This window comes from Polypterus senegalus, chromosome 5, assembly GCF_016835505.1.
Source record: "Polypterus senegalus isolate Bchr_013 chromosome 5, ASM1683550v1, whole genome shotgun sequence".
NCBI lineage: Eukaryota > Metazoa > Chordata > Cladistia > Polypteriformes > Polypteridae > Polypterus > Polypterus senegalus.
Window position 1 is genome coordinate 60,048,488 of NC_053158.1, and position 144,179 is coordinate 60,192,666.

The 144,179-nt window shown below is 38.0% G+C and overlaps 2 long non-coding RNA genes across 3 annotated transcripts; one reads left to right on the forward strand and one right to left on the reverse strand.

Annotated features, from left to right (window-relative positions):
• Positions 1-25,450: 25,450 nt before the first annotated feature.
• LOC120529979 lies at positions 25,451-104,217 on the reverse strand. The gene is made up of 3 exons (XR_005633842.1): positions 104,165-104,217; positions 58,697-58,781; positions 25,451-25,669 (listed from the first exon to the last, which is right to left on the reverse strand). It is a non-coding gene; the product is annotated as an uncharacterized LOC120529979 (long non-coding RNA).
• LOC120529978 lies at positions 101,106-109,719 on the forward strand. Of its 2 annotated transcripts, none has more exons than XR_005633840.1 (4): positions 101,106-101,784; positions 101,974-102,094; positions 102,301-102,549; positions 109,520-109,719. It is a non-coding gene; the product is annotated as an uncharacterized LOC120529978 (long non-coding RNA). The 2 variants fall into 2 exon arrangements; XR_005633841.1 differs by having other exon boundaries at positions 109,523-109,719.
• The last annotated feature ends 34,460 nt before the right edge of the window (positions 109,720-144,179 follow it).

A 144,179-nucleotide genomic window follows, 5' to 3' on the forward strand; every position in this document is an offset into this window, starting at 1 on the left:
GTTTGGTAAATATTTTACAATGTTTGCAGAGTTCAAAGAGATGAGGATGTTTCATTTACAGTTGCCAATCACATTAAATTGGCCTGATTATTGCACTTTATCAACTATTTTGTTATTAAACAGCACAAACATATTTATCAAGTTTAACATAAGAAATAATTCATGGCTTAAATTAATGGTAAAGTTAATTTGATGGCTCTTATTTGCATTTTCTTAAAGACAACCATGTATCATCTACTGTACACTTGCTTATGATTTTACTGCATACAGGATATGAAGGCTTATATATCATCAGACTATCACTTTTAAAATACTAATGTCTATTTCATCAATGTAATTTGGCAGAGGTTTCTTTGATCTTTTACATTTATAGGATGCATCAAAATTGAGTCAGATTTGAAGAATTTATAATCAGTATTGGAATATGTGAGCCTGTCTCTACATATTAAATGACCACAAGTTTTAATGTTTTATGGCCATTTGATTTTCAGCCCTGTTTTGTGGGACATGTATGCCAAACAGAGTTATTTTTTGCTAACGTTTTGGATATTAAACGCGATGGCCTGGTTGTCACCCCAAATTTTCCATTTCGTTGAGCTCTCATTCCTGCATCTGACCACATAATATAGCTACTGTGCTTTATGTTAACCTCAGAAACAACTAGAAAATATACTGGAAATAAGCTGCACACCTCCTGACAACCTGCATACCTTATGACTGTCATATTTCATCATATTCTGACTACTCTGCTGGCTTTTCTCTGACTAAATGGTAAAACAAATAAGTGTGTTGGCCAGAGATATTGCTTGTTCTTGAGCTCTGTTCCCTGAAAACCTCATTTGTGGCAATTAAATCTCGCTTGCTTTCTTGGGGTTCACATGGCAGGTTTGTACTGACATTATGACTGTTGTGTAGACCTTAGTAACCTGAAAAAGTAAGTACCCTCTCATTCCATATTGTGATTTTACACTCTTCCAGATTTGATCAAGTTCTAAAATTAGCTAAATCTTACCTTAAGTAACAATACAACACAACAGATTTTACTAAACCATCATGCAGAAGCCATTTGTGAAAAGTTAGGTACCGTGTATTGAATCCTGCTAATTCCACATTTATATTCTTGCATTTTATAGCAGACTCTAATTCAGTTAAAGATACCACATCGTTTTATAGGTTTGTAGGATTTATAGGGTCATTACTGTCACGTGCAGAACATATAGTTACATTTTTACTGGCATGTGCTAATCATCATGCAACACATTGCCAATAAATTAATCTGAAACTGCTGTGTTCCTTAGTCTGACAAAAATCAAAACTATTTGGAGGTCAGTAATCTGACGATCTGACAACATGTTAGAATAAATCTACAGTTTAAAGGCAGTGCTAATAGCTCAATCAACAGTGTATGTAATTCTTATTAGGAGTCAATGGATAAGTTGAAAAGTACTCAATCATGAACTTCTCGAACAAAAAAGCCTTAGTGCTATTATATTTTGTAACAGTTAATAATAGTATTGTGATGAAACATAAAGCAGTCCTGAAGACCCCACATGGCTGTAGGTTTTCATTCTAATCAACGTCTTGCTAATTAAGCAAGCTGTTATTTCCCAGTTTCTAAGATATTGAGAAAGATGTGCAAATTACAAAAGCAATTTGACAAATTTTTTATTAGAATGTACAAAGTAAGGGAGGCACGGTGGCACAGTGGGTATCACCGCTGCCTCGCAGTTAGGAGAGCTGGGTTCACTTCCTGCGTGGAGTTTGCATGTTCTCCCCGTGTCTGCGTGGGTTTCCTCCGGGTACTCCGGTTTCCTCCCACAGTCCAAAGACATGCAGGTTAGGTGAATTGGCGATTCTAAATTGTCCTTGGTGTGTGTGTGTGCCCTGCAGTGGGCTGGCGCCCTGCCCGGGGTTTGTTTCCAGCCTTGTGCCTTGTGTTGGCTGGGATTGGCTCCAGCAGACCCCTGTGACCCTGTAGTTGGGATGTAGCAGGTTGGATAATGGATGAATGGATGTACAAAGTATGTTTACATATTACACAGAGAATAAACACAGTACTGTATATTTTTTAAAACTTGCTTTTTAAGATTTTCATTATCATGATTTTCATTCTGCATTTCCAAGTGTCCTGGTTATATAGTCCATTATTTACTAATGAACATGTTAGTGGGTCTGACGCTGAAGTAGATGCAGCCTTCCAGCAGTGTCTTTTGTCCTGGTGTCTGCTCTGCTAATCTGTGAATGGAATTAAGGGAGCAAACTATAAAGAAAAATTGTGAGTGGTCTCCCCTAGTCTTTCTCGTATACTCAGACATAGGGATGGATTTTGGAGGAGTGAACCACATGGTAAAGATTATATTTTTATATTATGTACATTAAAGAACCATCAACAACAAATCAAATTAATAATATATTAAACAATTATAAAAGTAAATTTGAATAAAGCTGGCAATTTACTGGAGTAACAACGGAGTAATAATAGCATTATGTGTAACAGTTTTGATATTGAGTGTTTAATAGATATTACCTGATCTCACAGTACTTAGCTGACACATAGCTTATTTATTACTGCCACTTAGACGATTGTAAATTTCACCAACACACCAGCTCTCTTGATTACTAGTTAGTTATCAGCTGACATGTGAAAAAGCATCATGGACCATGGAGGTCTCTTGGAATTTGTGTCACACTGGAAGAAGAAAAGCAGTTAGTACATGCACATTCATATAACCCATTCTTTGTTTCATCTTGCACTTAACAACCAATACACACTCTAATCATGCATGCATGTCACCATTGTGGTCCCCAGGAAGCGCTGCAGCTCCCCAAACTCCTCAAACAGAGGCTCTGACACAAGTTACAATGAAAACAGAAGGTTTTATTGCATGAAACCTGTATACAATGAAGCGTTTCCCACACCACAAATATAAATCTCACTCTCAGCAACACTGTCGTGTCTCATTTGCTCCTCCAGTAAGCTTTAAATTCCTCCTCTCCTTCCTGTGTTGAGGTGGATAGCTCCTGTAATGTAAACCAGTGAGCAGTTCTGATGTCCCAAAACTCTGGTCTGGGAGTAATTCCTGGTGAGGCTAGATCCTGACAAAATAGGGCTCTCTAGTCTATTCAGTAACCCCTGGTAACACCCATGGAACCCAACAGGACTGAGCCAACGAACTACTGTTCCCAATGTGCCCTGTGTGAATCCATAGTGGTGTCATAACCCAGGGAGGCTGGCATCTAGCACCTTAGTGGAGAAAATTCCCTTACCAAACTGTCTTCTCCTGCCCTTCTATGCCATTGGCATCCTAGCCAGGTAGAGATCCCAACACAGGTCTAACCGGGATGTCAGTCCCCTGCGTGGCATCTTTCACACCGTCTACCAAGTGGAATATCTTGCCCATTTTCCTACCTGGAAGTATCACCAAAGCAAATGGTTGACAGTCATATGAAGAAAGGTACACTTACGTAGTACAGAGATGAACAGTCCTGGATGTATCTCTTTAAAACTCCTTGCTAAAAGAGCAATTCATGGCAATATAGATTTTGTTTTTGCCATATATTCCATATTGTTTGTTTTTTTTTTCGGTCTTCACATGTTCCACTAACTAGCTATTGTGCCAAAAATCATATCCTAACAAGAAAAAGGACCTAGAGCCAGCACTGGTTACTGAGTGAGTTAAATGTGAGATTAAACCACTAATTTTGTGTTTTACAGTCTGGTTACATGACATGCAATATAATTAAGCAGGATATTTTCTAATTTGGAATATTGTTTTCTCATAGAGGTTTACATTTTTTTCTAAAAGTCTAGCAGTGTGCAATGTAGGGGACTGCATGGACTGTAATCCTCAAAGATGCCCGTTCAATCTCCAGCTCAGATTCAATAAAAGCAAAACACTCCACTTGTTAAACATACATGTATGAGAGTGTACTAAATGTTTCAGCTTGTAAAAAACCTTAAGATGGTGATGACTATACAAGTGCTCTATATAAAATATACATTTCATTTTGTCCTAGTTTTCATCCAATAGTGTTTTTCTCTTCTTTTACAAGGAAAATGAAAGTCTCACATAGTGAATTTATTTATTTTCTTGGAAAGTTATGTTAAAATGCTCATGGCATGATACCTAGTGTGAATACATTCTTGTGTCATTAATGCTCCGAACCCAACAGTCCTTTTTTATCAAGATACACAAAAGCATTATGTTCTGTAAATATAATCTGGGGGCAATCAGTAACTATTGTGTGAATTGTACTGTAGATTCATTAAAATTCAGTACCTGCAAGGTCACTGTTTTATGAGTAATGGAATGACCCATTTAGGGAAAAAAGGATCTTTTGAAAAGCTCTTGATACCCTTGCTTGCATCATCATAGAAAAATAAAATTCAAAAGAAAAAAAAGAACTGATAAGCCTCAGCTGCTGGTAAATTTGCAATAGCTCCATTTGTGCATAACCCTGCAGGTTTATGCTAATGGTGCTGCTGTTTTCTTAGGAGTCGCACAGCTTTTTTTTTTCTTTCTTTTTTTTTTCAAGACTAAATTATGAAAAGGGGATAGCCAGAAATACAAATGTTTAGACTCCTAATTAGAAAATGCCATGGGATTAAAAACTTGTGGGTATTTTTCCTACCAAGTCCCTTGATACCATGCATGAAATCACATGCTGCATTTAAAAATGCGTTCTATTTTTCATAACATTTTCATCAGTTTCCTGTAGCTATTTATTAAAATTTAAAACTTAATTGCTCCATTTAAATTAATTGGGGGGAAAAAAATACAGTTAGTCTGTTTAAAAATTAATTTTCCACAACGGCATTGAGGAGAATGTGCAACAATGGCTAATGCATCAAATCATGCATTATGAAGGGCTGTATCTTCACATTATCTTTCCTTTTTGTCATCTGTTTCATCTTTTATTTCAAACACAAAATGTCAGAGTTGCCTTCAAATCTTTCATTGAGTGCCCAAAACTAAATTTCATCTCCTGCTGCTATTAGGAGATTATTTGAATAATTTAAATACTAGGTTAGGTTATTTAAATATTTTGTTTTCTGAGCAGGTAATGTGGCAGAGTGGCAAGGACATTCGATTTGAAAACACAAGCTAGAAAGCATTTTGGTGCCCTCTGCTTTGTACAGTACATCCAGGGGTCTTCTCTTTCATTTTGTCTTTTCTGATGTAGTCATGATTCCTATTATCTTCAATTTGTTCATTTTTTATTGTTCTGGAGACATTATTTTGTGCTTGCCGTTGTCATTTTGTGATGTGTTTGCATGGCTGCAGCTATATTGTATGCAGTAACAATTTTAGTTGCTTGTCACGTTAAGCTGATATCACGCATCTTTTTTTTTGTGGAGCACTTGTCAGATTTGCCAATCACAGTTGCTGAACTCGTTGTTGCACCATGTCAAATTACACAACTGACAATCACAGCCCATGTCATATTTACTGACCAAACACCAACCTTCAAGCACAGTCATGCTTGCCTCTTTTTATAAAACCAGTAACTTTTTCCTGATGGAGCAGTGCCTTACGAAAGGTTAACAGCTGCAACAAGTTCAGCAGCAAACTCTGCCCTTTAATTTTTGTTTCCATTCTTTTGTATATAAAATATTAGGCATCAAACAGATGAGTTTCTTTTTTGTTTGTGAGTTTCAAAACACATGCGTTCCTTATTCCTTCTTGCTACATGCTATGCATTGTACTTCTGGATGACCATTCATTATTTCATTTGGTTGTCAGCTCTCCTGCAAACACAGTGTGCCCTCTGACCAACGAGAAAATCAAACCTGTTTGAATTAATCCTAGCCAGTCATAGACAAATTGGTTTCAGTAAATATCAATGTCACATTAGACAATCAGCTTTATGGAAGTGCGCCACTGACTGCCTCTAACAGGCCAAGATTATGTAAACGAAGGCTAAAAATGATTGAAAATTGCCTGAAAAGTCATCAAATGTGACAAAGGCTTTACTCATGAATCACGTGATGAATTACATCATGGTTCCCCATCTGTAATAAGATAGGCAAGCAGAGCTCTGTATCCAATACTTTGGATTTTCGAAGAAAACTCTCTGCAATGTTTAGGAAACATTAGGTTTAGGGATTTTTGTTTTATTAATTTTAGCTTTGCTCCAACTTTTTGAATTAAAATGTTTGCCATTTGGTAGTAGTACAATTCTGGTAGTTAACTTGATTTGTAAATTATGTACCTTGCATGTTTCTAGACAATAATTCAGCTTGCTCCTTTAAATAATTAATTAATCCATCCATCGTCCAATCTTTCCTCACCCTGAAACTGCATATGTTTTAAACATATTCAGGATGTGCATTATAAATATCAGGTATGTTCATTATTTTGGCCCACAGTTAAATCAATAAATTCTCCTTTATTTTATACTCTGGTGCACTATCGAAAAGAAGCTTTAAATACTGCAATGGAACATGAACATTTTTGTAGTATTTTACATTTTATAACGTTCATTACGAACAATTAACTGCTCAAAAATATGGCTTCCTACAAATTCAAATTCAGGGTGTGACTGATGGTATGGTGCTACAGTGAAGCATCAGAAATTGTTAGGGTACCAACCCTTTAGCCCCACTTAATTATAGCAAAAGAAAAAGCAAAAGGGTGTGTAATGGCAAAACAAAAAAAGTCACTGTCCAGAAAATTAGCCCACAGAGTGTCCTCTACCTTTTTCTTTCGATCTCGTACCTCACACAGAAGTTTGTAAGTTATCAAGTCCTCGTCATCATTTTCTGGGGTCATCCCTTTCTATGACCACCCAACAAAAAGGGATGGGGTCTGCTCTGGGTATCACGGTAAGGGTTGGGTGCCCTCACTGGGCATCTGCTCAGAGCTATGGGAGAAAGATAGATACCATTAAGGACAGCTCCTCCTCTTGTTGTGGAGTGGTATAGCTTACCTCAGTCAAGCCCGGGAGACAATCCCCAGTCGCACATGTGTGAAAAGGGTTACCAAAGACTGCTGTTGCATTTTTCATATTTATTTATGGGACACTTTATGCAGTATCTTCTAAGGCCAGTGCCAGATCTGGTTCTTCGACTTTTTAAAAGTGGCAGGCTTCATTGATGTTCAAAACATGTTACATATAGTTTCATGAAAGACCCCTTTAACATGCATTTCACATATAGGTTGTATTCATAGGCAATTTAGCCAGGCTACATTTACACCTGCCACTAAAATGCATCTCAGTGTTCACTCATAGTTTTATTGCACTGCTAACTGCAGCTATTTACCTTTAGCTAAAATGGAAACTGACTGCCCAAGAAGAAAAGTGAAAAAGCAACATTGCCATTAAGAACTTGTGTGTTTTAGCCTGATGGTAAAAGGTAGCTCAATTTCATACAAACAGTTGACTTTTTAAATCCCTTCCAAAGCTTACATGACTGCTTCCACCACCCTACATGAGCGTTTATTGTTTTCTGCTGGTGTGGTTGTTGTATGTGGATATAAAATGAATTTGCAATTTCACTTGTGTTAAGTGTGATCACAGTTCAGAGTGACCAACTCAGAATGCAGTCTGTGTGATCATCACCAGTGTGTTTAAATCTGGTTTTTTTAATGTGGTCAACTTCCATTCGATCATAATGCATGTTAATTCAGGTGTAAATGGAGGTACTTCGCTTGAGCTACATATTTTTGCATGTGTTCTGACTGCCACTCTAACTCGACTTTATGTGGTGATGTAATTTTTTCAGTTAATGCTAATTTTGATCCTTGGCAGCTTCACTAACCCACTGCACTGTTAACAAAAAATACAAAGCTGATAAAGAAGGAAGGCAGGTTGAAAAGAGACACAAGGCAGAATTGTCATGAGCAGAGAGGCATCCTGTGTGTTTTGTCTGTACAGAAAATGTGGCAATAGTTGTTTGTAGATATATTCTGGCATGGTACATAAAGTGTTGTTTTTAGACTTCAATAAAATTTGACATCCCTGCTCTAACAGCAGTACCTGTATGACAATGCAGTGGGTAGAACTGCTTCCTCACAGCCCAAAGAATGCTAGGCTGAAATCCTGATCCAGTCATTTTCTGTGAGGAGTTATCTATAAGTACTTGACTTTTCCTTCACATACCAAAGATGATGTTCATGTTAGATGAACTGACATCTCTAAATTGGCATGGTGTGTGTGATTGTGGGTGTGTAACAATGGCTAGTGTGTTTACCCAGGGCTGGCTACTAACTTTCACCAGCTACTTCCAGGACAGGCCAGCAATCTTGTACTGGATTGAGTGGGTTCCATAATAGATGTCTTGATCAACACCTTAAAGCATGTACTGTTACAAACATCACGAAAAACCGTCTACAAGTCACAAACATCCTATGCATAGTCACATACGTGCGATTAGGAGGCAGTCAACAAGCCTGTAAGTGAGTGAAATATCGTGAGACAGAGGGTTGATCTGCGGTACTAAGGCTTCTCTCTCTCTTTCTTCAGACAAAAAGAAGAAAATTAACACGCCTACCTTACTTCTGGGTTCCAAGATGGCTGCCGAAATATCACCTCCGGCATCATCTGATGATGTCACTTCCGGCTCCAACCTATGATGCCACTTCCAGACTCCAGACGATGATGTTACTTCCACCCATACATCACTTCCGGTCACTTTTGATGACATCGCAACCATCTGCCAGTTTTAACGTCATTTCCTGCCAGCTCATTTCCGACCGCCATCTTTGTTTTGTATAAAAAGTCACCATTTGTAAAAGCTGTTGTCATCTACTGTATTTTGATCATCCTGTTTTGACTATTTGTTTTTTATTTTGTCCTGTGGACATGACATGGGGATGGTCCCCAACTCTTTTTCAGTTGTGGAAATCCTTTTTTCTATTACATCATTCATCCGGCCTTCATATCTTCTTCATCAAATACAAAAAATAACTAGATGCCAAAAGAGTCAGTTCTGTACAAAACAAAAATCTTTCAATAACTCCTGGCCAATTTAAGTCTATGTGGTGTGGAACTAAACCAAAGTTTCTAACACGTTTCTTCAATTTGAGAGCTAGCAGGCTAATAGATTTGGTACACAAGTCAGCAATATATGAGATCTGAATCACTGCCCCTATGCTTTAATGCAAAAGTCTTCCACTAAATTGTGCTTCCTTCCACCACAGGGGACTTGGCACAAGTTAGATCATTGCCTCCACTGATTTTCTGTGTGGGTGGAATCTGTGGAATAATCCTTCAGTACAATATAGCCTTAAGATGAAAAACATGAACATAAACAGGTAGGAAGTGGAAGGGAGCAGAGCTGAAACAAAGCATTACTGTCTTTTTATGATGTTGCTCCTTTAAACACCGCACTTATATTGTAGGTTTTTAGTTTTATCAGGGTCCTTACTTTCACGTGTTCAGAGTACACTGAAATTCTAATCTGCCAATCAACGTGTAACATGTTGCCACTCTCCAGTGCCATGATTACTGAGAATAACAACCTTTCATGGATGCATCTGAAAAATTTTAGAACACACCACTAAATAAATTTTGGAAAACTATTATATAATAACTACTAAAATATGCCAATTACCCATTCAAGCCTAACTAATAGTTAAAGGAGTCATAATAACTATCTGTATTATCATTTTCATTTCGTGTAGTACGGCTGATGTCAAATGCACTTTAAAATAGTTAGCAGTTACATAAAGTATATTGTTTGTGTTTGAGTAACCAGGGGCCTCATGCATAACGCTGTGTGTAGAATTCACACTATAACATTGTGTGCGTACAAAAGCAGAAATGTGCTTACGCACAAAAAAATCCAGATTCATAAATCTGGGTATTCACCCACTTCCACGTTCTTCCTCTACATAAATCCCGGTAAGTGTAAAAAGAAATGCATGTGCAGACGCCTGCTGTCCCGCCCCATCTCTTTCCAGAATTACACCTCTTTGAATATGCAAATCAATATAAATAGCCCTTAATCTCAGTGTTCTGTGAAAAGGCAATGGCAAAAGCATGGGGGGAAATAGAAGAAGTTCAACGAATACCGAGTGGAGGCAAAGAAAAACGTGCTATTTGTTGGTTTAAACACTGGTATAAACAACAAAAGGAAGTTGTTCAAGTGACATAGAGAGAGAAACTCGAAAGCTCAAGTTCACAAAATCTCACAGTGCCCAAAATAAAAAAAAAGTCAGATATCAAAGTCGCCGTAAAAAGGCGAGTCATAGCCTACTGTCTGAGTTTCATATGAAAGCTTCTTAGGGTATAGAGAAAAAAAAAATAGGCACACAGTGGGGAAAAAAGCACGAAATGTCAACTTTAATATCGAAATTTCCACTTTAATCACGTAGTTTATTTTGTCATTAAAATAGAACATCATAAACTTCATCTTAAAATCATTTAATTTACTAGATTCTTAAATCCCATTGTAACTAAAGTAGCACGTTAAATGCTTTGTTTTGTATTTGGTCTTCTATGTGCTCTATGTGTGTGAATTACTACGTGCTTCCGGGCTTTCTCTTCCTCTGACAGGACACAGAATCCATTACATTCGTGATATTACAGCTCTCTGAATAATTAAAATACTGAGATGTATACATGATATAATTTTCATGATGATAGGAGTTAAAGCATGTTATTAAACATGGGAACACGGTGGAGCAGTGATTGTTCATACCTCATGCAAGATGCTTGCTGTGCTGTGTGCTACCTTCGATGAAATAATTTATTGCAGCAGTACTGTCCCTTTCAAATGTACTAACCCCCAATTCCTGTCCTTACTTTTCTTTCTCCAAATACCCAACCGCCACACAATCAGCTCTGTAATAGACATTAAGCCATCTGTAAGCTTAGAACGCCGATTCTTCAGAACTTTTAAGGAAATATCTTTGTAGTACATGTTAAATTATTCTATCCATCAAGTGTCACGCCAGTACCAGCAAGAATACAGTGCAAGGCAGGAACAATCCATGAATGCCAGCTTATTTATTAATGATATAGATTATTTAAATTAAGTTAAAGTTTTATTTTGCTGCATATCATTGTAAAAATGATATTGTCATCATATATAAATACGCGCTTTATAAAGTGGCTCAGGTTGTGCAATACTATAACTGTATCGGAAGTTTACAGTGAGGTAATTGTACTTATAAGTATAAACAGTTCTACAAGGAGCAGTTGATGGACTGATTGAGTGTGTTTATAGATCTTGGGATGAAACTATTTCTGAACTGCGAAGTCTGTACAGGAAAGGCTCTGAAGTGTTTGTCATATGAGAGCAGTTCAATAGACTGCATGGCTGAGGCAGCGTGTGCTTTATGCTCATTCCGATCAGCTGCTGTAGAGCTGTGATTCCCCACTTAGATACAGTGAGATAAATACTCTGAGTGGTGCAATGAGACTAATATGGAAAAAGATGACCTGCTGTGGCAACCCCTAATGGGAGCAGCTGAAAGAAGAAGAAGAAGGTGCAGTAAGAGTAACAACGCTAAAGCAGCTATTGTATTTAGAATAGTTTGACCATTCTGTGGACCATTATATTGTTACAGGTTAATTACAATCAGATGCATTAAACTAATAAACAATATGCCGTTAATTTCAGTGTATTTATAAAGCCATGTCAAGGATGTGGATCTAAAAAAAGAAAGGAAAACCACACTGGAACAGTAGCACTGCTTTGACACTGGGTGCCTCCCAGTCTGCAAAACCAAGCGCAGAACTTGCGTACATCAAGGTGTGAGCTACCGTGAAAATGTGTGTAGCATTATGCCAAGTTTAGGTTTTATACATCGCGATTTGAATGTGGAAATGTTCTACACCCTGTTTTTACATGAGGCCCCAGGACCTGTATCATATTATGCAGATCTAGCAACAAAGAGCAAAGCCAATGGGTCATCCTCCAATGTAAGTCACAAGATTTTGCTTGGATGAATTCAGTGGTGTAGGGATTTACATCAACATCTACAGGCATTTGAATGAAGCACAAAATGTCTATGGTGCAATAATGCAGAAAAAGGAGCCCAATAATTTAGAAATGACGTAACATGCAGGTGCAATCGGGGACTTAGTTAACTGATTTGAAAATTTGAATATTTAAATTTTTTTAGTTACTTCATCAAAGTCAATTACCACATTTTTGTTATTAAAATAATGCTTATTTAATGGTATTAAATAAACGCTTTATTAAATATTTTTGTTAACAGTCAGTCATATTCATAAAGATCAACAAAAATAGAATGCTATTTCAGGCAATAGCAGACTGCATTAAATAAATGTTATTTAATGGCATTTTACAATATTTATTATGTAGGTAAAATGTAGGCAAAATAGGCTTGTGATGGCTCAATAGTGTTCACAGACAAAAGATGTAAAAATGGCATTAATTAGTTTCATGTTCTATGAACCATCTATGATTAGGTGTAGTTCAAACTGATTAAACATAACATTTTTTAAAGAATTGCAAATGGAGTGTTAAAATATGTGTCAAGGTAAAATGTATGGTTGCTTTGGACCACAATAGAGAGCGGATTGGGATCTTTGACAATAATATGGAGTGACAGAGAGATATTAAATCATTGTAATTTAGTGCAGATTATGCAACTGTGAGGTTGTTTTTAGTATACATAATGAGTACATACTGTATATGTTCACTCTATGCTTACATGACTCCTTTCCTCATACATTCATTTCTAGATAAGTCGCTTTTTTCCTTTACAGTTAACATCCCTCGAACAGCAGGAGAAGTGATTGGTTGTAAGAGTGGCTTGCACACATGCATGTCTGCTCCACTGTTTGACTAACTTGAAATGGAGAGTCATACTGCCATCGGGACAGCTGTTCGGTGAGTGAAAGAGGAAAATATATAAATTATAGAAGATGAAGTGACCTCTGTCAAGTTAAATTTTAAAAAGTAAACTAATCTGCAATAGAAGTCACAAAGAGCATTGACCTGTTTTAAGATAAGAGAGTTTGCAAATTAGGCATCTCTTTTCAATGGGAGAATTTGAAATTTCAAAACTTTAAATGGCACACTTTATTGAAGATATCTCAACCCAAATTTCAACATTACTTCACTTACAGTTGAGTTGTTTCATGCAGACAAATAGACAGAAATAGCAACCATAGTAGGTGCTTTTCTCTTTATATACAACCTTTTGGGAACCAGCCACTTAAATTAATTACTAAGTTTGAGATCAGCATTGAGAGTTTCTTAAGGGAGTTATTCTTGATAGCTTCAGGAAGAAAATGAATAAAAAGTACTAAGAAGAAAATTGTGTTGTGATTTGAACTCAGTGCGTAGATCAAGACTGGATGTTCTGTTTTCACTTTTAATGAATTTAAACATAATTATTTAGAAAAAAAACATGTTGCTGTTGATGGGCACTGATTTAGGCTTGCTACACTCTCCAAAATGAAAGTAGGTGGGCTGCCCAGAACTTTGAATGTCCTTTAGCTCCAAGCATCCTCCAATCACTAAGTACCTAATTTATATATTAAGGCTATTGCTGGTGGAATTTTGCCAGTTCTGAAATTCAGCCCACCACCACATAAACCATAGTCAGTAAATCACCCCTAAACAGTGTATAAATTAGTTATGGGATAGTTTATTTATTATTAACAATCTATTGAAGTTGTTATAATAAACTGCTAAGTTGAATGCATGCCGCTGTGATTTATGATGAGTGATTTGGGGGGGGGTCATTTTGATTTAAAATAACAAAGAATAAAGAAATATTTTGCTTTTAGTGAAGCCTTTAGGATTTGGCACAAAACCAACAAGTCAAAAGCATATGAAAATGTGTAGGCTTACCTCTTTATGCATTTTATTATTTTTTGAGACTTCTTTGCCCTCTAGACATGATTTATCAAAAATCATGGAGAGAAAAAAAGAAACACAGAAAACTACTTCTTATTTCATGAATCAAATAAATGTGTCAATAGGAAGTTGCTAAATGTCTGAGTTTTCCAGTTAATTAGAGGATTACTGAAGATGATGAGTCATTGCAATCTATACTGTTCACTGGTTGAGGATATAACAAATCACTAAATATCAGTAGAGGTGAGAGCAAATCACAATGACTGTTTTGGAATTGTGGCCATCAATGGCTCAAGGTGACCAGCCGTCTTCGGCAAATCCTCATTTACCCTGCCAGCCTATGTCTACTCCTTTAGTACTTTCCATTTAATTTAGTTGGTTGAATGGTCTACCGGCTTGTCTTTGTTAAACAAAAAAACTGCATTGTTTCATTTTAAACCTGCTTCCCTTTTCTTCTTACATTTTTTGTAAAACCTAAACTTAATAAACTAAATTATTTGTTTATTTATCTAAGCACAAGATTTAAACTGATAACTAATTTTTATTTAATAAGTGAGTCTAGAAACAAGCCAAAGTGTCCGAACCATGGACGCCCAAGTTCTGTCCGGTCTGCAGATTTTTTTTCCACCCGTTTTGCTTAATTAGAAGCCAACCGTTACTGATAATGGAACTTATTAAATGCTATGTGTGTTCATTTTGTCATACTGGATCATTCTTAAATTGTAGATTTTCAGAAAATTCTTCAAGTGATTTGTGTGGCAATGCAGATTAATTCTCAGTCCTTCACTTTTTTCCTCTTCCATTTTTTTAAAAAATATTTTATTAAAATAGATACTTCATGATGAAAATACACAGGTGTAAATAGAACCACATTAGATGCGGATTTCTTTGTCATTTGTTTTACATTGTTAAGTAGCAGCTGGTTAAGAAAACAAAAACATTTAAAAACAGAGCATGCATCTGTTTAAGACTAAAAGAAGAGAAATAACGAAATTGATGTTGCTTGAGAAATAATCACCTCCACGGCAGTAACTGGCTTCAAAGTAACAAACTAGGTTGGAACAAAAACCTCCATCTACTGCAACCCCTGGAACTGAACCTGAGCACCATGGCCTAAAAAATATCATGCTACACTTCTGTCTAAAGCTGTCTCTGTTCCACCCAGTCCTAATCTTAAATATCAATTATAGTCAGAAATTCTTCTTTTGCTTATTTTTTAGTAGGTTAAGTCTGGAATTGTGAGTGGTTGTTTGTGTATTCCTTTTAAAGTACCTTTCCCAATCCCAACCATCAATATTTTTAAATAGTAAATTTGGAAGTAGTTCTACTGGAAATATACTCTGGGTAATACAAGATTTTATTGTAACTCTATCAGTATCACAAAATAAATGAGATTTCCGCTATGCGAAATATAGCAGGAATTTAATACAGTGCTCCCCAGTAAATCCTTAACTCTCCAGTAAAGTGTAGTGCTTCACTTCCAAGAAGTAGCTACAGAGCCTGGCAGTTTATCGAGCATCTTTGAATTAAAGGACACATTAGGCATCTGTGTATATCATTTTTTTTTGTTTCTGAATGTTATTAATTATTATGTGCTTTGAAATTCTTTATCATGTACCATATTTTAAAATGGGTGCTGGTATTTAGTGGCTGCAGCGGCAGTGTGTGTAACATTGGCATGGTTACACTTTAAAAACAATGCAGTGTTCACAGAGAAGCATCTGAACATTAAGACAAAGTTCTTGTTATGAATTAGAATTAAAAGGAAAAAAGTACTTATGGTTTGGATCTCATTTTTACTTTTTGACTATATTGTCTGTTTTGTGTTTTGATTTTGATGAAATTTCATTTTGACCTCATGAGTAACTGTGGCGTGTTCACTGATCATTCCTTGCTAACTCTGCTTAATAAGGCATCTGCTGCACTATAAAATGTAACAACCCGTAAAATCAGGCACAATGTTTGAACTGTGGAGACTGACAACCTGACACTCTTGCATCCTCCAATAGTTCAAGAAAGTAGTATTTAATTTCCATTTCTGCACCATCAGTAAAGACTGCTATCAGCTTCGATCTCTGGGAAAGTTAAAGGACAGCACCACTAATGGGCAGAAGCTGACCCCAGAGCATTCACCTACATTGTTTCTATCTGTGACTACAAGTATGCCTGTCATGGCTATGTAGCAGTGCAGCATGGTCAGTTTGGAAGAACACCAATGAAAACTCATTCCATACCTACTAGGAGAATATTTAGCCATCTTGGATGCTTGTGATGAGTTCAACAATTAAAATGGATCCAGTTCAGCATCAACATCAACAGTATTGTTCCATTATGTTTGTGCCTATACCACCTGCCACTTGCTAATTGCTAGATGGCAGAAGAAAATATCTAGGAAATGGCAATGGCAGGCATGATTAAACCCCCCTCATGCCTGTAAGCAGCTCCTATTGCCCTTAGTTAAAAAAGGCAGATTCATACTTGCTGTTTTGAATTGATGGACCTCTTGATTGGCTCCACCCGGATCAGACCCTGAACTTGTGCAGTGGCTGCTGGCAAGTCACTTTACCTTCTTGGGCATGTGAGTACATTGCATTTCCTATCAGACTCATATTGTGTCAACCTTTAAATGCCTCATGCAGTGAATGCTGGCCTGAAACCCACCCAGCAACTGTGTGGTCTAAGCTGATGATGTACTAATTCACATTTAAAACTTTGAGATGTCCCTTGGTCACCTGAAGGATTTGCTACCATTCAAACCTCTGGACTAAAGCTGAACCCAGTAAAAGGCGAGTTGTTTCTAGGTCATGTGGTCAGGACATGAGGGGCAGCCACTGACCTTAAAAAGATTGACGCTCTACTAGCCATGACCCTTGCTTGTGAATTTAAGGACATACTGTAGCAGTGCCACTACATTCACTGCTGAACTGAGGCAATGTTTGCAAATTAACAATGGAGTGTGAGATGGCATTCTACTAGTTGAAAGAAACACTTACATTGACTTGTCTTGCTGGTCCCAGACCTTACAAAGTAGTTCATCCTGGAAAGCAATGTCATCAAGTGGAGGGAGAGATGGAAAAGATGATTGCCTACTACAGCCTGCCTGAGCAGACTGGACTGGAATTATTGTGTCCTAGATGTGGTATCTGGTCTGTGGCACTTCTGGCTCTACCTCTACGGTTGCCAGTCCACACTGTGGAGTGACCAGACTTCAACATGCAAAAGCTTGTTGAGCAAACAGCCAGGGGAACAGATGCAAATGTACACTTTCACTAAGGAAGTTGCCTCCAAAATGCCCTCTCCTGGTTGGGCTACAAAACAATGCAGAGCTATAAGTGCTGTGTAGAGCAAAATTAACATAAAGTTCTGACCACACTACACTACATCAGCACTATGGAATTCAAGCAGGTGCAGGAAGAGACCCCAGAACTGTCTACAGTCCAAGGATGGATAGGAGCAGGGCATCACTGCAGGTCTCCATATATTACAAGAGACAGCAGAAATGGCAGCATATAAAATGTGTAATAGATTAATTCAGAGTTGAAGCTGTAATGGCATCAAAGCCTAAAATTATAATTGTTCTATCACAAAATTTGGATAAATGTCTACCATTAGGAAGTAGCAAATGTTAAATGATTCTACCCTTTCTACTATGTTCTGAACCGCGGCTTGGCATATGCTAAAACATTGCATTTCATTCAGTTTAATCATTGCTTATTTCTAACACAGTTAGTAATGATATCCTGGTGTATAATACCATAGATTTTCCCAATAATATAAGGATTTGCATTTATATAAAAAGGGATTAAAATAATTTCCTTCACAAACTCATTTTCCCAACCATCCATATGTTAACTAAAGAAATGTCATTGGGAACAGAAACAGCACTGTTAACTCATACACTAGAGGAACTGAACATAGTTTTCTGAGCTAAAATACTTCAACATCATGCACTTCTTTGATATGCTTTGCAAATAAAAACAAAAATCAAATATTTGGGCATTTTCAAATCCCAGGGAGACTAGTTAAAGATAGGAAATGGCCACACACACACTGATGAAGTAATTGTTTACAAGAAATTTTTCATACCCCTAAATACATTGTAGTCAGATTTAATTTAAAATCCATCTAAAATGATCATTAAGTAAATATACAGACAGAAGATAATCCAAACACAAAGTGTTCCATTTAAAGTTAAAGCATTAAAAATGCATTGTTGTCATCGTTCCTCAGCAAATGCTGTAATGACTGGGAAATATCTTTAATGAAGAAAGAATGCTCCCTGAGGCATATGCGTGTTCTGGCGAAATATCAAGAAGTAACTGGAAAAGGCAATCTTATTAGAAGATTTCTTTCCTCCTGGGTGATTGGCGAATTGCAAAACAGCGTGTGCAATGGCTCTGGAAAGGGGACAACATTTCACTAGTGAGCACTATGATCAGTGGGTGCTATGTAGAGTCTCCTATTTAAATACAACACTTAAAGGTTTTATTTATTTATTTATAATTTCACCACTAATCTTCTCAGATGGATATATTTCACATCCATTTACTTGTCCCATTCAATTCTCCTTCCTGGCTTTTTTATTCTACCTTCCCATCCTTTGCCTACCTCTTTGTCATTCTTAATAGCTCAAGGTAACAGCATGTCAGGTAAAAACTAAATCAACTTTTAACTTTCATCTCATTTTTCAGGAAAAGAATACATTCTTTTCCACACATGCATCATATATCTTTATGTAATCACATGAGTGATCCTTGGATGGGGAAGGACACTAAAGTTTAAAATAAAAGTGTCATGAGTCCTCCAGAATTAAACGGTAAATTTGGCATTTTCAAAGTTATTTCTTAACAAATATTATATATATATATGCATTTGCCACACGCAATTGTATTCCAAAGTTAATCGTTTTCAATAAATTAAAAAAATATATTTTCCCTGCACTGGCACTTTACATTGTTGGCTATTGGGCATGGAGTAAAAAATTTAAAATGTACCAAATAAGTCAATTTCTCAAGCCAAGACAGTTGTTGAGTATTGCTCTGGGTCTTACACATTTTACACATACATTGTAAAACAGTTTATACATGTCATTTTTGAACAAAAAACACCAATACTATGAGATTCAGGCAATTTTAAAGAAGACCAACTTTGAGTAACTGCTCAGCGCTTAGTCTCCTTTCACAGCAACCTTTCACTCTCCCAGCAGTTGGTTTCCTCCCGACAGACCTAATCACAGTAAATTGTTCATGCCGTGTGGTTGGTTTTGTTTTGATTTATTTCCATTTTATGTGAGAACTCACACAACTGAATAGGAAACACATCCTTACCATGAGAAAAATAGTACCAGGAATAGGCAGTAAAATTAGTATTTCCCATCCCTTAGTTGTCACAAACATGTGTTGGAAACACTGAAGGCGTGGATCAATACTTGACCGCTGCCGTGGCTTGAAAAATTGACATAATCAGTATGTTCCATGCCCCATACCCTCCATTATAAAGCACCAATGCAGACAAGATGTTTTTTTTTTTTAATTAATAGAAAGCACTGAACTTCAGTACACAATTTCAAGTGGCAAATGCATATATACCATCTTCAACTTCAACTTGAAAAACACCCAACTTATCCTTTAAAGCAGCAGTTTTAATAAGTCAAACCAAAACCCAGGAAGGGAGGAACTCATCTAGTAACAACTCCTTATATCCCGTCAGCACATGTAATTGTCTCTCCTATAAGATGGAGGAAGTGGGTAGCCTGCTTTTCCTCTTTTAAATAACACTTCAAATGCAAGACTTGTCACCTCACGTTTTCTGTTTACGGGTCTCTAGCTAGTCTTTTTCAAGCTATTCCAGTTAAGGACTGTAAGTGTCACTCATTGGGGAAAGGCCTATAAGCTTTGTCTTGTAGCTTCTCTTCTCTGTTTGACATGAAGGCTCACTTGACACCCCCAATAGCTTGCTGTAGTTCGTCTTCTTATAGTAGTTGGGAAATGCCATACCCTTCCTCACTTGGAATTTCAGAGTATTTCTCTGCCACCTGTATCTTCTACTGTCCAATATGTTTGTTTCTTTAAAACAACTTTTGCTTTGTATGCACTGGTTTACTTTATTTATTCATCTGCTCAAGTAGACTGCATGGCTGCAATACCTCCCACAATATGATATTAACAAGTTTGGTGGAGCAGGTTAGTCCCAGGGGAACAAATGCATTTTATGAACAATCTGAATCAGAAATCAGAGATCTTTTATTAGTAGTTAGCAGGAAAATAGTCAGGGAAGTTAGCTGAGTCTGAATACAGAATTCTTTATACTGTTTATTTTTCTTCATGTTATTAGGACTCAGTCAGTATCAAAGCCTTGGAATGGAACAGAATTCATAACCAGAATTCCTTCCCCTAAATTATTCTTAGAGTGCTAGTCTCTAACAAGGTCTTTCCTTCAGTTAACTAAAATTTAGATGCTCCGCTTTGTGTGCTGCCTTCTTTCACAGTGTGTCAGCAATAGGGATTCAACACGTTGCCTAATAAAGCGTTGTGTCATTGGCAACAAAATGGCAGCACTCAATAAAAAACTTGGAAAAAAATTAAAACAAGAAATAAAAATGAATAAAATAAAAGAACAAAATAAAAATTTAATTAAATACAGTTGGGTCTTAGGTTATATACAGGTTCTATTCCTTTAAACACACATGATACTTGTAAGAGCCAATCTTAGACAGTTAAAGTTTTGAGTTAAACTCATATTAAAGTTTGCTTAATTTGAATAGAATATAAATTTCTTCCATAGTCATAGCTTATGGTATAGTCTTTTCCTCCTATAAGTTAGTAAGATAAGAGATAGAACCTTCTTGCTATAACTGAGAAACAGTGTGATAATAAGCTCAGTTGTGATAAGAACAGGTCCCAGTACAAAAGGACTTAAAACACCCATTTTCTACTCAGAGATGGGACAAGCATACAGTTTTCTGACCGCTTTGAAATGGTTCAGAAATGTTAAGTAAATAGTAATGATTTGAGATGTAACAAGATTTAAGCTTTCAACTGAACTTTTCTTAACATGAATTTTTTCTTTTTTTGTGCCATTTTTATTTTTTTTTTTGTGTTTTGAAATTTAACTAAACTTTTAAAAACGAAGATATTTTGTCTGTGGAATCATTTCTATATGTCAGGCTTTTCTTGAATCCTATTTTTTTGAGTTAGAGCTGCTGAACTTTGGTAACTTTGGAAAAACACAGCTACAATGCTATTTTTGTGCGTAAATAGGAGCTTGTACTGAAAAATGTCCTTTAATGGGAAATGAGCAAAAATGTGCAATGCTTAATTACTTATTTTACAGGGAAATTCCTTAGATTTATTAATGAAAATATGGTTGAGTAATATTGCTGAGATTTAAATAGCAAAGCACACATAATTAAATCAAAGAGTTTGAACCACGAATATGTGCAGTATGTCACCCTTATGCTTAAACATGTTACAGTTTTAGACAAGTACTGTATACCATACATTGCCCAGTTGAAAAAGGCATCCAGGTGCCATGAAAATCCACACTTAACTGACGCTTGAGAGATACGTGTGTTTTCTGCTGAGGAATCACCCCCAGTGCTGCTTTCACCTCCCAGCAGCTATACTCCTTGGTCCACTCCCGATCTCCCTGTTCATCTGTGATGGAGTCATTGTGTGGCTGTACCTGCCACCAGACACATTCAATTACATGTGCAAACATACGCACAAAATGATTGAAAGCCGTGATAAACTCCCTGAGCCTAAGGATCTGCGCTGGTATCCCAAAGGTTGCCGGTTCGAATCCCCGTCACTGCCAAAAGAGATCCTACTCTGCTGGGCCCATGAACAAGGCCCTTAACCTTCAATTGCTCCAGGGGTGCTGTACAATGGCTGACCCTGCGCTTGTGGACGAAATCTCAGACCCGACAGCAGGTGTGCTTATAAAGCAGCTTTATTTTCAGAGTCACGGTGAGAAGAGTTTCAGAAAAGCAGACAATCAAATATACATGACAGCGTCAGGGCTCTTCTGAACCCCGTCTGTTAGGTGGGGTCCAGTTTTATACCCTTAGAATGCGTAATTTAATATCATTATAAAATGTAACAGTCAACACATTTATTATACACAAACCTTTAGCCCCTTCAACGCCCCTTGTGCAACTTGATTTCTTGGCTCCTTTTGTTATGGCGTTCAGATGTAAGCTAAGGGAAAACGTGATAAGGCAGGCTCATGTGTGGAATGCTCAGACCTTGAGTCCTTTGCACAAATATTTTTCTGTTTGCTAAAAAAAGAATGCTTTTACATGGTTTTGTAAAGCTTACTTCTCAGACATGAATTAGTACAAGGGAACGAAGAGAACATTCGTCTTCCACACGCTTTGACCCCAAGTGGTATGTGAAAACCAAGTAATTTCCTTCGGGATTAATTTAGTTAAAAAAAATAATAATAATATGCCTCAGTATTAAGGAAGGCTGTTACAGTACGTATTCATCCATGTCAAAACACGGCAGTTGAAATTTGATGAAATCATTTTAAAAAAAAAAAAAAGTGTGAGTTTTATATACTCAGAGTTATGTGTGGAATGACCATGATGTTACTAAAATGAAAGGCAATAATAAATAGGAATTTAAAAAAATGTACACATTGAGACACAAATAAGCACAAAAAACAGCCATGCAATAACTAAAAGATATAACTCATTCAGCTTCTATGTCTTGCAAAAGTGCCCCATTCCATGTTATTTTTAGGGTCATTCTTTTACTAAGAACAGGGTTTGTTTAAAAGAAGTGTTAATTCTCTTCTGTCCTTCACTCAAGTTAAACAGACCACTTAGGCAGCCATTGGTGCTTCTCACCGTAAGACATCACTAGGCCTTAAATGATTATCCTCCATAAATATTCCATCTTTGTGATTTTCCTAGTTTGCACAAATACACATTCTGTTGAGCACATGTTTGTCCAGTTCCTCGAGACGTAGTGCCACATACAATATAAAGCACCTCAATTCTCCACCAAGTACTATATTATTTAATGAACCAGAGATTTCCTTATACTTGCCATATAGCCAACACCTGTCAAACAAGGAGAAATAAACCAATGTTATATCTGCAGTCAATATCGGGTGTACAACAATGGTACTAATTTCTTTAAAGCTTCAAGGTCAACTTTTGCATTCTCCATGTAGCACACCAATGGCTGGCTTCCTTCTGATATGTGCTTATGATTTTCATTTTCTATTCATTCCATTCTACAAACAGTGGTTGACACAGAGCAAGAAGAATGTTGGAAACAGTCAAAAAGAATGCAAAGCAGATCCTTTATTTCCATCTGTTTCCTCTGAGAGTGATGCCATAGCCTGCTTTCCTCGTACAGACTATTGCTCCCATTGCCTCCATTCGGTTTCCAATTTTTTGTCTGAGTGATTTAATTTTGGTACATTCTCATCTTTTATGCCTGACAGGGTGATCTTTTTCAGCCCAGTAGAGAAGCAGCAAGGAAGCTCAGTATCCAGATATCACCCTGTGATGGCTCCCTGTTGTTTCCCTTTATAGCCGGAGTATATTAGAGGCAACAGCCTGGTCAGTACAGTGAATCTCTGTTACAATGCAAGTATAGAAATGACCAGTTAATGAAGCAAAAAATACACATTATATTTCTGAAAAACTACAGTAGCAAGCCTATCACATAGAGTAGAACTTTCATTTTAAATAACCTGCTTGTGACTGTTTCAATTTACACTGTTTAGAAATACTAAAAAAAATATTAAGCTAAACAATTAATATTTTTGACCACATTTGTAGACAGCTAATTAATTTAATGTCTTCAGCTGAGATTTTTCCTCCTATTAAAAAATTAAAATGTAAGTAACATGATTAGCACTTTAGAAAATGAAGTTAACACCCCAGCAGCTAAAGTAGTCAGCAATCGCCAACACACACCAGTTGTTCAAGAATAGGTAGTAATCTATGGACGGCAATTAAACAATTTATCCATGAGTTTGGCTATATGAAAAGTAAAGTCTGAAAATGGAAAAGTTTTGTGACCCTATAGATCAATATAAGGAACAGCTGGTAGCTATAGAAATTCTGATGTGCGCTGCCAAACAGTGTGGAGTATCAAACCTACTGAAGTATTAACAAGCGTCAGTGGGGGAGCTATTAAAGCTGAAGCCATTAGACAATAAACACTCAGTTCTCAATTGCAGGATATCGTCGGGCAAGAATTGAGAAGAAAAAGAAAAAAAAAATATTACTTTTATTGGACTGTTTTACTTTAGTTTCTTCAGGAGTAATGAGACAAGTCCTTATTTATAGAGCACTTCAAATGAAAACAAACTTTGATAATAAAATCCTAACAGTCACACTGGCAATATACTGTTTAAACTATTTCCAGTAAAACGTATAAAAATTACAGACTTTCTCTGACAGCCCCATCCAAATTTCACTTTAACATAGTGTGTAAAAAGCTGAGAGCCTATCTACTTTAAGGACTTCTCTTGGCCTACTTGACCGTAACACTTTCCGATCTCTCAGTACTTTAACCATTGATGAAAAGAACAATTCATCCATTTTCTGAATTCAATATGGCAGGGCGGAAACCAACCCCACATAGCATGTGAGTTTATCAAAGAACACTGAATCCAGGGCAATTTAGAGTTACTAGCCATACCCAATAGACTCTACCATGCAGGAATCTGAACACAGTGCCTGGAACTGTAAGGCACCACTGCCATGCATCATGCCACTAACCGAATGAATATCAAAAAATACTTAATCCATGGTGTTTCAACAAGCATGTTTTAACACCATTACTTTATATTAAGTTAAGCTATGCCAAAGAGTTAAAGGGAGAAATAGTATTCTTGCATATTTCAGGATAGAAAAACTAAATTCCATGTGCTACATGGAGATACTGAAGAAGGTGCCCACAGGTTATTCTGATGGCTAACATCTAGTGCAAGTCTTCAGGGAACAAACAGCCATGGCAAACCTCAGGGCTCTAATGAATCCCGGACTGTCGGAGGAATGTTGGGGCAATCTATGGTTGACAAAGAAATATAGATGTCATTCTGAGGATAACCCCCAGGATGAGATATAAAGGCTGCCCCTTCTACCTCCATTAAGAGCATATAAGCCTATTGTTGATTCAGTTAACAATACACTAACATGGTGATAGTGTGTCCAGAGTTTGTGTTAATATATGTACAGCGGTACCTTGAGATACGAGTTTAATTCATTCCGTGACCAAACTCATAAGTCAAAATGCTCATATCTCAAATCAGTTTTCCCCATTGAAATTAATTAATTGAAATGAGATTAATTCGTGCCAGCCCCCAAAAAACCACCCCAATTTTTTTTTAAATGTTTTCCACATAAGAAAAATGTATTTATAATGAGCAAATATTGTATACAAACAAAATAAAACCTAATACATAAAAGAGAATCTAAAGAAATAAACAGATGTTGGCGGATGTTGTAATGTTTTTTCTTTCACCTCACTTTTGCTTAACTTAATTTTCTTCACTAGTTTTTTTCTTTTTTGCCACGCTTTCATCACTTTCATTCGCAGGGTGTTTCAATAGAAACCTATCCAAGGAGCTTTGTTTCTTCCTTCCCTTTAGAATGTTTCTGAAATGAGTTAAGCAAGTGTCATTAAATAGCGCCGCTGCACAGCCAGTTGCAACTTCTTCAGGGTGTTTCTTTTCAATAAAGTCTGAAATTCTTTCCCACATTGCCAAAACTTCCTTTATCTCTCTTGAAGAGATAACCTCTTCCGCCTCTGGCTCTTCTGCAATACCAATTTCCTGCAGAACCTCCGTATGTTGCTGAGTCTGTAGTTCCGTTAACTCCTCCATCGTCAGTTCCTCATATTCTGTATGAATATTGAGCGCCTGAAATAAAGGAATTATGTTAAAAAAATGCTTTAGTTGCCTCACATTTTTATGCAATCTTTTTGTTCAACTCACTGAATTAAAGCCAAAAGTCTGCATTTCAACTGCATCTGAGTTGTTTCATTTAAAATTCATTGTGGTAATGTACAGAACTAAAATTAGAAAGACGTTGTCTGTCTAAATATTTATGGACCTAACTGTATATGATGTGTGTTTTTAGATAAAACCCAGGAGAGTGACAAAGAGTTGGGGCACTTTGAAAGCAACCCCCATGTATTTTTGATAGAGCAAAAAAGAGAAGATTACAAATTAAGTACAACATCTTTCCAGACGCAAGTCATCAGTTATACTGTTCAAGATGGAAGTGGAACCCCTTAAAAAGGAAGCCATATCAGAAGGGAAGGGTCCAAGGAACCATGACCCGGAGGTGACATTGTTGTTGCTGACGGTTGTCTGATCTGCAAGGGGGAGAGGAGGAGAAGCATTAGGCAACAGCACCAACCCTCTTCTCAGATGTCTTTAAAGGTAACTCAGATTGCCTCATTAGTATTTACTGACCCAATGTCAGTCTGTATCTTATTTGCTTTGTTGTTGTAAAAATGCTCCACTTTAACTCCTTTTTTGTTGAAATCAGAAACAGTAAAAATAAAAAAAAAAAAGTCAGAGTCAGGAACAAAACTAATGTCTCTTCTACAGATCATCAGATGGGAAACCCAGCTAAATCACAACCAGCTCTTGCACTCCATTTCTGACCATGCCCGCCCTACTGCTGACCTCACTTCCGCCAGCTCCCTCCTGGACCCTCTTCTTCTTTCCCACTGCCTATAAAATCCAACCACCTCACCTTGCTAGACAATCCCATTTTGGACTCTTTACCAAAATTTAGTCAGGCACTATTTGCATTTGAAGCAATTGTAGTTATAATATATGGGTGGATCCCCAAACCTTTTCTCTGTTTGTCTCTCTTTCTTACAATATATATATTTATGTACTATATATTTTATATATATATATATAATGTGGAGTACCTTACCTAGCCGGGACACCTCAATCATCATGATTATTGCCATAAGTTACATCACCAGGAATGAGTCAACTAAGTATGAGCTGGCATTGTATCAGCAGTTGCAGGGGTGCCTATATAAATGGCAAGTCTGAAAAGTTGCATGTTTTTCCATCTAATGCAGCAAAAGGACAGCAATCAACCTCAAAGAGCCATGTAAAGAGCAGAGAATCGATCCATTGCAGCACTTAGTGCCAACATTGCTATGTACACACATATACAGTGGGTACGGAAAGTATTCAGACCCCCTTCAATTTTTCACTCTTTGTTATATTGCAGCCATTTGCTAAAATCATTTAAATTAATTTTTTTCCTCATTAATGTACACACAGCACCCCATATTGTCAGACAAAAAAATAATTCTTGAAATTGTTGCAGCTTTATTAAAAAAGAAAAACTGAAATATCACATGGTCCTAAGTATTCAGACCCTTTGCTCAGTATTTAGTAGAAACACCCTTTTGAGCTAATACAGCCATGAGTCTTCTTGTGAAAGATGCAACAAGTTTTTCACACCTGGATTTGGGGATCATCTGCCATTCCTCCTTGCAGATCCTCTCCAGTTCTGTCAGGTTGGATGGTAAACGTTGGTGGACAGCCATTTTAGGTCTCTCCAGAGATGCTCAATTGGGTTTAAGTCAGGGCTCTGGCTGGGCCATTCAAGAACAGTCACAGAGTTGTTGTGAAGCCACTCCTTCGTTATTTTAGCTGTGTGCTTAGGGTCATTTTCTTGTTGGAAGGTAAACCTTAAGCCCAGTCTGAGGTCCTTAGCACTCTGGAGAAGGTTTTTGTCGAGGATCTCCCTGTACTTGGCCGCATTCATCTTTTCCTCGATTGCAACCAGTCGTCCTGTCCCTGCAGCTGAAAAACACCCCCACAGCATTATGCTGTCACCGCCATGCTTCACTGTGGGGACTGTATTGGACAAGTGATGAGCAATGCCAGGTTGCCTCCACACATACCGCTTAGAATTAAGGCCAAAAAGTTCTATCTTGGTCTCATCAGACCAGAGAATCTTATTTCTCACCATCTCAAAGTCCTTCAGGTGTCTTTTAGCAAACTCCATGCAGGCTGTCATATGTCTTGCACTGAAGAGAGGCTTCCGACAGGCCACTCTGCCATAAAGCCCTGACTGGTGGAGGGCTTCAGTGATGGTTGACTTTCTACAACTTTCTCCCATCTCCTGACTGCATCTCTGGAGCTCAGCCAAAGTGATCTTTGGGTTCTTCTTTACCTCTCTCACCAAGGTTCTTCTCCCCCGGTAGCTCAGCTCGGCCGGACGGCCAGCTCTAGGAAGGGTTCTGGTCATCCCAAACGTCTTCCATTTAAGGATTATGGAGGCCACTGTGCTCTTGGGAACCTTAAGTGCAGCAGAAATTTTTTTGTAACCTTGGCCAGATCTGTGCCTTGCCACAATTCTCTCTGAGCTCTTCAGTCAGTTCCTTTGACCTCATGATTCTCATTTGCTCTGGCATGCATTGTGAGCTGTAAGGTCTTATATAGACAGGTGTGTGGCTTTCCTAATCAAGTCCAATCAGTATAATCAAACACAGCTGGACTCAAATGAAGGTGATCTCAAGGATGATTAGAAAAAATGGAAAGCACCCGAGTTAAATATATGAGTGTCACAGCAAAGGGTCTGAATACTTAGGACCATGTGATATTCAGTTTTTATTTTTTAATAAATCTGCAACAATTTCAAAAATTCTTTTTTTTTTGTCTGTCAATATGGGGTGCTGTGTGTACATTAATGAGAAAAAAAATTAATTTAAATGATTTTAGCAAATGGCTGCAATATAACAAAGAGTGAAAAATTGAAGGCGGTCTGAATACTTTCCGTACCCACTGTATATATATATATATATATATATACAGGTGTGTATATATATATATATATATATATATATAGGGTAGCATATGAAAAAGAAGCCATATGAACTATAAGGAGGTGAAGCTATGGGAGATCTTTTTGCACAACATTTATTTTTTTTAATTTCACAACTGTTAGAATGTTGGAGAAGTAATGCCATATTCATTGGAATGCTTTATTTCATTTATGGAGTCATTTGTTCATACAGGCTTCTTCAGGTTGACACGTTGAGGGGATTTCATATCAACATGCTACTGTGAGTGCTGCTATGAGATTCGCAATTCAGCAGTTAATTGAAAAGAGCAGTCACTACTGGTTCTGTGAGAAGACTGATGTATTGTGAGGGTGAACATGTTATGGCAGGTGGAACTTTGCACCCATGCTGATGGAAATAATTTTCAGCATAGCCTTTAAAAGTGGTCTGTAACATTTTTCAGTAGCATTACTTTGAGCTACTGTTTGTATGAAAATGTGCTATATAAATAAATGTTGTTGTTGTTGTAGAATACAATACCAAAAAATAACTTCAAGTGCATAGCAATTGTTAGCATTTGTTATCTCTAATTGGCAGTAAGACTGGACAATGAGCTAATCAACCCCATTTGTAAACTGCTATTTATATCATAGTACTTATCCATTTGTTGATTTGTCTAACTTGGTCATTTTGACTGAAAAATAAAATTATTTAGAACCTAGGGTATAATATATGGGAATCCACTATTGAAATAACTATCCATCCATTTTCTGAACCATCTTCTAAATTGGACCTTAAAGGTTTAAATTAGTAGTTACTCTTGGAGACCACTAGAGAGCAGCATAACAGTGCAGCTCAAGGATTTACAGTGACCATTGTGTCTGAAAGTTCTTTGCAAGAAACAACAGCGGTGAAGCCAAAAATCAGAAGAGGTATCAGTGCAGCCATTTTGAAAGTGTGATTGGTAGAAGAAATATGTAGATGAGGTTGTTAAAGACAACAAAGAATGAAAAAGACTGATTCTCTTTTACTTGTATTCTGTAATCTTTCAAGATTATCCCGGTAATGTGGTGTGTATTTGCAGCAAACAAGACTTTTATTTGAGTTAAAAGCATTGTATCACTTTGTAAGCTCTCCAATTGTCATATACAATCACTGAGAAAATTATTAGTAATGCCTGTACACCTGCTTATCCATGCAGTTATCTAATCAGCCAAAGATTTGGCATCAGTGCAGTACACAAAATCACATAGATGCAGGCTAGTAGCTTCAGTTAATATTTACATTAAACACCTTAACTTGGGGGTGGGGGACATGCTCTGAGTGATTTCAACAGTGGCATGACTGTTGGTGCCAGACAGGCAGGTTTGAGTGTTTCTGTAAGCACTCATCTCCTGGGATTTTCACACGCAACAGTTTCTTCAGAATTGTACAAAAAAACAAAAAGCATCCACTGAGCAGCAGTTCAGTGGACCTTGTTCATGAGAAATGTCAGAGGAGAATGGATAGACTGATTGGAGCTCACAGAAAGTCTACATTAACTCAGATAACCACTCTCTTATAACTGTGGTGAGCAGAAAAGCATCTCAGAATGCATAACATGTTGAACCTTGAGATGGATATGCTAAGACAACCGAGAACCACATCAGGTTGCACTGCTGTCAGCCAAGAACAGCAGTTCATTCTGGTGGTGGTGGTGTGAATAATGTTTTCTTAACATACTTTGAACCTGATAATACTAATCAATTATCATTTAAATGAAAAAGACATCTTGAGCTAGTTTTATGAAGATAACAATGGGTTCAGCATTCTTTAGTGGCCTTCCCAGTCAATATATCTCAATCCAATAAGAACATGAAATTCACAGCAGAATGGGCAGCTGACAAATCGGCAGGAATTGTGAGGTACAATTACGTCATCATAGACCAGAATCTCAAAGGAATGTTTCCAACTTCTTGTGGAATCCATGCCATAAAGATTTGAGGCGGTTTGGATAGTTTACTTAGTGACTGTACATTATGGTGTATGAGTGCTTCTATACAAACAGCCTGAGGATTTCACATGTGACCCTTACAAAAATGCCATTGGACCTTCCTGTTTGTGTCCTTTAAAAGAAAGACTTGTATCTTATTTTCTTGTAGTAGAACATTATAGTGAAATAAGCTGAATGAGTAGAGGGAAGTTCTGTATGTAATACATACTCTCTTCTAATGCCATTATTTCAGCAATTTTGAACCCACTTAATGTAGTTCAGAGTAGTAGGATGCCTGACTTTACCCCAGGAGCATTAAGCATAAGACATGAAACAGTCCAAGACGGGACATCAATCCATCATAGAACAAGCACACAATGTCAATGTCAATTTATTTATATAGCACATTTAAAACAACATAGGAATGCTGTGGCCAAAGTGCTTTACAATAACAGAATAAAAGAAAACAAACAAATAACATAAATAGAAATAAAATATATGAACATAAATAAAATAATAAATAGAAGTAATGTTACATAATCACAATGAGGAAACCATCAGTATTACTAAAGGTCACGGAATGCAAGTGAATAGAAATGAGTCTTTAATCTTGTTTTGAACAGTTCAATTGTAGACTTCTTTATGTGAGGAGGTAAAGAGTTCCACAGGCGAGGAGCAGCAGCTGTAAAAGCTCTGTCCCAATTAGTTTTACATTTGGTATGAGGGACAACACACAAACTGACCAGAAGATCTAAGCACTCTGGATGGCTGGTGTAAAACACACAATTCGGATAAATAAGGAGAAAGCTCATGTAAAGATTTAAAAACCAACAGCAAGATTTTAAAATTAATTCTAAAACTGAAAGGCAGCCAGTGCAAAGAAGCTAAAATTGGAGAAACAGAGTCATACTTTCTTGTCCCAACCAGAAAGAGAGCAGCAGCATTTTGGACCAACTGTAACCTGCGTATCAGGGATTTTCTAATCCCAGAATACAGTGAGTTGCAGTAATCAAGGCGAGAAAAAATAAAAGCATGAGTAGCTTTCTCAAGATCCCTAGAAGATAAAAAAGGCTTGATCTTACCTAATAGACGAAGCTGGAAAAAGCAACTCTTGACTACAGAATTTACTTGTTTCTCAAATGAGAGGTTACTTTCAAAGATAACACCTAGATTGTGGACCAGGTTTGCAAAAGACAGAGAAAGAGCCAAGAAGTCCAAGAACAATTTGGGCTTTAGCTGATGGACCCACTATAAACACCTCCATTTTATTTTGATTTAGATCAAGAAAATTATTAGCCGTCCAGGATCTTAGTTCAGAAAGACAGTTGTGCAGTTGATGTATTGCAGCATTGCAGACAAGAATATAAACCTGAGTATCATCAGCATAGCAGTGAAAAGAAATGTTAAATTTCCTAAAAATAGCTCCAATAGGATGAAGGTATATAGAGAACAAAATAGGACCCAAAATGGATCCCTGAGGAACACCATATTTAAGAGGAGCCGTAGAAAGAGGAATTTAAAGTCACTGAAAAGTGTCTACCAGTTAAATATGTTCTGAACCAGTTAAGAGCAGCCTCTTTAAGCTCAACAAGGTGTTCAAGCTGCAACAGCAATATCTCATGGTCAATAGTGTCAAAGGCAGCGGTCAGGTCCAGGAGGACAAGGACTGCAGCGCCACCTGAGTCAGTAATAATAGAGATGTCATTGAATACTTTAAGGAGGGCCGTATCAACACCATGATAACACCTAAAGCCAGATTGGTAGATCACAAATAAATTATTGGAGTTAAGGTGATTGATCAATTTATCATAAATAATTCTTTCTAGAATTTTAGCTAGAAATGGCAGTTGGGAAATTGGGCGAAAATTGGCTAAAAGTCCAGGATCTAATTCTGCCTTTTTTAGACAGGGACGTACCGTAGCAGGTTTAAAAAATGAGGGTACAACCCCTGCACTTATAGAATCATTGATAATGGCTAGTAAAAATGGGCCCAACACATCAAAGGCTTCCACAAAGAGGTGTGGTGGTACTATATCCAGAGGACTGGGAGCTGGTTTAAGGGTGTCAATGGTTCTTTTTAACTGTGAAAGTGAGACTAGATCATAGGATTCTAAGACAATGCCCTCTTTAACAGTAAGACGTTCATAGCGAGTTTGAACAATGCCACAGCAGATAGTATTAGTTTTACTGACAAAGAATGATAGAAACTGCTCACATGAATGAACAGTGCTATTTAATCCCATCACAGAATGAGGGTGAATGGCCGCATTAATTGAATTAAATATAACCCTAGGATTCTTAGAATGACAGGATACTAAATCAGCAAAAAAATCTTGTTTAGTTTTCTCAACTTCAGCCTGGAAGTTGAATAGAGAAGTCCTAAAAATCTGTTTAGAAACAATCAGTCCATCTTTTTTCCAACGCCATTCAGCAGCTCAACAGGTGCAGAACAGCGATCGCGTAGTTTCATTTAGCCAGGGAGCAGGTCTTCCCTTATTACTGCGTATCTTGAGCGGAGCAATTGAGTCACACCTACACTCACCAATATTTGGCCAAATTAAATGGACCAATTAATGTAACCTACCCTGCCATGTGATATAAACACTATTTGCAATACAAATGCAATATGAACAACAAAATGCAAACGGTAGTGGTTGTGAAAATCCTGTTAAAAATTGTAGAAATTATAACAGGCTGGCTCAGTGGTAAGTGCTACTGCCACACTGTCCAGGAGGCCGAGTTTAAATCCAGGCAACTTGAAAGTCTGTTTGACATTTGAAACTTCCTTCAATGATGTGTGGGGCATTTTAAGGTAGTCTGGTTTTCTTCAGTATCCCAAGGACAAAAGAGGTGGGTTTATTGTTCTCTGAGGTTTACGGTGTGTGTTGTCCTTCTTTGAGAGACTTCAAGTATAACGAGGGCAGAATGGTAGTAAGGAAAGTAATTGCGCTGCCTCCCAGCTAAGATCATCAGAAGAGAATGATTAGAGCCTACTGTGCCATGTTTGTGAGTTGGCCCAGTTTCTCTACGTTGGTGGGACTCCCTACAGGGATCGCTGGCTCTCTCTCTTAGTTTGCAGACATGGCAGAGATGTTCAGAATCCCTGGTATGTATATCTGAGTCCTCTGTATGTGTGTGTCCTGTGCTGTGGCACCCAGTGGCGAGACCGGATAGAGTTCAATCTTGTCCTTGTTGCTGTTAGCATTGACTTAGGTGGTCTGTGTTCCCAAAGAAGATGAGACAATTGTTTAAAAAGGAGGTCAATAAGTAAAAGAGCTTTGGTTTAGTATCAAGGGAAAGATAAGCACTCCTTACATCAGCATCCGCACATGTGATGTATCCTAAATACAGTAGGTATTGTGAATGAATGTCTGAGATAACAAATCTTTAAATTCATACCATTAAAAGTGTCAGGAAGTGCAGAAAGAGCAGGGATATTTGGGATGTTGGCTACAAGTTTCATAAGCACTGCTTTTTTGTTGGTCTTTTTTACACCATTTCAAAAGAGTGGTGCTACCTGTTTGTTTTATTTGGAATATTTATTTATTATCTGAAAAGTAAAGGCATTAACGTACATGCCAAAAACAAAAGGGCTATTAACAAAAAAGTGAACATCTGTGAAGTTTTATTTCTTTTCTTTTTTTTTTACGTTTTTAAATAAAAACAGCTGTTTTACATTGCTATTTATTTGAACAAATTAAAAAAAAAATCAAACAGAATTAAAAATAGCCCCAGAATAACTAAGGAAAAATGGACTTGGCAGAGAGATCTAGGAGTCCTTTTGCAAGCAATTAAATTCAACATCCAGTAGATTGTCTGTGAAAACAGGCGACTATGAGTAATTATGGTTTCCACTGGGGGTTGGTTAATGTAAGATGTAATTAAGTGTTCTGTTTCTTTTATTTGTTTGTTTGTTTTTCATGTAAAATCATTGCATGGTAAACTTAAAAAGTATCTTTGATTTACTTTGAAAGAATAACTTTATACCTATTCACCTATAAGATCCATCAAGGTTTTCACCGTTGAGTCAATTCGATTAATTTGTTTTTTGCATTGTACATTGTATCACAATATTTAATAAGTATAACCACTTTAAGTTTAATGTCAGTGATAGAAAATATTTTTGAGGACGAGTGCTCTTTACGCACCATGTCTGCTGGTGTTAGTGTCAATTTGCCTTAATGCAGGTGTATCTTGAGACTAAAGGCTATGTCCTGCTCTGACAGGATATGAAAACTAAAAATCACCAATTTTAATCATAGAAAGCAGTGTGGAGACTTACTATAACTATGTACTGTACTTAAAAAATTTCAAAAGTCACAGAGAAAGTGATTCCTTTAGCATTATGAAAAATATTTGAGGGATTACAGCACAAAATAAGAGGAGGTGCCTTCATATTAGAAATCCAGGAAAGATGTCTTCTACGCACAATGGATCTTGTAAGTTGTGCAGCAAACGAGCAACTGAGATGAAGACCATAACCCCATTTAAATATCAGCTAGATGAGATATTGGACAGCTTAGCTTAGATCCACCATAATGAGACTGAAGGCTTAGTTTGTCAAATGGCATTACATCTGCAAGAAATACATCAGCTTAAAGGGCTCACTGGTTTAATCTGTATAGGTGCCAATGTTTGTGACGTTAGTGCTAGGAAGTGTCAGGATTGCAGAAGTACCTCACCTCTGTTCACTGTTGTGAATTTTATGTTTTTGATATTTTGTATGGTTTGCACGCATTATTTTTGCATTATAGTACATTTTTATTTATTTTTAATGTTATGACTTTTCTGGAGATCTTTTCACATGTTGCATCACCATGTTGTGTAATTTTGAAGGCTACAGCTGTATTACTTATTTTCATGAGTCTGGTTGCTACCAAATGGCCAACATTGATACCACACATGGTGTCAATGTATACTGGCTATTTAGGATGGCAGTGTGGTATGCCTAACATCTGGATTAAAAAAAAATCTGGGCTTTGTGTACTTGTTTTCTTTTGGCTTTTAAACTCTGTTTCCTCCTGTTAAAATGAACTTTTCCTATAAGTTTGGTTTTGTTTTCTGGTTTGGATTGGCTTTGTTTTCTGGTTTGGATTGGCTTTATTATCATTAGGCCCCTGCTGAAAGTTTTTACTTTGAGTTTACCTCCCCCAAAAAAGTCTTCTTTCTTCTTCTGATCTACTTCTCATTAAAGGTATTGAATCAGTCGTGAGTCCGGTCCTTACATTTACAATTGCTTTTTGTTTTTCATTTTCACCTGGTTTGTTTGGTTTTTGTAGTTTCTCCCAAGCCCTTATCCTAAATTGTACCTGGTGTCTGTAGGGGTGGAGACTTATTCGCTGTCAGATGATGCAGTCATTGGTGCTGCAGTTACCTGAGAGGATTATATAAGGCCTTCACTTGCTGTAAGTACTTGCTGTGACATTGGCTAGCATTAGATACTTTGTTAATTTGGCACTTAAAAAATGTTAAGTGATCTTTGGAGGCTTTAGTTTCAGTTGACTCGGTTTTTGAATATAAGAGTTTGAGACTTTGATTGTCGATATATTATTTCAACTTCTTACTTAATTGTCTTCATTTAACTTTGACCTTATGAGAATTTCCTTTTGAGACTTTTTTTTCTTGTCATTTAGCTAATTTCTTTTTTGTTCAAACTTTGAATAGTTTTTTTCTGATCATTTTCTTGTTTGGTCTTTAACTGACATGGTTAGTTTTTTATTTATTTTATTAATTCATTCTTCATTTCATTGCTCAAAGGTACAACTAGGGTAGCAAAGCAAAGGACCAGAAAATGAAAATATGAGTCAAATCCAGGTGAGAATCTAAACCAATAAATCACACTGTCGTCAAAAACACAATCAAAACGAACAGGTAAGTTTGTTTGCAAGAAATGTACTTTTTTATTATGTTATCAGATCACCTGCGATGTGCACCTAACACTAATGGTACCAGTATAAACTCTTAGGTTCTCTTCTTAATGGAGGATAGGAAGAAGTGTATTGTTACTTTCTGTTACTTGATATAGCAAATATTATCACTTGTGATGTGATGCAACAACTACAATTTTAATACTACTACTACTACTAATAATAATAATAAATACTACTATTACTACTAATATGATAATAATATAAAATACAACTTCTACTACTACTAATCATAATAATACTAATAATGATAATAATATATAAAATTCTGGTACTACTAATAATAATAGAATAAAAACTACTAATACTACTAATGAACGTGCTTAATAAACTTGCTTAATGCTGTAAATACGGGGTCACAATGATCCTGGATATTTAGATATTTAAAAAATTAACGTGAATGTATCACCTACAGTTATAAATTTACTTTATCTTAATTTTAGATAAAGAATTAAGGTATTAACTGAATCAGTAATGCTACCTGCCCAATAAAATTAAATAATAACTAAAGATAATCTGAGCTAACTGCTCTTTTCATATGTCAAAGTTGCTTGTGTGGTGCTTTTCCACAATTCGGCCAATAACTAACTAGTAAGTAAGGGAGCCTGTGTGTCAGATTTACAAATGAATCCTCAATGCAGCAACACTGAGAGCAATTAATATGTCAACTAATGATAGCTGACTTCAACAACGTGCGCAGGTCCTAAGATCAATATGGCGGTAATAAATAACGCTTAACCATATATCAGATAGGTATTGAAACATCAGAGAATTTCTTTTAAACACTCAATATCAAAACTATTGTGCATAATGCTACCCCATGTTACCTCAGTAAACTGCTAGCTTTAGTGTAATGGCAACTGATGTAACTTTAGCTAGTTGAGTGGAAGCTGGACAAAATTAGATTTCTAAAACACATCTCCAAATGCAGCACAAGTTGCTTCTTCATCCTTTCATTTTTTTCTTTTCTGAGTTCAAGACTGGTGTTGACTGAAAGCCACCTCTCTGCTCATTAATGGAAGAATTTCACAACAGGTTATTGTTAACAACGTTGACTTGATGACTCGTGAAACAGTAATAGCCCCAACAGAGTCAAGCTACTGATCTCCAGAGCTCTATTCCATTGAGGAAGTTGTCACGTTGCATTATATTTCAGTGATGTTATGTGATATGCCCGGGTTACTCTATGGTTAAGATTTAGGTCGTGAGAGGAGTTTTCTGACTCAAGTCAAGTAAACCAAGCAACAAATATGGTACTTAATGAGCCCCCAAATTCAAGCCCATGGGTCTCTAATGGCAGCCTCCTCACTGTTTGGAATTGTATTTTATTTTCACTCCTTTACTTCAACCCCAGTTTCCCTTTAATAGAATACTTCAGATAGCATCCTTTGTGCCCTTAAGCTACCACAGTTTTGAGGATTGCTCAATTGTACCTTCTCAGTAACATTAGTAATCAATAATTGGACAAAGATATTGAGGTGGATCTTTAGCTAAAAAATTGTATTTGTTTGCATAATAATAAATAGCAGCAAATATAATCAATGCAAACAATTATACTACAATGCAGTCTTCATTCAATGCCAATGACACTGCCCAGATGACCCAGTTTCTTAGTTACAGATTATATATTCTTAATCAAAGTGAAAAAGAAAGATTTCACGCTGAAAACAGAGCTACTTGGAAGGTTTCCAGCAGTCAAACAGAAAGCAACGTTTATTTAAATGTCTGTGGCTCCCCTAAAAGAGCCAGAAAAGCAGTAAATGAAGCAAACACTCCGTTCTTGCAACAAAGCACCAACTGAGCTAACTAAGTTAAACTAATCACTAAACAGAAAACTTAGCTGAGACTCTTTTTGAAAAAAAAAAGTTACAATGAATGTCAGACACTCTTTTCCAACTCACACACCTGGCTTACTATCTGCTAGTGAAGAGGTTAACACTTTTACAGCTTCCCAAACAGCGCAAAAGTTATCACACAACTGCAAGTTTGATTCAAAAGCTGATTTAAGCTGTAAACAGACTGGTTATACAAAACATTCTAACATCTGCTTTGCCTTTTATCTTTCCCAGAATACACTGCAATCTTGTCCAGCTGGACAAGTCTTTCAGGACTCAACCATTTACCTGAAACCTGTCGGTTGAAAAGGTTACAACATCCCTCATACATACACAATGAGAATAAGCAGCATTTATATTTCTACAAAGTATCCCCAAACTTAGACAATGAGAAGAGTGCAATGCAGGTTTGTACACAATTATGTCAATGGTGCTATTCAAAGTAACATCCATGGATGATCCTTAACAGTCCAATCCTGCGCCTTGCTCAAATGATGCTCAAAAAAGGTCTGCCGATAAACAAAACGGGGTCATGGAAAAATAACAAAAACCAAATGTTAAAATTTACCAACTTTGTGAAAACAAGTTTCTTTTAAGAAAATAATGATACATTCTGTATCTCTGATGTCAAAAATGTAAGATGTTGTACCACAAAAAGGAGTTTTTTTGAATTTTCTGATTTTTTTTTTAACTTTCATTCTTCTGAATTTTGAATCCTTACTTATTTTTTTTATTAAGTTACTTATTTAATCAGGCATAAATTGGGAAAAGCTTTCTTTGGCGAATTTGGCCTTTACATTTTGAGATAAGTTCACAATAGTAAGAGGTACCAAAACAAGAAAGAAAGAAAGAAAGAAAGAAAGAAAGAAAGAAAATGCACACTTTTATTAGTAAAATTGCATCATTGGCTTTCTGAGTGGATCCTCAATTGTTTTCACTTTTATAAACAGTTTAATTGCCCATTTCCTTTGAGAAGTTTTTGAAAACCTGTCTCAATATGTGTGAATGCCAGCGTCACCTTTATCAGAGATGGATGTCATCTCTGTCTGTGTTTCCTATAAGCAGATTAAGCTGTCATTCATTTTGCTCTTGAGGAAAATTAAATCTATTTTACACATTTCCATAAATTATTCTGTGGTTAAACTTCAGTTTAATCGAGGGTTCTCCTATATGATTATCCAACTAACATTTATTTGTAAGTTATTTCCTGTACTGGGATGCTTAGCTTCTTTTCCCCCCAGAACATACAATACAATAAAATACAATTTATTTTTGTATAGCCCAAAATCACACAAGAAGTGCCGCAATGGGCTTTAACAGGCAACCTCTGTCCGTTATTTTAATATAGTTCAGAGTGGCTGGTCCTGGAGGTTAGATCCATCGTAGGGCTCACTTATTCACACATCCACAGTCACTCATATCTGATCTAATTAGAAGCAGCAATTAACCAAATGTCCATATATTTGGGGATGTAGAAGTATAGAGGAAAAAAACAGGCAAACTCCACTTAAGCTGTGACCAGGCGCATTATTCAGACTGATCTTTCTGGAGCTTCTTAAAAAAACCTTCTATTCCAAACTACCTTAAAAATTGATTGCCAGAGAAAGAAATTAATTGAACCTTTTTGCACAGAATCATTACAGTGTGTTTGAGTCCCCTCTTGAAGAAATTTGGGCAGCTTTCTGATGTTGCCTTTTGATTGTTCTAGGATGCATTGCACTTTGACCTAAAAATACTCGTAATGTGCCAGACAAATGTTCTTATTTTGGCTAAGAACTCCCAAACATCCACCGGCTACCCCTGGTGGAGATTACAGGTGGGGGAATAAGAGTTTGAGTTGCAGTTGACTACTACACAGACCCTAAACCTATTCATTGATCTTACAGCCCCTTCGTAATGTGGTTGTGAGATTTCCCAAAACTGTATTACACCCTACAGGAGGCTTGTAGTGGCACACTGCCAAAATTATCAGTGTGAAACAATACAACATATGAATAATGTGAAAACAAAAACTTGAATTCCACAAATTTGTTAAAGGTTGCATGTTTCCATTAACATGACTGTTTCTACTAAAAACAATATGAGAGTGAACCTAGTAAAAATGTTAAAAAGAGTGGCATTTACTACAGACGATTGCCTGTAAGGCACAAATCCCTTCAGTTATTATCTGGCACCCTGCCCGTTTCAGCAAGTTTGTGGCCCCTGAGTTTTTCAGCAGTTGTGTTTTTAAACTGAAACGCTACAAAATGGCTTATGTGTTCAGTCTAAATAGTGAGTGCAGAAATCAAAAATAAAACCTTAATACTCGAACATAAATAAAAGACCAAAAAACAAACAATAATAGCATTGTTTTCATACATATTTTAAAAAGTATTAGTTAACCAGTAGTGGTTATGACGCAACATTTTTAAAGCCATTTTTTTGCAAAATGTCTAAAATAAAAAATGCTACAAAAACATTTGCAGGCAAAAAAAAATGCATGTTAAACTCTTTAACCTACCCAATAATTTATACAATAAACAAGAAAGTCTCATACTTCCTTAATAATTTAGATGTAAGCTAATGTTGATTTATTCAGGAAGGTTGCTGCCACCAGCACAGCCTCCAGACCCAAAATTTGAATTAAAGTAGGACAGTAGCAGGCTAGTCTGTAATAACATTTGTATAATTTTATTATTGCTCTCGGCTCAGTTCATTTCCTCCTCCAGTAGCTGCATGAAATTGTTTGATTCTCGAACCGCCTTGAGTTGAAGCTCGCTGATGCAGGTGGTGTAGAGGAATGTAACATTCTTGCACATCGAGCACAGATAAATAATGGCTTATAATATTAGGCTTTGTAATTTTATTTTATTTGTGACTCTAATGGCATAATGCAGTTCCACAACTGTAAAGTGTACATCAGATGGATAATATTGATGATTGTGCACCTCTTGAAGATGACAAAAATGCAGTAAAAACAATTTTTTAATATTTATAAACTTGTGCATGAGAAGCCATCCATTCCAGTTTTGTATTTTTAGTCTTTGTTCTCACAGTTATCTAATCCTTTGTCTCATTATCTGAAAACACTATATTTAATAATTCACCCTTATTTATATTTTAGGTATATCGACAGTTACAAATATTACAAATTTATTTTCTGCCCTGTTCAAGAGCATAATTAACTATTTATGGAGAAGTGTTTAACACCTCAGCCTGTCAGTAATAAGGAACTGCTTTTGATTTCAGCTCGTCACTGTTGGTGAGATGTTTGCCGATATTCCCATAATTCCATGGTTTTTGATTTCTTTTCACACCCCAAAAATGTGATGCTATCTGATCAATGACACTAAACTGGCTCCTTATGAGTGAGTGTGAGTTTATATTTCAGGTTAGTTGTTTTGCATTCTGCTCCATGCATCCCTGTAATGGATGAGGCAGATTCAGAAAATTAATAACATACAAATGAAGAAGGATAAATAAAGTGTTAAACACACAACAAAATAAAACGAGACAACACAGCAAATTTCTAGTAACACACTGGGTCAACAGTTCAAGTTCCTTAGTCAGTGGAGTAGCTGGTCCATTTACCTGTGTCCTTATACTGAAGACCCAATGTCTTTGTTTGAACCTCCCATCCATGCTTTGCTCTTTCTCAGGTTCTGACCATTCTGCCTTCCAGTAATCAAACTTTTGCCAACCACTATTATCAAGACTCCAGGATTTGCTGACCTCTTTCATAAAGGCAGCTTTAAACTCCCTTACCAGACTCACTTCTGGACATGCCCCAGAATCACTTCCGATGTCAGGATCAGCTTTCTATCTGCTCCAGGGACACAACTGTTGAACTCCCCCTGGCAGCACCCCTAAGCCTTCCATGAACAGCACTCTCTGGAAGTCTTACACCCATTTGTAATGCTTGAGGAAAAGCACAGCCCAGTCCTTTCAAGTATTATGTAAGGCTAGTTACCTTCCTACTGGAGGACAGAAGCAAAGTGTGACTGGGAAGAGAAGACAGGTGAGGCAGAGGATGTGAATGAGGAAGGTTATCTTACACCAGGTCATGTAGGCTCGAGAATGTCTGCTGAGTGTTATGTTTTTTATGTTTTGTCTCCTGCTTTCAGACCTTCATTGTTGTTTCTTAAGGATTTAAATCTTTTGAAAATCTGTCATTGTTTTTATTGTGGGTCATGGTGGCAGGCCTTAAACAAGATGTGGTCTAAACAAGGTGAAAGTGAGCCTAGAGCCTACCCCAGGAGCATAAGTCCATCACTGAGCCCATTTCCATTCACAGAAATTCACAGAAAATAAAATACCTGCATCGTAACTAATCTCCATCTATGCAGGAATGCCTTGTTCAAGGTCTGTTGTGTCACGGAGCACAATGGGACGCTTACAAAATACGCAATATTGTGTAAAACATCTTAGGCCACCCAAGATAATTATTTTTAAAGCTAGGTATCTGGACAGTGTGTATTTGGTCATGAAAACACTAATGTAATAAACACAAATGTAATAATAATAAAATAAATATTAATGCAATAAAAAGTAACAAGATTCTTTAACAAACCTTTCCTTGGGAATCCCAGCCATTTGATGTTTTTCTTAACTTCTCCCATCTGTATACCTAATTCACATTAATGAGATAATGATTTGCTGGACCCAGTGTACTAGTAGTCAGGTTGAACAAATAAATGGGTGTTATCGGTTGATAACCAGAAATACTAGACTGCTTCATGAAGTGGAAAAGGTTAAGCAAACACACTTTGACAGACATAAAATAATAATTTTTATCAACAAAGTTACATTTAATTAAGCAATTGGTATTCAAGCTGTCATAAAGAAATCTGAAGAAATGGGAAAAAAAGAAAATGCAGTTAAAGACCCAAAAAGCTGTCTGCTTTTGACGAAAAGTACTTAAGGTTCACTTCATTAGGGACAGAAATAAAAATCAGTAAAGTGCTTGCTAAGCACTTGGCGTAGTCATCTGGCACCAAACTGCACATTTCAACTATGCAAAGAAATCTTAAAAAATGGACTTGAAAGCTCTGTTGCAGTGAGCTGTTTCCTCCATTGTTGTGGAAAAATAAGAAGCAGAAGAGATTTCAGTACACGAAGGGCCACATAGCATGGCTCAAAAATTTGTGGCAGTGATTCTTACTGAGCATTGAGTTCAAATTGTAAAATTATGGTTTACATAGATTACAGTATGCCAGAGGAACATTTGGCAGGAAGTACACTGATAACTGTCAGCACCTATCATGGGTAGGGGGACAAAATTGGTCAATGATGACCAGTGAGAAATATAAATACTGTAAACAGAAGACGACAACAGTCAAAAGGAGTGTTGGGGTTCCGAGGGGTGCCCTATTTAATAGCGATGTCCAAAGGAAAAAAAAGAAAATGCACATAACTTGCGTAAATTGAAGATCAGCTAGGTGCCATCTGGAAATAAGCTAGACACTGGAGGACCACTGTTCTGCTCTGAACTGGTCTAGCTGTAAACCCTGACTTCTGGGTAAATATCAGAAGGGGCAGGACTGCCATAAACATGTTGATAGGGACATTACCTCTGGGTTTTCCTCCTTCACTCTAAAGAAATAAGGAGTGTTACTGGTGGGGTTACAGTCTTAATCTTCCCTGTAATACCTCCTTCCCCAAAACCTGTAAAACACTCCTTTAGTTTACGTGACTGACAACAGATTTGTATTTGTTAAACTGTATCTTCAAGAAAATGACTTGTTGACCAAAACTTCTCCTTTCATCATGATAATGACCCCAATTGTTCTGAAAGCATAATTAAGACCTGCTTTGAAGTAAAAGTCTGCAGATGGAGCCCTAATTACACTGGACAATGTAGAACACTTTTCTGTGTATCTTATAGATTTTAGCCTGTTGATCGCAAAAATCACTGTTAAATTTTCCAGTCACGTACCATTGTAGTGTAATTGCCTATTTTTGTGATTTCCTCTCATATTATAAATGTACATATACAGTACAATAACTAAAACTGGAACATCTGTGGTGATTTAAAAGTAATGGCACTGCTACTAGGAATGCAGCTTGAATTTACCAAGTACTGGAATGGGACTGCCATGCTAAAGAGTTTAATTACACTAAAGAATTGATCACTCCGTAAGCATTTAGTTCAGGGCAAAAAATTGCGGCACGTATAACACTTGTTGAAATAACAAAGATATATTTGCCTACTCTTCGTATAAAACTTGAGCTGATGAAAAATTTTGTGAAAGTGATGAATTCGGAAAGTGAAGAATTTCAATATTGGAGACAGCCATTTCCATTAATTACCAATTCCAAGATTAGGGACGGCATTTTTGTTGGTCCACAAATCAAATATGTCATCAATGACAAGCGGCTTGAAGATCTGCTAGTAGGGCCAAAGGAAATCGCATGGAAAGCATTCAAGGATGTTGTTGACAATTTTCTTGGCAACTACAGGGCACCAAACATGATTCAAGCATTCAGAACCATGAAGTGCAACATGTTGCTAAAGATTCATTTTCTACATTCTTACTTGGACTTCATCCTTGCTAATCTTGGTGTACTCAGTGAGGTTTCACCAGCCCATTGCAATGATGGAAAAGCAGCAACAGGGTCAGTGGAATCCATCATGACTATTGTTAGACAATGAAAGGAGAAACATCAGATGCTGAGTGCAAATGAAAATCAATAGCAAAACATTTTTAGCACAGTTGAACTATTGGAATGTGTCATCATCATTAAGAAATGAAACATGTTAAATTCAATAAAAGTTAGTTTTATGATTCTGTAAATTTCTACATGATACAGTCAGTCTGAAATTATATTTCAGCTTGCAGCTGTCTATCATAATCACTAATAATTTCTCTGGAAAACTTTTAAAAAAATTTGTTGTCCAGTGATATTAGATTTGCTACCTCAGAGGCATAACCTGAACATAACTGAAACTTTATGGGATCGGTTTAACAGAGAAAATAATAAAATTCAGCCTGAGTCAAAAGAAGAGTTAGAAAGAAGCTGAAACTGGGAAGAATTTATTACAGGACGACTCATGTACCAAAGTGATTTGCATTAGTTTTACATTCTAAGGGAGGCCATATAAAATATGTTTGTTTGTTTAAAAGTACAAGCCATTCTTTTTACTCTTTATTGCATTAACTTTTTTTTTGTTTATTCTAATGCTATATAGTGTTATTATAAGCAAATAAACTGTCATTCGCCAGCTAACTAGTTTTAAAGATCATTTTCTTTGGTAATCTAAGACTATTGTACCATATATGAATACATGCAGTATTACCAAGAGTACTCCCAGGAGAAGTCAAATGTAGACAGGACATGCCTACGCTAATCAAAGTATATGTGTGCCTTGCAGTAAGTAAGTTCACATAATGGATGGAGACATAGCTGGATGGTTATACAAACTTTCACACACTGCATGAACTGTGCATTGATCACACAAGAATGAAGATATACAGTAGACACGGTTGAAAGGTGCATTGATTACACATGGATTGAAGACCTAAATAAGGTTGAAGAGTTTTCTATTATGTTCTCATTCTCCTTTAGCCCCTATACTTTTGAAAATACATGTGTATGTATGTAACATGTTAATAGATAGATTTTCTCAGAGAGAATTGAAAAGTACAAAGCATCACTCTATGAAATTTAAGTGAAACTGGTGGTTTACAACAGAGTTGCAGTCTTCCTTAAGAAGCAGATTCTTCTAATCCTTTGCAGATGGATGGTTAAAAAATAAAGGTGTTCATGTGCATCTGGAACTAATTATTTTAATCAATTTCCCTAATCTTGCACAAGCCAAACAAGTCTGGAAGCACTGATTCCGTCTTGTAAACTAGCTGTGCAGGTATTGCTGTTTCAGATCAAAATGGATGCAGCACAAGAAAAACCTCACAAATGCCTTGGAAGTTCTGTCTGCATGACTGCCATATACAGCAGCACAAACACAGCCACTTTGATGCACTCTGAAGAATCCCTTTGGGAATATCTTTATTTAAGCAGAAAATGTACATTATTTTAATGGTCAAGCAGACAAATGCCAAAGCCACAATGTGCGGCCTGTCTGAAATTGCATTTGCACTTCCTTAAAATTTCTTTCATCCCCATGCTTTATTTTTAATGGAACGCCAGGCTGAGAAATTTTTCAAAAGCCCCCAGCTGCTCCTGGACATTTTGCAATAAAAATGTAGCAAATATGCCAGGGCTTTAAATTGCTAAAGTAAATGTCACACACATTTCCACTCACTCCCTTGTGCATGTGGGGCAGGTCAGAGGAAGTTACTCCTACTCCAGCTCAAATAGGAAAAAGCATGAAGTGAATAAAGCTTCCAGGTTTTACTTTTGGAAATTGAAGGCAAGCACTATATTACTCTAGAGGTGTGTTGATTCTATAAACTCTGAAATATTCCGAACATATAATCACAATGGTGTCATGTAATGTGGGTGAGGTATTAATAATTACAGGAATTACCACTGAGCTCTGTATGCTTAAGGGCAGGCTGAGGTGAATGTGCAAAACACGTCTAATGTTTTGTCCCCCGTGAGTTATCTAGCACCTGGAGCTGAAACTGTTATACTATTGTTAATCATGACAGCAATTCAATCAGATGTCCACATGGAGGGGATTTTTACTTAAAAATAAGTTCAGCATTTTTGTAAGTAAAAGATATTTTTCAACAAACATGGTATTTATGCATCTGCCAATAAAAAATGTGTTCTGAAGATAGCACTACGTATAAATAAAAAAATATATATCTTGTCTGCTCTGGCACTTACAAAGGAGTGTATGAGACACAGAAAAGTTTAAAACTTAACATATTTGTCACATTTTCAAGCCGAGGCAGCTTTTGCGTATTGATCCGGGCCTTCTGTGTTTTCTAATGCATGCTTATGACAACAAAAGGGATCTGGAAATAATCATTTTATCACATGTTTGTGATACTGTTTTTCTCGTGGTAAGGATACATTTTCTATTCACTTGTGTAAATTCTCTTAAATAAATATGGGAGTAAACGAAAACAAAACCAACCCCATGGCATGAAAAGTTTACTGTGATTTGGTCTGTCTGGAGGAAACCAAAGATTAAGTGCTAAGCTATCATGCACAGCTGGTCTTCGTTTTGTTCAAAAATTATATGTACAAATTATTTTACAATGTATGTATAATCCAGCGTTTCTCAACCTTTAAGTATTTGTGACCCGAGTTTTCATAACAGTTTTAATTGCGCCCCCCATTTTTTTTTAAAGGAACCCACTAATACCAATTTGTTCTTTTTTAACTAATGATATATCATAGATGCATATTTTATTATACCTACTTAACTTTTATCAACATTTATCTAACTCTATATTTATTTTTCTAGCATCAGAATGTAGTTTAAGTTAATTTCTTTTGGTTTAAATAGATGTATTTTTCAGATTTTCAATTCTTGTTTTCTTTTTTTCACATCTTCGTGCCCCCCTTTTTGTTACTTCACACCCTCCTAGGGGGGCCCACCCCACAGTTTGAGAACCACTCGTATAATCCCAAGGTACAGATCAATACTCGACAATACAATCAATCAATACACCCTGCGCCACCACCACCTACTCAAAGCTTCATGATGCTCCAACAATGATGGACGGATTAAAAGGCAGAAGTCTACGTGACCATCATCATCATCAAGCTCTTCCGTGAGAATCCTAAATCCAAAGAGGACTGTTTCATTTATGTTAGGTAGAATGCCCAGAGGGGACTGGGCGGTCTCATGGTCTGGAATCCCTACAGATTTTATTTTTTCTCCAGCCGTCTGGAGTTTTTTTGTTTTTTCTGTTTCCCTGGCCATTGAACCTTACTCTTATTCGATGTTAATTAATGCTGATTTATTTTGTTTTATAATTGTGTCTTTCATTTTTCTATTCTTTAATATGTAAAGCACTTTGAGCTACTGTTTGTATGAAAATGTGCTATATAAATAAATGTTGTTCTTGTTGTTGACAACTGTCTTGCCTTAAAAAAATCGATATATTTGGTAAGTTTATAAGCTTTTCCTGCCTGCCTCATTGACTACAATGTATAGTGTCAGCGTTGACAAGATATTTTTTTAAATTTATAGAAAATGATTAACTTTAGAACACGATATCGGTTTCCAAATGCATATACAGAATGTTTGTAAAGAAATAACTTTGACTAGAAAAACACAAAACTTATCCTTTTAGTTAATGAAAGCCTAGCCCACAAGAAAACATTGAGCATTTCTTTTGACACTCCAGTAGATGCTGCTATTCAAATGTCGACAGTCTGGGTGCTCTTGTCATGATTTGGTTTTATGCTGATTATTTAGCATGATTTTGTATTTGTATTGGGGATTTTGAGTATGAGGATTCTTCTCATTCTATTAATTACATGAAAACTGTAATGGTTTAGATTTTGTAATTTGTTTTGCATTGTCTTGGATGCACTATTAGGCTTTCGATTGCCGCCATTTTGAAATCCTATCGTTAGGTCTGCTTCCCCGCATTTCTAGTGCCTTCTGAAGTCGTGGCCTGTGCTTAATCAATGCAACTGGATAAAAGGACAGCTAGGAAGTCATTTTTTTATCTGATGTGAGGAAACCAAAAATCTCCAAAAGTTTGGGCTTTGGCTTCATTTTGTTCTTGACCTGTTTTTTGTTTGTTTGCTTTCCTACATGTATCTTCCTGTTTTACTCAAAACGTTTTATCTGCAGGTTTCACTGACAGAAGAGTTCTGTTCTGAATATTCACAAAAAGGTGGTTAGTAAAACATTGTTTTGCTCAAAGTATAGGATGTAGAAGACTATGGAAATTGTTGAAAAAAATGTAAATGCTTTTTGACTTTCTGCTTATAAGGTGGCATCACACAAATAAGTGTTCTACTGCCCAGTTTGTGTAAGTTACACAGTTAACTTCACAGTGAAAAATATGCCTGCTTTAAAAAAATAGAATTATAGAAATAATTCAAAAGATGCAAATATTGCACTAGTTAGCAGAGTGATTATATTTTATTGATACAAGTGATACCACATTAAATAAAGAATTCTGTTTTCTCAGACATGCATACTGTCATACTGATACTGTCTCCACCTAGGAAAATGCTATATGAGAGTGTTACAGGAGGTTTGAGGCCGCAGCTTCATTACCCACTGAATTATTGTAACTTACCTAAAAAAAAAAAATTAAATTTGGTTATTAATTTTAAGTTTATTTTTCAGAGATCACTAAATTAAGTTTTTAGAATATTTAGTGTCTTATTGAAGCCCTAACAGTCACAACCTTTATGCGTCATGTAAATTAGTATAAAGTAAGCTTCTTTCAAACCCCTCTTTTGGCTGTTTATATATCTGGAAAATGTAGTGCAAGTCTAGAAGCCCTTTTAATTGTCCTGAACTTTTCCATTCCATATTGAAAAAAACAGAACCCCAAGCACATACTAATGTTTTCTCATACTAATACATATTTCAATACTTGTCCAGTTGTTATGTACTGGGGCAAAGTGATAGTAATGGTTTTAGTTGACATACAAAAACGGGGAGATGAAAATTTTGTCAAAAAACAAACAAGGATCAAAACTGAGAAGACTAAAACTGTATACCATGGGCTCATAATCACTAGACAAAATCCATGGATGGTGAACGTTTCTCAGTTGCTTTTTATTAGGTCAGAAAATATTGAGTGTTAAACCTTAACATTAAACAGTTGGTCAAAATTAAAAGATGCATAGCCAAAATTTCAATAACCTGGAAAACAAAACAAAATGCTGGTAAATCTTCTTCTTCGTCTTCTTTTGGCTGCTCCCGTTAGGGGTCACCACAGCGGATCATTTTCTTTCATATCTTCCTGTCCTCTGGATCTTGGTCTGTTACTCCCATCACCTGCATGTCCTTTCTCACCACACCCATAAACCTTCGCTTAGGCCTTCCTCTTTTCCTCTTCCCTGGCAGCTCTCTCCTTAGCATCCTTCTCCCAATATACCCAGCATCTCTCCTCTGCCCATGTCCAAACCAATGCTTTTGAGAATTTCCACGTCCTATACAACCTGGAAATGCTTGACTCTGCCCTTTATACCATAAAATCACGCTGTTTTGGTGATCGTAACATAGCAACATGATTAGAACACACAAACAAATGACCACAAAATTAAGGCACCAGTTGAAAATAAAATGATGTCATATAACTACACAAAAATAGACCCGAAAAAATCATAACTTCATTAAAATGAAATGTAATAAATTCTCAAGGAAACAAAAGTCCTAAATGAAATAACAACACATGAAAATAACCAAAAAAGACTACAAATTAAAATAAAAGATGAAATTTAATCTTAACACATTGAACTGAAGTATTTAGGTATCTAAAGCCTAAACTCCTCATAGCCTATAAATGTCAATATCCAACATTCCAGATAAGGTCATTTTGTGACAAAGGACATTTTGATACAAGCAAGGGACACTAACTTAACAAGAGATACTCCAAATGGTGGCTATTCAGTCCTTTCAACACACACACACACACACACACCTTTCCAGCAGCCTATGACAGATCTTACAAGAATCTATTTTATTGGCCCTACAGAGACCAGAAACTGGCATCTGCCAATAAAAATAATGAAATCATGAGTTGTAACCAAAAAAATGATCACAGTAATTAAGGCGCAATTAAGACATCCAAAGCACATTAACATATGCTGCATAAAAGAGAAAAAAAAGAAACTTTCAGTTCTTAATTTTTCAAGTGCAAACACTTGAGAGCTAACCTTAAGGTGAGTAGTAGCATTAATTCAAATGCCACCAGGAACTAAATAAACCGATGCATGTGCACATCATGTAACAATGAGGAAACATACAAGAAGGCATGCTGGGAGGAAATGATGACCAGCTGCGAAATTAGAGACTACAGAAATGACTTTGTAACTGAACTTTGAAGAAAGCAACAGCAACAAAATAATACAAACAATAGCAAGACTGGAAAAAGCCATTGGGTGACCGTTGAACCAAAAAATTAAAAAAAAATCAAATTATCAATACTTACATCTACATTTTATGACTGCTTAACATCAAGGCTTATTATTTTTTGTTAAAATTGTTAAAAATGGAAAGGCAAAATTAATTAGATAAATAAGATGAATTTAGGTATACTGCTAAACACAGATACCTTTTGTAAGAGAAGCAGACAACAATGATAAAGAGTTGAGGTACCAGCTGGTCACCCCATAAACCTGATTTGCAAAAAACAAGGAAAAAGTCATGCAATAATTGTGGTGTTCACAACAGAACTGCCAAAGATTAGCTGGTTGTGGGTCCTACTGGCAGGAAGAGGTGGGTTTAAGTGGATGAGAAAAGGTTGCGTTTTCAGAGGTGTTATAGCCATCTATTTCCGGGAGGTGAGATAAAGGCATTAGGACACAGGCAGTAGAATTACAGTCACTCGAGCCCTTCAACTATCCAATATATGCATGTATTTGACACTTTCAATAACTAAAAAGTTAATTATGTGTTTAGTAATGATGGTAATGATGATGAAGCAACTATGGACATTTTGTGTATTACCGTAAGACAACCTAGTCGTAAAGCGTAATTTTCTACTTATAAAATGTAATAGAATGCATTATCCAAAACATTACATAAAGAAGACATATTGATTTCTGCAATAAATATAGCTACTGATATTAAAATGATACAGAAAACATAACTCTTTTGGCTATACTTTACATTTTTCTTGGTTGCTTTTTGCTGGATAGTCAAACAAATACAAGCAGATGAACTTCAATGCAAAAACTGTGACTTTTTAGGGGAAGTGGAGGCATATCATTGTTGTATACATTATTTATTCATTCATTTTATTTTACTACACATCCCTGGTCAAACATCTGTACAGAAGGTACTTTGTTTTATTACATTTGACAATAGCTTCTGAAGATTTATCACAATAGAAAAGCTTTCCAACCTGGAAAGTACTGATGCTATAGATATTCTCAGTAGAGCCTCCTAAAACAATAATAAGGCTTGTGGTGTCTTCTTAGACTTGAGGGCTCACAGAAAATGAAACAGAAACAACATGACACCGAAAAAAATGAGGTTATACTTTATTATTGTAGCTACTATTCAATACACTTTCCAGAACTGGCTACAAAGAATTGTTTTGGATTCTCAGTTGAGTCGTTTTCCCCAAACTCTCACATGATTTCACATTTTCCTTATACAATCAAACATCTAAATATGATTTGGTACACATTTTTTATTACAATAATGTAATATACAGTACATATCTCAGATATATACAGTAAACTCAAACAAGGAAATAAATGAGAATAGGGTGATAATGATAATCAAAATCATGACATTACATTGAATGCAGTTTGGGAATCTTAATGGAGTGTTGGCTGCCCTGTCTACACCTCTTTTCTTTCACATAATATGTTTAGACAAAAAAAAGCTTGACAAATGAGAAGAGATCGTTCAGTCCATATTTAATAGCTAATACCATGTTTTTTCAATATCTCCTCCAGATACTTTTTAAATAAAGATTGTCAAGGTTTGCACATCTCAGTCGTTTGTTACAAATTTCCACTACTCTTTGAGTGAAGAAGGAACTCCTGGCTTCACTCTTAATAACAGCATCAGTGGTTGATGCAGAGTTTGCCCAAATTTCAACTTAATCAGCTGTTATTTTCCATGGAGTATGAGTGGGGATGCGACATTCAATTGCATTTTAAGTTTGGGCATGTGGATGGTTGGAAGAATTTCTGTCATGTTAGACAATTAGTTCACTTGTCATATAGTATGAGCAGTTTCAAAAGACACTTTTCTGATGTTGTTGCCAAATTTCCTGAAACTCATTTTCCAGGAACTGCAGTGATCCTAGGAGCTCTGTTGTCTGGGGCTTTATGCCCCTGGTAGGGTCACCCAAGGCAAAATGGTCCTAGGTGAGAGATGAGACAAAGAGCAGTTCAACCAAACCTCCTATGAAGAACAAAAACTTTGGACGACATTTTCCCTCTCCTGGACGCGGGTCACCGGGGCCCCCCTCTGGAGCCAGGCCTGGAGTTGGGGCTCGATGGCAAGCACCTGGTGGCCGGACCTGCACCCATGGGGCCCGGCCGGGCACAGCCCAAAGAGGCAACGTGGGTCCCCCTTCCCATGGGCTCACCACCTGTAGGAGGGGCCAAGGAGGTTGGGTGCAGTGTGTTGGGTGGTGGCTAAAGGTGGGTACCTTGGCAGTCCGAACCTCGGCTACAGAAGCTGACTCTTGGGATGTGGAATGTCACCTCTCTGAAGGGGAAGGAGCCTGAGCTAGTGCGCGAGGTCGAGAGGTTACAGCTAGATATAGTCGGGCTCACCTCGATGCACAGGTTGGACTCTGAAACCAATCTCCTTGAGAGGGGCTATACTCTCTACCACTCTGGAGTTGCCCCCGTTGAGAGGCGGCGAGCAGGTGTGGGCATACTTATTGCCCCCCTACTTGGAGCCTGTTCATTGGGGTTTACCCCGGTGGACGAAAGGGTGGCCTCCCTCTGCCTTCAGGTGGGGGGACGGGTCCTAACTGTTGTTTGTGCATATGCTCCAAACAGCAGTTTGGAGTACCCACCCTTTTTGGAATCTCAGGAGGGGGTGCTAGAGGGCATACCTTCTGGGGACTCCCTCGTACTGCTGGGAGACTTCAACGCTCACGTGGGCTATGACAAAATTCAGAATGGGCCCTCCAATCTGAACCCGAGCGAAGTTTTGTTATTGGACTTCTGTGCTTGTTACGGATTGTCCATAACGAACACCATGTTCAAGCATAGGGGTGTTCATATGTGCACTTGGCACCAGGACACCCTAGGCCTCAGTTTGATGATTGACTTTGTGGCCGTGTCATCAGACTTGCGGCCACATGTCTTGGACTTTCGGGTGAAGAGAGGGGTGGAGCTGTCTCACCTGGTGGTGAGTAGGCTTTGATGGTGAGGGAGGATGCCGGTCAGGCCTGGTAGGCTGAAACGTGTTGTGAGGCTCTGCTGGGAACGTCTTGCAGAGTTCCCTGTCCGAAGTAGCTTCAACTCACACCTCCGGCAGAACTTCGACTACGTCCTGAAGAAGGTGGGGGACATAGAGTCCGAATGGGCCTCTGTTGTTGAGGCGGCTGACCAGAGCTGTGGCCATAAGGTGGTCGATGCCTGTCGTGGCGGCAATCCCCAAACCTGTTGGTGGACACTGGTGGCGAGGGATGCCGTCAAGCTGAAGAAGGAGTCCTACGGGACCTTTTTGTCTTGTGGGACTCTAGAGGCAGCTAATAGGTACCGGCAGGCCAAGCAGAATGCGGCTTCGGTGGTTGCTGAGGCAAAAACTCGGGTGTGGGAGGAGTTTGGGGAGGCCATGGACTTTCGGTTGGCTTTGAGGAGATTCTGGTCCACCGTCCGGCGTCTCAGGAGGGGGAAGCAGTGCAGTGTCAACACTGTATTGGCGCTTTTCCACTGCATAGTACGGCACAGCACGGTTCAGTACAGCTCACCTTGGTTCGGCTCAGTTCGGCTCGGTTTGCGTTTCGACTGCAGTTTAGTACCGCTTTAGAGTGGGCGGGATTATTCACGTGTCGTTATAGTTGCGCCGCCTCTACTGCCGTGACATCATCGTAAACGTGCCACAAACAAACACACAACAATGGAGCATATCGACGGAATGGTGTTCTTCATTCTCGACATGTGGATGTTTTTAACAGCAAGACGAAGGAGTTTGTTTCAAAAGAGGCTGATGGCAGCCAAAGAAAACACAGCTAAAAAAAACAAGAGAATTTTGGAACTTTTACAACAACACGCAGACAACGACAACACTTTAGCTCAATGACGCACAAGGGTAAGAACCTTCGCTGGCTGTGCTAAAAATCTAGCGGGTCTGTTGTGTCTCATGTCGCAAGTTCAGTGACGCAGTAATGACGATTTTCTCTGGCCAATCAGTGACCAGCAGAGTTTACACGTCACGTTTTGGTAACGGTTCGGTGCGCTTGGAACCTCGGCTGAGGTGGTACTAAAAAAAGGACCAGGTACTGTTCCCAGTGGAAAACCCCCCAAAAGTGAGCTGAACTGAACCGTGTCGTGCCGTACTATGCAGTGGAAAAGCGCCATAAATGGTGGGGATGGTGCGCTGCTGACCTCGACTTGGGACGTTGTGGGTCGGTGGGGGGAGTACTTCGAAGACCTCCTCAATCCCACTAACATTGCCTTTCAATGAGGAAGCAGAGTCTGGGGACTCGGAGGTGGACTCCCCAATCTCTGGGACTGAGGTTATCGAGGTGATCAAAAAACTCCTTGATGGCAGGGCCCTGGGGGTGGATGAGATACGCCCGGAGTTCCTCAAGGCTCTGGATGTTGTAGGACTGTCTTGGTTGACATGTCTCTGCAACATCGCATGGACATTGGGGACAGTGACTCTGGATTGGCAGACCAGGGTGGTGGTCCCCCTCTTTAAGAAGGGGGACCGGAGGGTGTGTTCCAACTAAAGAGGGATCACACTCCTCAGCCTCCCTGGAAAAATCTATTTGGGGGTTCTAGAGAGGAAGGTCCATTGGATAGTCGAACCTTGGATTCAGGAGGAACAGTGTGGTTTTTGTCCTGGTCGCAGAACAGTGGACCAGCTCTACACCCTTAGCAGGGTCCTGAAGGGTGCATGGGAATTTGCCCAACCAGACTACATGTGTTTTGTTGACTTGGAAAAGGCGTTCGACTGTGTCCCTCGGGGAATCCTATGGGGGGTGCTCCGGGAGTATGGGGTCCCGGACTCCATGATAAGGGCTGTTCGGTCCCTGTACAACCGGTGTCAGAGCTTGGTCCGCATTGCCGGCAGTAAGTCGAACCCGTTTTAAGTGAGAGTTGGACTCCGCCAGGGCTGCCCTTTGTCACCGATTCTGTTCATAACTTTTATGGACAGAATTTCTAGGCGCAGCCAGGGTGTTGAGGGGGTCCGGTTTGGTGGACTCAGGATTGGGTCACTGCTTTTTGCACATGATGTTGTCCTGTTTGCTTCATCAAGCCTTGATCTTCAGCTCTCTCTGAATCGGTTCGCAGCTGAGTGTGAAGCGGTTGGGATGGGAATCAGCACCTCCAAATCTGAGACCATGGTCCTCAGCCGGAAAAGGGTGAGGGTTGGGAGCGAGATCCTGACCCAAGTGGAGGAGTTCAAGTATCTTGGGGTCTTGTTCACGAGTGAGGGAAGAATGGAGCGTGAGATTGACAGGTGGATCGGTGTGTTGTCCGCAGTGATGCGGGCTCTGCATCGGTCTGTCATGATGAAAAAGGAGCTGAGCCATAAGGCAAAGCTCTCAATTTACCAGTTGATCTACGTTCCTACCCTCACCTATGGTCATGAGCTATGGGTAGTGACCGATAAGAACGAGATCGCGAATACAAGCGGCTGAAATGAGTTTCCTCCACAGGGTGTCTGGGATTTCCCTTAAAGATAGAGTGAGAAGCTCAATCATCCGGGAGGGGCTCAGAGTAGAGCCGCTGCTCCTCCGCATCAAGAGGAGTCAGATGAGGTGGCTCAGGCATCTGATCAGGATGCCACCTGATCGCCTCCCTGGTGAGGTGTTCCAGGACACTCTGGAAGAACTATGTCTCCCGGCTGGCCTGGGAATGCTTCGGGATTCCCCCGGAAGAGCTAGAAGAAGTGGCCAGGGAGAGGGAAGTCTGAGCATCTCTGTTCCAGTTGCTGCACCCATGACCCGACCTCGAATAAGCGTAAGAGTATGGATGGATGGATGGATGCTTGACCTTATATTTATTACATAGATTCTGGGATAGTTAGTAAATTGAACAAATTCGAAAGTACAAAGTGCTACACATAAGATATTGCATTTACGTATATTGGGCTTTTCAAGACACTCAGAATGCTTTACATAGAAAGATGGAAGGCACTTCAACCACCAGCAATGTGCAGCATCCACCTGAATGATGTAATGGCAGCCATCTTTCACCAGTACACTCACCACACATTAGCTATTATGGGGTGAACATGTGAGAGAGATGGTTATCCAGTTACTGCACTTGGACAATTATTGTATTTGTTCTAATTCTCTGCAATTTTGTCATGTTTTTACATTTATTTTATTATAGTACATTTATTTATTTGGCCAACGTCTTTATCCAAAGCTACATACAACATATGAAAAACAACTGTTCACATTTTTTTTTCCAATTGGAGTACAGGCAGGTGAAGTGACTTGCTCAGTGGGTTACACAGTGGTAGTGGTGGGATTTTAACCCACAACCTCAGGGTTTGAAGTCCAAAGTCTTATTCACTGTGCCACACTATTACGCTAACCTGCTTACAAGTTTATTTTTTCAATTTATACTTTGACTTTTTGGTTACTTTCTTCAAGCATGTAATGTGGACTCTCAGCCAGCTTGACCAGTGTTGGTCTAAAATGTCTCTCTGAATCTTTATGAAAAAGATACCTCTGGTCTAATGCCACACCACTTTCACCATAGCTATTTTTAGTATAATACATTATAATTTCAAAATACATGAATAAATTATCTTTAATGTGCCTTTATTACATTATTTTATTTTTTAAGTGATTGCAATATTTAGATGTACAGTAAGTCTCAGATAGTAGGAACAGGTATGTGTTTCTTTAACAGCACAGTTTAAAAAAATGTGTTGGATTAGTTTGAAATTGCTGAAAATTGTGAGTCCCACACAAGCTAAAAGGGTTTGCTGTTTTATAACTGGAGCAAAGCAGAGTGAATGAGTGTGCGTTAGGAAAGTGGCAAACATGTACTATAGATGCGATAATTCATTTTGGGTCACTCTAGCTCTCATGTGACCTTCTTGTGATTTGCTGAAGTTTCAGTTTGTATCAGTGTTACAATACCAACATAACTACAATATATTTATAATAAAAATATATATATTAAATATGGAAACATTGTCCTGTGATAGAATGATGACTCATCTAAGAATGGTTCCTGCCTAGCACCAGATGTCACAGTGATAGAATCCAGCTACCCAGGATCCATAATTGTAATAACTGGGTTTGGAACTTGATTAATTAATGCATTTTTTTGTAAATTGTTGATTGATAGATAGATAGATAGATAGATAGATAGATAGATAGATAGATAGATAGATACTTTATTAATGAAAGAATAGTATTCTGGCCATATGTTTCACCTCACAAGTTTTGTTGGCTGAAGCAGGCTACCCAACTGCTGCTTCAAAAATCTGACATAGGCCTATGCTGCAATAAGCATGGCTGCAGTGAATTAAATTTTCCATCCATCGACTTGTCTGAGTAACTCTGCAATCATTTTTTCAGAAATTACCTTGCGGCTCATGTAGCTTAGATTATTTAAGTTGTGCATGTTCAGTATGCTATTATAACAGAATTTAATACATTTTTCATTATATATTATACAAATACCTTGCAGTGGACTGGTGTCTGATGCACAGCTGGTTCTTGCCCTAAAACCAGTTCACTAAGGGTAGACTCTGACTTTCCATGGACCCTGTAACAGAATAAACTGAATAAGAATATTGACAGATGGATAGAAGAATGGAAAGATATTATACACTGTTAATAGAAGACTATTCTCCTGGCATCTCTTCAAAACTGCAGTAATGCCAAGAAACAAGCTATACCAAAAGGCAAGAATATATTTTATTAAAAAAAGAAAAAAAAAACACAAACAGCAGGAGGATCAACAGAGGAAGGATGCAATGAAACAGAGAAAATTAAATGTCAATCACTATCTACTACCTTGAAGAAACTTGAAACTGCTACCCAACTGCACTCATCACCTAAATACCACTTTACCTCAACACCCCATCTCCTTCACTTTCTTATCTTTCTTTCTGCTCCAAACTCAGTGGTTCCACAGCTCAAGGTAACTTTAAGACTCATATCAAGGAAATTTGTTGACCAAATTCTGGAGTCAGATTTGACTCTCTTTAGCTACAGAAAAAGTCAGCCTGGAGTTCTCTTTAGTGTACCTTGATCATTTTGTGCCCACGAACACACCTATAAGCTGTTGATGATATCCAGTTGTGCCCGTCATGTGCTCCAGAGGACCACATGGTATCAGCTAGAATATCTGGAGGTCTCAATAATGTTCCAATCTGCATGAAGGAGCACCTTCTCCAGCTAATCCTGGCAAACACAAACTTCTTGTTACCCTAGATTATCTGTCTATGTTGTAAACTAAAATCCCAAACTAAGAATATCCAAAGCAAGGAAATCACACAGCCCAAAATCCTTCTGGTTTCAGTTTAGACTTTTATTAAAATAATAAAAAGCTGTGTTTGGTCACCGGAGACAGGTGCTGTTCATGAGCACTAGGACATTTTTATACATAGCTTAACCTATGTAAGATACCTTAATAAGCCTGCTATGGTAATGGACAACACCTAATAGCATTTTGACACTTTTGTGTGGTTGCCCTTCAGTCACACCCACTTCTCAATTAATTTCTGTCTATCTATGCCCCTTATTTATTATGCTAATGATCAGTACCTCTTGGAATTTTGCAATTTCCTTATTGCTAATCCTTCACCTAGTCTTTAGCAATGGTTTTCAGGGTGTCATTTTACATTGGTGGAGTGGTTACATGCAAGACTAAGTGCATAACAGTGCTTAAACCATATTGGTGAGATTACAATATACTTTAAAATTAATAATGTCTTTTAAGGTACAGAATTACATAGTAAAATAAGTGCTAAATTAAAATAACTGCTTAATCGTATTGTAAATTCTAATTTATGCACATTTTTTATTCTACTTATCCAGTGAGTAATATAGAATATCCAGTATATAGACATGTATATATATGTCCATATCTATTCAGCATCACTATAGCTAACTCTGTACGCAACCTCAAGGTGGTAATTTATGACCAGCTGTCCTTTGTTGACCATGTTGCAATGGTCTTTTGGTCTTACAGATTCACTCTATACAACATTCACAAGATCTGACTGTATCTGAGAGAATATGGAGCACAATTTTTGTTCCAAGCTTTGGTATTGTTACATCTGGACTATTGCAACTCTCTACTGGCAGGGTACTAGTATGTGCTATCATCCAGTACAGATGATTCAAAATGTAGCGGTACATCTGCTGTTCAACCAGTCAAGCTGCTCACACATTAATCTTCTTTTCAGATAACTAAATTGGCTCACTGCAGCAGTACAAGTTAAGTTTTAAATCCTTGATGCTGACTTACAGAGTAGTCAGTGGGTCAGTATCCTATATATATATATATATATATATATATATATACTCTAGGGTGCTGTGCCCCCTACTCGCTTCTCTCGCCAACCCCCATGTGGGCCCTACATGCTAGTCATTTCAATGACCTGCCGCTTGCGACGAATCATGCTGTGCTTTTGGATAAACACAAATATCAACTCTGTCTTTGATATCTCCGTCTTTTGAAACTATTATCGCTGATAATTCGTCACATGTTGGTTTATTATATATGCGAGTGTGATCTTTCGGATTCATATAGAAAACCAAGAAAACTTCTTTGTCCGTGTTTTTCAGATAAATTTTGTGTAAAGTGCGATACTTTTGAACGTATGCATTTGTATCCATTATTGGCTGTCGAATATCTAATACGTCCAATTGCTTAACTCTTTTGATTCTATGTGCATTGCTTCTCCGTGATCAAAAATATAAACCTGACCGAATTGTGGTTTCTTTGAAATTAAACTTATAGTAGCTTTAATTGTTGCGGGACCATATATTCTCATAGCGTATGGTCCTGAATCGTGTAAATCTACGTTTTGAGCTTTGAATGATGCGAATGTGAACACATAATTGTAGATTCAGATATTTTGCCTATAGTGTTTGTGGATTTCACTTTCACCAAATAACAAATCATTTATTTCTTGCAGATACACTTCTTTATTGGGAAGAACCACTACTTTACCCTGACTGCAACACAAATAGACAATCTACAAGTATCTGACTTAAACTTTAAAGCCGAACATTATCTACATACATCTGTCATATCACCTATGTCCAAATATTCAATCCCTTTTCGCTTTAGCTTTATTTGACCGAGTCATTATTTCCATTTGTTAGCGCTAATGTGATCTATGCTATCAGTTTTTTGAGACTTGTGAAATTTATTACATTCATAATCTCTAACCTGCTCTGCATGTGTATCACGTCAAAGATTTTTGAAGCTCTTTACTGGTGTCTGGTGATGCCACCTCAGCATGACATCAGACCTTAATCTACACTCTTAATGTGTAACTCTTAGCTGGTGGATTGAGGTGCCCACCTCCATTTGAGATTCTTACTCCCTCAAAGAAACATTTTAAGACTCTTTGGTATGGTAAATTTCTGTCTAACTGATTTAGACTTTGCAATTTATTCTGAACTTTTTGACTAATGATGATCAATTTCGTAACCTTGTCCCATTCCTAAACAGTCTCCCATACTGATGTTTACTTGATTATATTGACCTCCTTTGTAAGGTGCATTGGATAAAAGAGTCTTCTAAGCAAGTAAATGTAAATGTAGAAGTAAAACTGTGTAGTTCTTTAAGAGCAGAATTTCCAAGGCCCAGTGCTAGTCAAAGATAACATGCACTGTTCCACATCACCAGACATAAAACAGCCAGCTAGCACTAGACCAAGTGCACTGCAAGGCTGCATTGTATTAACTGTGACAGGCAAGAGAAAAAAAAGTGCACTTCCTGTGTCACAGGCTCAGGAGTAAAGTAAAGCAAACTCACAATATCCCATTCTCTGTGCAAGATGCAAAGTGAAGCTGAAAATTATATTAGGGCTCTTAAGTGTGAAATGTAGTCAGATGATCAATGCCCTTAAATTTATACTGAGCTATAAATTCAAATAGTTGTTAAAAGAGTGTTTTTCATATTGAAATAAAAGGGGATTTAAAATGCAAACAGTTATCCTTAATATCTGAAGTATCTTCAAGGTCCAAAGACAATGGGAGTTTCAGAATAATATATGGAGAATGATTCAGATGTACAACCCCAATTCCAATGAAGTTGGGACGTTGTGTAAAACGTAAATAAAAACAGAATACAATGATTTGCAAATCCTTTTCAACCTACAGTGGTGTGAAAAACTATTTGCCCCCTTCCTGATTTCTTATTCTTTTGCATGTTTGTCACACAAAATGTTTCTGATCATCAAACACATTTAACCATTAGTCAAATATAACACAAGTAAACACAAAATGCAGTTTTTAAATGATGGTTTTTATTATTTAGGAAGAAAAAAAAATCCAAACCTACATGGCCCTGTGTGAAAAAGTAATTGCCCCCTGAACCTAATAACTGGTTGGGCCACCCTTAGCAGCAATAACTGCAATCAAGCGTTTGCGATAACTTGCAATGAGTCTTTTACAGCGCTCTGGAGGAATTTTGGCCCACTCATCTTTGCAGAATTGTTGTAATTCAGCTTTATTTGAGGGTTTTCTAGCATGAACCGCCTTTTTAAGGTCATGCCATAGCATCTCAATTGGATTCAGGTCAGGACTTTGACTAGGCCACTCCAAAGTCTTCATTTTGTTTATCTTCAGCCATTCAGAGGTGGATTTGCTGGTGTGTTTTGGGTCATTGTCCTGTTGCAGCACCCAAGATCACTTCAGCTTGAGTTGACGAACAGATGGCCGGACATTCTCCTTCAGGATTTTTTGGTAGACAGTAGAATTCATGGTTCCATCTATCACAGCAAGCCTTCTATGTCCTGAAGCAGCAAAACAACCCCAGACCATCACACTACCACCACCATATTTTACTGTTGGTATGTTGTTCTTTTTCTGAAATGCTGTGTTGCTTTTACGCCAGATGTAACGGACATTTGCCTTCCAAAAAGTTCAACATTTGTCTCATCAGTCCACAAGGTATTTTCCCAAAAGTCTTGGCAATCATTGAGATGTTTCTTAGCAAAATTGAGACGAGCCCTAATGTTCTTTTTGCTTAACAGTGGTTTGCGTCTTGGAAATCTGCCATGCAGGCCGTTTTTGCCCAGTCTCTTTCTTATGGTGGAGTCGTGAACACTGACCTTAATTGAGGCAAGTGAGGCCTGCAGTTCTTTAGACGTTGTCCTGGGGTCTTTGTGACCTCTCGGCTGAGTCAGCTCTGCGCTCTTGGGGTAATTTTGGTCGGCTGGCCACTCCTGGGAAGGTTCACCACTGTTCCATGTTTTTGCCATTTGTGGATAATGGCTCTCACTGTGGTTCGCTGGAGTCCCAAAGCTTTAGAAATGGCTTTATAACCTTTACCAGACTGATAGACCTCAATTACTTCTGTTCTCATTTGTTCCTGAATTTCTTTGGATCTTGGCATGATGTCTAGCTTTTGAGGTGAGCTTTTCAGGCCTGGGGGTGGCTACGGAAATTGAACTCAGGTGTGATACACCACAGTTAGGTTATTTTTGAACAAGGGGGCAATTACTTTTTCACACAGGGCCATGTAGGTTTGGATTTTTTCTCCTAAATAATAAAAACCATCATTTAAAAACTGCATTTTGTGTTTACTTGTGTTATATTTGACTAATGGTTAAATGTGTTTGATGATCAGAAACATTTTGTGTGACAAACATGCAAAAGAATAAGAAATCAGGAAGGGGGCAAATAGTTTTTCACACCACTGTATATTCAATTGAATACACTACAAAGAGAAGATATCGAATGTTCAAACTGATAAACTTTATTGTTATTTTGCAAATCTTCACTTATTTTGAATTTGATGCCTGCAACACGTTCCAAAAAAGCTGGGACAGGGGCAGCAAAAGACTGGGAAAGCTGAGGAATGTTCAAAAAACACCTGTTTTGAACATTCCACTGGTGAACAGGTTAATTGGAAACAGGTGTTTGTAATGATTGGGTATAAAAGAAAAAGAAAAAAAACATACTTAACAATGAGACCAATAGGGACACAAATTCACCTAACAATGATTGACTGTAGTATTAGGATTAACTTCCAGTATTATAAAGGTCTGCCTTCCTCAGAGGCTGGTCCATCAATGGATGCCAACATTCGGTGGTTGGGTCATTTAACTATTGTTAGGACTGGAAGGGCAGGTACCGTCAGAGCTCAGGAAGTGATAACAGCAGTAGTCACTAGAGTCCTCCTGCACTCTGAAGGCAAAACAGGAGACAATGCTATTGACTATCACATTATTAAATTTCGCTGGTCAGAGTCTGTAAAATGTTCCTTAGGCTCACGTGTTTGGCAATAGTCACAATAGTACCAGTCTTTTACAGGCTGTCATCCAAGACAAGCAGGATGAAGAGGCAATGTGCAATGCTACACTAAATGAAGTTGATAAATTTCTAGGACAGCTTTGAAAAAATGCATCATGTCATTAAATTACTTTCACCAGGCAAGAAAAAGAGATATGCACTGTGGAACTGGGAGCAGAATTACTAGACTGTAGAGCAATGCACTAGTTCAGATATCCATTATAAGCAGCACTTACCACTCTGAATGTTATTAAAGCCTTTTAATATGAAATAAAACAATGAAAAATGACAAGAACACATTTCAAGAGTAGTATTTTTGTAATGATAATTTATTATTATAAAATGTTTATAGACTGGTAATAGTTGTTTTATAAAGAATATAACCATATCATGAGTGCACAGTGTAAGTTTAACGTTTACAGTAAAAACATCCAATTTTGTTTGCTGGGGAAATTTCAGACACCCCCAGTGGTTAGGGGATTATTTTTGAACCCATCTAATTAAAAATTATACCTAAATCAGCTATAGTCCGTCTGAGATGCCTAACTAATTCTTTCATAAGCTTGTTTTCTGTTTGTAGAGCTTTTTTGAATCTTGGCAGACTACATAGATATTGTTTTCAAGTGGCTGGAGGCACTTTGTTTGAAGGGCAGTGGTGGGAGGAAGGGAGGTGGGTTCCTTATTTTGTAACATAGTTTATGCTGGGTCAACCTCACCTTAATCACTTCCAGGAGCATAGTTTGAAATCCTGCAATGTGTTAAAGGGCCCTTAGATCCTTTTTTTCTGACCGTCCAGGAGTGGACTGAGGTTGTTACCTACTTTATTGTAAATCCATTTTCTACAGAACATTTCACACATCTTCTGATACACTGTTGCTTTTTGTCACATTTATGATAACATTATAGTTATACATTATCAGTAGAGGCTTCTTACACAAGGTGTGATTTATATATGTATTTTTGTTCTAATTCATTTTTCACATAATTGATACATTTTTTGGGAGAAGGGCTTACACTATGGACCAGTAGTCATTTTAATAGTCTTGTGCCTGGTGTTTCAAGGACAATTGTGTAATGGTAAAAAGGTGGAGCAGTGGAACGATGACACTATAATGTGGGACTGGAGCATGGTGTGGAAGGGATAATGGCTTCCTCCTAGTCCCTTTTGGGCAAACTTAAAAGTGAGCTGAGTTGCATCCTTGACTGATTTTATATCACATTTTATAACACTTTACTTGCCTAGTTCTTTCCCAATATAATGTGGAAACATTTTAGTTTTACTTTATTTTAAATGATGGATAATGTAGTTCACTAGTTCCAGCTGATTTGTTCAGCTATAATAGCTGTTATACAGTATTAGCTGTGTAAGCCCATGCTGTAAAACACACAGGGTCCTAGAAACTATTTAAATCATCAGAAAAAAAATTGAAATGTAGAGATTTTAGGTAATTGAAATGAACTACTCAGGGTGTCTCTCTCCTAGGAGGTTTCGTTTTGCTGATGTGCTCGCATCGCTTGTGCATTAGTAGCTATGCAACTTTGTCTTTCTTCTGAGGTTTCATTTTGCCGATGTGCTGCTTGCCTTGCTTGTGTATCCTCGGAGGTGGAGGGAGCCCTTATTCTGACTCTACCTCTCACTTCCAGGCCGGACAGACAGACACACACACTTCCACACATAGACATTTATATATGATATTGCAATATTGTTGAAGAGTGCCTGATGGAAAAAGCCACTGATTAAGTAATCATGAACGTTTTACTAATTGGGAATTATCAAGAGCAATAATGCAATGTAAATCAATTTCAAAATGCCTTATTAAAATTATGTAAATATAGGCCAGTGTTTCCTAAACTATTGGGCTATGGACATATTTGTGGTGGGTCACCACGTGATTATACAGTAAAACTGGCCAAGTTTGTCCAGGTGCATATTCTGTGGTGAGTGATATACCTCTGTCTATTTACTATTCTGTTTACTGCTGTAGTATTTAACATGATACGTAGCTTATGAACAATACATTTGATGCATTACAGAGAGCTTTCATTTCTATGAAATTTAAATATGCTACATATCCCCGACAACACCATCAACCGTCTCATAGCCTGTGAAACAGTCAAATTGAAGTGACCGACAGCGAGGACATGTATAAGAAAGAGGCAGAGAGGATGGAATGACACAGACAAATAAGTGAAGTGAAGGGACTGTAGCGTTAGTTTGAAAAGTGAAAATATAAATAACTGCTGCCGTGCAAGGATGTGACAATTTGCTAGGTGTTGTGTTGGAATGACTCAATAGGTTGGATGGATGTTTAGTGCTGTGCCATTGTTGTATGCAAGACGCAGTTCAGTGGCCAAGAATAACTCATCAGTCCCTCATAGCGTGTTCACTGTTACAGAATACATTATCTCTAAATCTGTAACAGACATAGAAAGAAGATATTGTGTTAAATGTAATCTCCTAGGGGAAGTAAAGAATGTGTTTGTTAAGTCATTAAGATCTATATGAACAGCAGAAAACATGAACATTTTCAGACATGTAGTAGAGTGGACTTTGGCATTCAGGATGACATCACACAGCAGCATTAAACATTTTAGACTGGGCTTTTCACCAAGTTCTTCATCACGATTTCTCTTATTTATGTAACCATTTAAAATACAAACAGTGCATACATTTTTTAGGAATAATTTAACTACAAGCCTCAACTTTTGTACTCAACTTTATTGTTGAATTACTATCAAAATACCCGGTCTTTGCAGCGGCGAAGTACTGCCTTAAAATATTTATTAAGAAGAAAATTAAACCTTTTTAAACTGAGGGAAAATATACCAATAATGATTTGTTAAGGATCTCTTTGTATACCACATTGTCAGTTCGTCCCTCCGGTTGTAATATGACCAAGCTGTGCGCTGAGCTTACTCTTGAGCATGCAACGTACAGTTGGGCATATGAAGAGTAATCTTGTTTCAAATCTCACAGCTTGGATTGCTGCTGTCATAATCGGTTTGAGTTTCATGGTTTGTTTCAATTACGACAGTATTTGCAGGACTAGTGTTGAAGTGACATTCGGCATCTGTCAAGCGTTGTAAGCATGCAACCGGTTTCATCGATAACTTCACATCCAGCTTTTGAGAGTTTAAACATTCATAAACATCAAAGTGTCCACTACTGAAATCGTCACCTGTGAGTCTAAGATGTTTAAGAGGCATTGGCGGTTGTCGAAAGGTGTAAAATATTTGGCCATTTCGGTACACTTGAAAGCGACAACTGAACAATTCAGCAGCAGCCATCAACTCACATGCAGAACCATAGGTGAAGGACTTAAGCATTTCACTCTTATAGTGCTCCTGTATAGTATAATTATCTCCTGTACCGTCATCAGTCCACACCTTGAACCTGTCCCAGTCATTCAATACATAAGACACAATGTTCCTCTGGATATCAAGAGTGAGCCTGATATGGCCGTGCAATATGTAACACAGAGAATGGAAAAGGTAGGTGCCATCTCCGGGCATGGAAACCACTCGGTAAGTGACAGTTCTTTGATCGATGGTGATCACCTCGATAGACATGTTAATGGGGGCACGGTTTGAATGAGTCTAAAATACCTAAACAATAACTATAATCGTAATAAACGAACAATAAAACAGCGGCGAAGCCGTGGATTAAATAAAAAGGCTGTAATTATCAGCAGGGAGACGTGAATCCCGTGGCAAAGCAAGAAATGTAGAGACTGGAGCGGAGGACGGCCTTATATAGGCAGGCAGCCAACAACGTGGGAGGCGTTGGGATGGGGGACCCAACGCCACCTGACACGGTGACTGAGCTGCAGGCTATGTACATATATATGTACGTAAGTAGGATTCAGTTAGCATTGGGAACCCGCATACCAAATTTCTTGAAGATGGGCCCATAAGTAACTTAGACCATTGAAAAGTTAAATATGGCGGCCGACAGTGGCATCATACCACCGAAATAAACATGTACATTGGTTTCGGTTAGCGCAGGGAAGCCGCCTACCAAATTTCATGAAGATGGGGCCATAAATAAGAAAGTTCAACATGGCGGACGTTGTCGAACCGTTATGACCGTTACGCGTAGAATTTCGAAATGAAACCTGCTTAACTTTTGTTAGTACGCTGTAAGGAATGAGCCTGCCAAATTTCAGCCTTCTACCTACATGGGAAGTTGGAGAATTAGTGATGTTGGAAAGTTCAATATGGCGGCCGACAGTGGCGTCATACCACCGAAATAAGTACGTACATCGGTTTCGGTTAGCACAGGGAAGCCGCCTACCAAATTTCGTGAAGATGGGGTCAGCCTTCTACTTACACGGGAAGTTGGAGAATTAGTGACGTTGGAAAGTTCAATATGGTGGCCGACAGTGGTGTCATACCACTGAAATAAGTATGTACATCGGTTTCGGTTAGCGCAGGGAAGCCGCCTACCAAATTTCGTGAAGATGGGGCCGTAAATAAGAAAGTTCAACAGGGTGGATGTTGTCGACCGTTATCGACCGCTATGGCCGTTACGCGTAGAATTTCGAAATGACACCTGCTTAACTTTTGTAAGTAAGCTGTAAGGAATAAGCCTGCCAAATTTCAGCCTTCTACCTACACGGGAAATTGGAGAATTAGTGACGTTGGAAAGTTCAATATGGTGGCCGACAGTGGCGTCATACCACCGAAATAAGTACGTACATCGGTGATGAGCGAGTGAGTGAGTGAGGGAGTGAGTGAGTGAGTGAGGGCTTTGCCTTTTATTAGTGTAGACTAGCAAAATACCCACGCTTCGCAGCGGTGAAATACTGTCTGAATATTTTTATTAATAAAAAAGTAAACATTTTTAGACTGAACGAAAATATATAAAAAATGAATTGTTAAGGATCTATCTGTATACCACGTTGTCAGTTCGGCCCTCTGATTGTAATATGACTAAGCTGTGTGCTGAGCTCACTCTTGAGCATGCAACATACAGTTGGCCATGTGAAAAGCAATCCCGCCTCAAATCAATGCCAACCTTTTGTAGTGTTTGTCCCTGAGACTTATTAATTGTCATTGCGAAGCAGAGCCTTACTGGAAATTGAACGCGTTTGAATTGAAATGGGAGATTAGATGGTGTAACGGGGATGCGAGGAATGAAAACTGTGTCACCTGAGGCACTGCCAGTAAATATAGATGCTTCAATTAGGTTGTTTTGTAGAGATGTGACCTGAAGTCTTGTGCCGTTACAAAGTTTCGGTGGTTGTAAGTTTCTGCTTCCTTGGCGAAGGTCAGTGCGATGGAAGACACCGCAGTGAACACAGAAGAGAACCCGTGGATTAAATAAAACCTACACAATAACTATAAAAATCGTAATAAATGAACAATAAAAACAGCAGAGAACCCGTGGAAAAAATAAAAAGGCTGCTTGCTGGCAAGGAAAAAGGACTTTCTTATATATCGTTCGTTTATAAAACAGTGCAGAAGCTCTGAGAAAGCTGCTTCCTTCGCAAAGTAAGGAAACAACTGAAGAGACGGTGGGGACGCGGTAAGTGTTCGGCAAGGCAGCTGAAGCGCTGCATTATGGGATCTGTAGTTTATTGTGTTACCAGTGCTTCATATCCCCGGGCCATTAATAACAATAATACAGTATATAAAATGATAAGTCATCCTCCCCTCGCTCTTACTTTTTTACCGTTCATCTAATGAATACACTGAGTATGGCTTTACCAAAACAATCATTGATGGCGAATAAAGTATCCATTATTTGAGTATGTAGATCGGGGTATATGTATACATATACATATACCCGCGTATCGCAGCGGAGACGTAGTGTGTTAAAGAAGCTATGAAAAAGAAAAGGGAACATTTTAAAAATAACGTAACATGACTGTCAATATACAGTAATTGTTTTGTGAGTTTTACTGAGTGTTGCTGTCATCAAGGATTTGATTATCATTATTTCTTTCAATCAGGTTCGTATTTGTAGGATGTGTTGTGTTCAAGTTACATTCCATGTTTGTCAATCGTTGTAAAGATGACAGGTTTCATTCATCGATTTGTTTCTTACTGCATCAATAAACAGCTCATCTTCTTCTTTATCTGAGACCCGACACACTGCATGCACAGGTTTTTTTTTTACACTGTCTTCCTTTAGCGGGACATTGACTTTTTCCACCGTGTGCTTTGTTTCCACAGTAGCTGCATTTATGAATATGCTTGTATGTATCAGACGCTTCATATTTTTTGCTGCCTTTTCAATTGTGTAATTCGTTTTTTGTTCAGCGCTCTTTGGAACTGTTGCTTTTTGTCTGTGCACTGCGTCAGTTCACGTGAGCCGCTCGGTGTACATGCATCGAAGTTTCCCAGCTGTGCTGGTGCCATGTCATGCTATGTCCATGGCTGTATCTAATGTTACCGAAGTCCCGGCACTTAAAACTTTCTCTCGCAGTTTCGCTGAGTTTGTGCCAAACACCACCCTGACCATCTCATTTTTCTCTGCATAAGGACAGTCCTTCACCCGTGAATATTTACCCGTGGAAGTTTGCTATTGGATTGCCGCTGACGGACGGCCTTATATGGGCAGGCACTAAATTATAAACGCCAGCGGCAACCTGTCTATGAATGTAATTTAAAGTTTAGGTTTACATCGTGCTTTGTTTCCGAAGTAGCAGAACTCATGAATATGGTTGTATATGTCACTCGCCGCTTCTTATTGTTTCGCTGCCTTCTCAATTATATAATGCATGTTTTCTTCAGCGCTTTTTGGGCCTCTTCCTGGTTTTCTATGTACTGCGTGATTACGTGGAAGGCGTGATGATGTCACACGAAACTCCGCCCCCACGGGTTTCAAGCTCATCTCCATTACAGTAAATGGAGAAAAACAGCTTGCAGTTATGACCATTACGCGTAGAATTTCGAAATTAAACCTGCCCAACTTTTGTAAGGAAGCTGTAAGGAATGAACCTACCAAATTTCAGCCTTCTACCTACACGGGAAGTTGGAGAATTAGTGATGAGTCAGTCAGTCAGTGAGTGAGTCAGTGAGGGCTTTGCCGTTTATTAGTATAGATTAAAAATATAGTAAACAATTTATGAATTTGTTTATAAGAATTTATTGTTAATGGTTATATTTTTCAATAATTAATGTTATTTTAAGAGACGGTAAATAACCTGAAATGCTTAATTATATTTTTGGCTACTTTATTGATTATCTAACTCAGTACAATCAAAATGTCAGAGAGGAGAAACATGCAACGCATCACCACACTCGAGCGCCATGAGTCAAGTGACTAAGTTATGTGACCAATAATACTATCCTTTCCAAAATCATCCTGTTCGTGTGTCATATGGTCCTAATCAATTAGGTTATCGCAGATTTACTAAATCTTGCACTAACAGTGAGGGTTTGTTTCCTGCCTTGCGCACTGTGTTGGCTGGGATTGGCTCCACCAGACCCCCGTGACCCTGTGGTTAGGATATAGTAGGTTGGATAATGGATGGATGGTTATGATTATTTTTTAAAGACACCTTCTAATACAGTAGACACTAAACATTTGTAAGCAATATGGACTAAAGTCACTTCTGGGGCCCCTCTGGGAATAGAGAGCCTGAATTTTAAGCTCATCAGTTTCATACTAGATTTGCCCCTGAAACAAAATTTTAATGTTTTTCTTATATAGTCATTGTTATCTGTCTATGTGTGCTTCTGCTGTAATTATGGTTATAATCCTTTCCATGGCTGCCAGTATGGTACTAATTATCTTCTTTGGATCTTAACACTAAAAAGTTTAAAAACCCAAAATTTAGGCAATAAAGTGAAGACAGTAACAGATCTGCCTATAAAGACACACTTACTCTAAAATTTCACAACCAGTTTTAAAATATTTAAGCAATAGTTGCAATGGATTATGCTATTTTTAAGAATATTTAAGTAGGGAAATAATTATTTAAAGTATGAGGAATTCAGCTATTCAACTATAAGCAAAAGAGTTTTCCTTCTAAATTGTTTTCTTGTGCTGCCCACTGCATGCTAACCAATCATTACAAACAAAGAAAGATTATTAAAGCACCAGCAGGAGGCAGTATTCCTGTAAATTAATAGCTCAAGGTTTGGGCATAGCTGCCATTTCAGGCCAGGAACATGTGAGAGAGAGAAAAAATGAGCAGAAAGAGAGCTGACGTTAATGCCTTTTGGGACTGTGAATAACGTTTGCATCAGGATTTTGTTGCACTCGATGATTAATGTATATATTCCAAGGTAATATTGCAAGCTATAGAAATGAATTAAAAACTCATTGCTAGTGCAGCATAAATGCCAATGGCATTCAAAATAGCTGTGCAGTGTTTTCTATAGTAAGTAAACCAGTTTCTCTGCTTCATGGTACATGGATCTTTTAAAATATAGTTTAAAAAGTAGCTTTTGTTCAAAGTACAATGATCAAGCAGGCTCGCTCGGTAAAGTAGAACTGTTGTGAAATAAGAACAGATCAGTCATTATAAAAATGGATGGAGTTTCAAACAGAGGTAATCCCCATTTAATTGAAACAACATGAAATGAGAAAAAATGAGGAGAATAAAAACATTGGATACTATAATGAAATTCTTTAGGCACTATTTGATGAAGACTAAAAAAAAAACTGTAAATTTTAATTTTTTTTTTTTTAAATATAGTACCAGGCAAGGTAAAGTAATTGTGGGGGAAAAGACAAAGGTAAGTTTAGAAGACAGACCTGAGAAGTCAAGTTAAACCAATATTTCAAAACCAGAGCACTAACCAGGGAAAAATAATCCTTAGCAAAAGAGATTCCAGTTAGAAATACACATTTTCCCAAATTTTTCTACTGCAAAATATATTTCTTCAATAAGATTCCACACTAGAACACTGATGGCCATATAAAACTATCATATATAGGCAGACTGTGATAACACGGCATGTCACCCGATCCCCATGTCACGTGACTGGCAACCGGCATAGCAACCACAAACAACGTGACTGCAAACATACCATGAAATGCTGGAAATCATGAAAGAAAACATTCCAAAATGACTCTGTGGTGAAGTCAACATTATAACATTCAAGAAAATGAGCTATTTTTTTTTTTAATGTTGTGAATGGCGGCACAGTGGCGCAGTAGCAGCACTGCTGCCTCGCAGTAAGGAGACCTGGGTTTGCTTCTCGCGTCCTCCCTGTGTGGAGTTTGCATGTTCTCCCCATGTCTGCGTGGTTTCCTCCCACAGTCCAAAGACATGCAGGTTAGATGCATTGGCGATTCTAAATTGTCCCTCGTGTGTGTGTGTGTGCGCCCTACGGTGGGCTGGCGCCCTGCCCGGGGTTTGTTTCCAGCCTTGTGCCCTGTGTTGGCTGGAATTGGCTCCAGCAGACCCCCGTGACCCTGTAGTTAGGATATAGCGGGTTGGATAATGGATGGATGGATGTAATGAAAAGTTTCCAGGGAAGCTATATCATAGATTCACAACAGATACACTGGTCAAACACACCTGACACCATCTTATAAAGCAGGCAGGTCTTTGTTTTTACTGGATCAGAAGAGGTAGTTGAACATGCAGTCCGAGGTTAGTTTATGTGCCAATATGTGTTTTTGTTTTTCTTTCATAGTAAAAATGAGTGAGCAGTGGTGTTACATTTTGATCCAATTTGTGGGGTAATTTTAAATCTGTCTCTGCAGTAGGAGCGCTAAGTTTGTGTGTTAACACAGATCATCTTCAGTGACCCAAACTAGTCAATCAGCACCCATAGATGGTCTTGTCATTTCTCACTGGACACTGTTGCTTTCTGAACTGCCCACCCCCCTTCAATAATTTCTGTAGACAATGGGTTTCATTCCAAGGAATTTCTAAATCTTTGGCATCTTCCTTTATTTGAGTAAACCTTTCCATTTCCAGTGTCCTGACTTGTAATCAAGTGTATAGTGCTGCTGCAGAATAATGAACTAATGCCACAGTAAATAAAGAAAATTAGCGGTAAAATGAATTGATGGCAACTTTCACCACAAAAGTTACAGTAATCCAATATGAATTACTTCATGTAAATGTTTAGAGCTTCTCAAACATATGCTTTCATTTACTCTGCTTGACTTAACTCCTGGTCGTACTTTGAACCACTTATTAAACAGCATGAAATTCAAAGACACACAGTTACAAGTACCAAACAGCTATTCATTCTCTTATGCCAACTATCTCCATTGTAGAGATTTGGAGCCCATCCTGGCAGAATTGTGGGGGGCATCTACCATTGTTCTGACATACAGAGAATTTGTCAAGCCTCAAGGGCAAAGTTCATATTTTTATAGCAATTAGGAAATAAAGATCTTTCAAAAAGGATAACTGCAAACTGAGTTGTGTATTAGGCAAAAGATCTAGCACCAAAAAATTAAAGAAAGAAACAAGCGTCACAGTCCAAAGCAAGCAACCAAAAATCAAAGATAAAGTAACAAAAAAAATCCCTATATGCTCTTTAATACGTTCCCTACCTATTTGCAAAGCTATTTGTGATTTTTGAAATGAATCCAATGACTTGGACCCGTCTCAGTGTATGCCACCATGCATGCCATGGGGTGATGACTTCATAAATCACATCTTCATGAAGTTACACACAACAATGGGCATTATTGTTACCATAAACAATATGGATACACTCATGGCAAATCAGAAAATACAGTAAGAAAACATTGTAAACAAATAATAATCATATTTTGAAAAATGGGCTTGTGCTCTTCACACCAATACTGAACAAGATGCCATCACCGTCACTCATCTTCTCATATTACTATTCATAGGCCATAATGATGATTTCTAAAAGGTATAATGTAAAATGGTTCTGGAGTCAATGTCCAATAAGAAAAGTTTACATGTGCCTACATATTTTTTGTAATCACCCCGTATAGATTTTAAAAATGTGTGATGCTGAGATTTAATAAGCACAAGACTGTACTCTTCATGTGCTGACGTGATCAGTCTTACTAGCCATATAGTATGTTTTGAGTACATCATTTTTGAAAGCTGATTTTTTTTTATTTGTCAGGTTATAGACATTTGAGATAATAACCTGCATAATACCAATCTTGATGTTGTTACAAAAACAACATGAAGACATTGTAAGGGTTTGGGGCAGCCACCCTTATAATGTGCCTTGGCTGCAAAAAGGATTTGAAATAATTGTGAGATTTCCACAAGACTGAGTCCAAAACAGAACTGATGATGTGGAGGCAAGATGGTGGCTTTAAAGGCAAGTGTAGGGAGTGACATCATCGGGGCCGGAACCGGAAGTGACGTCATCGTGACCGGGAGTAACATCATCAATAGCAACAGGCCCAGAAGTGATGTGTTTGATACCGGAAGTGACATCATCTGAGGCACCGGAAGTGGCGTTATCAGAGGTGCCGGTACCATGCAAGATTTCCCAAGAATGGTCTGCATGGGATTGAGAAAGACAGTTAGTTCACCTCGCCACCCCCTGGTCTGGTTTGGAATTAATCTTACTCAGGCCCTTTAGCTGTCTCCTACTCGCTCGCACGTGTGTGACATGTATTACTCTCTGTCCCCCGCAGCTCCACGCTTATAGTAGAAAAACAGGAAAAACTTTAAAAATCGATAAACAGTTATTGCTAGGTAAGCAGAGGTAAGCTATACTCCAAAACGTGGCAAGAGGTGGACCAACTCAAACTGAGGCTGGCACATGAGTGAGAAGGGCCCCGCCCGGCTCACCACTCCTGACATCACATTTCCTGCTCCCCACGGTCCACAACCTCTCTCAGATTAGCGTGAATATATCGCTCCTGCCAGTGAACTATGATACTTAGCACAATGAGAGAAGTCACATGTTCAAGAGGATTATAGAAAAAAAACAATCTAAATCCGTTAAGTAGTCCTCACGTGAAAAGCAGACAGACAGACAGACAGGTGTTCGATTTACATTTATTTTATATATATATATATACCTGTATATATGTATATAGAGACAAGTTCATTTGTTTTAATAACAATCATAAGATTAGTAGAGCTGAACAAACAGCAGTTTATTTTATGTCTAACACTTTATGATTTTTTTTCACATATAGAAAAATGATATAAGTGAATTAGAATATAATGCTAATTAAGAAATATTTAAGACAGCAGAATCGTATTAAGACCAGAAACCTTATAGTATTTAGTTTTTCAAGCCCTTAAGTCAAGTCATTATTTGGATTTATCAGAATGAATATACCACATTAAAATAGATTGTAGATGTGATGAATAACTCTTCAAAATGACTCCTTCATTTTAAGAAAAACCCACAGATACTCAGGAATGACTTAAAAACAACAGTGTTAATGTCTAAATGAGTCCAGATTTCAATCCAATTGAGAATTTGTGGCTTGGCTTGATAAAGGTTGTTCGCTCACGATCACAATGCTGACAGAGCTTGAACAGTTTTGCAAAGAGGTATGGAGAATATGGCAGCTGAAAGAGACCTGTGTGCAGAGACTCAAGGTGTGTCATGGCTGACAAAGGTGTACCCATTAAATACTGACTTGAAGAGGGTGAATACTTATGTGAACAGTTATCTTGTGTTTTATATCTGTAATTAGTTTAGATCGCTTTGCTGATTGCACTTTTGACCATAGTGTTCTACCATATTTCAGAGTTGTTTGTATACAGTATGTTGCAATAAACCCACAACTCAGTCAAAAGCAATAATGGCATTTTTACATACCCAAGGGTGTCTTCTTTCAAATAAACCCTTCGTTTCCATGTTGTGTGCTCTGTTGCATTATTAAAATGTGATTTGCATATGACAAGACAAGCAATGCTTTACAGGTGAGTGAATCTGCTTTTATGAACGATCCCACCTATATTGCTTAACAGGCAGTGAAATATTAATTATCATTGGATAGCTGAGTTTCAAACTTTTTTAAATGATGTTTACTTGTCTATGATTAGTCAGTTTTATTAAATGTCACAGTTGGGGTTAAAAGACAGGAATTATTTTGCTTATGCTACAGCTAATCTTTATACATCTTTACATGTCGTTATGCACAATCGTCTGTGAGATTGCATGCGGAACGTTTAGTTGATGTGCAATAAGGCTTGAAGTTTGTACTATGCAAATGTCTTCTCAAAAAAAACATACAGTTAAAGAAGCCTTAAAAAAGTTACAAATAGTAGGGAAATAGAATATGAAGACCTTGAGTCACAGTTTTCACTGTATTGATGAAGACATGTCTGCTGAAGGACTCGATGCTCTGCTTGATTTGAAAGGACTTCTTAGTATAACATTGAAGCGTTGTGATGTGCATTTTTTATACTTCTAGTGTCATGGGTTCAAATACCATATCCAGAAGCTGCTGTTGTACAATGTCCGTATGTTCATTTTCTGAGCAGTGCTCTTTCAGTTTCGACTTCTTTGCTTATCCGCTCAAAGTGTGGCTGTGTGAACTTTCACAGGGGACAACTCTTTGATCAAATGTATTTGTATTGTACCGTGCCTTGCTGCTGCTTGCAGTTTCACATAGGGACCCCCTTCCGCCCTCCCCTGATCAAAAATCACTGAATCACACCACATGAACTTTCACAGGGGGTCTGCTCTTCGATCTAATGTCACTGAATCATGCCACCCCACACCACACCAAACCACCACTTGCAGTTTCACATGTGGAAATACAGTACTGTACTGGCATAACGGTCACTTTGTATACAAGGGACATTAAATTAAATACACTTGCTGTGTGTAGGACGCTGTTGCATTTGCTGTGTTATGTCCACTGCAGCACCTTCTCCAATCAGGATTTCTGAACTATATTATCACCTTAAAGGACCACAGACGTACATGCAGTTGGACTTTGTCTGAACGGACGTTATGTGGTACATAGCTGTATGTATGTGCATAATTTATTACATATATGTGTTTGTATTGCAGAACTGCATCAGTGATGCGATCCCCAGGCCAATGAAACTTGACAGTGCCATTACAATGTATATGGGTGTATATATATTTCATATTTTCTTATTTAAAATGTATTAAAATTATTCATATTCTTTTATGTGTACTGTATTCAATTGGGCAGTGCCATTGGTTTAGCTGAAAAGCACTTTTAAATAAAATAGTATTAATAGTATTATTATTATTATTAATCTGCCAAGTGGGCAAAATTGAAATGTGCATTTTTTCTTCCAGTAAGAAAATATTTATGCATACTCTCTTGTTTTTCCATATTTATTAGAGATTGATTTTCTATAAAATGTATTCTTTTGCATATACTTCATTTCTTCTCACATTTCGTGAGTCTGCTTTTGTCCACTGAAGAAGTGATAAAACCCAGAAACCGACCCAACCTCGGAAGAAACACCACTCCATCCCATGTCTATATATCTTAATCAAAATAATAAATCCTGTAACCAAGATTTTCACAAAATGAAAATTTGGGAAAGCATGGGTGGTGCTAAAAGTAAAATATAACTTTATATTATTAAGCCTACTCAGGATCACAGGGGCTCTAATTTTGTGATAAAATTACTTAAATAATTCTGTAACTGTTAATAGAAAAGGTACTGTAGCTAGGCTGTGTTCTGTGATAATTAAACCTGCAGAAAGTGCACATATACAGTACTGCATTTGTTTAGTGTGCCCAGTCATCCTTCATTGTGACTAACTTGCTCTCCACTTAGGAATGTAGCTTTAGCTTATGAGCTCTCAGTGGGGGAAAACGGATGATCAGCTTAAGTGCCTTAAAATTGACTCGGTGTATATGCATGATAAAGCCATGAGATTTTCGTTAGGGTCTCCACTCACATCTAGGCCCCAAGGCACTGCCTATCCATAATTACATCCCTTCCCACAATTACTTAACACTTCCTCTGCCTAGTCCTTCATCCCTCTAGCTACTTTACATCTCTAGATTTCTTTAATATTCTGATGAGTCTTACTTGAAAAATAAGAAAATAAATAGTTATACCACAAACAGACCAAGCTCCCAGAACAGGCTCCCATTAACTCCTAATAATAGGGAATAAGGGGGTCAGAAAATGGATGGATAGATTAGACTACCTGTCATGTAAAGGACTGCCACCTTGCCCATGAACTAAGATATTGTTCTGCTTTCATGTATCTGTTTCAGATCATCATTATTATTAAGCTGACCTTTCTGAACATTTCAGTCCTTCAAGCTCATTCGCTTCAATAATTCATCTAAACTGCTAAGTGGCAGTTGAGGACTCGGATCCACATTCAGTCATGCTAACCATTTTTTGAAAATGAAATGCGGCATGTTGACCTGAATAATTTAATGATAGATTGATATCTGAGGTATGTCAGTCAGATGCTGGTTTATGGTCAACTGCCAGAGTGTCAGCTTTGAAAAGCTTTGTGTGTCATTCTTTTTTCCACAGAGACATTCGTCTAAAATATTTTGGCATAGATGACTGCAACATCAGCCACATACGTGTTCATTCCTGATAGTTTACTGCTAATATTTATTCCTGTTTTGATTTGTACTAAACCATTCTAAATAAAACATCTTTAATCGTAAATGTAGGCGCAGATCGTGTTGAGCTGGCTGCCTATCAAAGTAAAAAGCTACTTTTTTATTTGTTATTATATTATGTAGACTACTGTTTTATTGCCTGCAATGCTGTAAATCAGAGCCATGCAAAATGAATTTCAGATGCGATATTTTGATTGATGACTGCAAATCTTCTGTGTTCTGTGGTATTCCTTTCCTTTGAAAAGACTGGAGGATGAGTGTGCCATACAACAAAATGCAGCTTAAATTATTTAAACACCAGTAGATGTACTAGTGCTATACAATTTGCTTAACATTTAAAAATGAGTATTGTAGAAAATAGAATAGAATATGGTAAGGGTGGCATGGTGATATAGCAGTCTGTACTATCAGGGGAACTGAGCTTGATTTCCAGTTTAGGTTATTGCCCCCATGGAGATGGCACATTCTCCCCATGACCGCTTGTGTTTTTCTCCAGTTTTCGGACCACATCCACAAAGAGGGCTTAGATTAACTCTGTTCCAAACTGGCTTTGTATGAATGACTGAGTGTTGGTGCATGTGATGTGCTGACTCTTGTTTTCAATTTTCTACATCCTTTCCTTGGTCTTAAAAAATATTAATGTATTGTTAAGAGGGTTTTAGAAGTTAAGAATTCTAACGGTCATGTTTATTTATAATTCTCTTGTTTTTTTTTAACAATTGTGACGGACAGCCGGGTCCCATGCCCGGCAGGGACGCCCCTGCTGCTTCTGTTCCGGGGGAGTCGCCATGGGCAGTCCAATACCTCCCCCGGGACGCTTGGTGGCAGCCTCCCTGGCCGACGATGATTCCCCAACCGCCCGCAGGGCTCCATGGGAGATGGAGTCCTCCACAGCTTGGTTGGGGCCCAGCATGGCCGCTAGGGGGAGCTGCCTGCTTCCCACAGCCTGGCTGGACGAGTTTTCAGCCCCACCCGGAAGTTCAATTAGGACCAGGTGGTTAATCACCTGGAATGCTTCCGGGTGGGCTATAAAAGGCCCCAGCCACCACCACTCAGAGAGCCAGGGTTGGGAGGAGGAGGACTACGCTTGCGCAGGAGTGGTGGAAGAGAAGGTGGAGAAGTGAGTTTTGTGTGCTTTGTGCTTGTGAGACTGTGTTTGGGCTGTGTGGCACGGGGAAGACGTGTCACACAGCTGAAGAAAAATAAAAGCCTGTGTGTTTTGTACACGTTGCCTCTGCGTGGTCTGTGCCGGGTCGGGCGCTATATAGCGCCTTTTACACAATATTAAAAATTAAATCTCCTGTGGTGCTATTTTGATTTGTATGGGTACCACCATTTTGAGACGCATTGCAAATATTGTTGTTAAGTGTTGCTAGATAAGTTCAGTTGTGGCACATAACAACACAGGATCAAAGATATAAAGACTGGCAACCTGGGTATCTAAGTTTGTGGATTCATTCAAAGGAACTAGGATTATTACTGTTTGTGAAAAAGGCTTTATGGTTATGAATTCTATTTGTTTTAACTATGATTTTCATCTTATAATTTGGCTCTCATTATGAACCCTTCACTTCATTTCTTACTACGTTCTCTGTTTTACTTGCTGAGCTTTGTTTTTGTTTTTCATTTATCTCTCAGATATGACCTCGGCTAGCTTAACCCTCACAAAAATCTGTCTCCTGATTCCATTTTCATTTTGTAACAGTTCAGCACAGTGTCTGACTGAGTAGATTCTGTAATGGACTGGCACACTCTCTGAGACTGGGACCCCTCCAACCCTGAACTTGATGAAATGAGTTTGAAAATATTATGCTAATATAGCATAGGCTTACTTCAAATTCAGGATAGAACAAGTTTTTGTTACCATTATCCAAACCTAATTCACACCTACATCTACAGTATACCATTAACAACACCTCCCACGTACAGTTTGCTGTTGACTTCATACCAACATATTGTTGGGTTTCTATCATGCCCACCATATGCATTTTACCTTGGGTCCTACCCACCATAAGCTACAAGTTTGGACAACAACCACCATGTGAAGCCCCATACGATGGTGCACTTGCACAGACTTAGACACCAAGCACCTGGAGTCATAACTGAATGGACCACTAGATGAGATATTTGATTGTTGATCACCAGAGTTTATTGAAACAAATATGTGTTGTTTGTAGGTGACCTTGTTCACTAAATATTTCCTGCAAATTCACCATTCAACTTGCTTAAACAACCATTTTTTTCCAGTGCCCCATGATGCTTTCCAAGGCCAGCATGACATCATAAGGCTGTACCAGCCATGCGCAGAAGTTTTGCATATTCTTACTAACATGTGTGATGTCATGACACGATCTGTACTCCAGCTGGATTTCCATCGCTCATGCCTTTAAAAGAAGAAAAAAAAAACATATTTTCATTTGAGGGGTACTTTACTGCCAACCAGGTATGTAACACTGATTCTTGCGCGCTGTCAGTGCAACACTGTATGGCTAATTTTCAAGGAATAATTAGCCATGTGCCAACCTATAATCTCAAAACAAACCTTAAAGGAGTCCCCCCTCCTCATCGTGTTAGAATAAGACCCAATAAATAGTACTAACAATGAAAGATTTATTAGTATTTACTTGATGGAAGAAAAGTGTGTGAATCATCTGCACAGAAACATGGGAAACAACAGCCCAGAGCTATCACTTTAAACAAAGGAAACAGCCAATCCCATGTTTCCGCTTAAAGGCACTGCCAGTGTGTGCCCCAAGATTAGAACTCTGACAGCACAATGATGAATATATTATTTACTTATTTTTAGTTTGTGGCCATTTGTTGTATTTTGTTTGTGGATATTGTTTCAGCGGCTTCTTTTGTTTCATGAGTGAATATGTTCTTCAGTAGCATTTTTGGAATGAAAACTCTCGTAGGAACATAGCAGAATATGGGTATATGTATGCAGACTTCTGCAAAATATTAATACACTCACCTAACAAATAATACCTGTCCCTCTTCTGCTAATAACTAACAAAATATGCAAGTTTATGCACCTTACAGGTTACAAAAAAGCAGTCAACACAATGAAATAAGGTGCCTGGTGTGTCTCGATTGGCATCAGGCTATTGTGATATGCCCTGACATCATCGACTTACAAAATACAGCAATATAGATTAAAAGGTAATGTAAAGTGAGAGCCTCACAGTCACTCACTTGAGAAAATCACTTTGCTATGAACTGCTTAAATTGAAATGGCCTCTTGAAATCACCTCTAGTTTAGAATCAAATGGCTTGGAGTTAAAAAAAGGAAAAAACACAATATAACCGGACAACCACACAGACTACATACATGGTACTGAAACTACATATTGCAAGTCTGGTAGCAGCTCTACCTGCTGTGTGGCCAATTGTTTGCTGGTTAGTAGAAGGCCAGCAAACAATTGAAAAAGAAATTTCTACATACATAGTAGTTCTTATCACACCAGGACATTGCACTTCTTTGAAACAGGAGCATCATACTCCTAGCATACTTCGTCTTTCTTAGCGTGGTCCTCCATTTCAGTGGGTGAAATTCATGGTTCAGCAAAATGTCTTGTGAATGATGCATTCCTGATAGTGATCTCCTTTTTTTCTTTTTTTTGTTTTTCAATTTATCATGGCTAGCTTCAAGGGAGCAAATGGTACTGAACTTTTTGTACCTCTTCACTGCCATGTGTTATATGCTTGAAATGAAAGTGCAAACACATAATAAAAAACAAATTAAAAAAAACAACAAATAGTCCTCATATTTATTTGGAAATTTCATTTCAGGCCCCATCACTAAACTAGAAAGTTCAGGTTGCACATGCACTCACCCAAGGGTATAGAGAACACTGCAGAGCCAATTGGTCCAGCCATTCCATTGGAAATACGCCTGAAGAAACAATATTTTTCTAGATAACTAATTACATTGAGTATATGTTGAAATATACTCAAGTATATATGAAAATATAGTGAAAATTGTTTAAGAAGACAAACTGAGGGTTGTTACTATATAATTATTTTAATAATAAGTTAAATTATGAAGTAAAGCTTATTACTTATTTTTGCACATGTGGTATTGCTGTGATCCACTGGCCCGTAATGCAAAAATGCCAAACACTGTATACTGTTTATGTGTATTTCTCTTTCCTATTAGTAGTAATGATCTCTTACAATGGAAATTTTCCTGTCGAAGCCCATGAATTCTTATCTGACACAATGACAAATTGCACAATTCTGTCCTAAGTTAATGATAAAAAGGCCTTTTCAAGATGAGTGAAAGTGAAGCTTATCTATCCACTTGTGCTCCATTAGCACACTTCGTTTTCTAAAAATGAAGCTCATCTTTATGTCTGTGGCTTATTGAATTCAAGAATAGGCACTTACTTCTGAGGTGCAGGAATCTTGAGTCATTTCATCCTTGCTATACACTGATTCCCAAAAAACAAAACCAGTTTGATTATTATAACACCAGAATAGTACTCACCAGTAAAGTTCAATCAAATGTGACAGACCGTGCTTGCTGCAGACTTTAAATCACTCATTAAATCCATAAGCGGATACATTCAAAATGTTTAGTCTGCTAACAAAGAAGTTATGTGGAAAATAATCTCATTTTTCAATAGTTTAGTCTGACTGCTATAGGTGTTAGAAATGCATTTGACATCTGCATAGTCTGTTTTGTCTAGTTTCTAAATGTTATTCATTTTTATTTTTACTTTTTGAAATATTTTATCATTTTTGTGGTGACATCACTTTATTGCTATTTTGTGCAGTAACTTATTCATGGACACTGTTTTTACAATGTGTGGTATTATAAAAGAGGGTACACCTTAATACCATTATTTTTGTAAAGACTTGCAAACAAAACCAATAACTACTCTAGGGAACATTTTAAATGTGTTTCTTGTTTTGTATTTTGAACACAAATTCGGCGTAAGGTGTTGATTTTGTTGAGAGTTCATTTGGTTACACGTGAAACAGACCTCAGACTTGTTTATTAAGTACTCTTGGAATATCCAGTACTGAAAGATGTTATGTCCTTCGTTTAGCACTATTATCTGACCATTAATATAACTAGCTGTGTAAGTCCGTGCTGTAAAAAGCCCAGGCTACTAGAAGCTATTGAAATTGTCAGAAAAAAAACGAAATGCAGAGATAGCGGTTTCCTTTTGCGGACTTGCTTGCCCCCCCATGTCTATCAGAGGCTGTGAGTTTTTCTCTCTCCTCAGAGTTTTCATTTTGCCGATGTGTTTGCCTCGCTTGTGTATTAGCACCTAAGCAAGTTTGTCTTTCCTCGGCAGTCTCACTTTGGCAATGGAGTCGCTTTCTTTCAGCTTCAATCTGTAGCCTCGTTCTTCTTTCTTCTTCCAACTCGTTAACTTGGGGCAGACTTGCCAGCTCTTTGAGCTTCATGCTGTAGCCTCACACTTCTGGGCCGGACAGACAGACACATACACACTTTCATGCATAGACGTTTATATATAATATAATATAATATAATATAATATAATAGACAGATAGATACTTTATTAATTGCAAAGGGAAATTCACATAATCCAGCAGCAGTATACTGATACAAAAAACAATATTTAATTAAATAGTAATAAAAATGCATGTAAAAACAGACAATAACTTTGAATAATGTTAGCATTTACTCCACCGGGTGGTGAAGAGTCGCATAGCATAACACTGTTAAGTGGATGCAGTGGATTCTTCATGATTGACACGAGTTTGCTCAGCGCCCGTCGCTCTGCTACAGATGTTAAACTGTCCAGCTTTATTCCTACAATAGAGCCTGCCTTCTTAACAAGTTTGTCCAGGTGTGAGGCGTCCTTCATCTTTATGTTGCCTCCCCAGCACACCACCGCGTAGAACAGGGCATTCGCCACAACCGTCTGGTAAAACATCTGCAGCATCTTACTGCAGATGTTGAAGGACGCCAACCTTCTAAGAAAGTATAGTCGGCTCTGACCTTTCTTACACAGAGCATCAGTATTGGCAGTCCAGTCCAATTTGTCATCCAGCTGCACTCCCATGTATTTATAGGTCTGCACCCTCTGCACACAGTCTCCTCTGGTGTTCACAGGGTCCGGGAGGGGCCTGGGCCTCCTAAAATCCACCACCAGTTCCTTGGTCTTGCTGGTGTTCAGGTGTAAGTGGTTTGAGTCACACCATTTAATATAATATAATATAATATAATATAATATAATATAATATAATATAATATAATATAATATAATATAATATAATATAATATATGTGTGAAAGTTCTGCTGTGATTAGAAATTCATTCAGTAAGGGATTCTATTGTATACCATTTGGACCCCTGCTGAATGTTCGCAAAATCAACAGACAAAGAAGTTACCTATAACTTAGACTGAGAACTAGTAATCAAGAGTGCTGGGACAGTGGAGTTCTCTGGGTGGACTGTGGCTTCAGGGTTTCCAGCAGGCAGCTATGATCCCATAAGTGGTGTAGTTGAGGAACTCTTCCTGGAAGTGTTTCCATGATGTACCTGTTATGATTTATTTTTACATTTTTGTTGTCCTTTAAAAAATGTATTTACGGCCTTATAATTTTTAAGTTTAAAATTTTTTTAAAACCTTGTACATTCTAATCAATAATATTTTAGAATAAGCACTTATATTGGGGAGAAATAATCCTTTCTCTCTTTACTGCTCTCAAAAGTTTTACTCTGGCTGTTGGCCTTCCTCTCTTTCTCATGGCTGAGGATTAAATGAAATTTAGTTTTGATAAGTTTGGCTTGATTGTATGGAATGTTACTTGCTTTAAATAAATTAAATAAAAGTTAAAAAAATATATTGAGGGCCTTATAATTTTTATGTTTTTGAAACATAATGAATCCTTATTTACTTTTGTTTTTAACAAATACTTTTGTTTAAGCTTTGTTAATTGTATTTTATTGAGTTGTTGAAAATATTGCAATGCCATTTTGTTTTTCTGAAAGATGCCACCATTTCTTAGTATCATTGCTATGATGTGGTGACTCGTTGCTAAGGGGCATGGCCCTGGGTGTCACGACCTGTGACGTCACTAGTTCAACAATATAAGAGTCAGTGTCACGGAACCCTTCTTTGTACAAGATTGTGGATATGTCAAAACATTTCTATTGTGACTAAGTTCCAAGCACTAAATAGTTGCAAAGCACATAGTCTCAAAAATGCCCACAAAAGAACAAAACAGATATAATAAATGAATTTGAACCCCAGTCGGGGGAAGAATTTTGCCTGAAATATATCAATTTCTGAGAGTATGTGTTAGAAAGAGAATTTAGAGCTACATCTGTTACGAACACAATGGAATATGATTATTATGCACACTAGAAAATACCAGGAGATGATAACACAAAAAACAGGTACAGCCTGGGTGTTATGGACTCACAAGGTGCCTGTGAACTATTGTGTGCAGAAATAGACCAACAGATGAACAGAAGGCAAGAAATTGTGGTCAAAGGACAAGGCAAGTGTCAGAATAAAGAGAGTTAAAAGAGACCAAGCATCCAGAAATGTGGCAAAAAAAGAAATAACGCATTTGAAAAAAGAGATTAGAACCAAATAAACAAACCTAGCACTAAGGCTTGATTGAAGCAGAAACTAACTGATGCTAAAGCAAAGTGATAATATTTTTTCCACTGTGGAATACTTCAGAAAATGAACGCTTCCATATTTTTTGGAAAATTTCCTGTGAGGTTACAGGAGCGATGATAGTGATCACATGATCAACACTAAGCATTCATGTAAAAATAAGAAATGTTATCTGTAATAAAAATAAAGTTTCAGTTTCATATTCAAACACAAAAAAAACTCAGAATTGGATTCTACACATAAAAAACTATAAATACTACAAAATGATACACAAAGATTTACGTATATACTACATTGGGACAGCAAAGGGTCAAGCCTGTGAGAGCGAGTCAAACCAGGAAACCAAGGATCACAAGGACAAAATAATACTCAGATATCTGGGGCAAAGTGATATCAAAACCAAAACACACAATCCTACAGTTGGGGCCTGCTTGAGTAATAAGCTAAGTGATGATAAGTATCTTTGAAAATAAGTCCATTTATTGAGATATAACACACAGCGTGAACACTGCTATTTTTATAGTTTCATGTCCTGTCATGACAGAAGCATGATGAAAGTGGTTACATGATCAAACTCAAAATGGGTACGCATCCATAGAAATAAAACACGATAAAAATGAATATTTCAAATATGATAAGTGTTGATCGTCGAAACTTGAAAAGGCAGTTTTCTCAGCGAATATGCTGTGTTTGTCGGTAACGTTGTTCGACAAATATTTTCCTGGAAATCTGCTGTGCGGCCAGCTTAGGCAAATATTTTCTTTCCATTTGTCCTGTGATGCTTCATGAGGCCAGTGCAACTTCACAGAGCTATGCCTAAAATGCCTAGAACTTTCATGCTTGCCTACTATAAGATCATTTCCGACATGGCCATAGGGTCACAACCACATTAGGAAAAAACAAATTACTGTTTTAGCTATTGACATGCACTAATACAAACAACCACCCCTCCCCATCTTCACCAAACCGCTTCACTGTGTTATGTGATATTTTTCTCTAACCACACTAATCTCTTTCACCACCAGTCATTTCAACCATCCCAGGGTTGTCAGAGAATTTAAAAAGGTAAAAAATGAGTCCCAAAAGTACAAAGACTGAGAAGCACTGCCAGATTTCCATCCCACATGCATTTAAAAAAGCAAAACACTTGCAGTATGAGGAGTATTGCCACAAGATCAAGAACACTGATCCCTGTGTACCAGCACCACATGGCTAATTATACATGCAAATTAGCCATCCATGTGCCCGGAATAATTAAAAACAAGTCTTAAAGGAGCCCTTACCCTCTCCTACCCTCATCAAAACACAAAGGACACAATATAAAATAATAAAAATCAAAGATTTACTACTACTTACAAGGTGTTTTTTTTTTCTTTTTGATGGAAGAAGAAAGTGTGAAGCATCTGCACAGGTACAAAAGAGACCTTCTCTCTGCACCTGGAGCTGCGACTTCAAATAGTGGAACTAGCCAATCCCGTGCTGCCGCTTCATGATAAGGCCAATGTGTGCCCAAAATTGAAACTCTATGAGTGCAATGATCTATTTTTAATTTAGTTATTGCTGGTTTGTGACCATTTGTTGTATTTTGTTTATTATATTCGTTCCATCTGCATCTTTTGTTGTTTGAGGCACAGTAATGCAGTGGTTAGCACAGATCGGATCACATGTTTGGACACAATAATGGGTCCAGCATAGTTGAGAAACCTTTCCCTAGCTCTCAGTGACACTTACAGCACCATTGTACCCCAGCTCCTCCTAATCATTGATTTCAATGCATTTGGCAGAGTTCTGCGAAGTTCCACAACATTTCCATGATTTCACCAAACTCAAGGAAAAACAAATTCAATACGGTTCACTCATTACTAAATATAATACATTTTGATGTCAGAAATTAAATTCTCATAGGTCAAAACCCAAAGATACAAAATAACATAACTATAAAAAATGTTCATATCCCAACAACCTTTGTATTTATTGAATCTTGGGTTGTATTTGGATTAGCTTTAAAGTTTAGGCTCTTGATTTTTTTGATTTCTGGTTTTGACCTTTTGCTTTGTTTATCTTGTATGATTTTTGTCTCTTTCATTTATGTCTTCCTTATCAAGTGTGTCAAAACAGGACCTGAAAAGCTTCTGCCACACCCTGAGTGTGGTGTTGGAGGAGGGTTCTATTCCAAGATGGATGGATGATGCAAATAAAGCCAAGTGACACTGATGGACATAAGACTTGAGAATGGGATAAGGCACTATTTACATAAAATGCATTATTATTATTATTGTTGTTATTAATATTATTATTATTGTTGTTATTGTTATTATTACTATTATTATGTAGGAGTTATTCACAACGTGTCATATTGTTAAAAGTGCAATACAAAAAGACTCAGCAGCATCTGTAGAAACTGTGTATAATGCCAAAATAATATCTACTACACTGATTTTAGTAAGTGAAGGAGCTATAAGTGTTTTGAGCAATGGGTGATATTTCTTTTAAATCTCCTTTACACTATTATAACCTTAGAAGATCTAATAACATATTGTATGCCTCCAGCAAATTTTATCTTATTTTACAGTATGTGCAAGCTGAGACCAGTGAGGTTTCTCTAATATAGGAAGGAAGATCTTTCCATAGTTTGAAGGTCCTTTGTTACCTGCGGTTGTTTTATTTACTCCTGAATAACTGCATCTTAGGTATGCTGTGGAGAATAAGCATTAATTATATTTGCAACTCAGAGGTATCTAAACAATTTACAAGTTAATATATTAAAAAGTTTTTAAAATTGGAAAAAAATGTTGGGATTTAAGAAAAGATGCAGTGTATACGGTAAGTAGATAATATAAATCTCAATTTTCAGGATTTTGTAGACTAGATAACCAATAAGAACTTTGATGGAGCTATATTGGGAAAGTCAAGGCACCACATTTTGTTAGGATGCTTATCACTTGTAATTACTTATTTTAAAGCCAGTATGATGTTACCAATTAAATGATAATAGAGAGGAGAGCTAGAAAATCCAAGTAAGAAACAATGACGATAGACTGTGAATGTGTAGAAGGTGGCTGGTCTGGAAGAAAGAGCTTAGCAGCATCCATGGTTCATGGTGAAACAATCAATATTTTCAGCTTGAACTGGAGACCTGCAAGATACAGTTCTTACAATTCTCACAGAAATCCAAGTGCTGACATCATTGATAAAGATGAAAGTCTTATCCAGGGGTTTTGCTCCTACACAGTGAAAAATGATTAAGAAGGAGACAAAATCTGTGGATTTCCTGGCTTTAGGATTTTAATTCAATGACATGACAGCCAATCCAAATCTTCCATTTTCACCCTGCTATATATTCCACTTTGGACGCAGCCTTCAAAAACAGAGGTACTCCAAGAACAACTAAAACGATGGCACTGTGATGTGTACTATTTGCTTGTATATATTTTAATCCACTATCAATTGATATTAAAAGCTAACTGTTGGTGACCCAACAGCTAACAACCAATCCAGGCAATACGGTTTTGCCACATTATGGCACTCGTGGCATGGATTTATTCTCCAAATGCAGTCAGAGCATCATTAGTGTAATTAAAAAAACGCTGTTGATTACAATACAAATAGTTTTTCAATTCAGCATTTGTATCTGGTGTAACCCAAGCAAGGATGGATTCAAATCCAGCAGCATTCTCACTCCTAGCCTTATACTTACTCGGTATCCCACAAGGCTGTCCAATGGAATCAAGATATATACTTGATTCTGGCTTATAACGCCCTGGCTGAGAGGCTTTCATAACCCTAGATGAAGTGTCAGGATTTTCTGGCCACTTTACAGTATGAATTACTTGTAATAACTGGACCCAGGCACACACCCCTATCAAACCTGTGGCAGGGTGTTTCTCAGGCATTATCCATCACATAACCAAAAGAAATATGACACACCGTTAGTTCAAAGAGTCTCTTTTACTGTATAGAGAGCCCATCTGTGTTTTTCAAGGCCAGTTTTCAGTGGTTTTTGTCCTATGTCTTTGGAGAGGGATAGGTCCACCACCTGGGCTATGGTTGTTGCAGTTTCAGTGACATTTCATTTTTGCTGCTTATGGGGAGTCTCCACTTGAGGAGTGGACAGCAACCACACCACCCATGATTCCAAGCAGGACTTTTGTAGCAAACCAGTACTGTGTTTTTCCCAGTTCCTTGGTCTGACCAATTAGATGTTGAATGATGAGGGTTTCCCCATAGGCCATCAACTCGCCCGTCTCCTGCAACTGTTCAACATCCATATCCTATGCAGCTGTGACAGTACCCCAAATCACCTTGTAAAAGCCGTCTCTCCTAGGCTTGTTCCACCAAATCTGACATACTCTGATGTACATTTCATCTTCTAGCTCTATGGGGTTGGGAATCTCCAGTCTGAATTCTGGTTCTTAAATCTTTTCCTGAAAATAGCTTTACTCTAACAGATGGTGTATTTAGTACTAAATAGTGTCAACAGACTCATGAGTGTCTCTGGCTGTTGTGGTACTGTCTGAAGAGAAATGTCATGTTTCAAAGAGTGAGGGATGAAGAGCTATCATATCAGCATGAAGCATTCGGCCTATAGGCACACACATGGGACAAGACACGGAAGATGTTAATGACATGTACCTCATGTTCCTCCAAGTGTTCTTCAGGAGTCTATTTCTGTACTATTTATAAGTGACAAAATTTCTCCTTCCAGTATATTAACTAATAGGATTATTAAGATTTTGTTGAATACTTCCAATTAGTAATACAGGGTGGCACAGGGACACTGGAATTTTTCAATTGATGTTCAATGCATGAATAAACACATTACAAAATACATTTAATGATGAAATTTATTGTACAAGAAATGCAATTAATGATGGTAACCAATATTCATTCAATATTCATTTTATGTTTTGAAGAAAACATCATGAAGGTGTTGTCCATTTCTCCGTACACATTCTGACAGTCTGTTCTGCATTGCTCAACATGTCAAGAGGAATGCCAGTGATTTCCTCTTCAGTCCTCCTTTATAGTTCAGCTGTGGTTGCAGGACGTGTGCGGTACACTTGGCTTTTAAGATGTCCGCACAGAAAAAAATTACAAACAATGAGAACTGGGGATCTCGGAGGTCATGGAATGTCACAGTTGCTTGAAATGACGCACCTTCCAAACAATCGTTGAATAACTACCATCGGGCAGTATGTAAAGTGGCTCTTCCTGGGAACTTCTTTTTTAAGGCTGAACCTGTTTCTTCGAAATTACGCACCAATGTTGTAATCACATGAACAGATGAAACACGATCATGACGTCTTAAAAGATAATGACACCGAAATTCCCTTTGCACAGCAGTCACACTATATATAAAAGGCTTTCACAGCGAATGCTCTTTGAGCACTACTCCATTATAACTAATGGCAAGGGGTTCTAAAAGAGGTTGCATTGGTCTCCAACACTTAGTTCCAAAATTTCCAGTTTCCCTGAGCCACCCTGTATTGCTCTGATATTAAAGTAGGCCTCAGAGCATAACTTGTCCTACTGTTAAGGACTCACAACACACCCTTATGACTTTCTCTCAAAGCTTCCTTTTTCTTTTTTGGCCGTCATCATTTTAGAAAGGTCTGTCTTCTTTCTTCTTTATCTTCCCTGGAGGCAGCTACACTCAATACTGGAACTCAAAGTTATTGCAATACATGGAGGTTTAGTTGTCACTCAGTTAAGAATTTGATTTTATTCCTCAAGGGACAAAACTTTTTTCCAGCAGTAGGATGCATGGACTTAGTTCAGTTAGGTGTCTCTTTTGGTTTGTGTTTTGCACTAAAGGTGAGGCATCTGCTGATAAAAGACTTAAGAATTTTTCACATTAGTAAGCAAAATAGCAATATTTAATCAAAAATGTTTGAACTAATCCAACAGAAAAAGGAAGAGTGCACAATTTGTTGCATCAGTCATCCCTTTCGTAATTAATGAGGCATCAGGCCTGAAGTTAAGCTTTGTTGGAGGTAGCCCTAAGTGACATTAAAACTAATGGCAGTGCTTCAGCCACTTAAGCTGCATTTGAGTAAAGAATTTCAACAACTTGTTCCAAATAATGCCACTGATGGGCTCTACCAGGCCTGAACCCTGTGGTTAGTAGGCACAGTGAAACTTAATTTGTAATCCTTTTGTAAGGCACTGTGTAAGTTCATTAGCAAAATGAGCGCCTTTGTCTGATAAAATTTGAACCAGAAGACCCAAAGTGGGGAATGATTTATTTGCTACTACAGCTGCATCATTTCTCCTGTGGGGCACTGCTTTTACATGTCCACTATTACCAGTATATAAGAGAAACCCCTATTAGATAGCATTTGTGTAAAGTCCATTTGTCGCTGATGAAAGGGGGCTGTAGGTGGTGAAAACCCAGATGACCCCTTCTTTTGTTTACCCACTTTAATTGTGCCACAGATTTGGCACAATTGTAATACATAACACATTTTTTTCTAATCTCTTATAGTTTTGTTAATATAGTAAAATCCCATAAATTTTTCAAATGAGAAATTAGGAGCTTAAGAAAAAAAAAGTTAAAAGCTTGATGTATACTAGTTTGCTAACCAAGGAGGGAAGAAACCGGGGAGCCCAAGAGCATCGGTCAGGGAAAAGCCTGAATCCAGTCTCATTAATGTAACAATTTAATGATTGCTAAATTTATTTTCAACTTTTCCAACTGATGCCATAAAAAAGATCAAAGGGATGTCAAATCAAAAGAAAAGAAAGTAATATAATATAAAGGTTGTTAGTCAGAGAGTCATGTTCTGAGGAGGTCTCTCTGTAGAAGTTACAAGTAGATTTCCATCTATTATTCCAAACTACACATTAATTTATTTGTGTATTCTCTCCATATTTACTTTTTAAATATGAGAAGCAGTCAGAGCATACAGGCACTCTGGCAGCCCGAAATCTAAGAAGTAATGAAAGGTAATGTTGCACCCTTGTCCTCCAGGGAACAACACTCATTTGACAAACAGGAGTCAGAGAAGAATCACCGAACTAGTAAATTTCTTTAGTTTTTGAAAAATTTATAATTAGCAAAGACATTTAGTCTCCACATTCCCATGTTTATTCTCAGGCTTTAAACCATTTGCAAAATTGACAGATCTTTCAATATGTTTGAAGCTAACAAGCAATAAATACACACAAAAACAGTTTAAGTCCCTTAAATAATTTAAGCAATACATACTTTCCTAGCTTTTACATTAAAATGTTGTAACATTTTATAAAGTGTTAGCAGATAATAAAAATAAACTTTCCATTATTCATATAGTTTTTGTAAAATTAACATTCTAATGTGAGTCAATCTAACCAAACACCACTTGTGATTTTAGATAGTAACTTATCAGAAACATACATAGAGATATTTTGTTTCACATTAAAATGTAAACATAGTTCATGATGCCAAGAAAGGATGGAGAAAATGAAATCAAAGTCTCATATTAGTAGTTCAACACCCAGACAGGGTGCCAGTCCAGCACAGGATAAACACACAGCTACACACTAAAGCCAATTCAGCAAACCTGTTCATTCTTAGACTGTAGAAGGAAATATATGCAGACATAGGGAGAACATGCAAATTCTACACAGGGAGTGTCCAGGGTGTGAGCCTTGGTCACCTTGTTATAAGGCAGCAGTGCTAACCACTCCGCCACTGTGCCATCCCTATTTGTCATGCATTCCCTAATCAATATACTGTACAGGCAGCTATAAGTAAATTTATCTGCTCCCTCTACTCCTCGAATTTTATTTTTCAAGATATGTCTTTTTTATCTCATGTACTATATTCTATTAGTTAGCAATGCTAATATCTTGTTACCAAATATTTCATCCAAATGACCCAACCAGGCAATCTTCTTATACATTACAGATAACCACAAGAAAACACACACACACATCATGAGATTGCACAGTCAGACACACATTCAACAACTTGCAGCACAACTTGTGAGATTACACTGCACAACAAAGTGTTTGCTTCTTGAACATTGTTGGGTGTTGTGGAGGACTGCCGGCTTCCCATGCCGGTCCGCACCTCCAGGCCGCCAGGATGAGCTTTCCCGACAGCAGGATCGTGCCCCGAGGTCCAGCAGGGCCTTATGGACTTTGTAGTGTTTATACACAGCCTTGCTGGATACCTTGGGGACCACCAGGAGTCGCTGTGGGGGGGCTTATAGGCTCTGTGATGCCGTATGACCCGGGAGTACGTCACGGTCACGTGACAGGAAGAAATGTCGTGCTCCCGGGTTGAAGTAAAGGACTAATTGCCCTGACCCGGAAGGAATAAGGAACTGTGGACTGTTGGGACAGAAACACCTCCGGGTCAGGGGCTATAAAAGGGCGGTGCCTTGGCTTTTTACCTGGTGTTTGGAGTCATACCTGAGGGTTCAAGGGAGCACTAGCGCCCCCTACTGCCACAGTGTTTCTTATAAATTTTTGGGTGCTGATCACGAATATCACCTCAAAATTTACCCATCATGTACCGTTTCAGAGAGTCTTCAGTTTTGTCATGATTTTTTCTTGTATTTGCATCCAAACATTTTTGCTTCCGTAAGTGACTTATCAACAACGGTTTGTGCGGCCTGGGCATAGCCAGGCATACAATCAGGTCACGTTGGAAGCTGTTCTGTGGAAGTTGACATCCTGGGTAGGTCTGAACAAGCTTGACACTGTCTCAGCATGCTATATAAAGGTTGCTTGCATAGACCAGTCCTGCTCATTTGGTTAATATAGATAGTCAGTGTGTATGTATAGTATCAGTATAGTAAAGTATACTATCTGTAGCAATATAACAGTAAGTAAGCTTGATGCTATAGATGTTTTGGTGTCTTGTCAATGTCGTAACAGCTGCGATACATTCTGTTATATCTGTGGCGAATATACACTTGTGCCTCATAGATGTTGGATGACTGCTCTTGTGAAGAAAGCTTATCATCTGTATTATGGCTGGCAATCAAGACAAGGAATAGGCACTTCACATTTGCTGTGTAACATGTTCTGTCAGTCTGAGAGCCTGGCTCAGAGGCACTCGAAACATGATGCTGTTTGCTGTTCTGATGATATGGTGACAACAGAAAGACCATATGATGGACTGTTACTTCTGTTTGAGTAATGTGTCTGGTTTCTCTGCCAAAAACAAGAAGTCAACTGAATATCCTAATCTGCCTTCAGCAATTAGACCCGCTCTACATGACGACAGTCTTCCAATTCTGAAACCACCAGAGGATTGGACCATAGACGAACCAGATGAAGAAACTGCAATGCAGGGTGTTGACAGTGACATTGATCCGGATTTTGAACCGTGCTCATCAGGTGATCGACATCTGATAACACAGTCCGAATTGAACAATTTGGTCAGAGATTTGGGTCTGTCAAAAGCAAAAGCCAAGCTGCTGGGTTTGAGACTGCAGGAATGGTGTTTTCTGTCACCAGGTACGAAAATGTCTGTGTTTTGAGGCCAACATCATGATATAGCCAAATTTTTTGCACAAGTCGACAGTCTGTGTTTCTGTTGTGACATTGAAGGATTGTTCCCAGCCTTGGGTTGTGATCACAACCTGGAAGAGTGGTGTCTCTTCATTGATTCATCAATGTTAAGCCTGAAAGGTGTTCTGCTCCACAATGGCAACGTTTATCCTTCAGTACCTGTTGGCTATGCAGCACACATGAAAGAAACGTATGAGAATATGGAACTGTTGCTGAAGCACGTCCAGTATAGCAGGTACAACTGGAATATCTGTGGAGATCTTAAAGTCGTTGCTGTTACTAGGACTGCAGCTCGGTTATACAAAGTACTGTTGTTTCATCTGTGAATGGGACATCCGTGCCAAAGAGACGCACTATTCTCAACAGAACTGGCCACTCCATAAAAAGTTAGTTCCAGGACAGAAAAATGTGGCACATGAATCGCTTGTCGATCCGGCAAAGATATTTTTGTCTCCTCTTCACATAAAACTGGGACTCATGAACAATTTTTTGAAAGCACTGAACAAGGAAGGTGAAGGTTTTCGTTATTTAAGACAGATATTTCCAAGAATAACTGACACCAAGATCAAAAAGGGGATTTTTGTTGGCCCCCAGATCAGACATGTTATGAGTGACAAGCAGTTTGAAGATCTGTTAGTTGGGCCAGAAAAAATTGCCTGGAAAGCCTTCAAAGACGTTGTTGACAATTTTCTGGGCAATTACAGAGAGCCAAACTACATTAAGCTGGTAGACAAACTTCTCAAAGCATTCAAGACAATGAAGTGCAATATGTTGCTCAAGATTCATTTCCTCCACTCACACTTGGACTTCTTCCTTGCAAATCTCAGTGCTGTCAGTGACAAACACAGTGAAAGGTTTCACCAGGACATTGCTACAATGGAGAAACAATACCAGGGCAACTGGAATCCGTCAGTGCTTGCTGACTACTGCTAGACACTGCAACGTGATGCACCAGTCATTGAATACAAATGAAAATCAGGAGCAAAACACTTTTAATTTTGTTGGATTTAATAGCTTAGGCAAAACATAAACGTGACTAAATACATTATTGTCAGTAAACATATAAATGTCTATTTCTCAGAGTTCCTACGTGATGCAGTAAAACCAAAACTATATTTGTGCATACCCAGTAGGTACCCGTCACAATCAGTAAAAACTTTTCAGGAAGCCAGACTTGTCAAAAAAATTGTTGTGCAGTGTTATTTGTCTTCCTTATCAAAGGAATATCTTCTAACAGGGCTTGGCTAGAGCCATACATTCATAAATACTAATTTTAAAAAAATGTGGAAACTTTTCATTTCTCCAAATACAGTGGGATGCAAAAGTTTGGGCAAACTTGTTAATAGTCATTATTTTCCTGTATAAATCGTTGTGTGAGTTAAAGAGAGCTGTCCATGCTCGGAAGCCATCAAACCTGAATGAACTAGAGATGTTTTGTAAAGAGGAATGGTCCAAAATACCTTCAACCACAATCCAGACTCTCATTGGAACCTACAGGAAGCATTTAGAGGCTGTAATTTCTGCAAAAGGCGGATCTACTAAATATTTATTTCATTTCTTTTTTGTGGAGCCCAAATTTATGCACCTGCCTGATTTTGTTTGAACAATTATTGCACACTTTCTATAAATCCAATAAACTTCATTTCACTTCTCAAATATCACTGTGTGTGTCTCCTATATGATATATTTAACTGACATTTTTTATCGTAACAACCAACGATTTATACAGGAAAATAATGACTATTAACAAGGTTGCCCAAACTTTTGCATCCCACTGTACTATACATTTTCGTAACTATTTCTAACATCTGTCCTAAATTAATTCAGAGTTCTGTTAATTTGGCTATAGATGTTCTTCACCTTTTGCACAACATATACTTATTCATTTTCTGCAAATGGCTCTAACAACAATTTTATTATTAATGGGGATAAAGAATTAATTTTCAGACCAGAGAATTTTTTTCAAGCATGCTCGACTACCTTTTAAATCCATTTACTCACAGCAATACTTTTCCATTATTTCACTTTACAAAACAACTAAATCGTATAATTAGCATTCTCTACCACTGCATTTAAGATCCTCGCGTTCATTCAAACACCAGTTGCTCAAAGTCTGTAAGGCTTCAAAGTGCCACTCATCCAATTTTCAAATTTAGCCTATGAACAGTCACACTTGTTACATTTGAACTACATTACCCAGAGGTCTCAGTGTTCTTCTTTTTCTCTCCACATACACGCACACACACACCCCAGCTTAGTCAAAGCTTGTACACATCAAATTCCAACAAACTGGCTTCAATTCACACAGCACCAGTGAGAAGATGATGAGTTTAGAAGTGACCTGACACCAAAGCCACAGCTGTATGTGGGTAGACATGGCTCTGGAAGAGAAAAATCGGTGTGGGGATTGGTCTGTACAAGGCTACATAAGTTCCAAGTATAATTTAATGACAACACATCCGAATAAATCAGTTCAGCACAGTCACACACATGCACAAGAACACAGAACAAGCAATGCACCAAAGACACTAAAGTTACGGGGTCAACAGAGAGAAGAGTTATAAAGTTGCAACAGAATTGTCCTTTAAGCACATACTCACATACACAGAACAGGAAGAGCTGGGACAAAAACTTCAAGTTAGTACCTTACTTTACCAAGCCACACAGAGGTGGGTTCAAAAATGTTACAAAATTCATTTTGCCCCATTTTATTGTATACTTTTTCCATGAATATATATGTAAATATATACACACATACATACATATATACAGTATATACACACAGGGTGGCCCATATTTATGTATATGATGTTTCACAGGCTTTAGCTTTAGGCTTTACTGTGCGAAAAGTATCGAAAATGGCATCACTGTGTAGCCTGAGAATGGGAGTAACGATGTGTTGGACCCCACCAGACTTTTTCCTGTGGGTTTACCTAAAAGACAAGGTGTATTAACATCACATCCACAATGTGGCTGAGCTATGTGCAGTTATCACAGAAGAATTTCAGAGGATACTAGTTCAGATGTACCAAGCAGCCTGTGACAATGTTGCTCTTCGTCTTCAGGCATCTATCGATCTGGATGGCATATTGGTGGACCACGCCATAGTGAACAGGGGATGAAAAAACATTTAATGTTAATGTTCCATTACGTTACTTGACAATACCATTGGTAGTTTCTTGACAATAACACCTTTTCAATCATATACATAAATATGGGCCATCCTGTATATACAGGGCGGTTGCCCCCTTGTGGTCTGGAGGAGGCACAAGCACTCCTCTGATCCTCCTGGACGTCCCGGCAGGACAGTAGCTCCAGGCACTCACCACAATATACATACATATATATATATATACATACATACATACATACATACATACATACATACATATATTATATTTTGTGGCTTGTGCCTCCTATAGACCGCATATATATATATATGGTAATATATGGGTGCCAGGTGGCGATCAGGTGCCTGAGGAACCCTGGAGCACAGCACTTCCGCCACACCAGGAAGTGCTGGGGGGAAGACAACAGGGGACACCCGCATGGCTTCCGGGTGCGCAGCCGGCACTTCCGCCACACTGGGGTGTGGCTAGGACTGATTGCCGGGAAGCAGCTGGAGCCCATCCGGGTTCCCATTTAAGGGGCCGCTTCCCTCCAGTAAGAAGTGGATGTCGGGTGGAAGAGGACAGAGCTGGAGAGAGGACGGGAGGCGGCCAAGAGAAAGGCACAGTGACAGAGAGGCCTGGACTTTGGGGAATCGGTGCAAGAGGCACTGGGGTTCGTGCATTGTAATTATTGTAAAAATAAATGTGTGTTGGGTGAACTATGTTGTCCGTCTGCCTGTGTCCGGGTCCCAGTTCACTATATATACATAGTATATATATATATATATATATATATATATACACAGTATATATAGATAGATAGATATAAAGTGCTTTCTGTATTTGTTTTATGTTCTTTAACAGCACTTTTCTTTCTTCCTTAACCAATTTCAAAACCTCATTGTCTCTCTCTTTCTGCCTTTTTTCACTTGTATCTTTCACTTTATAATTGTTTCAATCAAGGTTTCCATTGTTTCACACAGAAAGACATCAAATCTCACTCTTTATGGCCATTTAGTGTTTAGCTTCCTAGTCAGTTTTTCCCACTTATCAGAAATGCTGCCTATCTCATTTTGTACAGCAGATATCCACCATACAGGATGTAAACAGCATAGCAGTTTTATTCATCAATACCCTGCATACTTGGTCTACCTGTCCCTAATCTTAATGACAGCTCTATTTCTTTGTCTGGAATTATGCCCCCTAATATTTTTTTCAGTAAAATCTTTTTTATTTTTTTGTCAACCATCCAACTCGTCTCAGCATTACCGAGTTCTATATTTCTGGTTTGTTTAACTTTCAAGGCCGCTTTGCTCTGCAAACTGTAAATATGGCTCAGCTTGTGCTTCAGTTGGGAGTAATTGGGATTTTGACTGTGTTAACCATTTTAATGTTTCTCCTGTTTTTTACTGTACAATTCCTACCCTAAAATGCTTTTCACAATTCACATGTGGCTACTCCTCTTCATTTCTTCTATATTTTTTATTTCAGTTATGCTTCATGCAACATGTTTTTATGTTCATCTGTATATTGTTTCTATGGCTTAGCTAGAAGAGGTCAATTGGAGGAGTGTGTGTATGACATCACCAGGTCAAAGGCATAAAGGTGAGCCTCAAACACTTCCTGTTCATCTAAGTCTGTGGATACTATTTTAAAAACCTAGAGTTATTTTCTTTGAAACTAAAATTAATTTCTGCGTTCAGACTCTTTTCTGTCCTTCTTGACCACAATCTTCATGTTATATTTTTAGATAAGTTAAAGTGCAGATCCTTATTTTGACTCTTTTGTTTACAGCCTTGGCTACAATTATTTCACATTCTGGGCTTCGTTTTCTTTTGAGATACCCCAGACACACATCCATTATCCCCTTCTTTTATCTGAGACATTGATAGTCATAAACCGAGGATGGACCAGGGTGAGTGAGAAGATGAGTCAGACTAAATTTACAAAAGTAATAGCAGGAATTAATAAATAAATGACAATAAAAGTGTAGTGTAAAAATGTGCAAATCAGTGAATTTACATAGAAATAAGTCAGTAAATGAATCCAAATAATTATTTTTAAAACCATCCAGTTCATGGAGAGGTAACCCTTTACATTCTTTCTGTCTTTCCTCATCAGGACCTCGGGCCTCAAGACTGCAGTCTGCCACATCCTAGTCTGTCAGGTCTGACAGCTGGTCACCACAGCTCCCCCAGTGTACCTTGCCCTCACTCAGATGCTGCCACGTCTTGATCTTCCCGCCGTCTCATTCCCATGGTCTCTCTGTATATCCTGTCTGCTCTGCTGCTCAACAGACAAGATCACGGCCACAGCACACGGTCTCCTTACAGCCTTCAGTTTTGCTTCTCTTTAAATAATCATCCTCAGGTAACACCTCCCTTTCTATTCTCTCGTTCTTTACCACTCTATCAAGTGATTGTTATTAATTATCCCATTTCCCTCAACAACTACTCTTCCTCTTCTCTCACTGCACCAATCTGCCCCTTTTATCTTACTTGCCTGCTAATAACCAATGCTGTTCGGTAGTTAACTAAAACTAGCACAAGTTCTCATGTACATCACTCACCAGCATGACCTTCACAGACAGCTTGTGCTAAAATCCACTAAATCCATTAAATAAATGAATCAGTTGAAACACCGCCAGTCCTCAACAACCTCATTCTTGCTTTCCTGGTTTTGACCCTGGCTAGTTTATGTAGCCACTACCTTTGTAGGAGTTGATGAAGTTCTGGGGTGTTGAAATTTTCAAGGATGAGTGCTAAGGGTTAAAATGTTTTTCTAACCATGCAACTGTCTTGCCTTATATTTTATTTGAGCCCATATTCCTATTAGCTCATAATTACTTTTAGCCCATGTTTGCTTATTTTTATCTATCGCCTTAGCTTATACATTGACTTATGACAAATAATGCATCAGCAGTAACGCTAAGACTCTCAAGTCTCTGTTTGTGGTTTGTGCTAGCAAAGCTGCATATGAAGTTTGTTTCAAAATTAGCCTTCCTTTTAGTTTTTAAGATCATTTTGTTCTTTCAGAGAAATGACAATAAGAGATAAATGATGATGTACAGTACATGTGAATTTATAAAAGCAGCCTGTTTAATGCAATAAACACACACACATCTAAGGAGTTGCAGCAGTGCATTTGTGTGTGTCTAGCAACAAACCCTTGCTTCAGACTGATCAATGTTTAAAGTGTTTGATTTATTTTTCATATACATAATAATTTTAACTTCTTCTACACCATCTACTGATTCCATTTCCCTTTCCAAACCACTGTTACCCCATGTAGCCAGTACTTATTCAGGGCAGACAAAGAGAGTTAGGGTGTAGTATGGCTGAAAGAATGAGAGTGAGCCTGATGGTACATCAGAAGCAGTCATCATCTGCAGTAACAAAACAGAGTTTTACAGAGAAGGATGTTCTGCTATTATAATAAAGTTCATATCCTGCTGCTGTCAGAGGGAGAACAAGCAGCTGAGAGGGAAGTGTCACCCTGACTGACCTCCACTCCTCCACTCTATAATATTTTACTGAATGAAATGAACAGAGTTTGCAGATACTCTTTTTTTTTTTTTTATAGAGGATGACACTCAGCTAAAGGTAGAGCATTGTTCCTTACAATTTAAAACACAAAAAAAATTGTAGCAGTCAAGCGCCGCTAAGATTCACACCGTCAATGTGATGGTGATTTATTTATTTTAGTGGAGGAGACCCCAGGGACAACCCCAGCCTTGGATCGACCCACCCACACTCACTACAGAGACCAAACAAAGCACACTGGGAACATTAAACAATAAAGAATATAATGAAATTAAATGAATTAAACGCAAACAATAATACCCTTCGGTGATATGACATTTAACATATAAACACAAACACCACACAGCAAAGTCCATGGAAAAACCAAACCGGATGAAATGAGAGGTGAAGAGATTAAGTCCAGCGATCCGTATGTTGAAAGGGAAGGGAAAACACAGTCTTACCAGTAGTTGCTGAAAGGGTGACGACGGATGGATGGTTCAGGAGCACTCCTTTTCTTGCGGGGAAGCCAATGAATCCAAACACAGTCCTCGGTAAACAGGTAGACAGACGAACCAGACCCCAACAAACGAATACCATCCAGGACACAATGATGAAATATGGTAGAATTAACAGCAAGCAGTCTGACAGGTAAATGCAACACACAACGAACAACAACAAAAAAAATGTTTTCACTTCCTTACACCTGCCCTCCTTTTAAATCCCTCTGGCCACCTTTGACCCCAACAGCCCATGCAAGGACTGCTGGGAGATGCAGTTCTAACTACTTGGTAGCATTGCTACAACATATTCATATTAGCGACCTAATGGAAAATAAAAAAAGAGACAAAAATAAAAGGGCACAAAATGTTAACAGTGTGGCGGACAGCTGGGGATCCTGCCCAGCCGGGATGCCTGGAAGGACCGGGAGAGAGACAATACCTCCCCTGGACCACAAGAGGGCAGCCACCCTGGTCTGCTTTGAGGCCACAGGATCAGAGCTTAAAAGCTCAACCCAGTTTGGGCCCGTGGCCACTGCCAAGGGGTGCCCAGAAGATTGTGGAGCCCTGGATTACAGCACTTCTGCCCCACTCAGAAGTGCTGCCGGAAAAGATTCCAGGCACACCCGGAGTGTTTCCGGGTACTCATGCGGTACTTTTGCCACACCAGGAGGTGCCGCCGGAAGATCATCGCGAAGCACCTGGAGCACATCTGGGATGTTATTAAAGGGGCTGCTTCACTCCATGAGTCGAGCCGAAGTTGGGAGGAAGAGGACGGAGCTTGCGTGTGGAGAAGAAGAGAGAAAGAGAAGGGACTGACATTGGCTATTTAAAGCATTGTGTTGTGTTGTACATTGAAGAATAAAATTAAACGTGTGTGTTTTGGACATTTGGTGTCTGTCTCTCTGTGTTTAGGGGCTGAACCTCCACAACAGACAGCACTTTGCCTCACCTACATACTATTATTAAAATACGTTTAATGTCAGACTAATATATATATTTTTTTATTAACCCATTTGATTAGTTCTTACATCCCAGTTGTTGAATTATCACAGGCGTGGGGTCCCTTTGCATGTGAAAGTCGATATGTGTAATTTTACATAAATATGAAAATCTGGAATCATTTCTCACTCTGATCTTTGTATACACATGGAAAAGACTTTCCAACAGAAGAATTGTCTGAAAGAACACGTTACAAAATGACGGAGTTGAATTTGAACATGTAATGACTAAAATATTTGATTATGTTCTTTGGAACTGACTCCAATATCTGAACTCTTTATTTTACTGAAGTATCTCTGCCTTTCCCAACTAAACATGATTATCAATCTAAATTTCTATACTTGTTGTACTCTGTTAGATTAAGATATCTGCCAGCAAGAAATGGGATCATAACCATGAACTGATTAGGCAGGTTAAATAAAGGATTGGTGGGTTGGGTTTTTATGATCTAATCTAACATTTTGTCAAACCCTGTCAGGATGGTGCATAAGTATATTTAAGAAATATATTCAATTAAACTTCTCTCCAAAGTATGTATGATTATAATTATTTTAGGAAGCTTGAAAAAGTGAACTTTAGTCCAAGCATAATCAGCCAGAATTAGGTTGTACTGAGATCTTTCCTAGTGTTATTGTTTTGTGTACAGAGTATAGTAGGGGTCTCAAACTCTGGTCCTGGAGGCCCACAGTGGCTGCAGGTTTTCATCCCAACCCTTTTCTTAATTAGTGACCTGTTTTTGCTGCTAATTAACTTCTTTTGAATTCATTTTAAGATTTCTTTCCTTGAATTTCTTCATCGTTCCTCTGAATTGCTTCATTTCCTTCCAAAATGGCACCCAAACAGAAATGAAACCTTAAGTGAGTGAGCCAACAAAAGACCAACTAAGTCAGGGCCTCAAACTACAACCAGTTTTGCTCCAAGCAGTTGATTAATTAGGCAACAAGTCATGTTGTTAATTAAACCGATTATTTAATTCCATGGCTTGCTGCTGCTGTCATTGTGCAATAGCATACTTTTCTGAAATTGTTGATTTTCCCTTTTCTAAGAGCACTGTTAAAATGTTTTTGGACCTGAGCAGATCAACATTCCTGAGACCTTTATCTTTCTTTATTTCCAGATATTGTGTAATGGACACAGTTTGCTGGTCATTTTTTGGCTCATTTTGTATCTCATTATTGTTTGGCAGCTAATTAAGGAAAACAAAACAATTTAGGAGTCTGAGTCTTCAGGTGCAAGTCAATTACAATTAATTCAAAAGAAGTTAATTAGCCGCAAAGACGGGTCACTAATTAAGAAAAGAGTTAGAATGAAAACCTGCAGCCACCGCGGCCCTCCAGGACTGGAGTTTGAGAACCTTGGAGTATAGTAAAATTCTGACTTGCATACCCAAAGAACATGCAACATATCATTTGTCTCCAAAAAATGTTATAATAAAAAAATTAGGTTCCAAATTTTCTGATTTACTCACACTAAGAATTTACAGTTTATATATTGCCATCATTTTCCAAATGAAGGCATCATAAGAAGGCTACGTGGCATACACTGACATTGCTAGACAGATGAGCCTTGATGGGTATTAAGCACACGACAAAGTGAAAACTGTTACCAAAAAGTAGTAATAGCAAAAAAATATAAATGTGCACCAACCTTTCACAAACTGCTGTAGACCTGATATGCATCCTCTCGATAAACATTTTTTTATTATTTTGCTTTTGTGCTGAATTAATAAAACAACTAAGTATTAATAACAGATAGTTGAAATCAAAAGGCTCATAGAGTGAAATCTAACCACATGGTTTTGCCTTTATGCTTAGATTCTCTGTGATTTGTAAAGTCTGGGGATGTTAACTGGATAGTTCTGTGTTTTGGCTTGGCTGCCTTGTTTGTTTTTGCTGCCCTTTGGGAACCAGGCAGGAGGAAATATAAAGCATTATTAGGTAAAACATTCATGAAATATATAGCACTCTTGTTTTAAAAACATGAGGAGTCAATGTTATACACTTCTTATTGAAATATTTTTTCTTTCTTAATTTGATGTCCAACTTGGAGAAAAAAAGAGACCATATAATGTGATCATTAGAGCTGCAGTTCACTGAAAGACCTGATAGCAGGGCATACTGTAGTTAACTTTTTCTATCAAAAAATTCCTGCAGTCATGTCTTCCAAAGCCTATACTTATGCATTTGTGCTTTTGGCAGCATAATATTCAGGTAAGATAATCAGCATAACAATAAATCTGGATAAGCTTCTGCTTATTACTTGGGGTTGATTCACACAGAACTAAAGCAGCAATAGCCAGTTCACGTCTAAATCAGCGTCTCTGCAAAATCTCTTGCTCCCAGCAATGTAAGACTCTGGGAGAAAATTTAACAGCATGTCATATTTGTCTGTCTTTATTTTATGTGGTTATGTATTACTGAACGGTTTTATAACAAAAGCTAATAAACCTGATCTGGGTAGGATGCTATGTCAATATACATTAAACTGAATAAAACTTCCATTTGCTCTATTTCGTGCTGTTTTAATCTTAAATTATCCCCAACAGCTGTTTCTTTTCATTCTATATGCCTTTATAGTAGCAGAACACACTGATGTTCTTAAATATGTGTAGCAGTAGTTTGCCATTTAAAGCTTACTCCAGCATTAAACAATCCAAAACATTGCAGGCAAAGGAAAATGATTTATGAAATAATTTTTACTGAGTAGGTTCTAATTCTGTGAGGAAGCAACAAATGCATATGATCAGAGAGGTGCATATGATATTATTTATCTTGATTTTCTGAAGCCAATGATAGATGGGTGCAGAATTGGTTTAAACACAGGAAGTTGAGAGTAATGGTGTGAGGAACCTTATATGAATTAGATGATGTTATGAGTGGTGCTCCTCAGGGGTTGGTGATGGGGCGGCTGCTATTTTTAATATATATATATATATTGTGAACGATAGGGGGCGCTCTCGCTCCCTTGAACCCCTGTCCACGACTCCAGACACCAGGTAAAAGTCCTCAAATTGACTATATTTTCTTGCCACAGTACACAAAGCACACTCTCCACCACAATTCTCATTAAATTACAATAAACCACAATAATACACAATCCTCCAGCTCCCAGACGCGCTGCCACCCTTCCACCCAGCTCATCTCATTGTCTGTGAGTTCCCATAGTCCTTTTATACCTCCTGACCCGGAAGTGTTTCTGCCCAATAGTCCACAAGTCCTTATTCCTTCCGGGTCAGGGTAAATAGTCCCTTTATTCACAGGGCACGAAGAAGCCCTCGGTCCCCCTGCAGCTCCCTCCTGTGGCCCCCACGGCATCCAGCAGGGCTTTGCATAAAAACTCCAATGTCCATGATGCCCTGCTGGTCTTCTGGGGACCTCCACGCTGCAAGGAGGGCTCCACCTGGCGGCTTGGGGGTATTGGCCGGGATAAATGGCCGGCTATCCATTACAATATATATATATATATATATATATATATATATATATATATATATATATACAGTGCAGGCTAAAAGGTTGGACACACCTCCTCATTCAATGTGTTTTCTTTATTTTCATGACCATTTACATTGGTAGATTCTCACTGAAGGCATCAAAACTATGAATGAACACATGTGGAGTTATGTACTTAACAAAAAAAGGTGAAATAACTGAAAACATGTTTTATATTCTAGTTTCTTCAAAATAGCCTCCTTTTGCTCTGATTACTGCTTTGCAAACTCTTGGCATTCTCTCGATGAGCTTCAACAGGTAGTCACCTGAAATGGTTTTCACTTCACAGGTGTGCCTTATCAGGGTTATTTAGTGGAATTTCTTGCTTTATCAATGGGGTTGGGACCAGCAGTTGGGTTGTGCAGAAGTCAGGTTAGTTGGACGATCATTTATTTTTCAACAGGAAAATGACCCCAAACACACCTCCAGGCTGTGTAAGGGCTATTTGACAAAGAAGGAGAGTGATGGAGTGCTGCGGCAGATGACCTGGCCTCCACAGTCACCAGACCTGAACACCTCTGGGAACTCCTTCAAGACTGTTGGAGAACCATTTCAGGTGACTACCTGTTGAAGCTCATCGAGAGAATGCCAAGAGTGTGCAAAGCAGTAATCAGAGCAAAGGGTGGCTATTTTGAAGAAACTAGAATATAAAACATGTTTTCAGTTATTTCACCTTTTTGTGTTAAGTACATAACTCCACATGTGTTCATTCATAGTTTTGATGCCTTCAGTGCTCTTAGGAGGCAGTCAACAAGCCCTGAGGTGAGTGAAACATTGCGAGATGAGGCTTTGATTTATGGCACTAATGCTACTCTCTCTTTTTCAGCAGACCAAAAGAAAACAAATAATCCATTTTACTTACCACCTCCACTTCCGGATTCCCAAGATGGCCGCCCAACATCACTTCTAACTCCCGATGATGACGTCACTTCTGTCACCACCATAACAACAACACTTCTGGTCTCCAGATAATGACGTCACTTCCATCCATCTGTCATCATTTCCTTCAGCCATTTTGTTCTGTATAAAAACACCATTTTTCTGTTGCCATTTGTCAATTACTTTCCTGAAGTATTTTGATCGCTTTTCATATATTTTCTTTTGCTTTGTCCACTGGACAATATACAGGGTCATTTCCCAACTCTTTTTTTTGGAGTGAAGAGTGCATTAATTCACGACAATATATACTGTATATATATATATATATATATATATATATATATATATATATATATATATATATATATATATATATATTTATACAGTATATATATCTTGTCAAGCTTGGGTGACAAAGTTCCAAGGAGTAGAAACTTTATTGCTGTTCAGGTAGCTACAAACACAAGTCTCTTTCAGAGGTGATCTGGCCTTACAAGGAACAGCTGTCAAACATTGACACATCGGCCCAAGTTCATATTCAAGGAGTAAAACGGCTTGGTAGCAGCGGCCAGAGCAGAGGGAATCTGGGGGAAGAGAGACAGGAGAGTGAGATATAGGATGGCCGTGGCTCGGTCTAAATGTTTGAAGCCCCGCGTGAGGAGCATGTCGCATTGTAAGCCAGCATGCCTGCAGCTGATCCTGCAAAGAGAAGCTGAAGAGTGTTTTTCTTTCCCATTGAAAAACTGTTTAAAAAGGGGTTTCTGAAGGGTATCTGCATCCCCTTGCAGCAGTGGTCACAATATATACATATATATATCAGTATATTTGGATAGGTGGATTGAGAACAAGCTGGTTAAATTTGCAGATGGTAATGAACTACATGAGATGACAGCAAATCTAGAATCAGCTGAATCATTACAGAGGGGCTTGGACAGCATACAGGCTTGAGCAGATTTGTGAAGAATGCCATTTAATGTAAATAAATGTAAGGTAAAAATGTTAGATTTGAAAACACAATGGGAGGTCTGAAACTTGAACATACTCCTTATGAGAAGGACCTGGGAGTTATAGTGGACTCATCACTATCAACATGCAGACAATGTGCTGAAGCTATTAAGAAGGCTAATCGAAAGTCAGGTTATATAGCATGATGTATGGAGTACAAAGGAGGTTATGGAAATCAAAGGACATTATGCGTGTGCTTTATGGCATACTGGTGAGCCTCAGTCATTACAGTGTGTAGAAAGTGAAAGGGTCTCAGTACTGTTTGAATTTTCTGCACTTGGCTCAATCAAGTTAAGGGTCTGTTTTGATGGCCACCCATGGTGGCACCAATGTCTTCAATATAATGTTTAATCGATTACAGAGTCAGCATCACTGCTATGTATTTAAATTCTTTAGACATCAAAACTTTATTCAAATAGCTCTCGTTACTTTGAGTTGATTAAGGATTAATTTGCTTTAATATTGTAAATTCACTTTGATGTGTGTCCACCCTTAACATCTGGTTTGGGAAATGGATCTGAAAAAGGGAAACATTCTGCACAACTTTAATTACAACTGGTTTGCTGTTTCTCATTTAGTGTGAGAATAGGCACTTCAGCTTGTATATTTTATATTTAGTATATTTCTCTTTTATACATCAGATAGCAGCATCTGTTGATAAACAGACCCTCAGTTGGCAGTCCGAGTATTTCAGTAATGCTTGCAATTTTGTTTTTTAAGCTACAAAAAAGACATACATAAGTCCAGAGGTGAACAACTAGGCAGATTCTGGGACTGAGAGGTATGTGCTCTTGGGAAGAATTAAAAGAGCTGAACTTTGTCAGTTAGAATAAATGGAGATTTAAGAGGTAACATGACCGCATTTCATAATTGTAAAAACAATTATGAAATGAATTAGTACAGTGGATCCAGGCTGTTACTTTGGAATTATTTCAACAAGAACACAGGTGGAAACTTGTAACGGGTAAATTTCCTAGAAATGTTACGAAAGTTTTTCTTGACACAGAGAAACATAGAAACGTGAAATAAATTACCAACTGGAGTTGTTAGAGAATAGGATTTTAGGGACCTTGAAAACTTGACTTAATTCGGTAACATTTTACATCAAGTGTCCATAATTATACTGTAACTACTATGTAATTACCTGTATAAGTACAGTGTAACTACGAGTTATTACTCCATATTTACTGTGTAATACAAAGTAACGCTATAGCTAATTACACAGTTGTCATTGTTATTCCACAGTTTATATAATTACAATGTAACAATTTATCACTGATCCAAAAACAAGTGTACTTACATAGTTGCATTGTATCTGTATTTTCAAAATGTAATAAAAACATCAGGGTATGCAAGTACAACTATGTAACAGATGTTCCATGGTCTGGGTAATTGCAATCGAGAATTGCAGTGATAACTGGATAGGTTTTCAATGATAACTCCCCTGGGAATAGAATGTACTTACTGTGTATTTACTCTGTACTTACACTGGAATGGCCTACTTAATGTAAAAATCTAGAGGGACACCACCTTGACATGTTTTGCTTAAACAAACATTTGTCACATTCTTGTAGTTGTGTTACACTATTTATTGTTGAATTTGTTGGGCTATTATTATACCCATCCCTAACATTATATTGCCAAACTTGCATCATTCAAAACTTTATTCAAGGTTTCAAGGTACACAGGGTTGCAGAGCCCACAGCCAAGCATCAACAACAACAACAACATTTATTTATATAGCACATTTTCATACAAACAGTAGCTCAAAGTGCTTTACACAATAAAGAATAGAAAAATAAAAGACACAATAAGAAAACAAAATAAGTCAACATTAATTAACATAGAATAAGTAAGGTCCAATGGCCAGGGGGGACAGAAAAAAAAATAAAAAAACTCCAGACGGCTGGAGAAAAAAATAAAATCTGTAGGGATTCCAGACCATTAGACTGCCCAATCCCCTCTGGGCATTCTACCTAACATAAATGAAACAGTCCTCTTTGGATTTAGGATTCTCACGGAAGGACTAGATGATGATGGTCACGTAGACTTCTGCCTTTTAATTCATCCATCATTGTTGGAGCATCGTGAAGCTTTGAGTAGGTGGAGGTGGGCATGAAACGGGGAGCCATCCCATTGCAAGGCCCACTGACAAACATACCAGCACTCACGCTTCTCATACATATGGCTACATAACCCAACCTACATGTCCCTGGGATGTGGCACTAAAACCCATGAAGAAGACATAGGGAGACATGGGTAAAATGTACAAATTTTATGTATATATCTCCAGAAAGAATTCCATCTCAGGATAATATATCCATGAGCCAAAAGTGTAAACTATTTTGCAAAGGTGTTTTCACCATTTTAAACAAATATTGAAATATCATCGAAAACCTATACAGTTATCACTGCAATTCTCCATTATAATTGCCCAGACCACAGAAAATCTGTTACATAGTTGTAGTTAAATACCCTGATGTTTTTATTACATTTTGAAAGTACAGATACAATGCAACTATGTAAGTACACTTGTTTTTGGATCAGTGATAAATTGTTACATTGTAATTATTTAAACAAAAATAACAATGACAACTGAGTAATTAACTATAGCATTACTTTGTATTACACAGTAAGTATAGAGTAATAACTCGTAGTTACACTGTACTTATACAGGTAATTATACAGTAGTTACAGTGTAATTATAGACACTTAATGTAAATTGTTACCCTTAATTCCTCTTAAAATACATCAAGTAGATAGAATTGGTCAGATTTGCTTGGTTTAATGGTCTGTTCTCTGCAAACTTTTTCTAATGTTCTCATTCAGCAGTTAACTTTTATGCATCCAGTGTGCATATTTTGAACATTCCATCCCAATCAGGAACTAAGTTAATGTTGCCAGCATAGGCTTAACACCACCTAAAGGTTAACTACATCTGAAAGCTAGGCTGCATCTGACATTTTGGGATGTCCTTGTTGGTCTTATTCATGTCAAATCATTCTTATCAATTGATAAATAACAAAATATAATTAATAGGATGGAGTTGTGCCTCTATGGCTACGGATCTGCACTGATATCTGTAAGCCTGACAGTTTAAATCCCATTACTGGCAGAAGGGATCCTAATCCACTGGGCCCTTGAGCAAGGCCATTACTCTGAAAATTGCTCCAGGGGAGCTGTACAATGGCTGATTCTGTGCTCTGGTCCCCAAAGGTCATGTGAAAAGACAGCTTCCCTTCGGGAATTAATAAAGTATATGAAATCAAAAATAAAAAACAATCTAAAACACTGCAATTCACAGTCAAAAATGTGTCTGACCACATTTCCCTACAAATCATAATATTGTAAGGAGGCAATTTTCACATGCTGCCTTTAATAGTCTAAAGTGCTCAAGCACTTTACATATTTGATTTAATATTCTTTAAAATTTCATTTTTTAAGGTTTCCTTAATGTCTACACGTTCCTTGCTCTCTGCTGACAGCATTATGTTAACACATGATGCTGTTGGCACACATACAATAATGACTCTGAGCTGACATCACTTCTGACCATTTAGGAATTGTAGATATGTAAGCATGTTGTTTTTAATCAGATGGTGCCCCAACTTTGCCAAAAACTGAACAAAAGCACATAAAGAAACCTTTGATTTGATTTTCCTGGATCTTTAATTTTGATTCCTAATTTTTTCCTTTTGTTTTTCATAAAAGTATTATTGTGTATGACCTAAGCCTATCTGACTACTTTTCTTCTAAAAAGAAAAGGCTGTCACTATCTGAGCAAGTAATATATAATATTAACAGCAATAAATATGTAAATTAGAAGTCTACTAAACGTGAAAAATATGGTGTTCTATCGCTCAACAGTGTTAAAAAATATTAGTAAATCTTAACTGAAAACACAAGTAACAAGCTGTACATTAAGAATGGCAAAAATGAAAGTCATCAATGTTTTACAGATGCAATTTTCTACCTTCTAGGCTTACAGACCATCAGTGAAAAGTAAATCCAAATGAAGACCAGGGGCCTCATTTATAAAACTTTGCATAAATGTGAGAGTAAAAATATGCACACACCAGCTTACGCCAAAAAAAAAAATCAGATTTATAAAACCTGACATATTCACATTTCTGTGCAAGGCAATTCAACCCTTATTTTACCTTGTAAATATGCGTAACATGCGCTGAACGCCTCCCTGAAACATCCATATATAGAGTATGCTAATTAACCTCAATACATATGCAATCACAATGCCACAGAATATCATTGGCTGGTAGATCAGCATCACTCCTGGTGCACTGAGACCCTGTCATTTGCATTCAAGTGTATCTGGCTGCACTCTGCAACTGAGGGTGCTTCTCCTTTGTGTTCTGGGGGTCAGAGAAAGGTGTAAGGCATCAGTGTCTAAGCGCTTAGTCACTATTACCTGGCACATATAATGATGTGATTGCTGTTACAATATGAAAAACAGAGGATTCAGGCAGTTACCTTACCAACAAGACACCCATCATGTCTGTCAAGGGCTATTTTTGGCCCAAAATAAAAGAATCACGGGCTGACCCAGGCCATGAGGGCACAGTATTTCTCAGCCACATCATGACATCACAGATGACTTGTACATTAATGGAATGTAACTACTTACAGTTAACAAAAGCAGCATCATACTCACTAGGTGCCCTTATTGCAATATGAGTGCAGTAAATTGTTCCAGCTATGTCAGGAGAATGGGACACTGCCTCAGATTGCCTTTTTATGTTGGCTAAAACATGTTACATTTTATTTATGTGCACCCACACCATACGAAAACTAGATGGAGTGCCTTGCTTGTCAGTTAATGGCTTCCAGCATATCGGGCATGGCAGAGCGAAACTTGAATGAGATACACTTGGCCTATCATCCAGTTCACTGAGAAATAACAACAGGTAGGTGATGTAAAGTGGCAATAGACAAAAAAAGTTCTTTAGTGCAAATATGCAGCAATGGCCCCTTTTAGAAGGGAACATCAGATTTTTCACTTAATAATGGCTTGGTCATCTTAGTTATTATGATTGTGAGTCGTCATTTAGCTGGTTTGGTTACATTTGTCTAATTGATCAAGGGAGTCATCCTTTCCCAGTTTCTCTATCAGTCTGGTAAATGTTGCATCCAGCGAACCACAGTGAGAGCCATTATCCACAAATGGCAAAAACATGGAACAGTGGTGAACCTTCCCAGGAGTGGCATGGGTCAGATTGCCAAGTTTTGGGAAAATACCTTGTGGACTGATGCCATAAATATACATGTTTTCCCCCATCAGGTTTTCATTGCTGCTAAGGGTGGCCCAACCAGTTTATAAATCCTGTACGGGTCAGAGTGGCTGCATGGAAAGTTGTATACCCACATTTCAAGCCTCTTTTTGTTTATATGCAAGCTTTATAAAGGAGGCCCCAGGACTTAAATAATAAGGCTTGAACATTTCATGGTTATATTCTCGTTTGAATAAGGCATTATTAAAGATTTGGTTCTAATACAAGAAATGACAAAAAATCAGTACTTCTCCACGTAAAGAAAGTCTAACATCCACAGGAGCATTAAATAGCAGATCGTCTTGATGGTTCATAGTATTTATGGATTTACACTTTCCATTGCCTTCAGAAATACAAAGCTTTAATGTTACTGAATCCAGGGTTTTGTATTCACATTGCTGTACAAAAAAAAAAAAAATTATAGATATACAGTCAACACTGAAGGATCACATTTAGGTAACAGCGCCATAGTGGTCTTCCAGAGATAAAATTGGCAGGCCACAAGAGCAAAAGAAAGAAAAGAACTAAGAGATGAAATGTTAAAGTGTTAGCAAGGGTGAAAAACAGAAATAAAACCATTGTGTGTCAAAACAAGATGTTCTTCTCCTTCCTCTTGCACATTTTTCTTCAGACTTCCCTTCTATAGTGCATTATAATGTCTTGTTCTTTTTGTGTCTTCCATATGTCCGAAGCATTCCAATTTTCTTCTTTTTATTAAACTGTATTTTACACCTCCAGGGTCTTGTTAAATTTATGTACAGTAGAACCTCTTCATTAGTGATTCTCTCTGTCCATGATATATGTAGAATTTGCCTGCAAGTCTACATCTCAAAATCATTTATCTTGCAGTAACTCATAACTCATAAAGTGTTGACCAAATATAACATGCTACAATCCAAAACTAAAATTTAATTGTAAATTACAAAGGGTGTTTTTCATTTTTATAAATGCAAAATGTGTTTGTCCTGTTCTAGCTCTTACTTCCACCTCATTGTCAAGATGGTCGTCCACTATCCTTCCCAGATATTTGTATTTGCGAACTTGTTCGATTTCAGCGTTTTCCCTTCTAATATCAATGTTAATCTGGTTTTGACTAACAACTATGACCTTTGTTTTCTGCACATTCAAATAAAGACACATTTGAGTACTTGCATCTGCAACTGTGTGCAACAGATCTTGCAGCTCTTCTTCAGTACTGGCTAACAGCACAGTATCATCCATATGTCTTATTAAGTGTAATACATCTTTACCTGTTTACTTTTATTTTTATAAGAAAGAAACAACAAATCCATGTAAACAAGCAGGCAGTCCACCACCCATCCCATTTTGAGTGCCGTAACGTACCGTCAGGAACTGCAGTGAGACACACAGCTCTAACTGAATCAAGCTATAGAAATATGAGGGCCAGTTCTTCAAAGTAATTAGTTCAGAGGTCCTCTACATAGAAGCAAGGAGCTATTTAGCAGCAACTGTGCCTGAGCAGATGACCCTATGCTGGTGGACAAAGAGACTGAGACCTGAGAGGTCTAGGAGAATGAGAATTTGTGGTAAAGGGGGAATTGTAACTGAAAACATCAAAGAAAGTGAACAAGAAATTATAGATCAGAAGGCCAGAAAAGAAGGGAAAACCTGAACATGTGCATAAGCCTGCCAGAAACATCAAAGGACAATGATGGCAAAGAGTATCCAGGGAAAGGCCTATTACGTGAAGCTAGTGAGAGATCAGATAATGTCTATGCATATATTTAAATTGAGTAAACTGAGAAATGTAATTTATATTAAAGTTAAACCTCATAGTAGTAATTTAATCTCTGATTTTAAATGAGATGTACTCGGGGTGCATTCCTCCCAGGTACTCATTTCCTGCGGAGATATACAAAATGTAACAGTCCAAACATGAATAGAAGCAGACAATAAAAAGAATATACCTTCTGAAGAATATTCCACTGTAGTCAGACAAGGAATTTGCATTAGTCTGCTTCTCGAATAAATGATCAGTTTTCCTCATTAACCCATTTTCATTATTTTTCTTTATCTAGTTTTTAATTACCCTCCTTCAGTAGGTAAGTAATACAGCATTTGCCTCTGTGTTCTTCCACCATGAAGCAGGAGACTCTATACCAATACTAGAGGTTAATGACTACCCTAAAAGAAGGACACTGTGCCACCTCTCCCCATGCCAGTCCTGTTTAATACAGTAATTATTAATTACTCAATATACAGCATTCAAACACTAAATGGAATGGTGCAAAGAGCAGAGAAAAAAATGGAATTATCCAGAAGGAATATGTTTTTGAAGGCAGCTAGGGAAAAATGGCTTGTCAGGTGAAGTTGTGTCAGCTAAAATATTAAGTTCTAGGAGTGTAAAGCTATCCTCAGGCTTTTATAAGTCAGCAATTAACCATTAAAAATGAAAAAAGTACTTTTGGCTTTTTGCTGTGTGATTCTCAGATGAGAAAATAGCTTAACAAGCCAAAATAAATAGATCAAAAGCAGGATAGGTGCTTAGCTTTTAACAATGAACAAAATACATAGTTTACTGCTCTGCTGTAGTCTCTAGAGGCTTTAGAAAACACAAAAGATGTACTGCATTCTAGAGCTGACGGACAAAAATGATAGAATATTGCAATATTTTTTATGATATGTCATCAATACACTGAGAACAAGTATCTGAATTTGTTTTGTACGTTTTCTACCAGGTAAAGTCATATGAATCTCTATTTCATTGTACATAATTGTGGAGCACCTTCTTTTGGAATTTAAAAGCAATGCATTTTATTATTATACGCATAACAAAATGCATTTCAACACAAGAGGCACCACCAATGGCTTTAAGCCAGACTTCTTGTTCAAACCAAATCTTAAGGTGGGCAATTGTATTTCTGTCAGTGGGCACTTGTGAGTACAGTTTTCCAATCTAAAACTGTTACTCAGAAGGCAAACTGGAGTTAACCAAAGAACAGCCTAAAAATATATACACAGACAATGAACACATTAACATTTTGAATACTACAGTTTCTCCAACATACTGTATGTGACTATGCATACTGTACTCATTAAATAAAATACTGGTAATATGAATTAACTATTATGGTAATTGAAAGCTATACTTTATAATAATTAATGTTATGTTTTAGCTAGGGTTCCTTCTCTGGCTAATGTTTATATTTCTTGTCTTTTTTGTTCATTTTTCATATTATTTGTGTTGTTATTATTCTGTACATCTATCATTTAGTCATGGAATTTTGTGTATTATTGTTTTTGTTATGTTTAGGAATGTTTATGTACTGTTTTTTTAAATGTCATTATGTTCCCTGTGTTTTGGGAGTGGAACACCAAGTAGGCACCCCCAGGCCCTATCCTTTGGTGGAGTGTGGTTTTCCAGTGATTCGGTTGGTTCAACTCTTTTTTTGCCTGTTTAAGGATTTCAGTTAAAGATTTTGTATAGGGACTTTTGCCTTGATGGCAACTACCTTTGTCTCTCTTTTGCTCTTTTGAGCATTTTGCAGTTTATCCTTTTTTTTTAATAATAAATCACCTTTCATAAAGAGTCCTTTGTGGCCCATCTCTTTAAAAGCCAGGGGCTTACAGAAATCCTCATTCTTGTAACAACATTTTAGTTATATTTTAGGACTTTATATATACTTTTTGAACTTTTGAAGCCTAAGCCCATTTGGTCTAGGGTAGGCCAAAGCCAGATGTCTGGGCAGGCTCGTAGGAAAAGTTCTCTTTTGGAATCATCACACCATTTTGACCATTTCATATGCTGAAATAAAAACAATTATGCATTCAACACCAGAAAAGAGCATCAGCAAAGTAGTAAAAGTAGTGTAAACATCATGGCAGGTGCACAGTACATGCACACACAGCACAATAGAGACAGACAAAATGATAACTTACTGCATGTTGAGCTCCCCCAGAATGTCTTCAATGTAGTGTGTTTAGGATTATCTGTGCCCGCTTCATCCACAGTTAAAAACCTTGGCACTTGTGATTTAGTCTGACTCATTCATGGCTAATACTAGTGTTAGTCCTGCTCCTAATCAGTTGTTATATATATATATATATACAGTATATACTAATAAAAGGCAAAGCCCTCACTTACTCACTCACTCACTGACTCATCACTAATTCTCCAACTTCCCGTGTAGGTAGAAGGCTAAAATTTGGCAGGCTCATTCCTTACAGCTTACTTACAAAATTCTACATTTAACAGTCATAACTGGAACCTACTTATGTACATATATACCGGCCATAGCCTGCAGCTCGGTCGCCGTGTTGACACGGAGTTCCGGCCCTCATCGTCACGCCTCACTCGTAATTGAGTGCCTGCCCATATAAGGCCGTCCGTCAGCAGCAATCCGATAGAAACACTCTGCCGCTAAATATTCAGACGAGGATGAGATGGTCAGGGTGGTGTTTGGCACAAACTCATCGAAACTGCAAGAGAAACTTTTAAGTGCCAGGTCTTAGCTAACATTAAATAAAGCCGTGGACATTGCACGAGATAGCACAAGCACAGCTGAGAACCTTCGATGCATGTACTCTGAGCGGCTCACGTGAACTGACTGTGAACGCAGTTTGCAGAGAACAAACAAGATCTCCAAAGAGCGTGCAGACTTTTGATCACGTGAACGTGTCTGCAAAAAGTTGCTCAGACAACTGCAAACACGGGATCCCATTTCTAGACCGCGGCAAACTAATATTAAGGCCAAACCAAAGCCTTTCTCTCATAACACTGCAGAGGAAACAAAACTAATTTTCTTTAATTGCTGGTAATGCCGGTAAGGCACATTACCACAGGCAGAAATTTGGACGTTCACATAGAAAATGTAATTTCTATACCACAGCTGTCGTGTAGCGCCTTTCAAAAGGGATCTGCTACCGAGAAATGATCCATATACATTTTAGCTGCTGTTAGTACTACTTACCTATTGTGTTACACCGTCTTTAAAATGTAGTTTACCCTAAAACACTCCAGTAGTGCTCAATGTATCTTTACTTCCATCCATCCATCCATTTTCCAACCCGCTGTAACCGAACACAGGGTCACGGGGGTCTGCTGGAGCTAATCCCAGCCAACACAGGGCACAAGGCATTAGAACATTAGAACAATCTAGACGAGAACAGGCCATTCAGCCCAACAAAGCTCGCCAGTCCTATCCACTTGTTTCCTCCAAGAAAACATCAAGTCGAGTTTTGAAAGTCCCTAACGTCTTAATGTCTACCAAACTACTTGGTAGCTTATTCCAAGTGTCTATCGTTCTTTGTGTAAAGAAAAACTTCCTAATGTTTGTGCGAAATTTACCCTTAACAAGTTTCCAACTGTGGACAGGAACAGGCAGGAACCAATCCCGGGCAGGGTGCCAACCCACCGCAGGACACATACACACACACCAAGCACACACTAGGGCCAGTTTAGAATCGCCAATCCACCTAACCTGCATGTCTTTGGACTGTGGGAGGAAACCCACACAGACACGGGGAGAACATGCAAACTCCACGCAGGAAGGACCCAGGAAGCAAACCCGGGTCTCCTAACTGCGAGGCAGCAGCGCTACCACTGCGCCACTGTGCCGCCCGTATCTTTACTTCTTAAAACGTTAATGTTTTAATGTTTAATAACTTATAGACTACATTTTATTTTTATCCCTTGCACTCAGTGAGCGAAGCCAATGGGTAATTAGCTAAATATATATATATATATATATAAACACACCCACACATAGACACATATATATATGTATATACATATATATGTAGATATGTATGTAGATACATATATATATATATTGTAATGAAATAAAGAGTCTTTTCAAAATAGAAAAAGATTTGGGGATTGTCCCCGTATATTGTCGTCCAGACAAATGAAAAATACGGTGATTCAAAATGACTTTTCATTACAAAGTGAATGGTTTATTGCAACAAAATGGTGTTTATATAGCAGATGGAATGATGGGAGAGGAAATGGTTGGCAGGAAGTGACAATTGGAGGCGGGACCATGGAACCAACGTCATCACGGGTAGGCTGAAGTAATAGAGTGTGGAACCGGAAGTGACGTCATCGTGGCCATTTTGGAATTGAGTATGGCTATGTTTATTTTTCTTCCAGTTTTCTTTAGGCAGAAGGTAAGTACCACGTGATAAACCCTTGTCTCGCGAGATTTCACTCACCTTTAAGCTCTTTGACTGCCTCCAACTCGCACGTGTGTGACAATATATATATATATATATATATGTAGACTCAAACCGATTATGACAGCAGCAATCCAAACTGTGAGAAAACAGTAAAAAGGAGGCGAGTCAGACGTCATGGTACATTTTCTGATGCAGCTAGACGAAAACAACTTTGTGCCACTGCCGCCAAATACTCACAGAAAAATCCACAAGTTAATAGACACACTGTCACTAAATACTCGCATAGCGATTTGGGTAGTGAACATTTCGATGAATGAAACCTGTTATCTTTACAACGGTTGACAAACACGGAATGTAACTTGAACACAACACGACCTCCAAATACGAACCTGATTGAAACAAATAATGATAATCAAATCCTTGATGACAGCAACACTCAGTAACACTCACAAAACAAATACTGTATATTGACAGTCATGTTACGTTATTTTTAAAATGTTTCCTTTCCTTTTCTTCTTTAACACACTTCTCTGCTGCGAAGCGCGGGTATTTTGCTTATATATATATATATGAGGTATATATATATATATATATATATAATACAAGAATAACAAAAAAGGTTTCAGGTAGCCAGCCGGTCTGAAGATCTGAAGAAAATAAATTATAATGTATTTTCAGACCACGCTCAATACAGAACTGAATAACATGATACAAAATGCCATTTATAAGGAATTGAGGGAGGAAGGAAGCGAGGTCATCAGATTCAGGACCAGAAGTGAAGCTGTCAGGTGGGACTTCCTTCTGATGGTCTGCAGAGGAAAGAAATAAAGATTTTATCTGAAAGTGCCAACCCTTGCTCTCGCAGATAATCACACTTATTTGAGCCCATAAAGTGTCTCCCAATTGACAATATATACAGACTGTGTTACTACACCCACTGAAGTACTACTTGGACAATATTCATGTGATAATGGCAAGAAAATGGCAATCAGTTTCCAACTCTGCTTTAAGACAGGCAGAGGGTTTTTAAGTAATCAACAGAACTTGTGACACCTGTGCAAATTGTTTGTGTCAACTTGCAAGGCTTTATGTATTTTAATTGATGTAGAATATATGTAGGTTGTAATCTATTAGTTGTTCCCTCAAGAAAGCCCATTTGCAGTATTCTGATATTTATTTTTTTCAGTTTTTGCTAACCTAAACATTAAATGTAAACCTCTGGCAGTTTACTGCTTACCTTTTCACCATTTTAGGTCATCCATTGCATTTTCAACTGATTAAATTTGAAGACAAAATGGAAAAACCGAAGTGTTGTAAAACTTTTGACTGGTAGTGTATTATGTAGTATAAATTTATAGTTTTAAATGTTATTTCTTTAAATACAGAACAGTAATTTAAACCACATCTGTTATTCTCTGATCTATGATAAAACTATTAATAATAAGTACAAAATTCTTTTGTTTTTGTCCTTAAAGAAAGACCTCCTTCCATCTCTCCTCCTGATAAAATATTTGTCCAGTAGGATATGTTATTTTGCATTTGGACACATAATTAGTTGTTTTGTGAAATGAAAGGTCTGATTGTTCTATCTCTAGGCTTGTTTTATTGCTTACTTCAGCAAAGTTTGCGCCATTAATTATCATATAGTTTTAAAATAAAGTCCTGGATATTGCAGGTGATGATCATATTGCAATTTTCACTTACTTTTTCAAGAACCTCAGTCCAAGTAACATTACACACCATACACTCTGATAGGAGAGAAAAGGGGCAAGTTAACATGAAGCACTGTTTTGGTTACATTTACTTATTTACATTTTACTGGGTAGTCATTTGATCATTTTTCATATTGATTTATTTCAGTTCATTACTAGTTATACTGGCGCTCACAACTCACTAAAGCAGATTAAAATAACCAATCTGTGTTGCCTCTGTGTCTCTGGGTTGAGAAAACAAAACCAGAGTAATTGGAAAAAATACATACAAACTCAGGGAGAAACAGGTAAACTCAACACAGTGATTGGGCATAACGTTTGAACCCAGCCTCCTGAGCTGTGCTGCCCTAAAGAATAACCACCTCTGCCATAATACTAAATATTAGATATTCAAATCTGAATATGCTTTGTATCATAACTGTGATGTAATTTGGCGTATAAGCTCATTTTTTTGTTTATGGTCCCTAACATCTGCTACCAATCTGGCGTCACTTATTGGCTTCATTGTCTGAGACATTTTTCTGGTTGGATCTAAGGCAGAGTCACATGAAAAAGTAACAGAGGCTACATTCTTCTGAATCGTATGCTGAATTCTTGAAATGGTGGCACAGAGAAAAGGCCACGTTACTTTCTTTATAACTAAAAAGCTTTATAAGCTACTATTACCCTAAGTAATGCAATAGGTAACTGCAGTATTGCACTCAGATTCAGATGTTTAAGCATATGTCTCAGATGCCTGGCAGATTGATCGTATTGGCTGAAACAGAATGCCTTGCCTTTTATTTTTGCCTCAGGGTTTAAAACTTAATCTTGGAACTTTAATCCACTGTTTGTTTTCCTCTGAGACAGGATGGTCAAATATTGTGAAAGCCACAGGAAATCATGTTTCTGGTCATTTCTAAATATTTTTTTTTTTTTGCCATCCTACACTGTCTGGATGTGAGCCTCACAAGGCTTAAGGAAAGAACAAAAGGAGCATAAGGCTTCATGAGGCCCACAGAACTACATATATGAAATAGGAAATCTAAAGGAAATCTTCCAATCTAAACTGGCAATACTTATTCTGTTGAATTATTTTACATTGAAATTAAATAGCTATGTTGAATTGGGCAACAGGCAAAATTAAAAAACAAAATGTTCATTAGAAACTATTGGATATTTCCATTACTTTGAGATTTTTTTTACTGCATTAACAGCACATCATCATTTCCAGCGTTCATCAACAATGCACATAGCTCCCTTTTGTTTTTCTGATGTGATTCTGTGCAATATTTTAATAATACTGATAATAATAACTACATTTATATAGTGCTTTTCTGACCTACTCAAAACTCTTTACATAGACATGGGGCAACCACTTAAACCACCACCATCATGAAGCATCTACCTGGATTATGCGACAACAGCCATTCTTGCACCAGTACATTCATCATATATTAGCTATTTGGTGGTGAAGGGACAAGGACAGGAGATGATTAGGGGGTCAGAATGACCAAACTGTGGTGGGCAATTTAGCCAGGTCGTTGGAAAACATCCTACACTTTTTGTAAGATACCCAGAGATCTTTTATGACCACACTGTGTCAAATTTTACATCTCATCTGTCATTGCCTGTCATTGCACTGGAGCATTGGGATCTTTACAAAGACCATAGGGTAAATGATCCATGATGGCCTCACTAACACCTTTTCCTGTAGCAATCCAGGCTTTTCTTAGATGGCCTCCCATCTAAGTAGTGGCTGGGCCCAAACATGCTTAGCTTCAGGTGGCTTACCTGTTCTGAAGTGCAGGTGGTTTGGCTACATAAGACAACGCATAAGTTTCAGTAAGAGTTTTCAAGAGTCTGTCTTTCTAATTTGGATTACACTTTAGATTATACATTCATTTTCTGAACTACCTATTTCATTACTGGTATTTAGGAAGTTGAGGCCTACATTTGGGAATAAGATATGAACCAGCTGTGGGGAGTTTATTCATGGTGTAGCATACACATATTTATAGATGGTTTTGCATGTGCATGTATTTCATTTCATTGCATCAGACCATCTTATAGTCACCAGTTAAGCTAGCATGCATGTCAGTTGACATGAACTAGGATACCAAAGACACTGAAAAGCAAAAGCACTTCCAAAAATATTCAGTCGCGAGGGATATCACTATAAAACCCTGGCCAGTAATAAGGGCAAACACAGAGTTGCCGGTAAAACAAAAGGCAATCTGAAGCAAACAGGTTCCAATATTTGAAGAATGGTAAAAAAAAATGGAGCAATAAGATGAAAAATCCAAAGAATCAGAAAAGCTCAGAACTATACAAAGAAACACTCGCCAAACTCCTAAGAGAGGAGAGGTTAGGAGCACGCACTGATACAGTGCATTGCCGCACCCACTGCACAGCAAACTAACTCAGGACCTGAGTGCAGCCATGCAACGGGTGATACCTTAGCACCACACTAGTTCAGATGTAGTGCAACACTGTGAGGTTTTTTTTATGGTGGCTGGAGTGCCGATTCTGCCACCAACCCCCAAGTTTTTTTTTCCCTGCTGGTTGGAGGGCCTACATGCAGGGATGGATGCAGATTAACATCATACCCAGGACGGAGCAATTGCAGGTTAAGGGCCTTGCTCAAGGGCCCAACAGAGCAGAAACCCTTTTGGTATTTTACGGGATTCAAACCGACAACCTTCCAATTGCCAATGCAGATCCCTAGCCTCAGAGCCACCACTCCAACCTGAAAAATCTCCTAAGCATATTCAAAAATGAACCACCATGAACTGTGAGAGGCCCTCCAGATTTATAGGGTGGTTCCTGGCCATGATTGGTAAGTGGCCCTGCCTCGTGGGGGATCACCAACAAAACATATGGAACATAACACAGACAGCCTATGTATACAGTAATCCCTCCTCGATAGATGAAAATCCACGAAGTAGAAACCATATTTTTGTATGGTTATTTTTATATATTTTAAGCCCTTATAAACTCTCCCATACTGTTAAAATTATTAGAGCCCTCTAGACCTGAAATAAATCCCTTTAGTCAAAAGTTTAAACTGTGCTCCATGACAAGACAGAGATGACAGTTCTTTCTCACAATTAAAAGAATGCAAACATATCTTCCTCTTCAAAGAATGCTTGTCAGGAGCAGAAAATGTCAGAGAGAGAGAGAGATAAAAGCAAACAATCAAAAAATCAATATGTGCTTTTGGGCTTTTAAGTATGCACTGCGATAAAGCGGCATTTTTTAGAGGAGCGTCTGTATCCTTTAGGCAAACAGCCTCTGTGCAAACAGCCCTTCTGCTCACACCCCCTCCGTCAGGCACAGAGAATGACAGAGAGAGTGAGAGAGACAGAGAAAAGCAAACAATCAAGCACCGCGTGGGAAGCATATCGTATATCATTGAGGAGTTTTATTTAATATGTAATACATGCTCTGATTGGGTAGCTTCTAAGCCATCCGCCAATAGCGTCAATAGTGTATGAAATCAACTGGGCAAACAAACTGAGGAAGCATGTACCATAAATTAAAAGACCCATTGTCCAGAAATCCGCGAACCAGCGAAAAATCCGTGATATATATTTAGATATGCTTACATTTAAAATCCGTGATGGAGTGAAGCCACGAAAGTCAAAGCGCGATTTAGCGAGGGCTCACTGTATAGTCAAAATCAAAACAAAACAATGCAAATAATCAACAAAAGTAAAATTAACATAAAAACAGAATCATAAATGAACAAAACAGACAAAACATGAATGTGAACCTCAGCTAGGGAGGAATCCTGGCAGAAATATAATATCAGTGAGATGTGAGTAGAACCTGGAACATGCCCTGAAAAAGAGAACTTACTAATTAGGCTAACTTGACATACACAATAATTAGGCTAGGAGGAGTCTAACCCATTTCTATGGAGCTATGGACTAACAGTATTAACCACTGGACCAACCATGTGTCTAACATATCACTTTCAAACCTGAGTAATCCAATATAAGCTCATGGGAGGCCAATGCTTATCTCACTTTATTTTACATCTCTTTAACTACAGATTGTAGTAAGATGACCTGTGGTGATGACATTGTGTATAATTATTTAAAGCCTTTTTGTTTAGTTTAAATAGTTACATAGGTCTGCTTACCTTGAGTGTTCTGAATTGGTGAGAAAGTTCAGTATTAGGAAGTGGCAAGGCAGTGCGGGAAAGCAGCTCCTGCAGCGCTATATGAATTTCCCTGAATGGGAAACAAATAAAATGTAGCAGAGCTATTTCAGTATTAAGTAAAGGGATAAAGATAGTAGATAGCAGATTTGAAGTGCATGCAACAGAGTATGGGTTGCAGATTTATTGGCTTTCTTCTGGGTTATACGGCATATAGAGCAACCTGAGTGAAGGCATGCTAGGTAACTGGATAGGGCAGGGTGAAGCATCCATTGGGATTGGAGGAAGGGATCCTGAGGGCGTATAAGAACAGGAAGATCGACGTTAGAGGCCTCTTCGTTTTGCAGGTTTTGGATCTGTCTTTAGTGGAGCATGCATCGTGGTACTCCTGCGCAGCCTGAATGAATGGGGTGCATTTGTTTTTGTTTATCCCCTAAAGCATAGAGAAGTGGAGATAATGTGGTGAGCTGCGATACTGGTGTAATCTGAGATTTTTTTTTTAAGATATCCTTTGTTCTGTTGAACATCTTTGAAAGGCGAGATGGAAAAGGAACTGGGAAGCTTGTTGTTTTTTGGTTTAGAAAATCCTATGAGTCTATTCCAGAAGCCTAAAGAAGGGTTAAGGGAAAGAGTTTCTGTGTTTTGTCTGTTTTAGGTATCTTTATTTCATTGCTTTAACACACTTACATGAACTGTGCACTGATTGACATACTAGTGTGATTTTTCACTTCACATCAAGTTTCGCTATTTGATACTTGGATATCACTTTGTTTTTTTTATAAAGAACTGTCTACTTTTATACCATCTTGTCTGTGTGTCTCTCCCTTACCCTTGTTTATCCTAGGTATGACTACTAGATGCTCCATTGTTAGACCACTGTGAGGTATGTGGAGGATACGGGGCATCACACAGATGCATCAAGTTGCCTATTATGTCAGAACTGGAATGAGAGATCATTAAATAAAGCACTTCTCAAGACTACATAACTTTCAGCAAGTTGATTTATCTGCCCTGACTTTTCTCATACATATGCACCAGCTTCACTGTGTTGCACATAAGAGTTCTGGGATAGTTCACACTCTAGGAAAAGAGTAATATATGATATGTCAATACTGTACCCAATTTGGCAGTGTTAGCTTAACATTGTTTTTACAATTGTTTGGGTGCATGTTAATGGTGTGTTCAACTGCACCACTTTAAGTTTGGTTACTGTGACACAACAGTTCAAAAGAGCGTGTTCTACGTGCTTATACATGTGTGCCAGCAATGTAACTAGGCTTTGCAGGTGTGGCGGCTGCACCGGGGCCCATGGTGACTGTACAGCTGTAGTTTTACAAAGCATCATTTGTAATTAACATGCTTGTCTACTAGACATCAGAATCAACAGGTTAATGGCCGTGGTTTAGTCAGAGTTGTTACCCTGGCCAACATTTCTACTTTATTTAATATTTTTGTTATCTTTTTAATATTATTTTTCATGCTATATTATGGACGTTGGTTTTTTTTTTTTTTCATTGTTAAATTAGTTTAATTTTGTATTACATTACATGTAGTAGTTTTATTTGTTATATGCCCTGTTTCCTATATATGGTGCCTAAAGAGATGGACCTCATGCAGACCTCAGTTGTTGTGAATTGCAGCATAAAGGGGACAAAGGGGCCTGTAAATATACAAAAATCTCACCACAACTTCGCTAGTCAGCCTCAGAAACAGGCCTCACCCTAGGCTGTCATGTATTGGGATTAAGTTATGTGTATCTTATGTTTTGTTGAATTGAATTACTATTTCTCTTTATTATGTTATTTACTTGGTGTTATATGTGATGTAATATACTGAACTATACTCTCATATTTATGTAAGTATTGCTGTCTTTGGTGTTTTCTTTTTCATTTTTGATTATTCTGATTGCTGTACTGAAATACAAACATTTTTTGCTATGGATAGCCTTTTAAGAAACTCTTTTGTTGTATTTTGTGATTTATTTTTCATTTTTGTTAATTGTTTGTGCATGAGCTGGAGGTTGTCAGTTATTCTCCTATTTGTGGGGCTTTCACTTTATTTTTGGAGTTTTAGAGTTATTTTTACCAGCTCCCCATTTTTGGGCCTGCACTAGCTAAAGCCAGCAGGTAGCCTTTGTGGCCTGACTAAAGTCACATCAGTCTCTGTTAGGCAGACAAGCTAAGAATTCTGACCTGCTCCCTAGTTTGTTTTTGGAGACCTCATCCATTTTGCCTTGGAAGAAGCTTCCAATATCATGGCATATACAGCTGGACTTCAAGGCCTGCTCAAGTCTAAAATAGGGTGCAAGTTTTACAATGTCAAAAATATTCAGAAATATACAAACGTGCCCTTCAAGGAACCGTATAAACCATACAAATTCTGGCTTGAGTAGACAAGGCAAATAATGAACCTTTATAAAGGGTGAATTTATTTATAGTAAGAAAACAATGCCTAAAATGGCAAAACAAGCACAAGTAAGGTAAAATGGATATGTCAATAAAGGCAAGCAAATTCAGTCTATAATTCAGTAATTTGAAACCATAAAAGAAGCAAAAATCAATGGTAAACTAGAAAATCAAATGCAATACTCACAGAAAGGTGTGTTGCTCCAATTCTCGGTGAACCAATGAGGGACCTACAGTACACCACAGCCTGTATTATAAGACCTGGGGGCAGGCTCTCAGCAGAGAGAACATAAGAAAACTGTATTCATACACAATACATTATAACTAAATAATATTTAAAGAAAGCAATATTGACAAAAATTACAAGATAACAACAAAAATGAAAAGTAATAACAACAATATAAAGAAACAAAACATACACCAGGGTACAGACTCTGGTTCGAACAGCAGCAAGTGTTTTAAGTTTTCATTGCAGCTTCAGCATTGCCTGGTTTCAACATTCCTGATGTGTGATTCTTTTGTTATTTAGACTTCCTGGCTTCAACCGTTTTTTACTAATAGGGTACTGTCTTTTGGTTTGAGATCTTTGGATTTGTTTATCAGACCTACTTTGCTTTTTCTTCTTGCCTTACCTTTGTTATATTCATTTTTGAACCTTCGATAAATACTTAAAATTTTAAAGAAACATTGGTTTGGTTTGTCCTAGACCAGAGATTTCTTAACTGTATTTTATCTCTTCCTTAATGGAATTTTTTATTTAGATTTATCCTTTAATTTTTGGTCCTGTAAAGGCCAGATGCCTGCCTTTTAAAATTGGATCTAAGCTGTCAGGGGTGAGGCCTAATCAATGGGTCCAGACCTAGGAGAGGGCAGGCCTGGCTTTTGTGTTCTTTGAGCCATGCACCCATTTTTATACTTTGGAGAGAAAGGAATAACAACACATAAAGCTTAATTATGGCTATTTTACCCATCACCAGAAATTGACTGCCCTCAGTCGTAAAATCACTGAGGAACAATCACAGTCCATTGTGGTTCATTGAATGCGCTGGTGTTGGTGAGTATCTTTTATGATTATTCTGTGCTTTTGTATAATGACCTTTGTTCTCTGTTTTTGACTTTGTATACTGGGTTTGTGCATTTGGAACTTGTTTTGCCTTGGATTTCCTTTGCCATTTAAGACAACTCCTTTGCTTTGTGCTCATGCAAGCTTATTTTGTGCCAAATAGCATGTTTGTAAAAATAAATCTTTTTTTTTGTAAAGATTATGTGTCTGTCTTGGGCTAATTGTGCTTAGGAACCCCTAGTTCATGGCCTTGTATAATTTGTTTAATTTCCTTTTTTCTGTCGTCTTTGATCATTTTTCATTATCATTTATTATTTTCCATTGTTTTTATAAAAGTTTCCAGTCACTTATTGTTTATTTATATTCTGTTAGGTAAGTGTTTAGTATTTATTTAGGTCTTGCTGTTAACCTATGTCTTGTGTATTTTGTAGGCGGTTCCCCAAGAGGCGGGGCCACCTGTCCATCTCCATTGAGGAACTCCTGCCAGCCCTAAATAGAATTATAGGAAATGTAGTCTGTTGTGGGTCATCTGAATGCACCCTTGCAAAAGTGGTAGCTGTTTCTGCTCTGTTTTTCAGGGTTTTTTTTTTTCACATCTCTGTTCTTTTTCACGGATTCTCCTTATTGGATTTGTTGCTTAGGATTACCTCTTATGCAACTCCTTTTGCCCATTTTTGCTATTTTAAGTATTTTGCTTTTTTTTTCTTCAAGTTTGGGAATAAATCTTTGTTTTAGAAAGATTCCTTATTCACCCCTTTTGTACAAACCAGGGGTTGACTGTAATCCCCTCTCTAGTGGGGTATTTAGAGTGTATTTCGGAACATTTCAGAATGTATTTTTGAACTTTGAGAGTTAAATGCATTTTAATCGTGTGAAGGCCAAAGCCAGCCTGTCAAGTTGAAGCTAGGCCACTTTTTCATGCACCTCCTCTGGGCTGGCTGGTGGAAGTCTGGCCTGCTTCCCTGACTATTTCTGAAGGCCCACACCACTTTGGCTATTTTGTGTGAGTAATCACAACAATGTGTGCTGTTGTGGGTGTCTAGTTACAAAACAATATGTGACATTCAAACAAGCAATATTTGTGAGGTGCTGTAGCATCCTTGGTTTTAATCACATTGTTGATTTGTCTGCTTTGAAGTTATGGCAAGTGAGGTAAGAGACCAGAAGGGATAAAGTGAGTCTCATTATCTTCAACTGTTAATTACATCTGATAGAAGAGCATGTTATGTTCTGTTTATCCTAAACTACCTCAGTGGCACTATTTCATCAATTAAGCTGATAAAAACTATTTGCCAGTCCAGTGCATCTGATTATAATATGCATATATGGACACCTGAACTTTTGTACTGAATCACAAAGATTGAAGTAAATACAGGCAATACACTGAAAAGAGTGCATTAAGCTACCAAGAGTGGTTAAAACTTAAGAATACCCTTAGACCAGAGAATCAATATGTCATGATTAAAGGCATTGAAAATGTCAGACACTTGAAAAATATTGTAAGATTATATCACTTTAGTGCTTGTGTGCTTGATGTCAAAAAGAAGTTTATAACCTGCATGCTAGGAACTGCAATGGTTTAGGTAGTAGAAGGCAAATTCAAAAAGCGACAAACTCCAGCAAATGATTGAAGAGAACCATCAGGCATAATACATCACAGCCACCATGTTTATGAAGCAACTAGGCAAAGATTCAGGCTCCTGTTGCAAAGTCCTATATGCTGTCAGTGCCCCAAGCCATTGGAAAGCCAGTTAGAATTTGGCAGGTGCACTTTAAAGAGGCTAAAAGCATCACTGAGAAGACCATTAGAGCTCCTTACCTTCAATAGCTCACCCAGCAGAGGCCCACAATGCCAGTCAAATACAGCTGCCCCTGACAAGTACAAATATGCGTCAGACAAAACCTGGCCATCAGTGAGGTAATATTAATTGACTTAATTGACGACAGTGCTTCAGAATGTCTTCATCTGATTCTTAGCCTCGGGACGTAAATGTCTGACAATCCACAGTGATGACTAGACTCAGTAAATGCTGGCACCAAACGAAAATGAACATAGTACAGATATTCAATCAATCTCTTTTTCATATGGTGACTTTCATAGCAAACTCTTATCATTAAACATCTAAGGAAATAATCTAGGGTAATATTATATCCACAGTGTAATACAATATGTTGTGACAGTGAAGGGAGAAAATAGACTAAAGAGTTTTGATTCAATAAATGCTTATTTCATTAAACTACACCTACAGTTTTTGTCACAGTTTTTCATTTTCCTCTCCATAACCTCATTTATTTACTTGCTGTATCCCTTTTTTGTCTTCTTACACACTTTGACATAGCAAGGAACCATCTTTTACTGACATATGCTCACTTCAGACTTAAATGGGGTGTTACATTATACAAAAGTATACATAAGAAAGCAGCTATTATTCAACATTTTACTATAGTTGGTTCATTCCCATCCAAGGTGCATCACCGGGGGTGAGGGGGGCTCATTAGTCATTATTGGTGGGCCTACTCCTGTATACCCTAAACTGAACACATACACACAAGAACTGACAAAGAGTGGTATCTGCACAGCCTAACAATTCCCTAGATGCTTCTTAACAGCACCCACTAGCTTAGGCTAAAGCAGACCAAACAGGTTTCCCCAAGACAATGGAAGCTAGTGCACCTTTTACCTTATTGTCACTTACTAGAGGCATGTTACTCCTTCTCATGCTGCTCACTACTTGACGCGTCTCTCCTCAGCCATCTAACCCTGTGGGAGAGAAGTGACAGTCTGTATTTACTTTATTTCAACAGTCTCACAAGATGTTCAAAGTGTAAGAGTTTAATGCAAAGCCATATTTATTAGAAATAAAACAAAGTAATAGCAGTAAAAAATAACTGAATAATAGAAATGTCCAGATATGAAGAAATAATAAAAATACACACTGTATCAAAGTCAAAAAGCTTCACATTAGTCTAATAAATATGAATCCTTCAAGTAAAGAAATCAAATCTGATAAGTTATACCATAATGGATGCATCTGTGCAAGTGAGACAGGGCAAGAATCCACAGGCAGCTTGTGTTGATGTCCAAGTGGATTTCCTTGGCCTTGGGTGATCCATTCTGTATGCCATGTATTGATGAGCAAAGCAGGCAAGTTTTGATTTGGATACGGTTTCTTATGGTATGGACGATAGCACAGAAGATTTGAGAGGCAGATTGGGATATGGACATAATTAGAACAGACAAAAAGGTCAAAACTAGCAGACAAAAGGAGAAGGAACCAAAAAGTGAAGCAAAAAACAGGGCCAGAATTCATAGCAAAAGGTTACACTAGAAAAATAATAAAAAAAGATTCAAAATGAATACATGCAGAAAGGTTTCATTTCTCGCCAGAAACTTGGATGAGGAAGTACTCTAAATGATGACCTTTTAATCCATCACAAGAGGTCGCAAACTCCGAAATTCTAGCTGCTGCAGCAATGATTAGACAAAATGGTGCTGGGCCTGTTTTAAAATGAAATTTAGAAATTAAAACAAAACAACAAATCAAAATTCTGAATCCAGATTCTTTGAATATAAACACCTTAACAAGGAGTTTTTTCACCAATCAAAAAGACATGTAAAAAGTATATAAATACTCATTTCTTAATACAGTTTCACACAACTGACTCTGAAAACTGAAATTGTAGATGATTTCACAATTGCAATAAAATGAAACCCACTAAAGAGTTTTTTTGGATTTTAAAGAGTTTGTTTTGGGAGGCAAACAAGGAATATTGCTATGTAAAGACTCATTCATGCTTCTGTGTGTACCTATGTCTTTTGCTGCAGCTGTCTAAAACATATAAATGTAATTCTTGCAGGTAAAACCAATTTTAAGTTTTTTTTTTAAATGTGACACACTGCATAGTTTCCATACAAAGACATACAAAAACACACCATTGTGCACATTAGTGTTTTCTCCCAAGTACCATTTTGGTGCTTTTATCTAGCAACCACCTTGTCCTAGTTGACAATAAACACATGTCTAGTAATTTTTTTCCACTAGTCATCTTTATTTAAATACTAGCTGTGGTGGCTGTCAAAGTGTGTTTCCATAAAGCCTGCTTCTCAGAATCTGTCATTATTTTCTAAATGCATTTCTCACCCTCTACTCAGTTTTATACTTGCCGTCTTTGAAAGCGACTCTCTCAACTTGACTCATATGCTTCTACTTGTACTTTGCATTTCACATTCTTTTTTGTTGCGTCACCAAAGCCAAACTGACCAATCAGATTGCTCAGAGGGACAGGACACACAGACTTTATAGTTTTATTAAATAGTAGATAGATTAAATGACAGGCATACTCATGCAGAATGAATGCATGGAAACACTACCAGACAGAACCTGTAGGCCTTTGAATGACAGAAATTTTACTGGAAGTAAAATGTAATTTACTTGGCAAAACACAGAGTTTCACTGTATATTGTTTCCCAGCAAGGCATTTCACTCATAACTAATTCCATCATGTAATTATCAGTCAGTCAGTTATTATCCAACCCTCTATATCCTACCACAGGGTCACAGGGGTTTGCTGGAGCCAATCCCAGCCAACACAGGGTACAAGGCAGGAACAATTCCCCAGGCAGGGCGGCAGCCCACCTCATGGCACACACACCCACACACCAAGTACGCACTAGGTACAATTTAGGATCGCCAATGCACCTAATCTGCATGTCTTTGGACCGTGGGAGGAAACCAGAGCACCTGAAGGAAATTTACACAGACATGGGGAAAACATGCAAACTCCACACAGGGAGGACCCGGGAAAAGAACAGGTCTCCTTACTGCGAGGCAGCAGCGCTACCACTGCGCCACCATGATCATGTGATGTTCCAGATCTTATGATGCTACCCACAAAGAGTCACTTAATAATGACAGTATGTGCAACACACTTATTCTTGTCTGAGTGTTTGTCTGTACTGTATCCAGTTCCCTAGGGATGGATGCATCTCACCTGGTCTTTGAATTATAAATTGATTGGTTATTCTAACCTAGAATTACAGTGTGAGTTATACATATGTATGAACATAGACACAATACATATGATCTATCAAACTTTTATGCAGAGTCCCAATGCCATTGTCACAAAGGTTCACAACAGTTCAGAGTTCAATTACAGTTCATTGAAGCTTACCTTTGTAACTTGCAGCAAAAAGTGTAGTTCACTGTAGTTTTATGGAAAATGTCGGCAGTCAGAAAATGGTGATTTATCTAACAAGCCCACAAGGGTTATCTTAATGAAGAAATGAACTTCATCAAAAGGAGGAACGGTTATACATTAGATACCCATTGGTGAAACTGCAGATTTTGGTGTTACGATATATAGATAGAAGCTTAGATCTGCTGAGTGCAAATATCGCAAAGACATGTTGAAAACATTAACAGCTGAGCAAACTCTTCCAGTCAATCTTAAGAGAGATATAACAGCATCAATAGGCACACTTAGCCCATCACCTGCATCGAGTCCTACCAATATTTTTAACGAGAGGGGAATTAACCTAGCCTACACCTCCTTGGGATAGGGAAGGGAATGAAATTATCTCACCAATTATCTCATCACTCACCAATTTAGAATAAAAACATAAAAACTCCACAGAGACATGGACTACACTGGGAATTCAAGCCACTGAATTTGTGTTACAGTAGTACTAACCAGTGCACCAAAATGGCTTTATTGAATTCTGCACAGATGCATCACCTCTTGATCCCTTTCTGCTTGCGTTCCATGCATTGCTTCATGGCCTTATATACAAAGCATAGAGATTTTTTTGTCACAGCTGTGCTGAACTCAAATAGATGGCTCCCTTAGTTTGGAGACAGATCTATAACATGGTTTTGTGTCACTCTGGACACAAGTAATGGTACTGTGCTTCCATTTGTTTTACAAAAATAATTTAGTACCATGCTTATGAAATTTACTTTCGTAAAATTAATTTTGCCTTGAGTCAAATAAATTTTGAACTTTGCAGAAATTATGGTCACATGAGTTGGTGGCTCTTTGCCTTCTCTCTTGGGATTTGGGCAGTAGACATTGCAAACAGTGAGAAATAAAGACGCAGAAACCGTATTCTTTCAAAAGAAGAGGTAAGAGAGGATCTGAAAAACAGGCTGGGATCAAATGACAGGTCATTTAAAATCAGAAAAATGACAAAACTAGAACTAGAGGTAAAAATCAAGGTCAGAAGTGGAAACAAGGTCCTAACACAATCGCTGAAGCTCCATATGGAATCCCCTAACACCAGAAACAAAGTTTGTTATTAAGAGTTCTTCAATCCTATATGTGGATTTGTCCATTTGTGGTGATGTTGCCTATTTCTAGTCCACCATCTTTAAGGTTGGTAAGGCGATGATGTAAAATGTCACAACAACATCCTAACACGTGACTAGAAACAGGTACCCTCACCATGGACACCACGGCTGCAGCCATATGAAAACCTCACAAAATAGCAGGGACAAAGCAGAAAAGCATTCAAGCTGACCCCACAGTGCCCAGGGCCGGATTAAGGTGGGTGCTATAGACGCTGCAGCATTAGGCCCATTCCTGAAATAGGCCCAGATGAAAACAGACGAGAATTTTCCAGAAGCTGAACAGTTTTCCTTTGCTATATAACCTCAAAATAATTCTTAGAATGAAATTTGGAGTCCGACTTTCGGACGCCTAGAAAAAGCGTTACTTATAATACAGTTACTATTATTCTTTGCGCTGTGACGTAACTATAACGTCGTTGTGTTTATTGTTAACCGAAGATTTCAAGTTAATGCTATCAATTTTTTGTTAAACAGTTTACTTAGTAATTTAGCTGCATTTTTTGCAATATCTTGGGGATTCTTGCCACTTTATTATTGTTCGGTAAGTGCCACGTAGTAAATTTTTTACCTTGAAAATTAGTTGTACAGTAAAAATTGATGGCTATTTAAATGGTTATCTGTAAAGGTAAAACTAAAAGCCCGGCATGGATGTTTAGAAGTTTCTTAAAATCCTCGACAGGACTCTGGTCTATTATGAAATTTAAATTGTGGACAAATTTTTACCCTCAAGAGCCTGAACTGAGTCACTTTGACCCAATGTCTCTGCAAATTCATTTTTTCTTATTCTGTTTTGTAGTAGAATTGCGAAATTTTGTGTATTTTATTGTTAGGTTTTCTGCATTAAGTGCACTTTTCAGACAATTGCTATTGAATGTTGATGTTACATAGTTTGATGTTAATCTCGAGTTGTTACAATACTACGTCATTATTATTATTCATGTTCAATAAAGGCTGGCTGGTTGCGTCGCAAGCAATTAAGGCTCGTTGGTCAGTCTGAGTGCGCATGTACAGTGAGTGTCGAATGCACATGCACCAATGCCGTGAAAAAATAGGCCTTTTTTGTGCTGCAGCATCAGGCCCAATTTCGTCTTAATCCGGCCCTGACAGTGGCATCTCTATCATAACAATAAAAGTATTCAAACTGCAACAAAAATTGATTAAAATAAATAATACAATTCAGAAATTAAAATACCACAAAGAAAAGAACCAAAATTACGACTCCTTGGCTTCTCACTTCTCTGTCCAGGAATCATCAAAGCTTAGCAGCAGTGTGAGGGGGAAAGGGTCAATAGTGATGTGGTTTACTGGTGTATCTGACTTCTTTCTGGGAAACAGAAAAATGTTTAAGCAAATAATAAATGTGGGCAAAAACAAAAATACAGGTTCAAAAAGGACCAGTGCAGAAAAGGGTGAAATGGTAAAAAACAAAGAACCAGGCAAAAGTAATAGCAAAAGAAAAGAGTCCTATTAGAACAATCCTCAAAATGCAGCATATACAGTAAGGAAACAAGAACTGGACTCGGTTAAAAAGAAGGTAATGAGTGTTTACTTAAATTTATCAGTGACCATAGTTAAAATGAGTCTCTGGTTAAAGGTGAATAATTGAATTTGCTAAGCAGCAGCAGCACGAAGAAGTTATGGGTAAGAAAAAGGTCAAACACAGAACATAACCATATAAGAGATTTAAGCTGCCCAAGATAGTTTGCCTTCACAATTTCAAAAGACCATTTTACACATGCTGTTTCTTTTGTCTATACTGGTCCCTCTTTTAATGCCTACTCCAAAGGTGAGTTCCTGATATACAGTATGCTGTAAAACATATTGGTTTCTGGCAGAAAATATCCCATCTCTTTAACTCAGAATCCTTAGTTTCCAACATATTTTCTTTTTTTTTGACCCCCTCTTTTCTGGTTTTCAGGTTTACCAGGGCAAGATCTCAACTAAATCAGGGACATAGAAAATTCCTTTTTCCCATGACTCTTCATGGCACAAAGACCCCGCAGTATGCTACCTCTCTACTAAATTAGTTGACATATGCCTAAATTAATATCTCATTTTATCTCCATAAGCTACTCTCAAGGTTTTCAGCTGAAGCTGCAAGAGTTCTTACCATGTCCAACCACAGTGAAAGTGATGGCTTTTCACACTCATGCATGGACACGCTTTACTTGAACAAAGGAAGCTAACCTTAAGAGCTGTCTTGGAGGGGTGGCACAGGTGGTCACCTAGGACCCTGCACTTTGTGGATCTGCAATCCTTCACCACACAGGCATAAAAATGCAAATAAGCACGTGTTTACATGTTCTAATAAAGTGACTCACAAAAATATTATTTCTACTCACGATAAAATAAGAAAAGAGAGAGAGCAGATGCACTGTTCAAAACAATAGGGATGCCCATGCAGCTTTAACTACTTTATGAGTTGCAATCTAAAAGTTATTGCAGAATAATTCAACTAGATTGGAAAAAAAGTTAATCGGTGGAAAAATGGTGAACACAACAAATGATAGGAACAAATTACTGCAGTCTGTGTGACATAAAAAAGAGAAACAGAAAAGCAGATATTAAAGGGTTGAGGGCATGTGGAAGGAACACAGGGTGACTCTGCAAACTATTTGGGTGCCGGCTATATCACCCCTTTTAATCGTAGTGGTAAATAACAAAGAAAACTGGTGCTTGAGGAGAAAATCTGACATAAATAGATTTCTCAGCTTTTTTTAAAGTGGCTTGTATGAGCAGGTCACAGTGGCAGAGAAAAGTCCTCAGTGAAGTCTGGGTGCAAATGACACACCAACATTTGGTGAGTGTCTGATTCTTATAGCCCCCAGGTCAGAAGGGGTGGGATTAGTTGCCCTCAAGGGGCATCTTTTCACTGCTCTAGCAGAAACAAAAGACAACACTGTTAGTAACAGCCCCCCTCTTGCCCCAGTGAGGTATTGCACACCTTGGATGAGCCCTGAAAGTGTCCCTATGACACGCATGCATGACAGGGTGTTTTGAAAGATTAATTTAAAAAACCAGGAGGAAATAAGAACAGGACATGGATGGAGATTTCAGCAAGAAGATTTCTAGGTAGACATCCGAAGATATTGACTGCATTAGCAACAACCACGCAGACCAGTTAAGTATCAACTTTCTTCCCCTCTTCACAGCTCTCTGCTGCCACCACGCCACTCAGTAATTCCATTATATCTCATGACAACCAACTTCCAGCGACATCGATCTCATTCTTGGCTCAAATCATCCCTTGGAATGTCATTGGCTACCTAGTATCTATATATATAATTCACTAAGGCAAGACAACCATGAAAAGCACGCCGGAAGGGGCATGGATTCACTAAGCCGCCGACAAGTGAGACACCTATGGCGCACACAGGAAGGAGCCACGCCCACCAACTCCAAGACCATTGGATACGACGACAACTCGCAGGGCCACGCCCACCAACTCGGACGCAACGACACAGAAAAAATGGCGTCATTTATGTTTGTCTGTCGTAGAGGCCACATGCAGTGCAGGTCAGGTTAATGTCATGTACCTCCGAGCTACGTTGACTGTTCATAGAGGCATGTTTCTTGCGGAGGTGAATCGCCATATGCTGTGTGTGAAGCGGTTTGCGAGGGGTATCCCATGGGATCCTTAAAACAATCCTTTAAAACTGAGGTTAAAGCACAATGAAGGAATCAGTCTTTAAAAACCAATAAGCCCTGTGCCTCTGTTTCATTACCATCTCACCTGCTTCACCAATGCAGGCCCTGCAACAGTCGAGACGCTCTGTCAGCAGCTGACCTTCTCTGTGCCTGACTGGTTCACGCGCAAGAGAAAGCCGCGCCAGAGACAGACAGAGGCACACACACAGGCAGCTGGTGGGCGGCTCTCTGTGAGTTTCTCTTGCGACCGGGCACATGAGCAGGCCTTTTGTATGCTTCGAGTGCGAGGGTGGATGCGACAGGACCATCTAGGAAAAATCATGTCGCGGATGTGATTCGCTGTATGCAGTGTGTAAAACAGTTTGTTTGTCGCAGATGTAAATCGCTGTATGCGGCGTGTAGAACAGTTTGCGAGGGGTGTCCATGTGTCTTTCCAGAAATGTTCAACCATCAATAAATAATTATGCGGCGTTTGTTATGCCGCGGGTTCACTATTGTGTTGTATTTTGCTCTCTCCAGAGTTCCATCTTTTCATTCACTTACTGTTGTATTCTCACACTAACCTGTTTTAGACAACCGTGTCTTTCCAGAAGTGTTTACCATTCAATAAATAATTATGTATGAGATTGAGCGTGTGTCTAGGCGTGGGCAAGCCGTTGAACCCCATTCGGGGTGCAAAGTGTGGAATTGCCACTAAGTGCGACTCATACGCTCCCACTGTTTTCGCCTCTACCCTTTGCACGTTTCCACAGTCAAAGCCTTGGTTATTTATCGTTGGTTAATCATTTCTTGGAATAATCGTTGTATTCAAGCCTCATTTACTTTCATGTTTTATTTGCTACCCGAATATTTTTTTCAAAATTGTTTTTCACCATTCTTAAACTAGTAAGATTAGACACATGCTAGCTTAGCCATTTTGAGCATTTTCTCATATGTCATTCTGTAGTCTTTTTTCCATTTACTGTTTTCACAATTCTTTTAAGGCTTTATTTCCCTTCAGTTATGGCTGCTGGGGAACTTTTGACCAATCAAAACAGAAACATGTTTATTAGAGTTCAATGCTATATCCATCCATCCATCCATCCATTTTCTAACCCGCTGAATCCGAATACAGGGTCACGGGGGTCTGCTGGAGCCAATCCCAGCCAACACAGGGCACAAGGCAGGAACCAATCCTTGGCAGGGTGCCAACCCACCACAGGACACACACAAACACACCAAGCACACACTAGGGCAAATTTAGAATCGCCAATCCACCTAACCTGCATGTCTTTGGATTGTGGGAGGAAACCGGAGCACCGGAGGAAACCCACGCAGACACGGGGAGAACATGCAAACTCCACGCAGGGAGGACCTGGGAAGCGAACCCGGGTCTCCTAACTGCGAGGCATGCTATATCCAGTAACACACAATGTTTGTAAGAGAAAAAAAATCAGAGAAATAACAAAGATAATTCTACAAGTCATAGTATATACCAGTTAACAGATTCTAAATGAGAGAAGATTGTTACTTTCTTTAACAAGGCTGGCAGTTGTTGCCCTTTCCATATGATTTGAGCAATGTTCCCCCTTTGCCATAACATTTTGACATTTGTGGTAGAGTTCTTTCTTCTCTAGGTGCTGGAAACAAACTACCAATAATTAGGTTAGGCCCCCTTTTATGCTAGGCCAAAGACATGTGACTAGTGATGTCCTTCTTATTGTAACTGACTTTACCAGGTTGAGCCAGGATTTGAACACAAGAAATCTGACAAACAAGAGGAAACCATTCAGTCCGTTAAGATTGCTTGTTTAGCTAAGCTGTTCCAATATCCTAACCAAATACTTTGTAAAATATTGTTGAGGTTTCTTCTTCCACTACATGACCAAGTAGTTTATTCCAGGTTCCCTCAAATCTTACATGATCTATTGCTTCCTTCCTTAACTGCACACAGTACTCCAGACGTGGTACTCACAGTGCGTAATGTCCCTCGATTTAAATTCAACAGTTTTAGCAATATAATCTGATGGTTTCTTTGCCTTTCTAATTACTTTTACAAATATCTTAGATGATGAGAATATTTCATTAAAATAAACTCCTAAATCCTTTTCAGGAGTTGCGTCCTGTAAAACAGCACATCTCATTTTGCATTTATAATTAATGTTGCTTTTACCTATGTGGAACATGCACTTTTCTACATTAAACTGAAGTTTATATTTGTTTATCCAGTTGTGAATCTGGTCTTATTGAATTGTTTTGTTAGTATCTCCTAACTTTCCAATTTTAGTATCAACTGCAAATTTTACAAGTTTACTAGCTATACTGGAAATTGTCATCAACATAAATCGAAAATACTCTATGCACAGACACCCTGAGGGCCCCCCCTTGATGGACTCACTCTACATGGAGATTCTCTTCTTATCTGTATTCTTTGTCTCTTGTTGGCTGACCAACCTGAAATCCACTTTTCTAAGGCACCTCTGAAACCCCCAGCTTCTACTTTCAGAATGAATATTTGGCGTGGGACTGCATCCAAGGCTTTTTCAAAGACTAAGTTCATTGTGTCATACGCTTTGTTTTTGTTAGTTTCTCCAGTAGCCTGTTCAAAATACGCTTAGTGGATTGGTTTGTCAGGATCTTCCTCACATAAAAAATTGCTCCCTACAGGGGAGTATCTTTCATGGAATACTTCTGACTCACTTCTGAAAAGATTCTGGAACGTGTCCCACTTTGTCTTCCTTGTGCTCCTGACTCTGTCCTTATGGGGTAGTGGATTGAACTGTAAACAGTATTTCAAGTCCCTTTAAGCTTTTACTACTTCTTCTTTTTCTTCATGCCAAGTATTGTCTTTCATTCAACTAATCTTTCTCTGTCAGGCTGG